Raw genomic sequence first — 144,179 nt, forward strand, 5'->3', positions numbered from 1 at the left:
GAATGATGCTACTAGTAATTAATGTGTGACCTGCATGTATATTGCTAGCCTTGGGTCATGCCAGAATACAAAACTCAAGAGGAAGCTAGTGTTTGACTGATCCCATTTCTACTAACAACAGGTAGTAATGGCTTTTGTGCTTTCAAAGGCAGTGTGTAATTTAGTTGCAGCTGCTTTTGAATACTATTTCATGACTTAATTTTCCTAGTCTATGGGTAGCTTTCATTCCCGAAGTTTAAAAAAAATCACGTTACATGCCAAGCCGTTAAAAACAGAGAACTTATATGGATTTAAAAAGGAGAGTACCTTAACTTATCTTGATTTATCTTCATTTATTTTAATTTATCTGTGTTGCTTCCTTTACAGTTCCTAGAAGATCCTTTTCTTTTACTCTTTCAGACATTGGCTAAATTATGTCTCTGTTTGCTTGTCATCATTATTGTGTACAGTGTGTAAATCGAGAGGTAAATTAGGTCCTTTACAGACACACGTATACCATCCAGCTGTCTAAGTATAAAAACAAAGAGCAGGCACCAACCAGCTTATTGCCTAAGAACTAAAAGAGTTAAGAATGGGGGAGAAAAGGAATAGGACCTTTTGGGGGGAGGGGTGGGGGGAGTTCTGACATTTTACTTAGTATATTTTGCTTTTTTTTAAGTTGCACCTTTTAGTATTAATTATTTCTATTTGCATTGTATGCTTAATTAGTCTGTAGCAGGCTGGCTGGCAAAGACTTGGAGCAGACTACACTTTCCAGGCTGGAGGAGTCTGCAGGCTTGCAGGGACCATAGCCAGCTGCAGGCAGTAAAGCTAGCGATAAGCCTGCTCCAAGGATTGAGCCAACTGCAAAAGATAAGTGGCTGGCCAAAGGAAGTTAAAAGGTTCCCAGGGAAAGGAGTCAGGGAAACTGAAAGAAGAGAGAGGAGCTGAGTGAACTGGAAGTCAATTAGTTAAGAAAGGAGGAAGATGATTGCTTGACTACTGGCTACAACACCAGACCAGAGACACTTTGGGGTCTGGGAAGAGACCCAGAGCTGCAAAGCTGGAGGCAGCAGTACTGCAGCAGGGAACTCGCCCTAAGGAAGGGAAGGCGGATCCAAGTGCGGGAAGAAAGCAGCAGGCAGCTGGAGCCACCTTCTCAGGGGTCTCTGAGTTAACCCTACAAGGACTGTAGTGAACGCTGTGTAGATTATGTTAGTGTTTGGGTACTGAGTGGGATTGATGCTGGTTTCCTGAGAGGCCAGTTGGCCCAGAAAATAGAGAACTCTATATAGTTAGAGGATTTTTTGAGCTAATTAACCCCAGACCTGCTACAGTTGAGAATCATGCTTCTTTATGATAGTGCCATATGTCCATGCAGAGTTCCTGCTTTGAAGAGCTCACAATCTAAACAAGCGAGGCAGACTAAGGGCGGGGGACTGGTTGCTTCCATTTTACAGGTGGAGAACTGAGGAAAACTCAGCACCCACAGCAGGGGAGAAGTTGTTCAAAGATGCAAGCTCTCATGTAGTCATGAAAATAAGGAACCATTTTTTCCCCCCAGAGATCCCAGGGCACTGAATGGCAAGCACATTTGAAAATCTGCCTGAGTCTATGGGTACTGAAAGCTTGAAAAATCTTGTCCTAAATGAATTGTCAAAGCCACAAAGGAAGGCTGGGACAGCTGAGAATTAAACCCTGTGCTCCTGAGTCTGAGCATAGCATGGCAGACCTCTCGAACTCTTGCTTTTTTGTTGTGTTTGTGTGTAGGTCATCCTTGCCTTAACCATTTTTGTGCTAGAACTAGATCTTACTGCTCCTTCAGGGGTGTAGCAGTTTGTGCATTTCCCTGTTAATGAGAATGCCCTGGAGAGGTATTCTGTTCCTCTGACATGGATTGCCTCAAAGCCCCTGGGTAGCACAGCTCTGCTCTGAACCTGGTTTAAAGTTACGCTGAAACAGCATCATCTAGACCATTGTGAGTGGAGGAAAGGCAGGAATCATGTGCTTCAGCCAGCCAGGAAGGCTTAGTAGGATATTTCACCTTTCACACTCAATTAGTCTTGGATCCTTTCTGATTAAATATTATCTGGCTTGCCAAACTGATGGCAAGTTAAGGAGCTGTAGAAACTATCAGCAGATGAGCTGAAGAAAAAGAAATGGTTGCAGTGAGAGTTCTGTAAGAGCCATATACCTGAAAGTTTCAGATTCACCAGTACTTGAATGCTTTCATTGGAAGGGGGATGGTTAGTGTTTGCTTGGTAGTAATCTCTCCCTGTTGCCTCTCAATCTTATTAGTTTCACCTTTATCTCAGGACCAGCCTCCATCAGATCACAGTGCTGTGTCAGCCAAATTCTCATCAGCAGTTTGGCTGGTCACATTATAAACTATTTAAAATGAATAGTTCAGGAGCAAGATGAATAATGATGCTGATGATATGGTTGGATCTGATCTTCGTGGGCCCTTGTTAGGAAATACGCTATCAAAATTCTAGTCTGTACTTTGCGTCTCATCCCAAGCAAGCAGTTTTGTTATCTTCTGTTTTATTTAGAGAGAGAAACAAGAACTGGTGAGGGGACCTCTGCCCCCTGGCCAAGGACAGGACAGGAAGTGGGATATATTTAGATTTCAGAAGGCAAATTTCATATAATAAACACTTATGGAAACATTTAAGAGGAGCAGAATGCTTGCTCTGCCACTGACTTCCTGTGTGACCATAGGCAAGTCGCTCATCTTTCCTCTGGACATTTACCTTCCCAGTCTCATTTGTAACTTCTATTTAAAGTCTCAATTATTCAAAGCAGGGCCTGTCTTTTTGTACTGTGTGCAACACAATGGGTCTCAAACTTCGTGACTGATTAAAAACAAAGTTGTAGCTAGAGATAACCAAATTAACTTCTTCAAAATAAGAAAAAGGAGAAAATCTGGTGGAACAGCTGCCTTTCAGAGCTGGGAGTGGGAAGTGCAAGTTAGACAAGCATTTGTCAGTGGTGAGTCAATAGAGATGATCCTGCATGGAGTAGAGGCTTGGACTAGATGACCTGTTGAGGTCCCTTTCCTATATTTTTCGTATATATGATTCTATATGTTCTGGGTTTTAATCCCACTTTACTGGGTGCCCTGCTGTTGGTATCAGTTAGGCTAATTGTAAAATCTCCTACTGATTTCAACAAAAGCAAGAGAAGGCCCAATACCCTTTACCATCCATCGTTCTCTTCTGCACAATGGGTAAAATGACACTTTTCGTATATGGCTATATGACTTGTGCCTTGTTTCAGTTGGAATTTGGATTTGCTGTTTGGTGTTACTTGCCACTTTCCCAACATTTGGCTTTGCTAATGAAGTGAATAACACCATACACCTAAATCCCAATACAATCCTTCCTCCAAGGCATGGTTGTTCCTTGTTCCTGTAATAGCACTTTTCTGTCCCAAAGAGACTTTCTGTCAGAAAACCACTCCCACAATGCTTTTATCAAGGCCAGTGGTAACAAGCTGTACCTTGCACCATGAATCATCAGCTTCATAGCACCTGCTAATAGGATTCCTCTGTGGAATAGTCCCACCAGCCTGACAGAGGGTGTTTGTGAAGGCAGTTTGAGTTCTTGAAATGACAGGTGTGAGAGAAGAGCAAAGCCAGATTACTGTCATTATTTTGTATGACAAGAACCATCACCAACCTTTGCTTGAGATTCACTAATTAAGTTAACATGAATCTTTTTCAGAAATTCACAGAGCTCTGATAATTAATTTTCCTCCTTGAATAGTTCCCAGCATCTTTGCATTTCTTTCCCCTCCCTTCTCAGTCTAACTGGTGCTCCTTGATTGTGACATCTTTAGTTAAACAGGGGCCACATCTTCTCCACTAGACAGTGTCCCTGTTAAACAGGAGTCTTGGTGTCACCTTTCTAACTGTGCTGCAGCATTTCTGGGATAGGGACAGACAGTACACATAAACTGGTTTAAGTGATCAGAAACTGGTTTAAACCTGTAACAGAATAGATATTCAGTGCATATAAACCAGTTTGAACCATTTTGTCCACCCTAAGCATGCTGCTTGTGTCGTTTTGGTTTAGATTCCTGGTTTTGCTGTATGGGAGAATGCTCTGACAACTTGGGATGCAAGTAGGCCAGGGTAACAATGGGTCTTGTAAGCGGGCCCCCTGTCATGGGAGGTGTCAGTGCAGTGTGACAAGACTTGGAGCATGTGCAGGAAAAGCATTGCAATTGGAAAAACGTCATCCTACAACTCCTTAGACTCTGATCTAGGGGGATGGTATCCATTTTAACTCTAGGTTACAGTTCATCGGTGAGCAGTGCAGCTGCTGTTACTAGGGCAGGGTGTAAGCAGAGACCAGGGAGTACAAAGAGTTATGGCCAGGGGCGATGCGTAGGGGGTGCACTTGCACCCCCTGAGAGCACTGGTGCACCCCCTGTCAGGCTGTGCTCCCTGTGTGGCAGGGGGGCAGGCGGGAGCACCACCACGCCCCCATGAGCTCTGGCCAGAGAGCAGGGCCGCCAGAAGAAGTGGCCACACCACTTCTGGAAGTGGCCACAGAGCTCCATGGCCGCTTCTACAGTGAGTGAGATCAGTGCCCCTGTGGCCAGTGGGATTGGCTGCCGGGGACCCCCCCCGCCGGCCAGTGGGATCAACCACCAGGGACACCCCCACCACCTTGGGTGGCCAGTGGGATTGACCCCCCCCACCTTGCTGACTAGTGTCAGGAGAGGCACGTGCCCCTCCTGACTCAAGAGGCACCCATGGTTATGGCTCTCGCAGTAATACAGAGATTACAGAAGTACCTGCTTCACGAAGAACCTGACTTCAATTTGTGTTGGATTAGGGAAAAGATAAAGGGAGACTATAAGTTGGGTTACCATATGCTCAGGTTTTCCCAGACATGTCCTCTTTTTGGGTCCTCCAGGTAGTGGTTTTGTTTTTAGTATCAGCAGTTGTCCGGGATTTGTTTGGCCTCTGCCCCAGCATGGAGCTCCTTGGGGCTGGGAGCAGTGGGGGAAGGCGATTGGAGGCAGGGCGTCATGTGCTCTGTGCACAGGCCCAGCAGCTGCAGGCAGGTAAGTATGTGCCTGCTGGTCCTGGGTCTACAGCGGGGGGGGGTGGGAAGAGGTGTGTGGGGGGGGGAGTTCTTTGTGGGCAGCAAGGCGGGGGGCAGGGGGCTGTGTGTTAGGAGTGGGGAGCAGGGCAGGGGTATATCACTGCCCCCTGCACAATCATATGTTCCCCCCCACAGGTGTCCTTTTTTTTAAAGTGAAAATATGGCAACCCTACTATAAGCCTATTAGTTTATCACAAGCTCACCTCCTAGTAATACACAGAATACCCCAATGAGGCAAATCATCTCAGCTGCATTCCATTTTAGATACTGAATATCACAGCAAACGCGCATTGGTTTCCACAATGTAAATAAGTATGTAGCTGCTGCATGAGGTCTCTGACCCTTCCACCAGCATAAAATGACAGGACACCATTGACAAGAAATCTCTTAGATGGGACCTTAAGCTCATAACAGTCATTGTAACCAGTACAATAGCTAATGATGTGCTTCTTACTAGTGGATAAATCTCCAGGTATTTAATATTCTTAAAGACTTCAGAAGTCACTCAAGAGACACCAGTTACTCAGCAAGTCATCTTCCTCTGAGCACCATTCTTATTGAACTAAATTAGCTTCTTCATTAATAAAGTAACTGTTTCAGAGTTGCTTCAACTACAGTTCAGCTTTCTGTACATACTGACTTCAGGGTGTCACCTCCCCAAGTCTCTCTTCCTGCATCCAGTGATCCACCCTCTCCATTCCCCATATTTTTATGTTACATCTTAAGACTCCTAACATTGGCTTTAACCAGAAAGTGAGGAGGCTTGTCAGTGTTGCCAGATGTATCTGTAACTATTAGTCATAACTCATAAGTAAGTTTAGCACTCCCCTCTTCAAAAGGGAATGGGGAAGCTTAAACAGGATTTAAATGGTTTGTGCCACCCACCTCCAGAAGTATGATACAGTATTGACAGCTGGCCAGGGCTGTGTGCCAAAATAAATTAAGAATTCTCTGAGCCTGCATGTATGAACTGAAATCCTCCCACAAATAGGAAATCTCTTTTGGAACAATTCACAGTAAGGGCTGTATAATGAAGTAGTGCTGCAACCAAAGGTTTAGGCCTGAAGGCTGCCTACACACTTGCTTGGGGATAGGGGTGAGGCATTTCAATTAAAGTGGTTCCCAAAGAGCCATGCTAATTAACGCTGCAGCATCACATGCATTAAGCTCCTTCATGTTTAAAAATGGCTATGGGAACTAAAACTCATTTAATGAGTTTTAGCTAAAGGGTCCCCACAGCCATTTTGAAACACGGGGGCTTAATGCATGTGATGCTGTGGCAATGCTAAAGCATTCTAATTAGAACATGGAGCAGACTTGAGAACATGTCAAACCATGTGTATAGGCAGCTAAACAGCCCAAACTCTGATATAGGCCCACTCCTGATCTTTGATTGTGTCTATCTTTGAATCTGAAAGATTTCTCTTCCCAGCTTGATCATTTGCAATCCACTCTGTGAACATAATTTTCCTCATTAAATCCCCTCATTTCTTCTAGGTAGCCAAAATGAAAATATGTTTTTCATAACTGACTTTTGCATTGTCTTCATACCACAAATAATCTTTTTCTGTGATATCTTTTATTGAACCAACCATATGGTTATCTGTGAAATAAAGTCGTAGTGTTGTGGCTGTGACGGTCCAGGAAATCTGTGATTATCTCTGGTTGTACAGTTGGCAATTAAAAAATATCATAAAGAATACTTCTCTTACATTTTCTGGACCATCATGGCTACAGCCACACTCCAACATACTTCACAAATAACTCAGATGACCAGTATTTGAGTCTGATCATCTAGGCTAGTCTAGTCTGCATGTATGCAGTCATTCTGTAAAGCTAAGCTTAAGTTACTTTAGTTCCTGGTTCCATAAAGCCAGGCATAGGTTACCTGTACCACTGTGAATGATCTCTATAGGCACATATCTTGGCTTCTTATTCTTCAGGAAGCTGAGCTGCTCTGCAGTTCTTTCCCAGTGAATTCTCTGCCTTCCTTGACAAACAGGCTAGGGACAGACATTACACACCAGCCAGTATAAGTGATCAGAAACCAGTTCAAATCTGTAACTCAACAGAAGTTAAGTGTGCATAAATTGCTTTCAAATTGGCTGAAAACAGTGTAAGATAAACCTGGATGTATGTAGTATCAGACTTAACTTATTTGGGTTAAATCAGTTTATTGAAATTCTGCCCCAGATTTCCTCCAGATTCAAGTTAACTCACAGTCCACCAGCATCCCAGGATGCTTTGCACCTCTCTCGCAAACCCCCTCTCACAGGGTTGGTGGGCTAGCCTTGGCCCAAACTGTCTGCTCCAGCCAGCAGGGAGGTGTGCTGTAGTACCCCCCTCAGCTTCTGGCGTGGACCACTGCAGCCATGTGACTGTATTTCTGTAATCAAAAGCGAATGTGTGTTCACTTGTTCATCAGTTTCATCTTTGTATCTTCAGCTAATCTGAGAAGACTGAATCTATTCAGCCGTGGACTTTTTGACTGTCTGTACTTGGCCACAAAGCTGTGCGAAGACAATGGAGTACTATCGGCACTTAAAAGTGGTTTAGCTTACCTCTTCATTATAAAGTGGTTTGGTGACCATGAACGTAGGCTCTGATCTGGAGTTCCCAATTGGGGCAGCTAATTTGGATTTAAAGTATCACAAAACTGAGGTGTTCTCATTGTGGATGGCACTAGAGTTAAAAGAACACCCAAGAAAGAGCCCAAATTAACTCTAGAGTGAGGATACACATGGAGGTATGCTGGGGAAAGTCATATACCTTCCTTGTCAGGTTCTCAAAGCTACTTTAGTTTTGCAAAAAAACCTGTCAAGCACGCAGCAGTTCTAACCTTCCTTTTAGGAGTCTGCGCACCATCTGCATTCTTTAATCAAATAACAGATTTTGATGTATTTAATCAAATAACTTCCTTTAATCAAATAACAGAATAAAACACAACCTTGGCCTACAGTTTCTTCTCAAATTTGATTTTTGATCGGTTAGCATGAGTCAGCAGCAATTACTTGGTGTCCTTTTAGGCTCTAGCACCAGATCTTATGGTGACTCAACAAAGGTACCCTTTATTCCCTTGCAGGGTCCTGAAATCCACCACTTAGAAATCCTTAAGGATTCCACTGCACTTGCATGGCTGATATTCAAATGAATGATGCAGCAAAGCCTTGTCAGCGTATAGCACTCCAGGCAAGTACTAGGTTTGGTATGATCTCAGATCCTGCCTTAAAGGGTGAAAAAGAAAAAAATTTCATTTGCATTAGATTAATCCAGTTACCTTGCCATGGCAAAGAGCCCTCGTAAGATGCAGGCTAACACAATTACATCCATATTAGTTGGCTGTTTCATACTAAAATATTATTTGCCCATAACACTGGAGAATTCAGTCATGTTAATTTTAAGCTCATTCAGTTGAGCTAATTCAACTGAAAAATACACTCCTCTTCTCCTTTAAGACCTAGTCTAAGATAGATGGAGTCAAGATGACTTCCAAAGGGTCTTTTCATAAAAGCAATTAACTTCAATGTGTGGCTCGTACCTGAAACAACTTAAGTGAGAATAGTTATGGCATTCAGCCTTCTCTTCAGCCTTCAAGCATGTCCTTGATACCTTACCTGAACTGGTTTGGTAGCCTTGTGACAACTCAGCAGGTTTATTTTCCTGAAGAACTGCAGTGTGCCTGAGGCTATTGGCTTTTCTAGAGCAACTTGGCATCTTATGACCATCAAAAAAACTGCAAGCCTGCCAGATGATTTTATGTCCAGTTCTCAATTGGGCATGTTACTCCTAATAATAGCAAAATTAAGTAGGATGTTGTTTCAGCCCATTGTTTTCTCTGGTTAGTTGGTTAATATGAGTAATGCTGGTCTACGGGAAGAGAGGATGCCTGCTGCCCTCCAGTGATCTGCACTGTGACTCTTGCCAATTCTAGTACATACAGTGCTGAATCTTATTTTCATTGGATATGGATGATATAGCAACCACGCTTTCCTGGACCTTGGCTGGGAGAGCAAGTGAGTTGGCTACAGTTCAATCCAGTTGAGAGAGCAGTGTTCCCAGCCTACCAATACTGACTCTAAAAGTGTACTAGCTCACAACGGATCACAGACGTGAACCGGGTTACTAAGCGAGCAGTTTTTTTTAACCACCCCGGGGGGGAAATCCCCCTGATTATCTGTCTGCTTCTAACCCATTTCCTCGTGTAGAGCAGCCCATGATGGCTGCTCTGGGAGATGGGTAGATCTGTCTCTCAGCAGCCTACTGCTGTTCTCACAACAAAATAGGAGATGACAACATAAAATGTCCAGAGACTCGGAGCTCTTCACTTGCTCCGCTTTCTTCTTCCTTGCAACCCATGGTTTAGGAAAAGGGCAGGGGGTGAAGAATCCCTGAAGCAGCTCTTCCCTCCTCCTGGAAGCAGGCGAAAGGGACCCTACTGCTGCTGCTTTCCAGGCCAGAGGAGAGTGGGTGGAGAATCCAGGAGGAAAGGATTTGGGGGCTGGTGTGGATTGAATTGACAAAGCAGTGATAATAGACCTAGTCTTTTTCAAACCACTTTAAACAGTGGTTGGTGGAAGAGTCTAGCTAGCAGGAGCAGAGCTATCTCCATTCAGTGAGCTGCGCAAGTACAGAACCCCCTGGATTTCTGATTGACTCTAGTAGCCAGATGACAGCATGTGTCTAGCATGCCATTTATATATGTTTCTTTGAAGGGGGGGGGGCTTTGCACAGTTACTCAGGTCCTTGTGATAAACTAATTGATTATTGTAATAGGGATCTATATGGGGGTCAGGCATTGAGCTAAAGCAAAGCAGAGGCTTTTTTAGTGGGACAACTATAAGGTACAAAGTCAAGCCAATGTGGCCGGGACTGCACAGCATTCCTCTTGAAACCCGGGTACACCCAAAGGCGTGCCCTATTCTCAATTGGTTGGGATGAGTAAGCAGGAGGGGGTGCTGTAGAGTTTCTTCTGTAGAGTTAGCCCAAGCCCAAAGTTCTTAACTATATACAATTTATTGAGTTCTAATAGACATAATCATAAATCATAAAACATAAGTATCATATACATGTATTTATACAGTGAACATTAACCAATAACCAAGGTCAAACACTAGATAACACTATTTACCCATCACAATAATACAATTTCAGCAGCATCAACACAATACAACATCATAGCGGGTGTCATAGCCCAGCCCCTGGCACAGATCTTTGAAAACTCCTGGCACTCTGGTGAAGCGCCTGAAGACTGGAAGAAGGCCAACGTGGTGCCGATCTTCAAGAAAGGGAGGAGAGTGGATCCGGCTAACTATAGGCCCATCAGCCTGACTTCTATCGTGGGGAAGATCTTAGAAAAGTTTATTAAGGAGGCCATCCTTGATGGACTGGCCCAGGCTAACATCCTAAGGGATAGTCAGCACGGGTTTGTTGCGGGTAGGTCTTGTTTGACCAATCTCATTTCCTTCTATGACCAGGTGACCTATCACCTGGACCAGGGAGAAGAGATTGGTGTCATATATCTTGACTTCAAAAAAGCTTTTGATCTGGTATCCCATGATCACCTCCTGGCCAAACTGGCCAGTTGTGGCCTTGGCTCCACCACGATCCGATGGCTGGGAAATTGGCTCCGTGGTTGGACCCAGAGGGTTGTAATTGATGGCAGTCACTCATCGTGGTGCCCTGTGACCAGTGGGGTCCCTCAAGGCTCTGTCCTTGGACCCATACTGTTCAACATCTTCATTAACGATGTGGACATTGAAGTCAGGAGTGGACTGGCCAAGTTCGCCGATGACACTAAACTTTGGGGCAAAGCATCCATGCCAGAAAATAGGCGGGTGATCCAGGCTGACCTGGACAAGCTCAGCAAATGGGCAGATGAGAACCTGATGGTGTTTAACACCGAAAAATGCAAGGTTCTCCACCTTGGGAGGAAAAACCTGCAGCACCCTTATAGGCTCGGCAGTGCTACGTTGGATAGCACTACAGAAGAAAGAGACTTGGGGGTCATCATTGACCACAAGATGAACATGAGTCTGCAATGCGATGCTGCGGCTAATAAAGCGACCAAAACACTGGCTTGCATCCATAGATGCTTCTCGAGCAAATCCCGGGACGTCATTCTCCCGTTGTACTCGGCCTTGGTGAGGCCGCAGCTGGAGTACTGCGTCCAGTTTTGGGCTCCACAATTCAAAAAGGATGTGGAGAAGCTTGAGAGAGTCCAGAGGAGAGCCACGCGCATGATCAGAGGTCAGGAAAACAGATCTTACGATGATAGGCTGAGAGACATGGGACTCTTTAACCTGGAAAAGCGTAGGCTCAGGGGTGATCTGATGGCCACCTATAAGTTTATCAAGGGTGACCACCAGGATCTGGGGGAATGTTTGTTCACCAGAGTGCCTCAAGGGATGACTAGGTCGAACGGTCACAAACTCCTGCAAGACCATTTCAGGCTGGACATAAGGAAGAATTTCTTTACTGTCCGAGCCCCCAAGGTCTGGAACAGCCTGCCATCGGAGGTGGTTCAAGCACCTACATTGAACACCTTCAAGAGTAAATTGGATGCTTATCTTGCTGGGATCCTATGACCCCAGCTGACTTCCTGCCCTTTGGGCAGGGGGCTGGACTCGATGATGTCCCGAGGTCCCTTCCAGCCCTGATGTCTATGAAATCTATGAAATCACAATACAACATTTCAGTTACAAAATATAAGATGCAAACAGGAACAATCTTAATAACACCTGCTCCTTAATATAGTCCCTGACCCATGGCAAGAGATAGTCCTCCTTCCAATGGGGTCTCTTGGGGGATGTCCAGGAAGCACCAAGGGCCCCTCCCCTTAGGGCCTTGACTAGGCAGGGGGGATGCTCACCCAGCCCCTTCTCTGGGTTTGCCACCCCAAACATGTTTCTCCTGTGGGACCCAAGGGCCCGATGACTAATGCTTCCTTAGGTGGCAGTGGTCAGGGTACAGTTTGATGGGGTCTTCTCTGCTGGAGTGTCTCTCCAGGCCTCTCCTGCGCCACTGAGCTACGCCCCACCCTGTGCCCTGCTCTGGGCACCAAGGGCTCTGCTCCTTTCAGCTGCTGCACCACTGCTGCTGGCTCCTGGGTGCTGGGCCTCACACTGCAGCACTCCTATTTCCCTGTGCCCTGGCTCAGCACTGAGGGCTCTTTTAGCACAGGCCAGGCCCTTCAGGCTCCAGCCATCCATCCTCATGCCGGGTGACTGACCCAAGCAGCCTTCATTGCTCCCTTACTCCCAAGGTTCAGGCCCATGCACTGCCCTGTGCACTGTGGGACCTGGCCGCTTGCTGGAGATGGGACCTTAGCCACCTCACTGCAGCCCTAAGGCCCTTGCCCCATGCGCTGCCCCACGCACTGTGTGGATTGCTGGCCCTGCCGGGTTGCAGCCTCTAGCTGCCGCTTGCGGCTCCCAAAGCCTGGGCTCCATGCATGGAACCGCGCACTGTGATGGGCCTGAGCAGTCTCACACCACTCTCAGGGCCAGGTCTCCGCACGCCATCCCTGTGTGCCATCAACAGCCCAAGCGGTCTCATATCGCTCCCAATCCTGCTCCTCCAGTGGCAGCTTCAGGAGCCTTGGGCCTATTGCCGGCTGGGGGAGAGCTCCCCAGACCTTCTTGGCTCCGCTCTTCTTGAGTCCCTCGCTGCATCTGTCCTTCTGCTGGGCACGAAGCATCTTTTATACGCTCCAGGGCTCTGCCCCTGAAGTCTTCTGGACCCCAGTGTAGCAGTCTTCAATCAGGTCCGGGGGAGCTCTTCTCCCCTTCCCCTCAGGAAAGGGGCGTGACTTTTTCTCTTGCTGCGCCCTGATTGGTAGATGGGGTCTACCAATCAAAACAGCAGGATCTCAAGCCTGGGATTCAACCCAGGCTCTGAAAGGTGAGTCTGCTGCACTATTCAGCCCACAGCGTAAATAACGATACAGTTGATGTTAAAGCCTGCACACTTCGGTTAGTAGACTCACTTCTTTCCTTGCCCTCTCTTGAGATAAGTCTCTGTGTTTGTCATAAAAGTCCCTAGAACTAATTCTAGTGGCAGGGTAGTTTTTGCTGCGAGTCATGGACTCTGAAACTCTCCTCCCCCATCTGTCTGACACAGCCTTCAGGCCAATCTGTTTTTCTAGGGTTTTCACTGTGAGGGTGAGAGAGGACAATATTTTTGTTTAATGAGTAATTAATTCTGTCGTCAGTCAATATTTGGTAATCAGGACTTTGTTAGTTTTAATTTAATAAATTAATGTAGTTCGCGCACCTTGTAAAATTTGTGGTGGGCTCAATTTTAGGGTGAAAATACGTAATTCAGGACTGACCAGCTAAAACTGACCAAGCGCTACATCCAAAAGATTTCATAGATTTCATAGGCATCAGGGCTGGAAGGGACCTCGGGAGATCATCGAGTCCAGCCCCTTGCCCAAAGGGCAGGAAGTCAGCTGGGGTCATAGGTTCCCAGCAAGATAAGCATCCAATTTACTCTTGAAAGAAGACATAGGCAGGTCAGATGCTGCAGTGCCTAAATGTCATGCCCCAGTGCAGAATCTAAAATCCAAAGTGAGTTGCCCAGGATCCTGTCCAGTGCATAGGGAGATTTGGGTGCCTTAGGGTGGGTCTGTCACCCCTAATTGCCAGTCACCAGGAATGGTGCCCCACTTGCCCTACCTTGGTTACACGACTGCCCTAACAGAGAGAAGTGTTGGGTTTTGGTGTCTGCTATTTTTGTTTTATACCAAATTATTGTTTAAAGCATCGGTGGTGGCAGAAGGAGTTAAAACCCAACCTCTTTTCCCCTCCTGCCTGAAATTCAGCTCACATTTACATCAAAGTTCTGTTTCTAGACCTCACACCTACAAAAAAACAGGCTGGAAAAGTGTTCAGATGGCCCCAAAAGTCACGCAAGCATCCACATCTTAGTCTTTTATTTTATTATTTTTTTAATTTCATCATTTCAGAAACTCTCATGATTTTGTGGGGAGGAGGGTGTTAAATCAGACTCATGACCTTTGAAAGCTTTGTGTTGGCAGTGCTGGTTGTATAAATGTTTCCCTGATTGTAAACGAAATGAGATGAAAAATATGTGGTTCTAAGTCTCTGAGCATTTAATCCAAAATGGATTAGGCAAAATGAGCACACTCATCCCTGTTCTTTATCAGCAAAGTCTTCTGTGGGTTGTTAATCGCACTTTCTCAGAGAAGGCTACTGCTGACATGAAATTGCTTGATGGCAACGTTTTACATATTTCCTTTCATTTGCTGAGTTCCATTTTTTTTTTTTATAGCCAGTAACAGAAATGCAAAATATTAAGGTATAAATCAAACACATGGTCTACACTGGACATGTTTAGTGTAGACTTCAATGAGAGTTGCATGATCTCAGCACCTTGCAGTACTAAGCCTTTTACGGTTATGGTTCATAAATACCAAACCAATATAAAGAATGTTCAGAAAAAAAAGGTTTTCTCCTTGGAAATTTTTTTTTTGATGTTTAAGCTCAGAACATATCTATTCAGCAATGGGCTGTAATATTAGGGTTGGGTGAGTAGAGAGAGCTTTAGGAAACTATTGAGAATTGACTTTGTTTTGGACATGTTGCAATAGCAGTTCAATGCCAGGTAGGTTGATGGGTCGTAGTCGAGACAAAAATAAAGAACCTCATTAATAAAACCACATGTCTTGTAAGCACAGGCCACTGAGTTACAGGCTTAGACCTAGGAGACTGCTTTGAATAAATCTTCAATTTCTGAAAACTGCAGAATTAGGCTGAACAGACTATTTAGTGCATTTGTGTTAAATTTGACTTTCAGTCAATGTTTCATGTTTCAGTTTTTCATTTAAAAATGAAAACTTCATGTGTAAATTTAGTCCAATTGAATTTTTAAAAATACAAGAGAAAAAAATAAAACCAAGTTTTTGGGGGGGGGTTTCCAACCAATTTGTTTTACCAGGACACTGGAGAAAAAATAATAAATTTTGAATTGACCTGTAACATTTTTATTTTTGATATTTGGATTGTTCAGTTTGGCAGTTTATTCTCACAGTTGTAGCATTGCCCCGTGCAGGATGTTTTGGCCAAGAAGGGAACTCGGTGCGTCCTGAATAGAAACAATCTACGGAATCACAGAATTCAAGAAGTGTCTGTTGCATCCTTTTTAAGAGGACACAACTCTCCTAGCAATTTCAGATATCCCATATTCTCCTCCAAGTCAGCTGTCTTTTTAGGTAGCTAGAGTTTCTGGGGCAAAAATGGAAGGAATCTTAGGAGAGCACTCTTGTAATTGTGCTGTCCTTTTGGTGGGTTGGGGGGGAAAGGCTCTTTGTACCCACTATCCTTCTGAGCATCAGTGCAACAGCAAGTTCCCATTATCTTCTGGAAACTGTTAAAGACAAAGATCTCACGGTGACTGTGATGATATTAAAAAGATGCCTAGATCAACGAAGTACAAATTTTATGTGGAGATAGACTAGTAGAAAATGGAAAGAGTGTTATGGACCACAATGTTGATGTCTCAAAGTCCTGAGTTAATGGTTTTGGTCTTGTGAATATTTTCTCTGGTTGACACATTTAACTCTTCCTAGTTAAATGCCAGGATTCCAGTAGCTTATTTTTCTAAATATTCAAATTTAGATTAACCAAAGAGAGAGAACCTAGTTGAGTCGGACTGGATCAGTCCTAGGAAGGGAAGCTCCCAAGGAACATGCCTAGCTGTTTGTGCGGGAAGACAGGTTAATGATTCAGAAGATGACACTCTTCCTTTTATAGCAGGTATTGAACAAAATGCCCCAGTACGTTGTTAGGAAGTGCGTTGTTACTAGGGCTAGGTATAGACATTCAAAAAGCCCCAGGCGGAATTGATCTAAGTTATGTGGTTTTCTTAGGTGAGTAGTGAACAGAACACACATTTGCTCTTTGGTGGAGGATGGGGGGAATCTTAAACTGGGTTTTGCCATTTTTAAACCAGTCCACGTGCTGGATGTGGTCTATTATGGGGATAGGCTGGTTTCCAATTATGCCAGTTAACGTGTAATGTCTGTACCTGACCTAGGTCGGATGAAAGTAAAACAGCTCTGGACTGCTGGTGATCATCACAATAATAAGGCTTGATCCTCAGCTGGAAAATAGATAGCAATTCTGCTGAAATCAGTTGGCCTCTGCTGATTTTTAGACAAACTGAGGATGTAGCTCATGCCTCCTGTGTCTTTATCATGAGAATAAAGGTACTAGACTTGACATGCTGGCCTAATTCCAAGGCAGATAATTGCAGTCTATTCTGCCTACCTAACCCTGTTTTAGTTTCAGCTGGATATGCTATTCTTCCCTTTCTACCCTAACCTATTGATTAGTGTTTCCATGCACTATTAAATGGCTAATCCATTTCACTCCAGATGTGGCTGTATTCTAATGCTGAATGAAAAGACGTCTGCCTTTAGTTCACAAATCAGCTGATTATGCTTATAAAGCGCTTTGAAGTGCCTTGGGTTGAAAGACATTACACAAATATAAGATAATGTTATTTATAGATTTCAGTTTACGTAAAATGATATTCAATTTCTGCTTGTGGGACTTCTGTTGTCAAAGACGGATCAAAATCAATTTTTCCTTTTTACTATTTTTTCCAAGCAATTTCCCTCTGCTCAAGACAAAGATCCAAGGAATGTTCCATTAACTTCCCCATGTCATTCCACTCGCAAAGAAGACCTATTGGCTTTAATTTTCTGAATTGCTGCTTTTGAGGTGAGCTTGTCACTGTAGCCCATGCAATGCTGTAAGACCTTACTGTTGTTAGGTTACCAGAACCCAGGAAAAGAATATAGGTTTTCAGCTTACTTTTTTAAAAGAAAGCAGTTCTCTGGGCATATTTTCCCTGCATTCAATTATGTCCACAGCTATCTGTATGTGTCAAGGGCACTAGATACCTGTGTTCCTGCAAAGGAGGAAGTCTCCATGTGAACAGCTATGCATCCACAGACTTGAAGCCCCTTTTAAAAGGTTACTCTTTATTCTAAAAAGGTTGTATTTGTCCTTTTAAAACATTGCATTCAAAGCATCCAGATCTAATTTCTAGAGACCGTGATGAATCAGATTGCTCTGATGTCTGATGAAACGCATGCTGACAGGTGTTAGGAACATTAGTTTAGGAGATTTGGTACCTTGTACAGGTTATTCTGTATAGTTCATCTGCTGTCTCTCTCGTGTCAGTATCTAGCATGAAATTCCACACATGCCTCTTATTTAAGAAAGAACACAAGACTATGTTATCTTATTCCTCTGGAATTTTCCACAGTTATTTAGCATGTTAGTTTAAGCATAATTGGTGTGAGGACTCTTGAAATTTATATCTCAGAAGTTGTTATTTATATCGGGCTTAGAGTAGTTCATTTCAGTTGAGGTAAACGTGAAGCATTAGATTGCAAACGTACCTAATCCATCTCTCCTCCCCCATGACTAGAAATCCTGTGGTTAAAATAACACAGCCTCTATTCAGAGCACAAACTTAGAGCCGCTAGCTGAAGCAGACTTGGGATTTACAGAACTCTCAGCAGATGAGCCTGGTAGGGTGTTTTGGTTTTTTTAATCCTATTTCTGATCCACAAGAGGAAGCTACGATCTCTCCAATTTGCATTCAAGGTAAAGATTTCTTGCAATCCATATCTGTGAAAATGTTGTTGTAAAAATGTTGTTACCAAGGCTTCTTGCTATCTTAGTAAATGACTTCACAATCTTTAACTGTTAATATGGTTTTGTGGCTATTTCCCTACAAGGGTGAAATGATGATCTTGCACAGGAGGAAAGCAGCAGTGATTTTTCTGTCACATGTTAAAGAGGCTGAATATTTAGAGAGTAGATGACATAGGGGTTTTGTGCAGTAATAAAACTGGCTTTTATTGTGGCAAGTCTGACTAAACCTAAACGAGGACCCTGATTTTGTTGTGTTAAATATTAAGTGCAGTCACTGTCAGGCTTGTCTGATCAGCGTAACCTCCATGCAAACAGCTGAATCTGCATATTGTAACATCACACTGTTTCCGGAGTATATTAGTGCTATTACAATATCAGAGCTATGCATATTGGAGTATTTTGATGCAACATTACTAGCTAATTACATGCCTCTATCTGCTGTGTTGCAGACAAGGACACAGTGCATTTTGTAAAGGAACATCTCTTTCTTGAAAACCTATTTTATTATGAAATGCAGAGATGAAATATAATGTTCCAAGGACTGTTTGAAGAAGTGCATTCACAGTATTGAAATGTATAAAGTCCACCTGGCCCTACCTCTCTGCAGCTCCCCCATACTGTAGACCATGAAGGATGGATCCTTGGTCTGAAATCAGTGGCTGCACCATCTGAGAACATGGTAAATGTCCATTACTTTGCTAACCCCCCCACCCTTTTTTTTTAATATTGACTTCCTAATCCCCATGCACTTCACTGGCTATTCTCCCTAATAGTATATGCACCAGACAAATGTTGCTACAGGTGGCATTTGGAGTCTTCCAGCCCATTCACGAGAATGTCCCACTTCAAACTCAGAGGCTGGCTTGCTCCAAGTCTCTCCCCTCCCCAGTTTGATAATACTAAGCTCTTGCAATGCATCAGCCTATGTATGTTGTTCACAGTGGCCCTCATCTGCCTTGCCCCTCCAGCTCCCACCAACCCGATTCTTTTGAACTCCATTGGCTTTATGGAAAATGACCAGATCCTGATGGCAAAGTCAGGTCTCATCCCACAATTCTTCAACCCCCGCTAAAAAGCTGCTGGGATAGCAAAGGTATGCACGTTGCTAAAACTGACAGCACTTCTGTCTTGTAAAGAGAAATGCCATTTTATCTCTTGGTCCTGCTGCTCGCTTTGTTGAGTGGGAAAACAGAGAACTATAATGAATACAAATGCACAGTTTTTAGTGATCACCATGAACAGTAAACCATACTAAAGCAGCAGCTTGGAAGAGAGTGTATATGCTCAGAACAAAGAAATGTGGTCGGGCAGCAACTATAACATTTCTATATAGAAAGTCGAGCTGATGTCATTTTAGCTTCACAGGCTAGTGCCAAGAATTCTAAGTTCCATATCAAGATTCATTGAAAAACCCCCACATACTCGCAATTTGTTCATGTGGAAAAATGAACGTTTATGGAAAATATGTATGGGATCTGCCAGATGAGCGTGTGTTGCTTTATTTTTTTTAATTAATTTTGAATACATTTGTTCAGAGAGCTATTCTGTGTTACTGTCAGCTGCCTTTACCCAAGAAAGAAGCAGCTCAAATGTGAGTATTATGGAGGGATGACTGTTTCAGGAAAACAGAATGTTATATAGGCAGAGATGGAGGGGTAGGAAGAACTGTCAAGGGCACAAAAGGCTCATTCTTGCCACTGAATTAGTTTTCTGCCAGTGACATCCAGACATTGATAAGATGCAGATGAATGGAATAGCTCACAAGCTTCTATCTTTCTACTACGTGAATGATGCTATAGGCGGGGCTGGTAACCCTGCCTGTTAAGGTTGCCCAACACTTCCCACTCTCTAAGACCCTGTTTTCAGTTGCTTATAATTTAGTCAGTCTAACTGCTTAAGCTGATTATTTTCCCATGTTGGGTGTCTGCCTCAGGCTGAATTCTTTGTGGAAAATTTCAGCCAAAACCGTTCAACTGTTTGAGTGGGGAAAAATGAGCTGTTTTTTTCAATGTTAAAACGTTTTTTGCAATCCTCTACAGTATTTGAAAAGCATGGCATCACAAGAGCTTTGAAGTGAGAATTTAAAATTTGGCCAGGTGCTGGTCCTTGTCTTGCCCATGAAAAGTGTTCCAAGATATGGTCAGTGATAAGACTTAAAAAAATCACAGTTTGTAGGTGTTCAGTAGAGACTTGCTAGAGTTCAGCATTTTGTCCTCACTTAGTGTGCTCCAGCCCCTCACAGTTGCTATGAGTGACTGCTTGCATTATGTCTGCAGAGCAGCTGAACGTCTTCCAGCCCTAGGCTACAAGGGTGAAGCCGGGCTTACCTTGTAGTGGCTGTCCCAGCTGCTCCCAACAGGGATGGGCTGCACTCTGGAACTGATGGGGAGGAGCCCATCTCTTCTCAGTGACCCCTCACTGGCGCGCAGGTAGAGTGGTGAAGGGAGGTGTTGGGTTCAAAGGCAGAGGGGCCACGAATTGGACGGGGGGCATGACAGGGCCGAGCTGAGCTGTTGGATTTCAGAAAGAACCTGGAGGACCCAGGAATGGGACTACAGGCTGATAGGGAGTGGTGGCTGGGACAGCCTGGGAAAAACTAATCTGGGGATAGGGAAATGGGAGGAGGAAATCAGGAGACTAGTAGTCTTGGGCAAAGAAGGAGAACTGAGATTGGATGAAGAACTGGCATGGCAAGTAGGGGAGACTAGGTCTAGAGCAGAGAGTGAAACTAGAATTTACGTGGCTTCGATGCTGAGACTGGGATTGCAAACCAAAGGAGGGGGAGCCTAGGTTGGCTCACTTAAGAGAGTGGGACTGGGAGGAGGAGCCAGTAGCAGAGCAGATAAAAAAGCTTGGGACAGGCTGGTGGTGATGAGGAAGGAAGGGGACAAGCCTGGGAGGAATGAGCAGAGCAGTCTGTGCCCGCTGTGTTTCCCTCCCAGACCTAGAAAGGGACCTGAGATTCCTGAGTCTTCCCATTCTCTGATGAGAGTAAATCAGGGGTGGGCAAAATACGGCTTGGCCTTTGTGCAGCCCACAGCAGGTCCCTCAGTCCCGCCTGACCCAAGCGCCATCCAGCCCCTGGTGCATCCTGCCATCCTCTGGACACACAGTGGGGCTGGAGTGGCTCTACAACTAGACTGCCTTTCTAGGCAGCCCAGGTGGCAGCTTCTCCCCCTTACCACTGCCAGGCGGTTCTTGCTGTAGCTTTCCAGAACCCATGCTCAACAGCTTACCAAAACTCATTAAGCGGCCCTCCAGCTGAAATAATTGCCTGTCCCTGCAGTAAATACATACTGGCAAAGTGTCTTATCCCATTCTAGTGCTGGTCAGCATAAACAATAACCACCTGCTTCTTCTATTGGATACACATAAGGAAGAACTTATTTACTGTCCGAGTCCCCAAGGTTTGGAATAGTTTGCCACCAGAGGTGGTTCAAGCACCTACTCTGAAGGCCTTCAAGAGACATCTGGATGTTTATCTTGCTGGGATCCTATGATCTCTGCTGACTTCCTGCCCCTGGAGCAGGGGACTGGACTCAATGATCTTCTGAGGTCCCTTCCAGCCCTAGTGTCTATGAAATCTATGAAATCTGTTAGATCACACACCAGAGATCACAGAATCATAGAAGTCAGGTTGGAAGGGACCCTGTAGATCTTGAAGTCTGACACTCCCCCTGGGCAGGAGAAAAATTGGGCTCAAATGACTCCAGCCAGGTAGGCATCAAGCCTCTTCTTAAAGACCCCCAGGGTAGGAGCCAGCAACCCTTGGAAGTTGGTTCCAGATCCTAGCCGCCCTGACTGTGAAGTAGTTCTTACGGATGTCTAATCTAAACCTCCTCTCCAACAACTTGTGGTCGTTATGCCTTGTTATGCCAGGGGGCGCTAGGGGAAACAAGGTCTCTCTCAAACCCTTCTGGTCCCCCCTAGTGAGTTTATAGACAGTCACCAGGTCCCCCCTCAGCCTTCACTTGTGAAGGTTGAACAGGTTCAGGTCCCGCAGTCTCTCATTGTAGGGTCTGCCCTGTTGTCCCTGGATCATGTGGGTGGCCCTCCTCTGGACCCTCTCAATGTTGTCCACATCCCTCCTGAAGTGGGGCGCCCAGAACTGGACACAGTACTCCAGCTGTGGCCTGACCAGTGTTGCATAGAGGGGGAGGATCACCTCCTTGACCCTACTTGAGATGCACTTGTGGATACACAACAAGGTCCGGTTAGCCCTGCCAACCGTGACCTCGCATTGTCGGCCATGTTCATCTTGGAGTCACTAATGACTCCAAGGTCCCTTTCTGCCTCCGTGCTCTCAAGAAGGGTGTTTCCCATCTTATAAGTGCGCTTCTGGTTCCTACTGCCCAAGTGCAGCACCCTGCACTTGTCAGTATTGAAGTGCATCCTGTTTTTGTTAGCCCACCCCTGTAACCTATCCGGGTCTTGCTGCAGTCTTTCCCTCCCTACTAGCGTGCTCGCCTCACCCCAAATTTTGGTATCATCAGCAACTTTAAACAGGTTGCTTTTCACCCCGTCATCCAAATTGCTGATAAAGAAATTGAACAGTGCGGGCCCAAGGACCAAGTCCTGGGGGACTCCGCTGCCCACTTCTCCCCAGGTCAAATATGACCCATCCACCACCACCCTCTGAGTGCGACCCTTCAGCCAATCTGCAATCCATCTGACTGTGTAGGCATCAATGCCACAGTTGCCTAGTTTTTTAATGAGGATGGGGTTGGAGACGGTGTCAAAGACCTTGCTGAAGTCCAGAAAGACTACGTCCACGGTGACACCTGCATTCAGTGTTTTTGTGATCTGATCATAAAAGGCAATCAGGTTGGTCTGACATGACCTGCCCCTAATGAAACTGTGCTGGTTGCCCTTGAGCATCATCCCTGAAGCTGGCCCATCGCAGATGTGCTCCTTGATGATCTTCTTAAAGAGTTTCCCTAGGATTGAGGTAAGACTGGCGGGCCTATAGTTGCCCAGGTCCTCCCTCCTCCCTTTTTTAAAGATGGGGACCATGCTGGCTATCTTCCAATTATCTGGCACCTGGCCCGAGCACCACGAGCGCTCATAAAGCCGTTCCAAGGGCCCTGCAATAACCCCTGCTAGCTCCCTCAACACCCTGGGGTGGAGAGCATCTGCACCCGCTGATTTGACACGTCCAGCCCCTCCAGAAGCTCTCTAACCTGATCCTCCCCAGCGTGAGGTCTGGAGGCATTCCCCTCGAGTCTGTCTTGCATCATGGTGGGGGAGTCCTGGTCCCTGCACAAGAAAACCTAGATCTCTGTGATGAATCTAAGGACTCAAATCCTGATAATTTAAACTAACTGGGTGTCAATAGGAAGGAATTTCTAGGGTTACTTTTATCCATACAATCAATGGATACCTTTCATCTGGCTCCCTCAGTGGCTTACTGCGCCATCTTTAAAAAGGGAATTGTGCCATGCTTCCTTCAGAAGGGTGTTGTGAAAATAAGTTAATTACTACTTGTAAATTACACAGACCCTGGAGGAATGAACAGCAGGTGGAAATTCCATGAAGGAATTCATATTTGTGTATTCGGAGCCAGGCTTGAATATTGTGCAGTAAATAAGGCAGAGGGCCATGCACCAGAAAAGAAAGCACAATACTGAAGACCTGCTCATCCAGTGTGTAGCCTTCTGTTCCATTCACAGCATGGGGTTTCATGGAAAACAGGAGCATGTGATCATCTAATCAAAGGCTGTTTAATTGCATAGTACAAGTGGGCTGAGTTAAGGATGTATAGGAAACCTTAATTCTGGCACTTCCTAACTTCTGAATGATTGACTGTAGAGCCTTAAGAGTGTCCTTTTAAAGTGTGGATGATTTTTTGGGGGGGGTTTTCCCTATGGATCGTAACTTATAAAACAGAGTCCCTGACCATCTGATGCAGCTTCCAAATTCAATCCTAGGTAACATGGGTGGCTATAGGATTTTGAAAGGGGCTGCAGTCAATGAGGCCTATAATAATATATATTTTTTCCAATTAAAAATAAACTAGAAGTTTTGCTAACATGCTATGGGCCTAGGGCTATATTATTCAGTTTAAGAGCGAAGCAAAAACAATTGTAACTTCATTGGAATGTGCATTAACTTGCTATATCATATATTATGTATAAAAACACAATAAAGTAGGCAAAAATAATCAAAAGATGTTGTTTCACTAGTCATGTAGTCATTAGAATTTAATGTACATCTTTCTTCAGATTCATGAAACACGTCTAACCTTGAGTATTTTGATGGTGTGTCCAATGCTTCACTGAAAGTTATTTCAACACTTGAGTTAACACTTCTACCTAGAGATAAAACCAGACTGCAGGGCTGTGAAATAGGAGCTGTATTACCAGGAGTCACTAGCAGACAGCAGAATGGCAAAAGAAAAGACAGCTTAATTAGTGGACCATTGAAACCATTAAATGTGCTTTAAAACCTGTGGAATGAAGAGTTGAGAAGGAATTGGGTAGATGATTGAGCCATTAAGTCAGTTGACTCCCTCAGCACTGCCTGAAAAGAAATATAGCTGCCACTGATAGGGAGGTTTGCTTTTAAACTTTAGGTGGACCAGGAAATAAAGCGGGGTGCAACTGTACCACTGTCCTGCCCTACCAGTGTGTTGTCCCCTTCTCCTCTCCCCGGGGATCTGCCCCTGCTAGTTATGTAATTACATCTGCAGTTTCAATTGGATGCAGTTTTTCTTTCACTTTCTTCTCTTTCTTGTTGCGTAGTGTTACTATGTCTTTACAGCTTCAGAGTTTAGGGATGAATGAATGTAGTCCTTGGCAGGGATAATTCAGACAGCACTGCCAAATCAGCAGCTCCAGGGGACTTTGCTCATAAGAGTGCATTTCCACATAGGTAAATTGAGGATTTTGTAAAAGGGTGAATGGGAGCACCAACTGGCGCTACAGCAGTGGCTGCACACCTTGCTCAGCCTCCCAGACTTAGGTCCCCGAATCAGGTAAGAATCGCACACATCCCACACTCAGCACCCCGTCCTGTTTCCACTCCCCTTCCCTGCCTGCCACTCCCACTATCCCTGGCTGATCCGAGGGAAGGTGGGGGGGAGAGCTCCTAAGTGACTCCAGCAGCAGTAGATGGGTTTCTGCTTCCTGCCCATGCCCCCAAGGGTTTTTTTCTGATGGCCTGGAAGCAGGCTTGGGGAATCTCCCTGCTGCCACCACTGCTGAGTCCAGCTCCCTCTACAGCCTGGCTAGAATGGGGCAGGAGCATCTCTGGAGCTCCCCCATCCCTGGGTCATCCAGAGAGGGTGGAGGAAGTGGCAGTGATGGGCAGGGGTGGGGAACTGTTGCTGAGCCTGGAGGGGAAGTGGTTGGGGCAGGGGAGTCCTCAGTCCTTTAAAAAGTCCTCAGCTGCTGCTCCTGGTGACATGGTCCAAAATGGGGTGTGACTGTATCACAATGCCCCGTCTGGATCCACCCATGTATCTCCTCCTAAACTAGAATGGGATAATTATGCCTTATATGTACTGTAGAAAACAAACCACTCTGCTTTAGTTTCAGAATTCTGTAATAACTTGAGCACCTTGGGGAGTTGAGATGTATCCTTTATTGCAGCCTGACCCATGGTTACACCATAGCTCGCACCCTGCCATCTAAGAAAAACATTCCAGCCAGTGTTCCCCTAACTTCATTTCTAAAAACATGCACACCAGTTCTGGACAACTTCCCTGTTGTTGTCCTGTATTGGAACTTTTCCCTGGTTTAAGATTAGGGGGTGAATCCTGTACAGTCTAACCTATACTAAAGGTGTTCTGAGAGGCTGAATCATTACTATTGTCAGGTGATATCATCATCATCATAGCACCTTAGCATTTTTAGCCATCATGTTGGACAAAACCCTGCTGAGCCAGAGCAAAGGTCGACATAGCTGAATATCCTGTCTCTAGCAGTGGCAACTACAGGATGCTTTAGAGGAAGAGTATAAGAACCAGGGTACATATAGAGTAATCCATCCCATGTCAGCCCTCTCCCAACAGCCATTTACCAGTAGCGATCTCAGAAAACCAGTCGCTTAATTTTTTATCAGTTTTGGTTTATATGCAGAATGGGAATGGAGTATGTTGGGTGCAGAAAAATAATGACATAATTTTGTGGATATCTCTGGAAGCTGTTCCAAAACATGCAGGACAGCTTTAAAGAGAGCATAGTGGTGCTAGTCTGAAAATAGAGCAAGTGGACACTGAGGCTGGTACCATAGAACAAACCAGGGCAGGATATCCCTCTGCTAAAGGAGATCTGATAGGTGAGGTAGAAATTAACTATGAAGAGCTGCAAAGGGTGCCTGTGTGATGTTGAAGGGTTTATGTGAAAACTCTTAAAGAAGAAATCATTACAGTATTATATATGTTATGGTTGCTGTTTGTTTACTCTATTTTGGAAGGGCATCGTGTGACCGTGGAAGTGGTGGACAGATATCACACCTTGTTTGCTGGACTGCAGGCAGTATTGTGCCCGCTGCAATTATTAAATGGTATAAGCATTCTCGGACAACGCCAGAAGAGCACTTCTCTTTTAATCTACAACACTTGCTATTCCAGACCGTTCATTGCTAACAGTAAAAAATGCAATAGTTAATAGGGCTGTGCAAAGCTTCGGGTGGTAATCCAATTGGGAGGAGATTTGGCCTGATTCGGTGGCTAAATCGCCAAATCCAAATCAAATTGGGGGACCAATTTAAAGGTCCAAATTGATTCAAAACTCTCCAAATCTTCAGAAAAGATTTGGAGAGCTTTGGTGATTTGGTGGCTACATCAGGGAGCTGCAGCTGACTCCAAGTACTGGTAAGTACTAGGGTTGGGAAAAGGGGGGCGGGGACCATTGCGAGGGACCCCTGTCAGCCCCCCCCCCGCCCCAGCTCCATACTTTAAAGAAAAGCCCTGGTGCTCACTGGGTGCTGCCAGGTAGGGGAGGTGATCCCTGCTGTCCCCCCACTGCCCCACACTGCATGGGGGGCTCTGCCATGAGCCCCCTGATGCTCCACTGCTCCCCTAGTGCCCCCATGAGTGCCCCACCTGGGCCAGCTCCAACCTTTTAAGAAAAAAAAATGAAAAAAGCCCCAGAGACTCTCTGTTTCTGCAGCAGCCTTGGGGTTTTGGGGGCTCATATAGGCCCCCCCATGTGGTGCAGGGCAGTGGGGTCACCCCTCACTGGCAGGAGCAGTGGTTTTTTTGGTTGTTTTTTTTCTTAAAGGGCCAGAGCTGACCTGGGTGGGGCACCCACTGGGGGACTGGGGGAGCGGGGGGGATACAGGGGGGCAGTGGGTGGCAGCAGGGATCGCCCTTTGCCCACCAGCACCCAGGGACCCGGGGTTCTTTTCTTTTCTTTTTTTTTCACAAAACCCGGGAGCTGGGGCAGCCATTGCTGGGCTGGCAGAGGTGTGGGGGATGGGCCTAGCTGATTCAGTGATTCAGCTGCTGCCAAATCTCCAAATCAGATTCGACCAAATTGAATCGGGACAGTGGTTCAAATATTCACATATTCTCTCTCTTTTCTGACTTTGTAAGCCAGATCCTCTAATCTGGGTTGTCTGTGAGTGGCACAGCTCAGACGCTAGGGCAGGTGTACAAATGTGTGTTTAAGCCACATAAAGGATCTGGGGACCATATATCTACTAAACATAAGACCATTCCAAGAAACAGCTTAGAGTATTCTTGTGACTGGTCTAAGTTATTCAAAGGGATGTTTCAGGACAGCAGAGATAACCAAGGCATGGGACACCTTATTTTTCTCCAGTCCTGTCCCCTATACCATAGCCTAGGGAGGAACATGGCATACAGGCATTTATTTCAGCCCTACACCATACAGGATTTGCTAGGGTAGTCAGGTCTGTCGGTTCAGTGGCTTCATACCAGGAGACTGGCACAAAGCAACCACAGCTGGCTCCAGAAACTCTGTCACTTTACTATCTAGTGGGTTGAGGTCGTGGGCAGAACTCGAATTTTGACAAGAGGGATGGGATGGCGAAGTGCATCATCACATATACGACACATTTTCCCCCCAGTTAAAATAAACTAGAAGCTTTACTAGTATGCTAGGGGCCTAGGGCTGTATTATTCAGTTTAAAATTGGAAATAAATAAATAACTTAATTGGAATGAGTGAAGATAATCTGCAGGGCTGTAAAATAGAAGCTTTATTACCAAGAGCAGCCAACAGACAGCAGAAGTGCAGAGCAAAGGGTAGCTTGATTTTTAAAAGGAGAGGACCATTAACACCTATGGAATAAAGAGTTTAGAATGGATCAGGTAGACTATTATGTGCCATGAAGTTGATTGACTCTCTCAGCAATGCTGCTGCCACTGCCAGGTATTTGGTTTTAAACTTTGGATGGCACAGGAATCAGAGAGGTGCAAGTGCACCCCTGCCGACCCACCGTGGATCTATCTCTGGATGAGGGGTTTGTTCAGGAGACTACTACAGAAGGGATTTTGTCTTTCTCTGCTGAACATTGTTGTTACAACAATCTTCACCTTCCAAAAATAGTTTTCTGTATTAAAAATGCCATATTAAAGGCTTCATGTTACTGTAACACAACCACTAAATCTGTGGCTGTGAGACTAGAAAGGAGCCCTGCATTTCAGGGTTAACACAGAAAAAAACAACTCATAAGACAGAATTTGTTTTTATTGCCCTGTGCTTCTGTTCAGAGGACTGAATACAGGACTGTTATCAGAATAGAACAATAGCTGGCCTTATTCTGGCAGAATAGGGTGGATAGTTAGATGACTAATTACTAGACTCCCACTAAAAATGTGCTTTAGATACGTGCTTTCATTTTTGTGCCGCAAACACTCTTTCCACCTCTGAAACATGAGGCAAGCTGAGACCTGGTCCACACTGTAGCATATTGTTTAAAGGAGAGGAGGCCTGTAGAAGGCAAGAGTTCAGGAAGTTCAGAGAGTCCCATTACTAGGGATGGAAGAATCAGGAAGGGAAGGAGCAGTGAGGAACAAACCATGGGACATGAGACACATGAAGGGAATTTTGCTTCAGTTCTTAACCGATGTGATCTGGACAATGCAAATTTGGATGTACATGCAGACTTGAAGATCATAGTCTCTTCTTGAGAATACAGAAATCTGGAGAAATGAGCAGCAACCTAGGACAGCAAGGATTGTGTGAGGATGATCATTCTTTGCACTGCTTAGTCATGCCTTCCCTTCAGGGAGTCGGTTCTTGATTTTTCAGACATGCCGAAGTTCTGTTCAGATCAGTGATGAAATTATCTATGCTGATAAGGACTCTCCAGTAAATTTGTATCGAAAGACAGATTCAAGTTCTGATTTTGCACACACCTATATTTTGGGCTTATTTCTAAAAATAAAATTTATCACTTGCCTGAAAATTGCCTAGGTAAACTATAGGGAAGAAAATCTAATATGTGCATGCCTCTAATGTCAAAAGCACTGAGGTTTTGCTATTGGGTAAAACCTATAGAGATGCATTCTTTTTTCCTTAGGGATGCAGTCCTTGAGCATAGCATAGTCTCATTCTCTGTTCTTGCTTTCTCTCTTGTTTTGCAGGTACTGTAGCTGGCTGTTTAGGTTGTCAGTATGTTCTACCTTTAGGAAAGAAAGCACCTCACTTTGTTAAAGCTCTGATACAGTGTGGTGTTTGCACTGTGCTATGCTACACTGCACACAGATAACTCTAGCCCTGTGGCTAAAGGGAACCAGAGATACTGAAACCCCAAAATCTTGTGATTGCCATCCCTGTACTGCATGCAGACCACAACAGTTAAAACAAAAAAGGATTTAGAACTTCCAGCCCATCTAGTATCAGGGCGTAACCATCTTGCCGGTATCAAACTGCTGCCATAACACATGATGGAGCATGAATTGACATACTTCCCTTCATCTTCTCCTGCACACACAGACTGATGAAGGGCTGCTATATTATCCATTGTAAGCTGGCTATTTGCACAGGACAGTATTCACACTAGTGGGCTAACTTCTGAGCTTATCAGTGAACAAGCTCGCTGATTTAGACAAAGCTGAAGATGTATGTCTATGCAAAATGGCCTTTGATTACCGTGTATTCAACATCACTACAATCACTCATATCATATCAGTTATATGTCTATACAAGGGCGAGGGGCGGACAATTATTTTGGCTGGAGGACTGCTTAATGAGTTTTGATGAGCTGTAGCCCCACTCCTTGACAGTTGCCCTGCCCCCTGGTCACCATATTGAGATCTGAAGTCCTGTCCCTGATCTTTGCCACCAGAAGTCTCTCCCTTTGTCCCCTGAAATACTCATTTTGAGGGGAGGGTTGCCATCTGAACAAGAAAACAAAACAAATTGTATACTAGAAGTCAAACATCTACTATAACACATTTCAATTCTAACAGAAAAAATATTTTTGTCATGATTTGCATTTGTGTAATGTATATAGGGATGACTGAATAATAGGTAAAAAATGAAGTCTTACTCTTATATTGTGGTGGGGGGGTGTTTGGGGCTGGGTGTATGTGTATGTGTAGGTGCATGTGGGGTTTATGAGAGGTTGTGGCTGTGTGTATGAGCAGGGTATAGGGTATGTTGTAGGGTGTGTGGTGGGGGGGAGAGAGGGTGGGGGAATGTGGAGATCCCCCACACAGAACGCCAGCACGGGCCATGGCACCCCATCCCCACCAGTGGCGGCAGCAGGAGTTGCAGGATCTCATGGTTTGTGCAGGTGCAACTGCCTGGCAGTTCATGGCTTCAGCCAGAGCTGCACATGAAGGCAAGGAGTGCATCAGGCCCCTTTGTTGCATGGGGCTCCACATGGAACACGTGTAGCTCCTAGCACCCATGTGCCACTAAGACAAGCCCTGCGTGAAAGAGCCAGCCGCCACCATGGAAGCAGGGGTGGGACTCCCCTCCACTTCTGACAGAGTCCTGGCAGCTGCATGTGGTGGTGAAGGTAGCCCGGTCCATTGTGCAGGAGGGCTTCCCCCAGTGGCACGCGAGTGCTGAGAGCTGCACGGAGCCCTGTGCAATGAAGGCAGGCCAGGCTAACTTGGTGGCACTCCTTACCACTATGTGCAACTCTAGCCAGAGCCACATGCTACTGGGTGGCAGTGCCTGCATGGGCCACGAGCACCCCGAGTGCCCACTGCCTGCCGCTGCTGCCACTGGCAGTGGGGATTGTGCACCATGGGGGGTAGTGGGGGTGGGTCCCACAGCCCCCTCCCTTCCTCACCCCCACACCCTACCCACCTGAGCTCCATGCTCCCCCTGCCCTGGGCGTGGGCTTGGCACTCTTGCCAGCCCCAGCCCCAGCCCCAGCCCCATGCTCCCCCATCCCAGCTGCTTCCCTAGCTGCTGCCTGGAACCAACACTGCAGCAGGGGCAGGAGGAGGAGCAACTGGACGCCAGGGAAGATGTGTTGGTCTCCCAGCGGCTGTAGCAGTGGCAGCACCCTACTGCGTGCTGGCAGGGCCTGGGCCCTTCTGCGCACCAGGGTGGGAGTGAGGTGCATGGGCTGGGTAAGGTACAATGATGGCCATCTGCAGGATGGATGGAATTGCCTGGTGTGCCTTATTTAGCCCGTGAAGCATATTTTGCCCACCCTGGATCTGTGCTAAGTTTTGAGACATTAGATTTAATATGTAATTATCAATACAGTAACTTTAAAAAACACTATTATTTAATCAGATAGTCTTTCCTTCTTTTTTAATCCATAATGGATCTCCTTCTCTCTCAAACACAGAAGGATATGATTTTTAATGCATCAAAACTGTTTAGGTTCAGCTGGTATTATAAAACCTTCCTTTACTAGGAATCCTTTAAATACTTACCCAAAAAATGGCCACTCAGTCACTCATGTTGATACCTACATTGTTTGAACACCTGTCACCTCAGTCTTCATAGGCAAGGTAAACCCCCAGACCTGGCAGTATAGTCTGGGGAGAACTTGAGCAGCCAACAGTGGCAAAAGAACAGGTTGGGGCTATTTAGAAAAGCTGGATGTCTACAAGTTCAGGAGGCCAGCTGTGATGAACCCCAAGGTGCTGAGGGAGTTGGGAAATGGGATTACAGCGCTTCTGGCCATTATCTTTGAAAACCCATGGCGATTGTGGTGATTCATGACAAAGTTGCTGTTAGATGATTATCACTCGAGGCTCATGGTGTTTGCTTCAGTGTGTTAGGTACTCTATAAACACAGAACAAAAGGACAGTCACTGCTCCAAGGAGCTGATCAATTGAATCCTTAGAGCATGACCATTAGCTGCTATGATCAGAATGCAGATTTACTTTTGGTATTATCAATACCCAGGGATTAAATTATTTAATAATTTCCAGGAAGGAGAATTTTTTTGATCCAGACATCATTATCACTGAAAGCATGCATGGAGGCTTTTATTTTTCTTTCAAAGTTAAATGACCTATCTTGCACATTTTCACCAAGCTAGGTGAAAAATGCACCTAATATTGGTTTTAATTTAAATAACTGACTTTTAACCAAAATCTATTTTATAATAATCTTCAAAAAGGGCATCTGCCTAGTGTAAGACTTTCAAATATTTGGCCCATGGACTGGATTCAGTTTGCAGAATTGTTCCATCTGGCCCACTGGTAGTCTGGTGGGCTACCAGAAGTTGGTGGGCATGGCCACCGGAGCATAGCCTGCCACAGAATTTGTGGTTCCTGGACCCCAGTGGATGTTGCCATTGGTGGCAGGGGTGCAAGTGAGGGTTGTTTAGATACTTCTTGCTTGTCCTGTGGCTGCTCATCCCTGGATCGATGCTGCTGCCCCTTCCTGAACCCCTGGATCCACATTGCTGCCCAGTTTTGAACTCATGCTGCCATCTGTTCCCTAACCTGTGCAACTGTCCACTCCTGAACCCATGCTGATACCCAATCCCTCAAAGGCACTGCTGCCCACTCTCTGACCCACACCACTGCCCACTCCCAGCTCTGCTGCTCATCCCTGCACCCACAGTGCTGGTCCTGAACTCACTATAGCTGCTGCTGACTCCACACATCCAACCGAAGAGGAGTTTTGCAGTCTGGATCAGGTGAGTTTGATGCTCCTAGTCTAGTATTTTTTTCCACATGACTGAAACATCAGAACTGAACTGCAGACTTAGTAATCATAGTGTTTTCTTCTATGTCTGTGAATAGAATCAGGGATGGCATATGTCAAAACGTTCCAACTCAGGTTGTCTAAAGGGAAGCTCCTATGTAAGTGGTATAATTTGCAAAGATATTTAACATTCACATGGGAAAGGGGCAAGCATCCACAGCTCCCCACCCTTTAATTTCAGGACACTCGTTTAGTTGTCTAAATATAGATGTAGGTGCCTAATTCGGGGCACCCACACATTAATAATTTGATTATAATTTTGAAGTTTCCTTAATTTTGATTGCTCTAACTTCACCTGTCTGACTTCAGCTGGAGCTTGTGACTTTTTTGGGGAGGGGTGGAGTTCAGGGTTGGGGGGCACAGAATGTAGTTCACTTCCTAGTAATGTTTAAAGAATGTGCCAGACACCCAGGGAAAATAAACCTTACAGTATTTTTATGAAAACAGACCTAAAGCATGTGCTCGGCAATTCACTTTGAATCTTTCAAATGTAAAAAACACATACTATCCAAAATTAAATTATTACAATGTTGTATGTAAACCAAGAACTAAGTGTGCATCTTCAGATATGGATGCATTTCTATCAGTTTATTTAATTTACTGTCACCTACTCCGTAGCAAGTTTTGCTTGAATCAGTGCGCTAAAAATCAAGTCAGATGGAACTGCCTGGACAGGAGGTTTTCTTAAGTCTTTGCTCTGTCTACCATTATTTTACTTCTCCCATTTTCTTCCATCTTGATGTAAACACTGGGACAAAATCTAGTTTGCCAGCATAGATTTAAGGTGGAAATTGGTCTCTTGATGTGGAAATTGTTAAAGGGAGGAACTCACAATTACGTTTGATCGCCAGTAGTTCAGCTGGTTCTTGTTTTAGGCTCTGAGTTGGTATTCATTTCTAAAGAATAGAAAGAAGCCACGGCACCCCTCTCTCGTTATTTGATCTGGTCCTTTTGTGATGCCATATCTTTACTGTTAATTACATCAAGCCAGATTTCCACTGAGACCATGACAGTAGTACCATCAAACAACAATCTCTCAAGTCCCTCTGAAACCTTCATTTGCCTTTGTAAGCTTAGGGCTTCTCAGTAGAGTCCCTTGTGTGTATAAAATGTATGCTGTAGTTTGATCAAAGTCGTTCCTGACCTGGGTGCACAATTCAGCACACTTCTGATAGTTTTGAATTAAAAAGACAGTCTGTTCTGAGAGCTCCAATGAGCATTACCAGGCAAGTTTCAGTATCAGTCACGTTTTTCTGGTCAACCTACAGGAAGCTGCTGACAGCTAGAGAAGCATTGCGTTTCCCAATAAAGTTTAGGATGGAATGAGCTTTCTCCATGTGGTTAAAAGAGTAAGCTAAAATTCTCAATGGATTTAGTAGAAAAATATTTTTCCTGTATGGACACTTGTATCCATTATCCAATTATTCATCATGTTTAACCAAGCATCTACTGAAGTGTTGATTCTTTGGATTCTTCCTTTACTTTTCCCCTCTTGTTTTGCTAATCTAATAATGGACTTGTGACTTCAAATGCATCTGCAGGAGTGTATCCAGGGTGAACTGTTGCAAGCAGTTTTTCTTAAATTATTGTTTTGTGTTGCATTTTCTGAATAGTAGCAAGCTAACTGTTCTTTATTTTCAAGTTCAAATCTCTGCCTTTAAGTCATTTGTATAGCATAGCTCCTGGACTAAGCACCTACTGAATGCAACTGCTGAAACCCCAAATTTGCATCCTGTGAGAAAACATTAATATTTTGTACATTTGATTTTTATCTTCAGTGAGACCAAAACATCCAAATATGTAATTTTTTCACAGAATGGGAAGTGCTGCAAAATCTTGATTTATAAATGTCAACACATTTAATTTCAATCCTAATCTGAAATGAAACACTTGGACATTCCTGGACTCGCATTCTATTTTGCTTCGGCTTGACATTGACTTGCGTCCCCCTGAGCTGACATGGTGCCTCCCGAGAGCTGCAGTTAGATGCCCTCTTCTGCTCTATGGCTCCCTAGCCAGACTGTATCTCCCATGATACACTGAGCTCATGTGACATGCATGGTGCACAGTAGTGGTTTAGTGACGGGCAGAATGGACAGCAATGGGAGCTGTGCACTTCAAAGAATAAGACCATTTGAATTTATGTTCATAACTTTAAGTTTTAAATGTTTGGGCTAGGAGCTCAATCTAGAAAGGGATTTGGATGTTAAGATGCTGAGCATTGTAAAGCTGGACCCTAGTCCTGAGGTAAAAGCCTGGGGAGTAACTCTGGGAGTAACCTCCCAGCAGTGTGCATGTAGAGAGAGACAGAGAGAGATGCTTAAGAATCTGCGTAGGCTGGCAAGCAAGCAGAGAGCTGCCTCAGCAAGTGAGGAAGAAATGCTGAGGAGAGGGGTAGAGCTAAGTCCCCACTTTCAGACATAGTGAAGTACCTGCTTCTGGTCTAGAACATGACGCCTCTCTCCTCCAGATTCTCAGCTCTGAGCACTCTCCTGGACTTAGCATGTATCCAGGTCATGAAAAGGTCCCACCCTCTTCCATCCATTAGCTCAGTGATCAGAACAGTCACTAGGGAAACAGGAGATCTGTTTTTAAATCCCTACTCTGTTGGATTTGGAAGAGGAATTTGAGCTTAAGTTTCTCATGCCCTAGGTGACTGGCCTTACCATGGGGTTATGGACTGAATCTCTCACTTTTTTTTAAGTTTTCATAACACAACATTCAATTATCCATTGATATACAAATTCAAACAACTTTAACAGGAGGGGTTGACTGAGCCTTGCCCCTGAAACCAATAGTCTGTTAGTTAGAGCACTCCTTTGGGATTCATGTCCCTGCTCCAAATCCAGCAGAGCTGGGAGTTGAAAACAGTTTCTCCACCTCCCAGCAGAGTGCTGTAACCACTGGGAATTGGACAAATGGATCCCCTCCACCACAAAAAAGTCCTGTTGTCTGCCACCCGTCCTCTCCCCACATGCATTGTTTTTTGTGTGAAGCCCAATCTGGTATATGCGCTTGGGGGATGCTTACTGCATCAGACTGCAAACAAGACAGGCAAGGGAATGCTTCATTTTAGAATCCTGTGCTCTCTGAGTACCAGAGGCTCTGCAGGGGTAGGTGGCAGCTGGGCAGTGGTTTTGAGGATTTTATTGAAGCCTCAGTGTTGAATGCAGGGGTCCAAAGTGACAGTCAACAGCTCTGCTCCCTTTGTGGATTCCAGAGGCACTTCCACTGCAGGGTCAGGAAGTTATGTTGATCACTGAGGGTAGGTGGGGGGAATGGAGTCTTACCTGCCCCAGTTTTCCTTGATCCAGTGGCAGCTGCTGCAGGGATCAGGATGCTGCAGCTGAGGGACAGGCAGGGTCCCCAGGGGCTGTTCCTGGTGTTCTTTTCACTCCCCATCCCCATGCAGGGCTGTGCCTCCCATAGCAAAATTGTCCTGGGGAGGGGCATCATTTCATCTCCCTCCCTCCAAATTATACCACTGGGCATTGGGCTGCACCTGCCATGGCAAATACTCTTGGGGGAGGGGTCCATATGTTGGCACCCAGGACTGGTGTCCCACTTGTCCTGGATTCAGCCCTTAGTGCCTAGAATTAGACATCCATAAATTGAGGTTAGAAACCAGTTAAGAAAAGTAGGTATCAGCTGCCATCAGCTTCATTTTCCCTCCAGGAAAATAGGTTACCTACTTCAAAGGAATGCCTAACAGCACTATGAGTATGGAAATCTGTGTAGTCGTACACATTATTAATTACTTTTATTTATTAACTAAAATACTATGCAGTCTTGGAACTAAACTTTCCAAATGAAAATGCAGACAGACAGACAGACAGACGCCTTGTTCTGTGAATAGCATCCAGCATCAATCATTGCACTATAAACTGTTTGCACAAAATCATGGGTATTTAATATCATATAACATTTTGTCAGTCAGATCAGTAAATATTTTGAATACCATAACAAGCTACAACTGTTCTAGCAAAGTATGTTTGGCCAGCTCAGAATTGATCAAAATAAATATTGGACCAAATCTTGCTTTGACTTTTCTCTGCATGGTCCTGCTGAGGCAAATGGTTTTATATAGTGTGTAGGATAAGATTTGGCTCATTTTGTGTTTTGGTTTGATTCTCCACCCTCTTTAGAACAAATCCATTGAAGTGGTTCACAAACAGGATGGCTTTCTCTAAGTTCCAAATCATGCGTTTCACTGGATCAAATCTTCATAATCATCGTTTATCCCAAATAAATGGGGCTGCTTCTGGCAAGACTTTGTAATTAGGGATGGATAGAATACTCTTCCTCAGCTGTGATTACAGTCTCAAAAGTTCAGACCTCAGTGTGTACTTAGATACACAGAGCAGACTGCAGAGTAAGAAAGTAGGTTTGGTGTGGATTTACACAGTAAGTTTGGCATAGATGGACCCATTGTACAATGAGACACCAGTTCTACCATCTTTCAACTCGCATGTCCCTGAAGGAAGGCCAGACTTTTTCTATGAATTCAAGGAGTGTAGTTGTGAACTTATCACCTGCCAGTTTGATGGATAGGTCACGATGCTTTTGGGGTAGAACTCAGCTGTACATTGCAGTGTCTGACCTACTGTATGGCTTTGGTTGTTATTTTATAAAATATTGCTTGATATTTCCTTTGATTATTTGTTTTGTTTGGGGGGGGGGCGGTTTCAGGGTTCATTAAATTGTACCAGTTCAATTCCCTGTACAAAAGGGATCATGTTGCAAACAGGAATGCTTAATTGAAACTGTCCGAGCCTTTCTAACAGGAATTTGTTTTGGAACTAAGTGGGTTGGGAGGAGGGGGAAGGGAAAGACCACCATGACTCAGTAAATGAACAATGTTATTGCAGTCTTTTTGTGGGAGGTAGGCTGGATAATCTACAGATAGGAACTGAGTCTGGCTCTGAAATTAATGGCAAAACATCCATTAACTGTACAGTACAGTGTTGGGTTCTAAAATGTTACTTTAAAGTCTGATCTGAAAAACACCAGCTGGCACAGAACTTACTGTATCACTGTGAGTAGTGGCTCTATCACCATTGGCAAAATCGGGCTCTCATCAGTCCTCATCCTTAAGGCTCCAGTTCCAGGAAGCTGATAAGGTTTGGGTTAACCTTAAATGTGTCCTTAAGTCTCATTGATTTAAGCTTATGCTTACGTGCCAGGCTGAGTTGGTTGTTTATCAGAGATGTAGTCACTAGCGATGCTCACTTAATTGGCACCTATGACTGGTCTTGTGGATTTATAATATTTAACAATATATTTCCTTTAATATTTGTAGTCTTTATTTTTGCTCTGCTGCCTTTGATACCTCTTGGTGGGTGTGGGTACCCGACATCTGACTTCTCTGTGTTTGCATGTGCATCTAACTAAATTGAGTGTCTGCAGTGGAGATGAGGCTGTTCCCATATAGCAGCATCCATGGTCTCTGTTACAGGGCTTGTCCAATTTAAATCAAACACATACAATATAGACAGTGTACATACACGTAACCTACATAAAACACGTTGTAGATTCAGATGCCTAGAGGTGCCGGTCACTTTAGTTATCTGTTTTCTTATGGTGTATATGCATCTGTATGGACCTGCACCTTTGCTTCACCATGTTAATTAGGGATTGATTGTCAAGTTGTGGTCAAAAGAGAATGGAGAGAATTGCATGAATTTGTGCTATCCTCCTTCCTATCACTAAAGTGACAGCAGGAGAAGAGTAGGAAAAAATATTCAGAATGTAAGTGGAGTTAAAATGAAAAGGGTATTTTTAGCTGCTTAATGTATGGTAATAGAGCACATTCAACTCCTTTGTATTCACTTGTTAATATTTCTATTTGCACATGTTTGTTTCATACATGAGAATAGATTATTTTCTGCTGTAAAGTAGGATATGCAGAAAAAGTGCAATTACTGCGCAATACAAATTAAAGGGCCCCATTTTTAAAAGAGACAAATTCTGTATTCAATTAATTAAAATTAACCTTGGGATTACTTAAATACTACAGTTTCTGGAAGTTATTTACCTTCTCTGTTTGCTTGAGCAGAGATTCAGTGCAACACTATATGGCTGTAGATATGAAAGGTACTGGAGGCTCTCATAAATTTGTTCCAAGGTGTATAATTCTGAATGTGGAGCTGAATACTCAACTGTTGTCTGGTCTACTTTTTTCCTCATCAGGGGATGAAAGCCTTTGACCCTTGTCCCTGTGGGGGAGTCTTCAATTGGTGCAAAGCTGAAATAGTCAGTTCTTCCATCACCAGTCCCTCCAGTCTCTATGTGGGCAGCAGAGGAGAGGGTCTGGCTGTCCTCTATCTAATCTTGGTTATGTTAGCTCCTGGAGCTCATAGTCAGCTAGTTTATTTTAGAGCAGGCTGTGTGTGTAAGATTAGCCTTTTTGAGGCTGTTTTCCCAAATTAAGGCATTAGGGAAGTTTAGCTAATTGGGGCATATCCTTCTCTGTAGCAGTGTTCCTATTAACCAAATTCTATAACAGGAGGTTAAACAGAATGGGGACAGATTTGGCTTTTTTTCCCCTGAACCTGTCACTGGATTTTGGTCCACTAGTGGTTCCCTCTCCTCCCTCCCCGCTTCCTTTGAATATTGTCTCTGATTTCTGTGTCATAAGGGGAATATTGTCAGATCGCATTCACATGATGGGCAAGGCATAAAATCCTCTCTCTGCATCATGTGCTCTTGGTTTCCAACAACATAATGAATTTCTTCAAGCCCTCCTCATTATCTTGTTTTATTCTTTACGAGAAGGACAAAAATGCTGGTGACAAATGGCTTCATGTATCACATTTAATAAACTATTATTTTAATCTCACAAAACACATGGTTTGGGTCAAAGCCATGGAAAAATAGCATGCCTTTTAACACTGGTTTGCTGCCAGGTAGCCTTAGAAAAAGTGCAGGAAAGAGACCTGGTCTAGGGACAGACATTACACATAAACCAGTTTAAGTTATCAGAAACTGGTTTAAACCTGTAATAGAACAGAAATTCAGTGCACATAAACTGGTTTGAAAATGGCTGAAACTGGTTTGAGATAAACCTGGTTGAATATAGTATCGGACTTAACTGATTTGGGTCAAGCCAGTTTATGCAATGCCTGTCCCAGACCCCTTCCTGGTTTAAGTTAAACCAGACTCCTCCAGTATCCCGGCGTGCTCTCTGGGCTGGGTGGGGCTCTCTGCTCCACAGCAGAGCTGGCCTTTGCCCTCTACTCTCTGGCTACAGCTTTGGCAGAGACTGCAGGTATCTGCCTGGCTTCCCTGCTCCACTCCTCCCTCCTCCCCTCTGCCTTACACAGAAACCTCTCAGAATTAGCTACATGCTGGCTATGGTCTGTGCTGTAGAAGACAAGGCAGACAGGACAGTGGTATACGGCTCTTTGGAGCTAATCAACAGGTCAGCTGGTAATGTCCCTCCATTCCTTCTTTGGAGCAGGTTCTTTAAGAAGAGCTTGAACTCCTATTGTTTTGCTGATGGAGTGATAAATGCTGCCTGGTGTGGATCTAAATGCTATGTAAATCCCAGCTGGCTCCCTTGCTGACCAGCAAGGGTGAGGCCCTCTCTAATCAGAGCATCCTGCAGGGTGCCTGGCCACTCCCCCGCCATTAGCACTGAAGGAGGGAAGGGAGGGTTGCTCTAGCACTCCCCAGCTTCTAGCCTGAGCCATTGCGGACATGTGCCTGCATGTCTTCAGTCCAGAGGTGATGTCTGTGCAGTTACAAACTGATTCAGCCTAGGCAGGTTAGACTAATCTTCAAAGATTGACTCAATTCAGGCCCAAACCAGTCCACTTATTTGTACTGTCTGCTTTTCTCCCATCCAGTCCTATCTGGTGACAAGGGTAAGAGGCTAGGTTTGAAAGAACCATGTTCCGTTGTTAATTGTGCTAATGTCCTTACTAGAAAGGCATATAAGCACAGCAAGTACCCTACTTACCCAAAATGGCGGAACTCTGTGAAGGCAAGAAAGGTCCAAAATGCAGAAGAAATCTAGCAATTGTCTGCTTGGGGTGGGGTTGCCAGCAGTACAGGTCTTTTAATTTCTAATCTTTTAATTTAACTTTAACTATTATTTTTGTGTTACAGGAGCAACTAGAGGCCCCAGCTGATATTGGGGCCTTGCTGTCCTGACTTCTGTATAAAGGCATATTCTGAGAGACTGCTATTGCCCCAGAGCATTTACTGACTAAATAGGCAGATGAATGCTAGGGGAGGGGAAGTAACCTACCCAAGGACAAAGCAGTTTATTGGCTGTGGCAGAAAACAACCCTACCCTTTAGGCTTTTCAGGGGAAACAGGAAGGAGATTTCATACTGTTGGCTGTGTTGGGGCTCTGCAGTGCCCTTTGCTTTGAATGTAGTTCGGAGTTTAGGTGTTCAACCTATCCCAAGGCTGATTTTGCTTGGGGTTTCATCAGGGGTTACAGGGAGGTGGCAATTGCCTTTCTCCCTAAAAGAGAGTATTCACCAAGGCAATGGGCAACAGCTTCATTCTGCCACAAGCAATAGTCTCCAGCAATACAAGATCATTTTATCACAATCAGATCAGCCTCCCCTACTGAAGTACTCCATACATCTATTTTCCTTTCAAAACAAGCCCTACAAAGGTGACTCTCATCCTGAGGGGTTTCTTATGCATTTGGTTATTAAAGTGCATCTTCTCCCCCACTGTATACCAATCCGGGATAGGAAGCTTGGTGCAAGGGGGAGGTCAATAGTTTTCTAAGGCTAGAGGCAGACATTCAAAAAGCCTGATTCTGAATTGATTCAATCTTTGCAGGTTAGTCTAACCTAGCTAGGCAGAACTGGTTTGTAATTGTACAGACCTCCACTCTGGACTGAAGAAATGCAGGCAGAGGCATGCAGTGGCTCAGGCTAGAAGCCAGGGGTGCTAGAGCAGCCCTCCCTTCCCTTTGATAGTGCTGAGCTGAGGGGGGTTGTACCCAGGCCCCAGCAGGATGCTCTGATTAGAGAGGGGTGTAAAACCCCACCCTGCCTGCACCATCCGAGGCTTTTCCTGCTTCTGCTCAAGGGGTGGGAGTGTTGCCAGACTGCAGCCTTGGGCTAGTACTCTAAGGCAAAAGTGAGGTGAGGCTGCAGTGCATGTATCTGTTGATGATACTGAACTTTTCAATTTCCCACTGCCTGCTTCTTCATATTGTCTGCAAACCTAACAGGGCTGTGAACTAGCAGGGGACTAATAAAACCAGCTGGGATCTGATAATAGTGTTTATCAGCCCATCAACAAAACAAAAGCCTCTGTCATTAGGTCAAACTCTTCTTCAACAACTTTTTCCAAGGAAGGGAGGGAGGGACATTACCAGCTAACCTGTTGATTAGTTCCAAAAAGCCCTAAGCAGATACTGTTCTGTCTGCCTGTCCCAGTGAAATTGGAGACAGACACACACAGGCACCTCTCAGCATTAGCTAGCACACCACATTCCAGCTAGGGTCTGTGGGGCTGGGGTCCATGCTGTGGGAGATGGGAGGGAGGGAGTGGGGAATCCCTGCTTGAGCAGCAAAGGAAGCCAGGCAGACCCTGTGCCTGCAGTCACCCCCAGAGCTCTGGCTACCAAGTAGACGGGCAGGGCCTGCCTGTTTTCTGGAGCAAAGCATCTGGGACTCTGTTTTAACTCAAGCTAGGAAGGGGTCTGGGACAGACATTGCATAAACTGGTTTGATCCAAATCAGTTAAGTCTGAGAGTACATTAAACCAGGTTTATCTTAAACCAGTCTCACCCATTTTGAAACTATGCTCACTAAGCCTATGTTCTGTTACAGGTTCAAACCAGTTTCTGATCACTTAAACTGGTTTATGTGTAATGTCTGTCCCTAGACAGAAGGGTGGGAAAATTTTTCCCCTTCCTCTCTTTATCTAACCTGTAGGGTAGCAGTGGGACTCACACTATCAGGATCCACTCATTTGAGGCTCTGGTAATGGTGCATCTGCTAGCTTTATCCTCATTTTCCCTCTCCTTCCCTAAAGCCCACTGCATCAGGATGCAGTGGACCTCCACAGAGCTGATTGCTATGTCCATGGCAGGTGACTTGTGTGCAGAATCACTAAACTTGGCCTCCATTTCTCACCCCTTATAGCACAGCCAGCATTTCTCTCCACACTCGCCATGGAGGGAGCATCAGAATTTCATCCTAAATAAAGGACACCTGCACAATTTCTCTGATTAACAGACTGTGGATTCCCAGGGATGCCAATGAGTCTGGCAGGGCAGGACTCAGCCACTGACCTTTTGAGTCAGTGTTAAAGTTCTCTCCACTTGTCTCTGGCTCATTTTGGACACTGACTGAGCCACAGGTGAAAGTCCAGTGTGAGTCTCCATTATTTTTTAGCTGTATGGAAATAATTTATTCAAAGTTTCAGCTTCTACTGTGGGCAACTGGAGAAAATGGTGTTCGTGGGAGGGAGGGAGCAGTGAAATGCCACTTGCTGATTTCCTTTGGCCCTGCATGTATTTTGAAGTTGCTTTCTTTACATGCAGCTTCTGAGGTAAAGGTTTGGGGGGCAGGGTGGTGGCAGAAGGAAGGGAGAAGAAGGAAGAAAGGAAGCTGTGGTCTGACATAGCTGTTCTCTGAGCCACCATTTTTTATACTGAGAGAATGCAACTAATGACAGTTGCTACTATTTAGGGGAATAGGTTCCTAAGCAAAATCCTATGAGTTTGAAGTGATCCTTTTATAGGCATAAAGAGATGTTTCTGTATCCCTCTATCTTTTTATTTTTTTTCACTCAGACCTGGCCATTCAAACAGATATTTCCATAACAGTGCAGTGGAATTGGACAAGCTGCTCTTGTTGTTGCTATTAGTGTTTGAGTATCCCACCAGTTCACCACAGGGATGCGTGCAGTGGAGGGCAGAATTTGGTGCTATACTATCCTGACCGGTTTTGAATTGGCAATGCCTCTTCACGTAATTGGAAAGCCAGAGTAGTATTCCATATGGCTAGACTGCTGCAGAACTTAAACACGAGCACTTTCCTATGATTAGCTGGGTTTTTTCTCAGTTCTTTAGTATTAGCCAACATGAATGTGATTTGTAACTTCCATGATCTGGGGTCAGATTAACTACTGGTTACACTGTATGTACCCTAGCACCAGAGAGCAGAACCAGGTCTTCCATCTCCCAAACAAGTGCCTGGGAGATGGACTTGTGAGTCCTTGATCACTGGACTTGTGAGTCATAGTCCCTTTTTCCCAGTGAATCTTGAATTCTTTCCTGCGAAGTGGCATGTGTTTGACAGGAGGAGTAGAATGTCTCCTGGCCCCAGAAATGACTATAGGATGGTGCATAGGATGCTTTCCTTGCACATGAGAAATGCAGAGCTTCAGTACTCTCAGGCTGAGGTGGTCATGAAATCCAGATTTCCCACACCTTGGGTGGGCACTCTGAGATCAGTGAACTCCTGGACTGAAGGGGTTTCTCCCATGGCTGTGTTCTGTTTTTTTTTAATGCAAGTGGTAATGGGCACTGTGTTCCACATAGAGCTTGTCCCTATTGTTATGGTGCAGCATGTTCTGTACGTGCTGATTGGACTGCCTTTTGTGGGAGAGGGGCAGAGGAATGCCTTGTCTAAGGAACCCAAATAAGGTTAGGCACGAGGTAGGTGTCTAGCTGTTCTACCCTGCTCAGATAACAGCACCTCCAGGCATGTGCAATAGCAGAACTTCAGCAACCAAGAGAACCTTGGTAGTGAAATTTAAAGGCACCTACAGATTTTAGGTCCCTAAGGACCAAACAGTAGTTTTGAGCATTACGTAGTTGGACACAGGTGTACACCTTATGTGCCTGAAGGCCCAGTAACAGGGCAAACTGACCAAGCCTGACAATGGGGTCCTCGAGCAGATCCCCACTTTGCTACTCTGTATGGAGTGCCTCCTGAACCAGAAGAAATGTAGCTTCATTTGTCTAGCTCTATGAGTAGGCTAAATGGTATTGCTACTGTCTATCCCATCCTCAGAGCCATGTGAAGGCACTTTGAGTTTGGGAAGCCCACCCAGAACAGCACAAAATGTTTGAGGGCATTGTCATCTGTCACAGTGCCCTCAAACACACATATTATAGATACACCCTAAGTCATTTTGGGGGTCTGAACCTAAGTGTTTAGCTGCAGTTCTTGAAATAATACTATGACCAGGTTACAGTTTTACGAAGACCAACCCAGTCTTTAATTTATTCCAGTGTACTGTATAATCAAATACTGTGCTCATTGGAGGTGGTATTTTTGTACATAGTACAAAACAAGGATTTTACTGAATTCCAATAGCTGCTTACTGCCAGATGTGTATTATCTCATCACATACATATGCTGTGCAAAGATGCTGGTGCTAGAATTTTTCTTCACTGCTGTGGAGGCATGCCTGGTACCACCAGTTTGTGCTGCCATAAATAATAATCTGTCCAAGTGTCTTCCCTATCTAGTGCCAGAGGGAAAGGAAAGGACATACGTTCCAGATGCAACCTAACTAATGTCCATTTCCTCATATTGCATTCAAATTATATAATTTTATCTTGAATGAAACTTGGAATGGAACAATTCATGTACAATTAGATTTGATTTTATTTGCGTATATTTCTTCTATTATAATAATTTATGTGAAACTATAGATCCCTGAAGAAAGCGGTGTGTAATAAAAAAAACCCCACTAGTAACTCTTCCTACACAAATGGGACTCTTCCATATTTAGTGTAAGCGATTAATACACTGGTCTCTTTCATCAAGAGATCTGCAGTCTGATTTGCAGTCTACACCCTGATTTCATAGCTTTCATAGACATTAGGGCTGGAAGGGACCTCGGGAGATCATCGAGTCCAGCCCCCCGCCCAAAGGCCAGGAAGTCAACTGGGGTCATAGGATCCCAGCAAGATAAGCATCCAGTTTATTCTTGAATGTAGGTGCTTGAACCACCTCCGATGGAAAACTGTTCCAGACCTTGAGGGCTCAGACAGTAAAGAAATTCTTTCTTATGTCCAGCCTGAAACAGTCTCACAGTAGCTTATGACCATTTGACCTCGTCATCCTTTGGGGCATTCTGGTGAACAAATATTCACCCAGATACTGGTGGTCACCCCAATAAACTTATAGGTGGCCATCAGATCACCCCTGAGCCTGCGCTTTTCCAGGCTAAAGAGCCCCATGGCGCTCAGCCTGTCGTTGTAAGGTCTGTTTTCCTGACCTCTGATCATGCTCGTGGCTCATCTCTGCACTCTCTTAAGTTTCTCCACATCCTTTTTGAATTGTGGAGCCCAAAACTGGACGCAGTACTCCAGCTGTGGCCTCACCAAGGCCGAGTACAAGGGGAGAATGACATCCCAGGATTTGCTTGAGAAGCATCTATGGACACAAGCCAGCGTTTTGGTCGCTTTACTAGCCGCAGCATCGCATTGGAGGCTCATGTTCATTTTGTGGTCAATGATGACCTCCAAGTCTCTTTCTCCCACAGTGCTAGCCAGTGTAGCACTGCCGAGCCTATAAGGATGCTGCAGGTTTTTCCTCCCAAGGTGGAGAACCTTGTATTTTTCGGTGTTAAACACCATCTGGGTCTCGTCTGCCCATTTGCTAAGCCTGTCCAGGTCAGCCTGGATCACCCACCTGTCTTCTGGCGTGGGTGCTTTGCCCCAAAGTTTGATGTCATCGGCGAACTTGGCCAGTCCGCTCCTGACTTCAATGTCCACATCATTAATGAAGATGTTGAACAATATGGGTCCAAGGACACAGCCTTGAGGGACCCCACTGGTCACAGGGCACCACGATGAGTGACTGCCATCAATTACTACCCTCTGGGTCCAACCATGGAGCCAATTTCCCAGCCAGCGGATCATGGTGGACCCAAGGCCACAACTAGCCAGTTTCACCAAGAGGTGATCATGGGTTTTTTGAAGTCAAGATATATGACATCAATCTCTTCTCCCTCATTCAGGTGATAGGTCACCTGGCTGTAAAAGGAAATGAGATTGGTCAAGCAAAACCTACCTGCAACAAACCCATGCTGGTTATTCCTTAGGATGTTGGCGTTGGCCAGTCCATTAAGGATGGCCTCTTTAATAAACTTTCCTAAGATCTTCCCCGGGATAGAAGTCAGGCTGATGGGCCTATAGTTAGCCGGATCCACTTTCCTCCCTTTCTTGAAGATAGGCACCACATTGGCCTTCTTCCAGTCTTTGGGCACTACACCAGAGTGCCAGGAGTTCTCAAAGATCCATGCCAGTGGCTGGGCTATGATGCTCGCCAGCTTCTTGAGTACCCTGGGGTGTAGATTGTCAGGGCTGGCTGACTTGAAGGTATCCAGCCTCTCAAGGTGTTCCTTCATGAGGTCGGCATTTATGGAGAGCAGGGAACCACCCACACCCGAACCTTCCTGTCCCATAGCAGGCATGGGTGTCCCATGGGACTGATGAAAGACCGATGCAAAGTACCCATATAATAGGTTTTCTTTTTACTGGGTGTCAGTTGTCCCATCTGGTTCAGCAGGGGTCCAATGTTGTCCTTGCATCTCCCCACATATCTGAAAAAGGACTTTTTGTTGTCCTTGATGCTTGAAGCTAGTTGGAGTTCAGTTGCAGCCTTGGCTTTCCTGGTTTGTTCCCTGCAGGACTGGACCAGTGCAGAATATTCCTCCTTGGAGGTGAATCCCACCCTTCATCCTTTATAGGCTTTTTTTTTTAGCCTTAGGAGGTTTGCTAGATCCCTGGAGAACCAGGGGGACTGCTGTGCCCTCTTGCTGCCTTTTCTCCGAGATGGAATAGACTTAGCTTGTGCATTGAGGATCACTCCCTTGAGGAGCAACCACTCTTTCTGAACTCTCCTCCCCCTGGGGTTGTGGTCCCTCGGGGCCTCACTGACAAGCCTCCTGAACTTGTCAAAGTCAGCTTTCCTGAAGTCAGGGACTTCCGTGATGCTGACTGACTTGCCGGCTTCACGGCGGATAGTGAAGGTGATCAGCTCATGGTTGCTGTCAGCCAGCTTCCCATCGATCGCTAGGTCACTGATTAAATCATCCCCAGTATCCAGTACCAGGTCGAGCAGCACTTCACCTCTCGTTGGCCTGTGGACTTCTTGAGTCAGGTAGAGGTCATCCACGCATGAGAGGAAGCTTTGCAACCGCTCGGATTTTGCTGAGTGATCCTCCCATGAGATGTCCGGGTAACTGAAGTCACCCATGACAACCATGGTCCTGGAGCATGTGGCCTCAGCCAGCTCCCAGGCGAACTCCTGGTCAAGCTCTTGACTTTGAGTGGGACGTCTGTAGTAGACTCCCACCGTTGTGTAACTGATGTAACTGACAACTTCAGTAGAGTAGACAGAAGGCAAGCTAGAGTTGCACCTTACAGTCTGACTAAAGCAGATATGCATAAGCTTTTATAAGCAACAGCTTACTTGATCAGATGCTAAGCCTCAGTTTACTCCATTATCAATGAATGGAGAATCCTGACTCAGGGTAAGAAGTGAGGGAGATTTTAATGGTCTCAAGTCAGACTTTAATCAACATTTACCCATATCAGAAACTACCAAGATGGTACCAAGATATGCCTAATATTAGAATGACATGGGTTAGTTTTGAGGTACATTGGCAGAACTGGGTTGTAAAATGCTGTGATGCCTGCCCAAAAAGGGGACAAACTTAGTGGAGTTATTTCACATTTAGACCAAAGTAAATATAGCTCATGGTGGACGCAAATGCTGTAAAATGCAGTAGAGAGAGAAAACGTATTCTTAAACATCCCCTAGATTTTGTCTTTTGTGACTTTCTTATTCTGTGAATTAAGGATTCTTCCTTGTGTCAAGCAAACCCTGTTCATTTAAGGTGGATTTCTTTGGTTTATTAGTTGGCACAATTTATTAGGGTGAAAACACCGATGACCTAGCTATCTATGAATACTTCAGACGGGCTTTTGGGTGCACAGCTGTCACTGAAAAACAGGCTTTAATCCAGGGGTGGACAAGATGCAGCCTGTGGGCTGGATGCGGCTCGCCAACCCTTCTGTCCAGCCCATAGGGCCCCCCAAAAAGTTAGAAAATTAGTATTTTCTGCCCCTGGCTGCCTGTCAGGCGACCATTGATGGCTTGCCAAAACTCAGTAAGCGCCCTCCACCCAGAATAATTGCCCACCCCTGCTTTAATCCTATTTTTTTTCACTGCTACTTTCTTGTGTTTACAAACACATTTTTCCATCATATTAAATTAATCTGTATCAGTGAATTTGCTAGTTGTGTGGCTAAATGGTCCAGGTCAGGGGGGGCCAGCCTTTTCAGCGGGTGTCACAAATTAGCCCTGTGCTCCCACAAACTAGCCCTGCTAGTTAGCCACCCCAGATCTAGGTCAGTTACTTTTTCAAGCAGACCTAGATTACTGTGGAAAAATCACATTCGTACCTTAGGTCCTGTGTGATCTCAGGAAGGAAGGCATTTTTCTGGATTAGAAATCCCAAAAGCTAAATATCATGAACATAAATGAATGGAGTTAACTGAATATAAGATAAGATGCTGGACAGCTGGAGTATAAGGTGTCTGATGGATTTATATATCAGTATTATAGCCTTCAAATGCATCCATTGGTTTATTGGCAACAAGCTCACCTCTTCAGAGCAAGCCTCACAATTTGTATATCTATATACTGAAAAGCAAAAAGTTTGTTTAGCAGGTAGTGCAGCTTGTGGAACAGTTTTAAAGAGAAAGCAAAAAACAAATTCCAGCAATCCAACCAAGAAGCGATGAAAGGGTAAATTAAAACCCATTCAATGGGGAGTTGGTTTGACCAAAATGTTCCTGCCAAATGATGCATCTTTGTCAGAATTGATACTTGTTGCAGGAAAATGTTGATTGAGTTCATTTTGATATTTCCTGGTGAAAAATTTATTCATAAACTTCCATTTGACATGGAAATTTAAATTTTGTTTCGATTTTTGTAAGCTGAAAAAATGATTCCCCACCCCTTTTTTTTCTCTTGCCTTTCTGCTTTTGGCTGGTGAGTACAATAAATGAATAATGTTGATGTTCTTTTGCTCTTTCTTCTTCCTAACTTTTGGAATTTTTTATGCTTTAATACTGTTTCCTATTTCAAAGTGTCTCCAACTTGGGGAACATGAAGAATGGCAAAGGAAACTATGACCACCATGGCCTTGCTATTCTGTTACTTTTTTAAAGAGGGAGAAGTTTTGAGAAGTTCCAGAATGGAAAGACACTTAAAAAATTAAGATGTAAGCCTGAATAAGACGAAAACTAGACTTTATTAATTCCACTGATTCAGTAATGGAAAAGAAAGAAAAGGGGAAAAACCAAAAACCCAACATTTTGAGCATGTTTTCAATTTGCACATAGTTGAAAGATAGAGATATTTTAGTGAGGCTGGGCTCGTGTGCTGAGTACACCAGATATTTCTAGACTTTAAGCTCTTTGAAAATACCAGAACCAGGAATAGAAAAGCCTCGAAATTCTGACTTGACTTCTAACTGCTAATAAGTAAAAGCGAATTTTTCTCACTTCCCCTGAAGACCTGGTAAAAAAAAAAATACATTTGCTGCATATAGCATCATACCAGTATCTTGTTCAAGTTCTGCAAGCAGAAGAGCTCTCCCTCTCTACTCTCTTCATTTGTAGAGACCCATAGGTTAAGGTATAGTCCTCAGTCAGCATACAGCAACCTTTAACACGCCACAGGCTGGAACAACCTGGCTCCAGTTTGATGCAGGCCAAATGGCTTTGGTGGCACGTCAATAGCAGGGGGCTTTCCTTCTGCCCAAGCTGGGATGCGGCAGCTGAGAGCTGCCACTATCCCAGTCCTTCTGCTCTGTAGTTGCAGTGTGGGCACAGCTTCCAGCCACTGGGGAGCTGCACTGAGGCTGGGCAGCTGCAAAATGTGTCTGTGCCTCTACCACCTCTCCTTGCTTCCCTCCTACCCCTCCATCTCCTGGCTGCAGCATATCACCAGCTGGGAGCTTTGCCCATGCCACAGCTGCAGGGGAGGGGAGGGGAGAAGAGTCAGTGGCATGGGCACAGCTGAAAGCTGCCTTTCCATGGCACAACTCCTTGCTGCACAGCCCTGGCATGGACATGGGTGTGGGTACAGGCAAAGCCCTCCAGCTCTAATAGGGTGGATCCAGTGGCTTCATGGGCAAGATCCAGCCCTTGGGTAGTATGTTGCTGACCCCTATACAAGATTTTTTTTCTTATGTACTGCGAGTTTGCACTTGCTTTCACTTCTCCTTCTAGGATACCATATCAGCAGAGCTCTTGGCAGGGCAGCAGACCCCAGACAGAATATCTCCCTGAGATCACTGGCATACATCCCTCCAGGAAGAGCAGCATATCTTTTTCCATGCACTGTGTCATATCTGTTTGCCAGTGGTTGGGGGGAGGCAGAGCTATGCCTGATGAGGGTCATGGTCTCCTCCGTACACATTACAGCACCTCAAGGGATGCAACGAGAGTGAAAGTGGGCATGAAGCTTTTGGACTCCAGAATATACAGAGAAGGCAGCTGTCCCCAGCTATATTACAGGGGGACCCCGCTGCCCCCTTCCTGGCATACCCACAGGACAAGCCACCACAGACTGGCTGCCAAACACATGGTTCTTGAGTGCTTCCCCAGCTATCTTATTCCAAAGCTTTGAATGACAACTTTGCCAGCAACATATACTTCGATGCCTTTCTTTATTAACTGTTGAGATGAGACCTGAGGTGATTGGGGGCTCTTTGTGTTGAATTTCTGCTCTAAGTGGTAAAGTTCTAGGAGTTCTAAGTAGAACCAGGTTAAACCAGACTATCATATCTGGGACCCCTGGGCTTAAGTTAATAAATAGCATAGTGCTGGTAAAGACAAGTGGTAAAACTACTTAATGGAATATCTATAGCCATTTCCAAGTAGGACATGTCCCGTTGGTGCTTACCTATCAGAATTCTAGCCTATAGGGCACAGTGTGATGAACTGTCTTAAGTTTACACAAGATGGTTTTCATGGGAAAATTTGTCAAGCTACTCAATGATAAGACACCCTCTGCTAGCCAGCCTACTGCAGCTCTACTTTTAGCTCATCAGTCAAGGATTCTGTACTCAATGCCACATACATAGAATAAGCTGCTGATTATGGTTCCTGCACATATGAGACCACAAATCGATTGCTATTGCTATTGACACTGACAACATGTTTTTATCCAGAATTGAAGAAAACATACATAGGACTACACTTCTAAGGTCTGAATTCTGTGCATGCATGTCTCTTGTCACAGAGTAATCTGAAAACTTCTTACTAGTTTGGGGTTTTGGAGACATAAGCCAACTCTGAATCTGCAAAAAGTAGAGTCCCCTTGAAAAACTGCCTCACGTTTATCCTGGCATCAGTTGCAGGACAAGAACATTAAGAAAAGATAATGTGATCCCAAATAACAAGGTGGAGTAGCAGTCAATTGGTCATACTTCCCTTGGCTGTTTTGTTTGGTATCCTTATATGAACTTAGTGAAGGTGAATTTTCATTACCAAACTGGGGTCTTGTCTGAGCTGGCCAAAAGCAGGTCTTGGGGAGGATGGGATAAAGCACACCCTATCTACCCAAATTTGTTGGTACTCTCCAAAGATGGAAGTTCTCGCAGAGGCTACTCTGAATTTATCCCCAATTTCCACTCTTGAACCACTGGCTTCTAGTGGGTCTGGTGATGAGCCAGATGATGTGCTACATTGGTGAGGATCCAGCTCTGAAGTGGGGTCAGTGGACTCAGGTGGGTGATATGCTCAGTCCTGTTGGGTGGATGAGATAGTCTTAGCCCTGCGATACACTGGACGTGGTGCTGACCTGGTCTAGACTAGTTCTAAAGATTCTTGGAGATGGGAACTGTCTTGACCTACAGACCAGGCAGCAGCAGTGTGAGATTTCCTTTGTTGCCCTACCTCTATCCATGCCAGAAGAACCCAAATGAAGGGGCAAAAGAGAACCTCTTTTCCAAATCCTCCATCCTTAGTCTCCCTGCTGTATCCACCAACAAAAATATCCATCAGGCTCAGTTTTCACGGTGTACAGATGTGTTACTGTTTGGAGGGTAGACTCTGTGGCTGATACAGATAAGCTCCTTTAGCGTCTGTGGAGTTACCAACTTATACCAGGTGAGACTCTATCCCTGTGTTTTTACTTAGTGGCTATCTGTATTCATTCCCTTTTAAATTTGTATTTGATCTTTGCCTCTGTACATTCCTCAGCATTCCCATGCTCACTGGACTGGTAGAAAATGAAAACTATACCACCATAGCTCTCAAGTGACAACTGCTTTTATCTTCAAGGAAGAGTGCGGTGGTGTTGAAATGCACTACTAGAAGGATTTCTTTTCTAGCAGGCGGTCATTATGGAAGTGTTTCTCCTGCAGCGTCAATGCCCAAGCATGTCCAGTTTTATTGATGTAATTCTAATAGGTTCTGCTGTCAAGAGAGGATTGTAATCATGTGCCTCCAAAGTTGTAAGACTGATTGGCCTCCAGTTCATGCATTGCAGCACTTGCTGTCCATCTCAGTACAAAATCAGTGTGGTCACTGGAGGCTGCAATATTTGTTGCTTTTCTTGTAGTAAAGGCTAAGAGTATTCATGCCAGCCTCTGGAGAGTGCAAAACATGGCTTACATCATAGATCTGACTTTGTACCATTGCAATTAGATTGTGTGTACTGTACAGTGGAGACTACTGAAAGGTAAAATCCCTGCAGGGAAGGATTTGTGAGATTCTGCAGGAAATTGGTATTATACAAAATTGTTTCCTGCTGAGAGAGATCTAACAGAAATTCACAAAAAACTGCACTTTTCAGAAATTTCCACTGTGAACACACATATGCTACAGTGTATATTCTCCTGTTGCAGTGGTTATCTGTGTGTAATACTGGTTACCTATGCTTCTGCTTCCTTCTGAAGTTATGATGATATGCAGTAAATCATGTCTGCTGCATTATGAATGAGAAGTTGTGGGATGATTAGGGCCCACTGCACTAGGAGTTTGCTGGTTCCTGCTAGTTAATGGTGAGCATCTAAGCAAAACTTTTACTAAAATCAAAACAAATGTTGGATAACAGAAGGGGGTGTGGGATCTCATTTCCCAGGCAATTAATTGTAGTCAAAATGGGAGTTTCTTGGTTTTGTATAGAAGTACTGGAGAAGAAGGCAGCATAGCCACAAGAGCAACTCTGGTTTCACATCTGGTTCCTGCTAAATTCACATATCTTTTGTTTCTTTCTATTAAAATTAGCCCATTAATATAAGTCAAAACTCACAGAATGGTAAATATGACAGTTTTGCTTCTACTAATAGGTGCTGTTAAACTGAGATGCTGGTTTATCCTAGGCAGGATCCCAGAAGTGTCTTCGAACTGTGATGACCCAATGAGTTACTTCAGGGAAGAATAATGATAACTGTAGATGTAAGCCTAGGTCCTGTTGTACTTTGTTTTCCTCTATTTCTCTCTGTATTTGTGAAAGCAGGCCATTGCCAGCTGCTGGTTTGGGTGCTTCTCATTTAATACAGGCCCTGTATTATTTGTTTGGCTGTTTGACAACATGAAACTCAAACACACTGCAACTTTGAACAAGATAAAAGAAAACCTCTGATAAAAGTATTCCAATCAGCAAAAAACTAGAAGTACTGCAACTTTTTAAATAATAATAATAATAATAATAAAAAATCCTTGCTGTTTCCAGCCTGTGTGAAATCTGGATATTTGGCTCTCCAAGAAAATTACTATTTGGACCCATTTCACATAGATTTCAAGACGCATGAACTTTTGAAAGCATGTTTGCAAACTCTGCTGCTTCTCCAGTGCCAGTAATTTGAGAAGGAATGATGGTCCCTTTGAAATATAGGTTGCAATATGACTGGAGTGCAGTAGCCAACTACATATATGATATACAGCCAATTTATCTTATGAGGAGCTCACAGTAGTATTCCTCTTCAGTTTTCTGCTGTTCTGCAGATTTTCCAGTGATGTCAAACAGGAAACATATTCATACCCAGCAGAAAAGACACCAAATTTGAAATTTAACTCATTTCTGAAATGTGCCACCACATACATATGTTATTCTTTAATATACCAGTGTGAAAATGCAGCATTGATGTGAGAGAGTTTGTTTAGATTTTCTTGGTGTGACTCAATACAAATAATTTTATAAATGCTGAAGGATTTGAATCATAGTATTTTGTTATAATAATCCCTGGAATGGAAACCTAAATTTACAGGCCACCAGATCAGTTTCTCTGGTAGCTTATTGCAACCATTCCTTGACATCATCAGGAATGAATGTGTTAAACCAATTAAGCATTTTATAGTCTAGCAGGGGTTTAGATAAACTGCATTTAAGAGTGCCATAGTGAAAGGCTTAATGAGAATAGCAGATTGTTCATATAGAGCCCTACCAGAGAACTATATTTGAAAGTACAAAAGTGTCTGTTACATGGGCTTAGGTCTGCTAACTGCTTTATCATATGGGAGGGGAAATCTGGCAGAATTTAATGCTTTTATGGCAAACCATATGAACTTGGTTGAAAGATTTTTGTCAATCACCCAAATAGATATTCAGACAAGAAGTACTGCCATCAGAATAAATGGGTTCCCTGCACACATTTTCCAGCTGCACATATGTGCAAACTTTGTATTAAAATAATTTGTTTTTTACATTGGAAATGAATTCAGTGTAGTGAAATAGCAAGGCTCTCTCCCTCTCTCTCTTTGTGTCTGTGGTTCTCAGTCGTCTTAGTCTGACAGATTTTAAAATATTTATATATTTTAGAGGAGAGGAAGATGGACATAAAAATTCTGCACAGGTCTGAAACTCAGGGTTAAATAATATTATATAGCATGACGAGTGACTTTCTATTTTTTTTATATAGTCTCTGGTTCATGTTTGTGAGGGATTGTGTTTTGAAAATAATAATAATAAGCACTAAATACCTCATTCAGTGAGCATTAAGCAGCAATGCAGGCTCTCTAACCTGCCACATTAATGTTTACCTCCAGCATTTACTATCTCCTGACAAGGTATGTCCAGCCAGTGAATCTATCACAAAACCACTTGTAAGGCTGAGCGGGTAGTTCAGTGTCCAAATCCTTTGATCTTTAACCTCTCTGCTGAGATTAGTTACGGAGCCAGCTACTACTTGGGATGGTATTTGTGATGATAAAAGTCTTGGGAAATAGAAAACAACTCTCGAAAATGTAGAAAACAAACTCTCCCTTCCTCTCCCTTTTAATTTATTTTTTTAGGATTTTTTAAAAGTGAGAATTTTAAAGTAAAGCTGCATACTTTACTTTCCATTTAGAGGATTTGTGTCTTGGCTTGGCAGTAGAACTTGCATGGGATATATGAACTCATGATATTGTCAGATCGCACCACAAGAGAACTGGAATAAGACGACTTCCTTCTATTCTAATTTTCTTGTTTCAGTGGATTGAAGTCAGCTCTTCCATACTGCTTTGTCTTACCATAAGACGATGTAAGACGGACGTTTATCTAGGCGTTGCTTGTCCCCCCCCCCCCCCGAGTTCTTATGAGTTAAATACTGTTTTGTCTAGGAACTGCCTCCAAGGGCCAAGTCTGTTTTGGCATGCTCATGGATTGACAAGGACAGAAAATACTTTCTGGCCTAGAGCTTCAGCTGATGATAATGATATCAGCTCCAATGACACTACAGGATCAATTGACTCTCCAACACCAGCTGAGGATTTGGTCCTCTGTTCCCTTAAATTATACACTTTTAAAGCAGCCCCATGTCTGAATTTCAAGTCGAGATTTGTTTTCCCAATAGAGATCTGGGTACCTGTGATTGGTGATACTGATTTACTTGGTGAGAAGGCAGTTGGCAGTTTCTGCTGTTGTCTTTCCATTGGATTATGCTGCATACTTTGCCATTGCTACACCATGCCTAGGGAGGGAGTTCACGCAAAGGATGGTTCAGCTGTGGAAATGATGTCTCACTGATGCACAACTGCCATGAGAATAACACTGCAGGATACCGGGCTGGTGAGCACTTGGGTATAAATCTGGGACAGTGGCTCTTTAGTGTGTCCTGCTCCCTTCCTGTCAGGAGATCCTAGCTGGGGAGGTGTCCATGTCTGTGCTTTAAAGCCTGAGCAGTAAAATAGTTATCCATGTGGTTATTTTGTGTGGAAAAGAAAGGAAACGTTCTCTTAAGGACTGTAGGCCTTTATCTGCTCTGCGTGACCATTCATTTGGGGTAGGCCTTTAATAGCTCATGCCAGGAGTTGAGGGAGGCACAGCAGATTTCATATTTCTGTGGGAGGCCTCCACTTCCATAAACCTTGGAAATGCTCATCTAGTGAGACCAGCAGCTCAGCAGTCCAGAGCATTTCACCCAGTGATTCCTGTATCTGCACCAACAGCTTGAGACTGGACTGGAGCATATCATTTTAATATAGGGAGTGGACATGGTGGTGAAGACCAGTGGCAAAATGGCTCCCCCGCTCTCGGTTACCTTGTATTTACATCAACATCCACCCTGAGCACTGTCATCATCTTATGTTATATTCCAGTACCAGTACAATCTCTCTATAAGGTCTACCTTTTTTGCAAAAATGTTATTAGTATTGATACCAGCTATAAGTGTATTATGAGTGTGTGAGGGAGTGGCGACTAGGGGCGGCCGTGAACCCCCTAGTGCCCCCTACCGTCACGTTAGGGTGAACGTGGCACCCTCAGAATCTCGCCCGCCATGACTTTGATGGTTAATATATATTGTGGAGGCTGCCGGTTCACTAGTGGACGGTACTGGAGTTACAGTCCCTATTCCAGACTGGGGTATCTATGTGCGTCCCGCCTTAAGGGCTATGCGTGCCTCCAAACCTCCCCCTCAGCACGCCCCAAGCCTCGCAGCTGTTCTGGGGGACGTTTGTGTAGTCCCTCGCCCCTCGGGTCCCTCGCTCGGGGCCCCGGGGCTCCTCGCCCCTGGCACCCCTTCGGGTCGGGCTCTACTCTCTAGCCCGTTCCCCGTGCCCTGGACCTGTCTCCCTGGCGCCCAGCTACTTGCTGGCGCGCCCTGGGTCCGGCTCCCTTAGAGCCGCCTAATACCGGAGCTCCCTGGGTCCGGGTTCTTGCCGGCATCTGGCTAATCGTCGGCTCTGCCTTGCAACTGGAGCGCTCTCGCCGCCCTAGCCCCGGCGCCCTTGGGCCGGCTCGCTCTCGCCGCCCTAGCCCCGGCGCCCTTGGGCCGGCTCGCTCTCGCCGCCCTAGCCCCGGCGCCCTTGGGCCGGCTCGCTATCCCTGGCTACTTCACCCCTCTGGGGCCTTGCCCACTCTGGGCTGACACCACGCGCCTCGCGCCCTGCCGCTGCCCCACTCTGGGGCCTTGCCCACTCTAGGGCTGACACCGCGCCTCTTGCGCTCTGTCTCTGCCCCACTCCGGGGCCTTGTCCTCTCTAGGGCTGACACCGCGCGCCTCGCACTAGGGGTACAGGCACTCGCAGCCGTGCCTGTCTCCTTGACCCTTCTCTGGGTCTGGTTGCCTCGCTAGGCCTAACACCGCCCTGATGGGCCGGGGTCTGTAACCCCACACACCGCGCCTCCCTGGCGCAATACGGTGCCTCCTTGGCACTGACAATAGTGCCCCTGGCACTGCGCCCCTACTGGGCACTGGGAACCCCCAAGCTGTGGGGGAGCTACCGTGGGGCCTCCTCACTCCCCTACAGCCTTACCCGGTCCTCCGGTGTAAACTATAACGTTAACTCAAGCCCTCTGGCTACAACATAAACAGAGGCTCCACACGCCTAACAATAACTCCAAGCCCCGCCAGGGCTCTCGGTCCTACCTTCCATCAGGGTGATCCTGTTCCCCGCATCATCACAGCCTGTTAGTGGTAAGGCTGCGACCACTAACTCAGGCCGCTCAGCTCAGCCACAGAGCTCCTGCTCCTGCAGCAGTCAGAAGGGAACTGTGTTTCCAGCTCCGGCCTAAGCTGGTTATAAAGGCCTGGCCCTGCCCTCTTCCAGCCATGTGACCACCTGGTTGCCCCGGCAACCAGGCACCTGAGCTGCCTGGGTGATTGACAACTCTGCCAATCTCCCTCACACTCACAGGGCACCTATGTGACTCCGTGACAGAGTGACAAGATGAATGTTTGGCTGTATCAGATGCTCTCTACTGCTGTGGGCTTGATATTGATTAGAACTGTATCTTCACCATTTGTAATCTTTTCATCGGTCTGCCTTTTAATGGGAGGTTATATGACATATTTCTCACAGTGCCTATAATTTCTTCAAATTCCAGCCAGTGAGAGAAAGGAAGTGATCAGTTAACACTTTAGTAGTATCATTTCTACACCCTGCTGATCCGAAGGGCAATGGATATAGCACTGTGTACAAGTACAATTATTACCCGTATTTCTGAAGCCCCCAGTAGAGAACCATACGCATGGTATGTAACTTGTACATACACTGGACAAGTTAAAGATGCAGTGGTAGCCTTAAATTTGTAGTTTCCTAAATAAAGAGCCCAATAAACTGTACAATGGCTCTTTCTCATTGATTTGAATGAGATTTTTCCTAATGTAAGATTTTATAGTTGCAATGCCTGGGTCCTGTTAAATAAGTGCTGGCACTTTCTCTTTCTTCCGGGATGGGAGCTAGTACCTGAACAAAAAGCTGTTGTAACGTGAAAACTACAAAGTCTGTTCTGATGCCTTTTACCTGTTAAAGTCTGTTACCGCCTAACAAAGTTTATGTATGAGGCCAGTGTAGCTTTGTCACAACGTTGTTTAAAGAACTGATAGATTTCAAAGGCCATTGTGTTGAAATTGGTGACTGCTAGCAAACGAGTCTTATTATCATGATACCCTATTATCATTACATGATGCTAAAGCAGAATCACTATAATTTTAAGAAGGATTTTCTACCAAATGTATACATTTCCCTTGGCCACTGCCAGCATTTCTGTCCAGGTGGCATTAGCTGTAGACACTGATTCCTTTCAGACAGCCAAATCATAGCATTTGTGATTCAGCTTTTCTCAGGTAGTGTTTCTAGGGGAGCAGGACTAGGATGGCAGAGTTTGGTCAGAGGAGTTAAAAAATGCATGAGTGAGTAAAATGCACTCTGGTAAATTCTGTCCTTATTATCTAAACAGGGTAGATTGAGACCCGTGTGTGTCTAAAGACAGAATTGCACCTACTTTACCTCCTTACAGCTGGGTCTGGAGGAAGACTGTAGCTGGTCTGGCAATGTTTTTACCTGGGCTTACACTTTCAGCCTACGTCGGCTTGAAGTGAACTAATGTTTTTCACAGATAACACAACAAACATAGGATGATTTGATATTTATGTGACCTGTTGGTCTGCCATTTCGGAAGGATTTTCTGTTAAAATATTGCTTAAGGCATAATCCTGGTACCCTGAAACCTGCTTGTGACATATAGTTCTACTTAAATAACAATTAAGAATGTTATCGCTGCCTGCTCCTGTCATGGTAGGCTGCTTTACAATTTGTAGACTTCCTTGGCTTCACTCCAGCAGCTCCAAGATCTGTATAAGCTCCCATGTCAAGGTTTGTTTGGATTTGTTGAAACCTGGCATTCTGGTATGCATCAGTTAGATAACAAAGGACTTCCACTCACCCCAGAATTGGGTTTTCCAACATTCAGTGCTCGCCAGTTAAGGGCATGTGCCTCTGTATTTTTCCTTCCGTTGTTTAATCCAGTAGATGACAGTTGCATTTGCAAGGGGTGACTCTGGAAAATGAATGTAGCAGTACCACACACTATCCTATTTTTTAAGTTCAAAATCATGGCTGTTCCTAACTCTCTTAGGTGATACACTTTTTTTTGTGGGAACCCATTGGCTTCAGAGGTTTTTGCAAGCTCCCGTAGGACTTTCCAGATGTATTTATCGTACATCTAGTAGATGTAATTTTCTCTGTTACCCCACAATCATCATCACAATAGATTTCTCTTGTGGAAAAATCCTATAAAGCATTATCCTTTGTATAGATTTTTTTAAAAACTAACCCACGTTATTCTATAGCAGGCATAATTCTTCATTAAGTTCTGTAGCATGGTTCAGAAAAGGTAATGCCATCTTTTGAATTGTGTAGACTTGTATATTAATATATCTATAATAACCTATTTAATTTTTATAGGAACTTCATTGTTTTCAGACTTTTATTAAATTCAATGGGACTTTAGGCTCAATAGGCCAAAGTCCTTACAATAAGTTTTTGGTTTTGTTTTTAATATCTCAGACACAAACCTTGGTCACTATCTTAGACATAAGTTAACTCCCCCTGCATTTTAGTACAAGACCAAATGCTGGGCTAGAGCTGTTGTTTTGTCATAGCCTTGTTATCATTCACCATTCTCGTACCAATGTTTGCCATATGGGTGATTTTCCCCCAAGTTATTTAAAAAATAGAAAAGCTCTTATATTCATTATGGAAACCCCATCATGTGTGATACACAGAGTTGTGCTGGGCAGTACAGCACAGGAAGCATTTCTGCACTGCATAAGGGTGGACAGAATGGTCTAAAATCTTTCCATTTCTGGTGTCTATAATTATATTCTTTTGAAAAAGAAACTTCAATATGTCATTCTTTTTTGCTATAAAAAACAAATGTAGGGGGCTTGGGACTGCCCTGCTGGACTGGACCGCAGTCAACCAGGTCCAGACTTAGTTTCTGACTCAGGAAGGTGGGGGAGGAGGGGCAGTACTGCCCACTTCAGCAGAAGAAACCCTGCAGCTGACAGGGAGGCAGGATGGGCCAGTGCTAAGGGCCCTAATCTAGGATTTAGACTACCCAGATTCATTTCCCTGCACTGTTACAGACTTCTTGTAAACCTTGTGCAAGTAACTTGCCTTCTCTGCACCTCAGTTCTCTATCTATAAAATGCAGACAACACTTTTCATTCTCACAAGGACGTGGGATACATTCAGTTACCCCAGTAATGGAGGCCATATTAATGCTGTTGATAGATAACGATAACCTGCTCTTGGGGAAGTTTCGCCCATAGTTAGAGACTGGTGAAAGTGCTGAAGTTTGAAGGGCTTTATCACTTCTGAGGTCTCATTTATCTTTATTTTCTATTTTAAGTCTAGGTATTTTTATTATTCATGTTTTTCTGTTTGCTTCTTGTTAAACTCTGGGTTTCAATAGCATCTTGTGGCAATGGTTTTTTTAGTCTAACTAGGCACTATATTAAAAAAAATCCTTTCAATTACTGTTGAGGTTGCCAAAATGCAATTTCATTATAGTTGTTTCATCAGAAAGGTGAATAAAACTACCTAATAGACCTTACCTAGTGGTTGACATCTTCATCAGGCATGGCTGTGTTCATCATCTCTCCTCTTATGCGTCTCCTCTCTTAGATAAACAATCTTATCAGTTTCTCTCTACATGAGAGAACAGGTAAGGTTTTTTTATTATATACATGACATGTTTGGGAGCTAAATTGTGCCTGGTACCTAGGAACATGTGTGCAGCTGTTCCAAAAGTGAAACTGCTCTTTTCAAAGCGTTTGTGTAGTTAATTTAACAAAGGAGGCGTAGAGTATATGAATCACTTTAGCTACCACCTAAATTGGATTTATTTCCTCTTTTGCATTTTGTCCATATTAGTGTAACTCCAGTAGGTCAAATGCTGATGACACTCCATGTAGGCTGCGCCAGCCATGCTGCGCAGACACTTCCCAAAACCCCCACGACTGCCCCTACATGCCCCCCACTGCTACACCATGTGGGTGTGATTTCTCCTTGCCCCCCAGTTGTAATGTATGCCTGTGCAAGGCCCTCCTCCCCCCACTTCTGCCCAGTCCCTCCTGCGCACAGCCCTGGACTCACCCTCAGCCCTGTACACTGCCAAAGACAGGAAGCAGCAGCCCAAAGAGGGAGGGGAGAGCCTGGAGACTCCAGCAGCTATTGTAATCTACTCCTGCCATTGGTTTGAGGTCTGGTGAGAGCTTGGAGGTATGCATTAACCCTTTGCAGGCCACCAGTTGGGGTGCCCTGGGTTATGTGATTCTGGACTTATTCCAAATTTATAGTGAAGCAGCAGAGAGTAGGAAGTGCCTTATTGCTTTGATAGTATTCATATTTTAGAACCCAGTCCTACAAGATACTGAGCATCTAGGAGTTGCCAAGCACTCTCAAGTACCACTGAAGTTAATGAGAGTTAGAGGCACTGGCTCTTCCTAGCAGTTAATCAACATCTTTCAGGGTTAGACCTACCTGTCTTGGCCAATGAGATGCAAATCCAGGCCATTGTTTTTATCTTTTGTTGCATAGGTTTATTTTCCTCATCACAATTATACATTGGGCAAACCTTTGTCACATGACTCTTAATGAGATTCACACCCTTCGCTCATGTATTAGTTCCATGTTTATAAAGACAGGAAGTCCACTCTGGTGACTTGGTCTGTACTTGAAAAATGACTCATTACTGATAGCAGGGGTCAACATTAGGTATAGGTGATCCAATTATTGACACCTCTTGTCAACAGGTAATTTTTCAGTGAACACAAGGCTGATGGTTAATCTATACTACAGCGTTTTACTCAGCAACACTCTGAGGGCATCTACACTCAGAGATCCCCTGAAGCATCAGACCTTGCAGCTGAATTGCAACATCTCTCTCCAATGAAGGAAGGGTTGTGTTACCATATGGCAGGTGACAGAAGGCACATGTATGCCCTTCCACACCTTCAGCAACTGGTTCCTTCCCAGGGTGCATTTCACACTTGGGCAGCATAACTGCTGAGTGGAGTTGTGTGGTAGGGCTGTGTGAAGCTTCAGTCCCTGATTCAATTTGGTGGCGATTCAGCCCAATTTGGTGGCTGAATCTCCGAATCCAAATCAAATCAGAGGACCCTTTAATGTCTCCGAATCAAATCAGAACCTCCGAATCGGTTTCAGAGAGATTTAGGAAGATTCGGCAATTCGGACATAGACACAACTTTAAATGTTTTTTCTATATACCTCTAGGTAGCTGGTGGCTTGTGAATGCTGCATTGCTGGGGAGCACAGAGCATCCCCCAGGAGCGCGGGGGGCTCCCCAGCATGCTTGGTAACAGACATGAAAGTGGACCAGAAGCACTTCAGCTTCTGGTGCCTTCTGGGTCTGCAGGGGGCACCCAGGGCCCCCTGCAGCCAATTGCTGAGCTGGAGGGGAGGTGTAGAGGGGCTCCCAGTGTGCTCCCCAGTGGACCCAGTACTTCAAGGTTCACCTCTGGGTTCACCACCAAGCACATGGAGGGCGCCCCCTGCACTCCTGTGGGACGCTCCATGTACTCTAGCATCGCAGCATTCACAAGCTGCACTGGTACCTTTGGGTATGTAGGAAAAACTTTTAAAGCTGTGTCTGTGTCTGAATTGCTGATTCTCTAAATCAGCATCAAATCTTCAGATTTGGATTCGGTTGAATAGAATCAGGGACAGTGATCCAAATCAACAGATCGAATCACTGTCCTTGATTCAGGCCAAATCCGAATCTAAATCAAATAGGCCTGCTTTGCACAGCCCTGCTGTGTGGACCTGTCAGACATGCTTGGACTTGCATGTACTCAGGCAGTGTGGCTCCTGTCTTCTGCCAGAAATACTGGTGGCAGAGGCAAGGGTAAGTACAGGCATAGCCCCAGCCCCAGATCTTGAGTCTGCCTTAACCTCAAGATCATTTCTGTTCCCTCCTGGTCTGACAGACGCAATAATACCTATACCTCCTTGCCTCTCATGGATGAGTGAGGTACATGTCTTTATATTAGAAAGTTCTTTAACATACTTGCAAAAAAGATTCTCTAAGAATTATTGTAGCAGTAGTTAGCCCATTACATAGTGCTTTTAGAATTCAAAATGTTTCTCAAGCCTGAAACTTTTAAATGATCATGTCAGCCACAGTTCTAGCCCTGTCTCAAGGAATGAGTATTTGTTAAGGAACAAAAGTGCTTTCTTTAAATAGAAACTGTGTTCTTGACTGGTTCCCTCTTAGACCTCATGTTTATTTAGCACTTGAGGGACTCGAACACTTTCCACACAAGTTTTAGTAGAGAAAAGGTGGTTAATTATTGTACTACACCATCTTTCTTCTACTGGTATCCCTGTTTGTGCAGCAAAAAATATCTAACTCCCTTCCAGTGATGAGGACACAGTTATCTGACACCTCCTTTGCAACACTGGTGTGCAGCCCCAGCTGAGAGGCCAAAGACTGACAGGCCTTTGAAGGTAAAAAAATTCTTCCTGTAGAGTAGTCTTTCTGAGTTAGAATTGGCCAACCACTGCAAAACTGCTGTATCAGTTCAATGACTTATCAAAGACCTTCATTCCTCTCAGCTTCCAATCCAGCACCTTTCTAGAGCAATTAATGCATATTAAACTCTCTCTAAAGAATGATCATTAAAAAATACCTTGAGTTTGTTCCTCACTGCTCCAAAACACCCACACACTCTTCTGGTCTGCTCATTAAACTATTCAGGAAGCTGTTAAAACAGTTAAGAAACTGAATCTAAATGACCAGGTCAAAATACTGCTAAAAACAGCAAACAACAGACAAATAAAAAACACCCCCTTTCAGTGCCTTCCCTTGACATAGCTATAAAATATTCCAGACTACCATGGTCCAAATGAGAAAGGTGCCAGTTCTATAAACAGGTGGTTTTTGACTAGATGGGTCATGTGACCTGCTTTTCTGCAAAAACTTAATAGTAATTTTGTTTATGAATAGCATGTGTTCCAAAAAAGTTTAATATATTGTGGCTATAATGCATCCTAGGATAGAAGTGGGGAAAAATAAGGATGGATTTAATACTACATCTGTGGCTAGTTAGTTATGGTAACCTCCAGGTATGTGGTGGTTTCAGCATATGCTCCAAAATACATTCCAGGCAATGAGAACCATAGAGCTGTACCAATATTTAGATGAAACATTGATATGCATACTCATTTAAAAACTAAAAAGTGTTTCTGTCTTGTATCACTCCTTAAACACTTGCTGGTCCCATACAACTCTCGCATTTCCAACAAGGCCCTGTTTTGAAAGGTCACTTCCAAAACAGATGTAACAAAGCTAATAAGAAGCTTAGCAAAAATGCAAGAAAAGTACTGACCCTGAGCAACAAAGCTGATGATGGAACACCAACAGCAAACTTTGGGATATGGTAGGTGGAAAGAAACTGCTGGAAGCCAAGTCCCAATATGATTGAAATCACTAGTTTCATAGATTTCAGAGACATTAGGGCTGGAAGGGACTTTGGAAGATCATCAAGTCCAGCCCCCTGCCCCAGGGGCAGGAAGTCAGCTGGGGTCATAGGATCCCAGCAAGATAAGCATCCAATTTGCTCTTGAAGGTGTTCAATGTAGGTGCTTGAACCACCTCCGATGGCAGGCTGTTCCAGACCTTGGAGGCTCGGACAGTAAAGAAATTCTTCCTTATGTCCAGCCTGAAACGGTCTTGTAGTAGTTTGTGACCGTTCGTCCTCGTCATCCCTTGGGGCGCTCTGGTGAACAAACATTCCCGCAGATCCTGGTGGTCACCCCTGATAAACTTATAGGTGGCCATCAGATCACCCCTGAGCCTACGCTTTTCCAGGCTAAAGAGTCCCATGGCTCTCAGCCTATCATCGTAAGATCTGTTTTCCTGACCTCTGATCATGCGTGTGGCTCTCCTCTGGACTCTCTCAAGCTTCTCCACATCCTTTTTGAATTGTGGAGCCCAAAACTGGACGCAGTACTCCAGCTGTGGCCTCACCAAGGTGGAGTACAAGGAGAGAATGATGTCCCGGTATTTGCTTGAGAAGCATCTATAGCAAATTTTGGGCCATGTTTTGTATTTCTGGACCCATTTTATATTTGAAGTTTTCAAGTGCTAAACCACCACACTTCTCTCCAGAAGTCAGATTGAGCCAGGAGGGGGAGCCTTCTCTACACCAGCCAAGGCATAATGAAGCACTGCACAGCCAGGCTAGGAATGGATGAAGCCATACTAGGAATGGATGAATCTTTCAGCATGAAAAGCAGAGCTGCCCTCCTCACGTCCCACCTCTCGTGACCCTCCTTTTAGCTCCAGACCTTATCTTTGAAGTAATTATAGGGATTGCAGAAGGGCTAGAGGCCCCCATTGAGATGAGAGTTTCATTGTTCCAGGCACTATACAAACACATAGTAAGAAACAATGCCTACCCTGAAAATTTTGCATTTTAAATATGCAAAGGATGAAAGGAAACAGCAACAAAGCAGCTGTGTCATAGTCTGCAAGTCAGTGGCAAGACCAGGGCTAGAACCCAGATTTCCCAGGTGCCTCAGCTACCTGGCCATCTTTTCTCAATAAGAACTTTCCCTAAAAGGTACTTATAACATTTGCCACCAAATCATCAAATTAGTTTCTTAGGAACCTCATAAATCTTGTTTCTTGCATATTCCCTGGACCATTATGGGTGGTCACAGCAATACCGCAGCACTCCCGGGAGAATGGGCTTGAGATGTGAACATCTATTACCTTTTATTTTAATATCTGCTTTCCAGTTTTTGAACATTTAATTATGCACCATTCACATGTTCAGGCTTTGCTTTGGAACTGGGAGAGCTAGAAACTTAATTATTTTAAAACTGAAAGCTGAAATTCTCACTGTCAGGAGCTAAGACTTCCAGAAAGAAACATTAACTATTGAAAGACTCAGGAGAAAATTCAGAGTTTACAGCATTGCACCTCCAGAGCAGCTGCAGATCTAAAACTTCTGGAAAATAGCATGATAAAAAAATATGTCCACCCCTCCAAGACGTGCTGAGTAGCTGATAATCTGGAGCATTATCTGCTTGTCTCGTACTGCATGTAGCATTAACTTCTGGGCCAGGTACAGACATTACACTTTTACCAGTCTAACTGATCGGAAACTGGTTTATACCTGTAAGAGAACATAAGTTTGGCATGGGCTGGTTTTAGAATGGTGGAATCCAGTTTAGGATTTGCCCTCTTCCCCACCCCCGTCCCCAAAGGGCAAATGTGTTTCTGTTCACTACTGATCTGAACTGTGCCACTTACAGAAAACTGCATAATGTAAATCAATTCTATCTCAGGTTTTTTTGAATATCTGTACCTAGCCCCAAGGACAAGAAAAGACTCTTCCTCTTTTATCCACACTAATAGGCTAGGGAGGGGCATTCAAAAAGCCTGAGCCTGATTGATTCAATCTTTGTAGGTTAGTCTAACCTGGCTAGGCTGAATCACTTTGTAACTGTACAGACATCCCTGAAATGCAGGCACTTGCCTGCTATGGCTCAGACTAGAAGCTGGGGGGGTGCTAAAGCAGCCCCCCCTTCCCTTCTGTGGGACTGAGATGAGGGGGCGTGGCCAGGCTTTGGCAGGATTAAGAAGAGGTTCTCCCCTTTGCTAACAGAGCATTTATCAGCTCTGTTATCAGCATTTATCACCCCATCAGAAAACAAGCAGCCTCTCTCATTAGTTCAAACACTTCTTAAATGAGAAAGGAAGGAGGGACATTACCAATTGATATGTTGATTAGCTCCAAAAAGCCCTAAGCCCTAAGCCAACACTGCTGTCTGCCACAGAATGGACCATAGCCAGCATGTGGTCTGCTAGCTAATGCTGAGGTGTCTGTGTAAGGCAAAGGGGACAGGGGATGGGATCCCTGTTTAGCAGGGAGTGACGTAGGGAGGCAGAGAGCAGGAGGAAGCCAGGCAGATGCTACTGTGCCTGCAAGTCTCTGCCAGAGCTCAAGGCAAGGAGCAGAGGGAAGGGGCCAGCTCTCTGTGGAGCAGAGAGCCCTGCCCAACCCAGAGAGCATGCCAGGATGCTGAGGGTGTCTAATTTAACTTAAACCAGGAAGGGGTCTTTGCATAAACTGGTTTGACCAAAATCAGTTAAATCAGATTGACTTTTATTAGTAAATGTTTAGGATTGGGAATCCAGGAAAAGATGACAAAGCCGGTAGGGAAATACAGATCACCCAAGCGAGGGACTAACAATAGGGGGATGGGGATGAGGAGGGGAATGCAACTAGGTTATAGGAGATACAATGTTAGCCAACTAAGCCCGGGGGTGGGGGGAGGGGGGAAGGAGAGGGAGGGGGTTCCCAACGCTGAGAGAGAAAGAAAATAGATACACACAAACCCGTTACAATGGTCCGCCATGGTGGAGGAAGTGGCTCAAGGAAAGCGTTTCAGTCCATATAGAGTCTCATCGCGGGGATCCTCTTCAGGTGGAGCAAAGTCGTCCGTTGTTGAAGAATCCTCTCGAGAGTGAAGGTCCATCTGGTGCGGGGGGGGGGGTTTCAGGCGGTCCCCTCTGGGTCCGGTCCAGTGGCGGTTCATCTGGTGTGGTTGGTGTACTGGCGATGGTGTCGGACACTATGAGGCAGTGCATCAGCTTGGCATAGTGGCAGGAGATACGGCAGGCACGCAGGACACTCTTGTTGCTGGGGTTCCAGGCTCCAAGCGTTCCCACAATGAGCACATCGATTGTCACGTTGTAGCCACAACCCCTCAGGATGTTGGCCAGCGGGGTGTACTTCTCTCGCTTGCGAGCCTGGGTGTCGGTGCGAACCAGCACCGGTTCTCGAAGGGGAAACCAGTTAAATCAGCTACGACATTCAACCAGATTTCTCTCAAACCAGTTTCAGCCATTTTCAAACCAGTTTATGTGCACTGAATGTTCTATTACAGGGTTAAACCAGTTTCTGATGACTTAAACTGGTTTATGTGTAATGTCTGTCCCTAGCCATAGTGTTCAGTAAGTTGTTCTCTTCTGGCTTGTCAGCTCTGGCTAGCTCTTGTATTGCTAGTCCCTTGAGGACTATGCTATAGTGGCAGGAAGCTACCAGACCTGGACTGAGAGGTGCTTTGTATACTGCATACTAAACCACACAACAGAAGGTAAATGGGGCTGGGGCCCAGGAAAGAGCGCTGCTTCCCAGGACTGCATTCTTGTCACTAAAAGCTGACACAAGATAGCAAACAGCTCCTGGTGTAGATAAGATTACACACATGCAAATGACATTCATCATCCCAGAAAGGTTTCTGCATGAGGCATCAGTTCTGGTTATTTCCTATTTACTCTCTCTCCCAGTTTCACAAAAGGAGGTTTAAATAATTGACCCAATTTTCAGCCCTCTGCACTGATGACAGATTACATTAATCATCTCATCACCGAGTATCCGCTCCATACCTTTTGTGACAACAGCCCTATGGCTTTCATGAAACCATTTATTTTTTTCTATTATACATACCAGTATGTGTGACCTGTGGGACATACAAAAGAAGTGGAGTATTTTTCTGAATAACCAAACTGTGACTTTGATCCAGCAGATAGTAGACCTTTATTTAACCTCAGGCCTGTGATATGTCCCACTGAAGGCAGGGATGTCCAATGGAAGCTGGCAAAAGTTCTCCTGTGTGAAAAGTTACACATAAGCATGTGTGCTTGCAGGGTCAGAGACTCATTGTTAGATTATAACAAAAAGCAAAAAAAGGCCAGGAGATGGATTGTCCTATGGCTACAGCATCAGGACATTTACATTCTGTTCTTGGCTGTTCTGTAGACTCCTGGGGTGATCTTGGATAAGTCATTTAACCTCATTGTACTCTGTTTCTCCAGCTATTAAATGGAGCAAAGAACACATACCTGATGGTGTTGGGTAAAGCCCAAGTCATGGATGTGTTTGTTACAAGTGCTTTGGGAGCCTGGGTGGAAGTTTCTTCAAAGATGTGAAGCAGCAGATAAACCTAGGCAAAAAATAAAGTATATGATCCACAGATATATTATTTGAAAAATGTCATTAAATATTCAGATTAGCCAGCTATCTCTGCAGCCAGAGCAAATGGTGGGAAGATATAGCATCAAATAATCTATTTTAAGATAATTCATTAAACCAATCAGATAAATCATTCAAGTCATATTTATTGGGAATGGTAAAACCAGAAACAGATGGAACCAGTATTACAGGCAAAGGGGACTTTAAGAACACAGAGCCATGTAGTAACTTACTTTGGAGAAATTTCCAGTGAGTTGATTTGGAAGCATAGGGTTGTCTCTCCGGTCATCACTTAAGTGCTGTGATTACCATCTCCTGCCGGTAGTCTCCAAACTCCCAAGTGCCCCAAAAGCACTTCTCTGGACAGGAAGGGATCCCTTTGATGTCATGTCCTGGGTGGCAGCCAAGAGTGCCAGAGAGCGCATCCTATTTTTTCCCTTGATCAACTATAATCTTCCTTCCTACAGAACCTCCTGGCACAGGGAGGGTTAATGTTTTTCTTATGAACTGTACAGTGCTTACTTACTCTGCAGCTCCTGGGGGGAGCTGGAGGTGATTGTTTGTCTTTTCAAAGAAAATAATATACTCCACACTCAAGGATGTTCCCAACAAGCCTGCTGTTATCAGAACTGGCGGCTGGTGTGCCTGGGTCAGGCCTTTCTGCTTTTCGAGTGTTATTTTTCTGGGAGGATGCTACATGTGGAAGTCTGGCTGACTCAACTTCATAGCTGTTCATAGATGCTGTTCAGGAGGCCTATGAAGGCATGCAGCTATGACCGATGGGGGTTTCTGCTTGAAGCTAACCAGGCACCCGGCTCCTCAAATGCTCTGTTTTATTTAGAATTCAAATGCATTGAGCTTGCTTTACCACCTGGAAGTGTTGGATGGGACATGAACTTTCCACCACAGCAGTAAGCGTGTTTGCAGCAATGGATTAAAGCTGAATTAATGGATCTTTGATTCCAGGTGCAAGGCTGGGAGGAAGCCCATGGACTCAACCTGCAAGCTCTGGGCCCTGCTGTTCAGCATAGGCAGGTCTTTTGCCTGAGCACAAGTTGCAAAGTTGGGACCAAAGAATGAATGTTTTCGAAACATTTTGAAGTATGGATGTCTATCCAAGAACGGGGTAGAATGAGGGAGCATTACCACATCAGGAGACCAAGAGCTCCTGGAGGAGGTGATAGGTTTGCGGGTCCTTTGTGTAGACTGGGTCAGAGCTGCAGTCTCTCTCACCCAGGCAATGTGGGTTCATGCCAATTACATTTGAAGTTAATTTTACATATATGTGTATATACACACACAGTTCCAATCTGCAGCACAATAGCAAGAAAGTTTTTAATCCTGAGAAGATAAGCTACTTCCTATGGTTAAAGCATTGTCAGAGATGATAATGAAATGATCAGATGGAATTAAACAGCAGCAGTGCCATCTGGATTGAAACGAAAGGGCTAGACTCCTTTTCCTAGAAAGGGAGTCTCTGAAAACTTGAAGGAAGCTTGAGGCTCACTTCAAAGTCATTAAGCTGCTGGAGAGGAAAGGCAAGGCAGGATGCCCTCAACTAGGCATGCTCAGCACTGGCTGCTTCATGCAAGGCACTCTCACAGTACTCCCCAGCGCAGAGGACAGAGGCAAGCATGACGGAGCCACTTGGTAAGTCACTGACCTGTTCTCTTATTACATCTCCCAGCTCCAGCCAGTTAATTTCATTCTGAAATAAGATTTCAAGAGAACTGTCTGAGCGACTTCGCTGTTTCTCTTTTAAGGCATGCTGCAAAAACAAACTGCCCCACCGCAGAGCTGTCATGCAGCTGCTAGCGATAAGAACTTTCTCATCCTTTCGAACTGTGGTCTCTGCTCTATCCCAGAGGTCTGAGCAGGGAGAGTCTCTACATGCAGCTCGGACACTTTTCAAACAGATTAATAGTTTTGCTGAAGCAGGAGCAGATTATATGATCTCCAGTCAAGTTATCTGAGTACCAGTGAAGAATGAGTTTTATGATCCACTTAGCTTTTGCTGTGGACTAGGATCTCTGGCACGTGCTTCTTCTCTCTTAGCCTGGCGAAAATTGGGGCAGAAACGGAAAGACTAAAACCACCTAATGAGGGTTTGCTGCTTGCAGCGTCCCTTGTACTTTTATGCTTTGGTGGAATCCAAAGCATAAGAGAAGGGTTGCCTTACCCGTGCAGCCCTGGAAGCAGTCTTTTCAAGTCGGGCTTTTGCTCAGTTGCATGCTTCTAAGGACTCTTCTCAAGTAAGTACAGCCAGGGCTCACTTCCAGTGACCTGCTAGTTAGTTGATGAACTGACCGTTGCTTCAGTGGATTCGATTTCTCTACTGATAGCCCTCCGTTGTTTATATACATTGTTTTTGACCTGTTTTTGACTTCTTAGGGGATACATTAGAGAAATAATGATGTTAACCCCAGGTTGCTGAAAGTCCTGCCCCTCACAGAGTGAATCTAATGCTTTAGGGATTAGGGTTCAGTAATCCAAGACTGAAATCTAAGAAGTGCTTGTGTGCGTGTTTCCTCGCTAGTGCCTGGCTGCTGCATCCCAGGAGTTCTCCTGCGGTGTTTATTGTTCCCAGCTAAACTCTTGTAAGGGAGATGCTGTAAAGATTGTTTATGGAGCTTGATGGCCAGCCTGGATCTCTGATTCTCCAGGCATCTCTCTCCAGATGTAATCAGTTTAGCCATAAAGCGCCACACAATTTCTGTCATTTTAGGTGCTTTATAGCAGACATGAGGAGGGCTTTACTGCAATACAACCAGCTTAGTGGTATAAAGGCATTAGCTTCTTGCCAGTAACAACAGAAATAAAAATGCTTGAAAGGCATTTGTATATTTAAAAAAACAAAGTATTGCACTGAAGAACCATAACTAAAAGCTTCAGTTACTCTGTATGTACAGGCAAGTGACAAAATGGGTGACTGGCTGATAACATGCAGCTATTACAAAGCTTAAATTTGTTCTGTCTCCCACGTAATAGGTGAATTAACAGCAAACATGCAGATTGCAGGCATTTTGAAATGAGATTAAATGAGTTTAGCTAAATCCCCAAATCTTGTAAAGTATGTTTGTCTGTTTTTAAGGTCTATATAGTTTTGTCTGTTTCTGAACAAACCGGAAAAAGCCCGTGAAGAAATCTAATCTCTCTTTTAGTCTTTCTCTCTAGTTTTTGGAGTTCTTGTCTGCTCTGATATTGAACATCTTTCTCCCCCCAATACACCCTTGTTGTCTTCTTCAACATGGTGTATGCTGTTGTTGTACTACCACCTTTGACAATTTCATAGGACCGCCATTGCTGCTCATGTCACTTTGCACCTGTTAATTCCAGTCTTCTCTCCCTTATAACAAACTTTCTGCACCGGAGACATGGATTCTTTACTAAGGTCAAAGGCCCTGATTTAGAAAATATGCCCCAGCTGACACACTTTTAACCATGCTGCATAAAGAAACCCGTGAATGTTAAAGTCAGCATCTGTCATCATAGCAGCTTGTCTTACAAAGGAAAATTCAAACATGATCATAAGAATGTCTTAGGCTGTGGTCACACAAATTACCCATGCGGCTTCACCTGTGCTCAAATGAGACTCACTGGCTTTAGCTGCAGGGGTTGGGGTTGTATCGCACAAGGCTGCAAACATTTACCTCCATTCTGTTACTTACTATTATAAGGGTATTGGCACTGATGCCAAGCAGGCTCAATTAACTGTTACAACAGAGAAGAAGAAAAGCTGCAGCTTTGTGTAGTATATTGAGCTGAATATTACATTGCATAATTGTCTGAGAATAGTAGTGCTCAACCTTTCTGGTGCGCAGACTTGGATGTGTGGGGTACAGCTGGTATGTGGCCTGGAGCCAGGAGTCGAGCTGGGCCCAGCCCCATGTACTAGGTCTGACTGAACCAACTCCACCAGCTGGACCTACCTGGCCTGAGGGGCTCTGTCATTTGGCCTGTGTGTCCAGAAATTTAGCAGCAGGAGAGCAGTGGTAGTGTTATTTGTTGTGGGGCTCCCAGATTGCTCTGAGCAATCATTTTGATCTGTGCTCCTGGTTAGTGCCAATGGGATGCATATTTCATCTTCTCCAGCCCTGCTCTTTAGCTGGAGCGTTTTTCCTTTCCTTTTATTAAAGTTTCTGTTCCAGGGCAAAAGAGGATGTTACCACTTGTTACTGTTATTAATAGACACTCGGAAAACAATGATCTTCCAGTTTCAGGCTAAAGTAGATTGGATGAATAAAAGGAAATGTTGCAGGAGCAAATACAGTTAACAGCAACTGCTATAGAGCTTGTTATGCCAAGGAATTGTGTACCAGTTAATCACTTGGGCTCTGGTTCAGCCCCCCATATTGCACGCCCATGATTCTCCTCCAACAGGGGGGAGATGGGAGTGGCCAGGGCCTTACCCAGCCCTCTTCCCTAGTGCAGAAGCCAGCACAGGTGATTTTTCAAGGAATGGGGGTGGTAATTTGGAAATTTTGGAGATTACTGTCTCCTGGAGAGCCATGGGGAGTGGGTAGGACAGCGACTACCTGAGGCAGGTTTCCTTTTTTCCCCGGCAGCTCCTTGGGTGGGACAACATAATCCTACCCCAAGTACAAAGCGGGTTGATAAAATATCATGGCCAGGCTGGGGCCCCAGGTTGTGTCTTCACTTCCATTTTGATTATTCAGAGTTGCTGGAATTAGATTCTATAACATACTCTTCAGTGTTCAGGAAACACTTAGTGGACTGCTCTGTCTGCCTTGAGTGTGTGTATTAAGCATTAGTAGATTATAGTGGAACGTTGTTTTTAAGTATGTAATTTGACTAGCCTTTCATGACCCAAGGAGCACATAGAAAACAAAACAAGGATACATTGTTCAATGGGTGTGGAAAAAAGTTTTCTGCTTAGCTGTCTAATTAGAGAAAGATCATTTAAAATAATTCTCCTGACTGCTCCAGCAATGACAATGCTACATGCAAATTTGGTTTTGCCCAAAGCCCATTTGTTTGGAGGCTGATGCATTTCTAAATTTCTCAGTCATTTTTGAGCATAAGCAAGTTCCTGCCCAAATCAGTTCTAATGACTTTGGCAGGAGTCCATCCTAATTAACCTTGAGGGAATTTAGCGGTGGGAGAGTGTGGTATGAAACAATTGTTCTCTTCTAATTTTCGCAATGTGTTGACCCAACCAGGAGTTACGTCTCTGAAATCTTCTGGGTCTTTGCTGCCCCACTGCAGCAGTTTATTTGTTTTTAACAGATGTTGTTTTCCTCTACTTCTGAGTGGAAAGGGTTATCTCACTTGCTAAACCTTGCTATTGTGCTTTGTTTCAAGAGCCCGTGGACTTGCAGAACACTGGGGAAGTTTACTCACTAGTTCCGGCTACAAAAGAAAGGGTGGTCAGTCTTTCAGCAATCTGGATATGATCTTTAAGATCTCATAGGAGGATGATGGGATCTTTTAACATCTACAGTAGCGATAACTGGTGGTTGTTAATTACACCAAACAGTGAAAGATGGTAGTGGTACAAGTTGCCGAAGTATATCAGGATTGAAATATTAACATGCGTCAGTGATTCCTTGGACAGTATTAATTGAATGTAGTATGCCTAAATTTCCAAGTGTGGCCACTAATTTTCAGTGCTTCAGTTTTGAGGTGCAAAAGACACCAGTAAATGTCATAAGGTAGACATCCAAAATCAGTAGCCATTTAGGAAAGTCAGGACACTCTCTCTTCCTCTACACTGCTAACACTTGTCTAGCCAGTCTCTAAGGAATCTCAGCACTCAAACATTTTGCCACCATAAACCCTTGCTTAAGGCTACCTCATGATCAGTGGCATATTATGAACTTACAGTTTAGTACTTCTGAACCTCATGAGTACATATATTCACTAATCCTTTACAATATTGCTATGGTTTTAGGATCTTGCAATGAACAAAACAAAAGCTATTGTGTGAATGCGTGGCAGAGTGCACAGACGTGAGAAGTGGATGCAAGGGGCATTTATGATACAGATATAGATCTACAGGAAGGCTGTTGCTTCTCTAGAAAAGTATGCAAAATTAATGTAAAACAAATAGAGAGGAGAGGCTGGTGGATAAACAAAAGGGGCACGCAGGACTGTGCTCACCACCACACAAGATCTTCATCAGTCTAAAAGAAGGGGATGCCGCATAGCCCTATGGATCCTCAAGGACAAGGCACCAACTGCATTTGTGAGGAAGAGAAAGTGTTTGTTTGCAGGGTTTTTTTTCCCTTGAATCCTGGCCTGAATGGCTGACCAATCCTGCTGTGATTAGTAGAATGCTAATGTGTGTAATCCTTTTGATCATGGTGCCCAAGCTTTATAACCCATGTCGCCGTCATCTCAAAGTAGTCCAACTCTCTGATGGATCCCTTATTAAAACACTCCACACTTCAAAAGATTAAATGCAATTATTATTGTGATCTCTCTGTGTTTTGCCCAAACTGAGTGCTTTTTCTATCGGTTAAAAAAAAAAAAAAGGAAGAAAAAAAAGAACCGCATATTTTAGTGTGGGAACAATTTATTCGGGCTTTGCGTGGAGGTATTTTAAGTGGAGCTGTTGGCATTCAAGGTCTTAATTTTAAGACACAGTCAAGAAATGCAAGTACTATGTGTTTTGTTGCCCTGACAAATTTATTCCTACCAAGTGGCATAAACAGCACAAGAACGCCCAGTTCATTTTTAAAACATGTTGTCTTTTATAGCTTGTTTTTTTGGAGGGAAAGGAGTTGGCTAATCCTATTGTGTCTGATAAATGTACTTTACTATTTAGTTCTGCTGTTGTGATAAACAAAAGCTATCATTTGAGAAAATACTTCATCCTCTGCCAACTGCTCTAGGAACCAGATACATCTTCAGTATGGAAGACAACTGAATATATATTTTTATTGCTCTTTTTGTGCATGGAAATAAGAAGCCAAGGACAACCCCCCCCCCCACTTGCATTGCTTCTGGAACAGCAGTAGAGTGCTTTTTCTCTATTGGAAACAAGCTGTAGACAATCTGAACACCAGCTACGATGGGAGCTGGGAGAAGCTGTTTTCCTTATTTGGCTTTGAAAGCACTTACCCAGTTGTTTGCTCTTGGACAACTTTTTAAAATATTCTAAATAAAAAAAGTAGAGTCTGAATGATTCCCCTTTCTTCCCTGATCAAATCTACCCAGTGACAAACTAAATATTGATATAATAGAAATTAATTAACAGTAAGCATGCACGCGCGCACACACCCTGACATAATTAATCCCTGCAAGAGTCTGGCATCACTACAAACAGCTAAGGTGGCCATCATAGAGGACATTCCGGTTTTCTTGAAGAGAAAAATAGAGGACATAAAAGTGGTGGGTTTCATATCAATAGAGGACAGAGTAGCAGAAAACCAGAATGTCCTTCATGATGGCCACTCTACAAACAGCCCAAGCCAGTACCTAACTCAGAAGAAGAGGCAAGCTTTGCATTGTGCTAACAAACCAGGGTTGTGACAGATGAGAAGCAGAAGTCATTCCCAAGGGTCTGGATACCAATGAAGAGTACCCAGCTGACTGTCCACCTCTCCCCACCTCCTTGATAGTGAGGAATCCACTGTGTTTTGTTAGCCAGGAATCAGGCTCTTTTATATAGGTTATTTATTCTTTACTTTAACATTTCCCTTCCTCCCTTTTCCAGCTTTTCTTAGGAGCCTTGTTTATCATTACACTGTTATTGGGCATAATTCCAAATGGATTTTGGTGGGGATTTCTGCTCATAAATTGATGGAAAGGGTATGGACCCTGATTTTCAGCAAGTGTAAGTCTTTGTGCTTTTTATTTTTCCTGAGAGAAAAATATGTTGCCTTTCCTTTTCACAGGTAACGAAAGGTAAATGCAGCATTCATGTTGTTTCCTGTGAGATGAATTAGAGAGGCATACAAATGCAGGAACATAGGGACTAGACACAAAGTTCAATTTCTCGGCCTACAATCATTTTGGCATGTCCTTTCTTCTTGAAGGCATCAGAGATGACTTGTCAGTTAGCGCTGCTGTCTTTGAAATCCCAAATATGGTTTGGCTGTATTAGAAACTCTCCCAGAGATTTTTCCAGATGGGTATCAATGATCTGAGGCCTCCCAGTTCTGAGGGATGCCAGGGCTGCCTCAGCTCAGCAATCTAGTAGTCTTGTCTGTGGTGAGTCCAAAGGTTTGAAACTCATTCCTTGTTAGAGCAGTTGAAGCCCATACCTTCCTGTCTCACAAAGGGTTATCTCAGCTTTTATTTCTAGTATGTGTTCTTTTCAGTATGGCCTCTGCTGGCCCTATATTTCCTTCCAACCCTCCTCCTTTTCTCCTGTGATTTCCTTTGAGTAATGAGAGTGTTGGGCTTTAGGGGCTGCTATAACATTTATGCTGATTTTGATTTGGTTTTGTTTTTATGTACAACACCCAAGGGAGCCTTGGCAGGATGGATCACACATGACACTTTATAAATAATATTTTCATTTTATTATTGACTGTACTTGAAAAAGTAAATTAACATGTTACGAGTCAGTTAAGATGCTTGTTCAATAGACCTGGTTGGGAATTTTCCATTAGAATGTTCTTTAATAGGAAAGTGTTGGTTTTGCTAAATATTTCCCATCAGGAAAAATGCACAGTATTGAACTTTATTTCCTTATTGTCTATTGCTGTAAAGGAACTGTAGCTCTGTCTTTGTCTATGTTCTGGGCTCCCTGGAAGACTCCATCTCCTATAAGGACGCTTATGCGTGTACGTTTTGTAAGGATCCACCTATGAGGGAGACATCTACTGTGGAGGAAGAGAGCCCACCTACTTCTTATCCCAATAACATTGAGGTTAGAGCAGTTGCCAAGGAAGCAGGAGACCCAGGATCTAAGCTAGAAGAGAGTTGAACCCACATTTCTCATTTTCCAGAGAAGGGTCCTAACCATGAGGACATGAGCTAGCTGCCCCAATGGGGCACTTCTAGAGACATAGACGTTCAGGTAACTTGATGGCTGTTGTAGAATAGGATTGAATCATTTAGATGCCTAAAAGTTATATAAGATCTTCTTAGAGGTGGAATAGATTTGGGGTTCAAGAGTTTTGGGAATGTCAAACTATTTTATTTCCAGTGAAGATGAAACATCCCAACATTTCCAAATCAGATTTATTTTGAGCAGACTCATTTCATAGAAAACCACTACGTTTGAACTTTTAGGACAAATGTTGAAATATGAGGATTATGTATAGGAAGGAAGTTCCAAATTTTAGTCAGTTCTCTTGTGTAAGCTTAACATAGAAAAAAGAAAAGATCAAGCTTGATATTTCCAACAGAGGAGTCTAGTACTTGTTGCATAGCTTAAATTCTCTAGGCCTTTCCTAGCAATCACTGGCATTTATAAGTGTGTAAAAGTCAGAATGATCAGGTGCCAGCAGCTGCCTTATTTTGGGTGTCTATTGTGGAGTACCATTTTGGGTCATAGTTATCATTTGGTATTTTCAATACAAATCTGATAAAATTTTTAACCCTAACCCTTAAAAATTTAGTTTTAGGATAAAGCTTGACATGTTGCCAAGTGCTTTGGTAGCAGTGAAACTGCAAGCATTTCAGATGAAAAATGTAAGCCATGGTGGAGTATTTTTTATTTTAATGGAAAAGCAGGCCTATGAACAGTGTCAAGAGGTTGTCTAGTCCACAGGTGCTCAGCCTTCTAGCCCCAGTGGGTCAGATTGCATGGACAGGATCAGTCTGCAGGCCAGATCCAGCGTGGAGTCAGTGCGCTTGATTTGGCCCAGAGCAACCCCAGGTCTGCTGGCTACAGCCATGGAGCAACACTGTGTGCCAGACCTGATCCCACACACTGGAGCAACCCTATACCCTCCAGATCTGGCCCTCCTTGTCGGTGTGACCTGACACACAGTGTTGGCACTGGATTTATGACCCAGATACCTTGTTCTGGGTGGACCCAAATGCTCAGACCAGGACTGTTGTTGTCAGTCTGAGGGCTTGGGTCCACTCAAAACAAGGTATCTGGGTCATAAATCCAGTGCCAACAATTAGCACCTCCTCCAGGACAGGGATGGTGACTCTGACTCACGGACTGGGACCAGGTCCAGTCCCAACAACTGGGGACTGGGACTCAGACCAGGACTGGAGGGCTGTAACCTGAGGGTTTGAGGCTGCCCAGAACAAGATATCTGGGTCATAAATCCAGGACCAACATATAGCCCAATGGGGCTCCCCTCCAACCCAGAAATTTAACATCAAGGGACCAATAGCAGCATTAATTGTTGTAACATTCTCCCACCACCAAATTTCAGGACCTGTGAGGAGTCCTGAGGACCAGGTGATGCAGCCCTACAGACCAGATTCAGGCTGTGGCCCAAGGGTTGAGTACCACTGCTTTAGCCTATTCCTCTTCATTCGGCAGGACCAGTATCTAGACTGTCTTTGCTTAGATGTCTAGTTTATCTAACCTGTCCTTAAAATCACCAGTAAAGAAAATGTCATAATCTTCCTACAGCTTCAGTGACTCACCACTCTTACTGTTCTGTCTCAGGAAACACTTTCTAACCTTAATTTCCTTTGCAAATTACACCAAATAATTCCTGTTTCACTCTCCTAGACATGGTGAATAGTTGGTCACTGTCCTCATTTTATCAATACTTGATAATTTTTTAAGATTGTTATCATGTACCCCTTCCCCCCCACACCTTTTAGACCAAATAAACCCAGTTCTCTCTACCTTTTCCTATAATGGCACGTTTTCTAAGCCTGTGTCATTGTTTTTTTCTTGCCCTCCTTTGGATCCTCCTGAACTCTTCTACATCTTTCTTAAAGTGGGATGCACAAAGCTGGACAGACACAGTGCTCCAGATAAGACCTCACCAGTATTGAATAGGGTACAATAATTACCTACTAACCTTACATATGACAATTCTGTTAATACTTTCCAGAATTACATTTATTGTTTTACAACAGTATCACATTATTGACTTCCGTTCAATTCAGCCCTGTTCAGTTCAACTATTATGCACAATAGCTGCTGAGCCAGTTATTTCATAATTTGTTGTTGTTTGATTCCCCTCCCCCCTTCCTAAATGTAGCATTCTGTATGTTAATGAATTTTATTGTCTAATTTATTTAAAACATTTTGAATTCTACTCCTATCCTTCAAAATGTTTGTACTGTCAAAATGTTTGACACCAGCTTGGTGTCATCTGCCAGTGTTTTCAATTGCTTTCTGTATTCTAGCAACCAAGTTATTTAATGAATAGACCTGGATCCCAGAGGGTCCCTTAAGGGTCACCACTGGATGGATCCTCCCAGTGTGACAGTGAACTATTACAAAGTGTTCTTTGGAAAATTTTTCTTATACAAGGCACAGGCAGGGGTGGATTGCGGGATGCACTGGTGCAGTTGTACCCCCTTCCCCTCCTTTGATTTATGCTCCACCCAAAGTTTAAAATCAAGTGTCTAGCAGTGGTAGTAGCATTCTAATCAGTCAGTGCTGAGGAAGTCAGTTGACTTCATGGCTCATTAAAATCAACCTGCTTTTATAAAAAACTCTTGTGTTAACAACCCTCTCTTCTTTTTAGTGGTTTTGATGTTCCACCAATCTTTGTTCTGCAGTTTTGCTGTCTGTTAGCTGCTTCTGGTAATAAGGTTCCTGTTTCACAGCACTGCAGATCATTTCTTTAACTCATTCCAATGAAGATATATATTTTTTCTTCAATCTTAAACTAAATAATACAACCCTAGATCCCTAGCTTATTAGTAAAGCTTCTAGTTTATTTTAACTGGGGAAAAATATGTGATGTTATAAAAGTGATGATGCACCACAACATCTGCACCCTTTTTCAAAATTCTAGATCCATCTCTGGGCTTGGGTAAAGTATGTGTGTGTGTACACACAAATATGCCATGCTGGACTGTGTGCCTACTTCCTGAACCAGACTCAGTATAGCTTCATTTATGGGTTGCTGCTGGCAAACTAATTAAGACTGCTCAAATATAGCTGCCCCTCTTCCAGTTCTGGAGGTAGTGCATGCAAAATAGCATGACACATTTAAGAGCACGGCTGCCTGATTCAGCTTGTGGTAAAGGCATGCTTTTCAGTATAGTTTTACTTGGTTGCACCTAGATCTTCTAATGATTTCACCTACATCAGTAGTCTTCAAATTTTTTTAGCTCTGTACCCCTCTACCTGCAAAATACAGCTGCTTGTGCTCTTTACATCCAGTGTATCTCTTCATGTTTACTTCTTAGGAAGAACATTGAGAACATGTCAGTGCATGATAATGCCAGTACTTACTGTGCATTGTCACATTGAGTGTGACAGAACACCCTTTAGGGTGTCTGTCACTTTAAGGGCTGGAGCAGGGAGCTGCCAGGTGAGAGTGGCCATTTTGGGAGAGCTCTGTTATAAGAGCAGAGCATTTTGAAATCAGCTGCTTCTTAGTGACATTGCCTGATGGACCTCCAGATCCAGGAATATCTCAGAGGTAAGGATGAGGCTACAGGGAAGGAGGAGACCACATTAGTCCTGGGCATGACCTAAAACTGCACCCTGCCAGGACAGGGAGACCTAGAGGTCCTGCCTGTGGTGGGGCAGGACCACGTAAATACCAGGACCGAGAACCTCCCCGGTGTAAGGTGGGTCAGGGTGCCTAAACCCTTACCTCCACCATTGGGTGGGTTATCTGGAGAGCTACAGTGGGGCAAGCATGCTTTGTGAAGCACCTGAGCCTGTAGGGGTGCAAGATCCTGGACCCTGAAAGTGGCAGGATGGAGTAGTGGGGCCAGTTAAGCTGAGAGAGTCCTGAGGGTGTGTTTGACCCTGGGCCCTAGTGGGAGGGGTGGTGTGTTTGCCCAAGGGGGCAGGAGTAGGGAATGGCTTGGTGAGGGGCTAGGGTTGAGAGAGCCCAGAGTGGGGTAAATCAGTGGTCACTGCCCAGATGAGGGTCAAAGTGGACCCAAAAGGCTGGGTGAGGGCTGACTGAAGAGAGTAAGCAGAGGAATCAGCAGTCACCACCCAGATGAGGGTCATGGGAGAGACCCAAAAGGCTGAGCCAGGGCTGTCTGAAGTATGAGTGGGCAAGCCTGAGGATCTCTCCCGAGTAGGGCAGTGGGAATGTGGCCTGGATAGGCGGTATGGAAGAGGCCCTTGTGAGAGGGGGACGGAGTGTGAGAGACCCTTGTGAGGGGGAGCAGTAAGAGAAAGGCCCAAGTAGGGTGGTATGTGAGTGGTCTTACAAGGGGCTATGTTTGACCTGGCTGTAAGCCGGAGCTGTTTATGTTTACAGCATGACATCAGCGAAGCATGGGTTACGCGTAAGGATGGTAGGAGCATGTACTGATTGCCTGTGGCCATTTGCGTGCACAAAGATCAGCTTCCCACCTATGTGACATTAAATCATTTACCAACAAGGCGTGGCAGGAGAGCAAGGTGGACAGTTTGCCCAGAGACAAAGGCAGAGCCATAGTATCAGGCCTAGAAGGTGCCTTTGTCACATTGACCAATCAGAAATTCCATTGCCATTACTAACGTCTAGGCATGTGACCCTTGGCAAAGTGCTGTATATCCCCCAGGGGTATGTGTACCCTAGTTTGAAATCCACGCTTTCCTAATTTGCTATGAAAATAACATGTGAGACTTTCAATAACCTTACTAAAGTCAAGATTCATCATATCTTTAGCATCTCACATATGCATACAGATTTTTTCCAGTATCTCTGTAGTGTCAAAATTAGACCAACTGCTTTTGGATTTCCCAGGGTTCTCTTCCCCCCCCGCCCCCCTTTTAAAGATCAGTGTTGGCCCTTTGCCAGTCCTGTGCATTTCACCCATCCACCATGAATTCCTGAAGTTCATTTCTAATCATTCAAAGATTGATTTGGCAAGTACCTTTAAGTATTCAACAGTAAATTTCATTAGACCCTGCTGACTTGGATATATTAAACTTAATATTCCTTAACCTGCTATTCCCTTATTCTGACCTGTACGCTGACCTCATTGTTGTAATTGGTCATAATTAACGTTTTTGTGAAGACTGTTCAAACATTTGGATTATGTTTTTTTTAAATTTGAATGCTTTCTGTAATCCCTGTTACTGCACTATGTTGACTTCCATTGTATTCCTGTGCTACCTAGCAGCACTGATCAGGGTTTGGAGTGCCAACTTGCTAAGCATTGTACAAACACAGGCAAGAGAACAATCCCTGCTGTGAAGAGCTTTGGTCTAATTTGATTTTACTGTTTAAAAAATATTAATTTGAAATGTTTGTTTTCAGTGCACTTACTGGAACATATAAGAAAGGGAGTGGAAAATAAAGGAGGTTAAGCAGCCCTTTTTAAGAGAAGCCAAACCATTTTGGCTGAGATTTTTCCTATGCTGAGCATCTGCCTCAGGTTTCTTTTGAAACCTTCATCTAAAAACATTAATTTTGGAGAACAAAATTAGGACACAATTACTTTTGTCTGTGTTAGAAAAATCCTTATACCCATTTCAATGAGACACTTTCAATGCCATCATGTTTTTGAGCTGCAGCTTGGAATTTGTCAAGAAGAAGATATTGCTGATGAGAGAGAAGGTGTCTTTTGCTATCCCCATGAAAAAAACACCCAAACTTAGTCAAGCTATAGAACTTTGAAAAATCCCAGTTTGCACACCATAAGTAAAGACTTTTTTTAAATTTTAACCACTTAGTTTTCTAAAGGTTCTTTCCTCACTGAACATCTTCTGGTATCATAGCTTTTGATGTTGACCAGACTGGACATATACCAATCTGACTTTCTGACTCAGCATGCTCCATTTCTTCTCGGCTCCAGTTTGTGATCAAAATGTGCATGGGTACTGAGGAAGGGAAGTTTTGATCAATGAGACTAGAATTGGGAGAAGTGTAGAACAATTGGTTGAGGAGGGTGGGAGCCAGGGGAGAGTGGAACAGAGTAATGGTAAGGGTAAAGTAGGCAGACACAGGTAAAATCAGGACTTCGTGGAAATAAAAAAGGGAAACTGGGACTGAGTGCATTAGAATGCTAATAACCAGTGTAGAGTGTACATGGATAGGGAGGAGGAACGTAGATCTGCCAAACAGTGGTAATGAGGAGGCAAAGACTGGGATTGACTGACCAAAAACGTACACAGCAAAACAAGGATAGCACAGATTAAGACAACAAATCAGAGAAGAGGTAAATGGGAAGCTGAATTAAAACAACATGCCTGTAGAGAATGAGACTGGGGACTAAAATGTGTTAAGGCCTGGAAGATGGAAACGGGAACTGTCTGGGCAAGGAGGTTGGATGCAGAGGCAAATCACTGAAACCAAATATTTTGCTAACTTTTGGTCTGCATTTTCTTGGTACCTGATTTGAGTCCCATGAAGTCTGGTCTGCAAAAATACTGAGGATTCATATCTGCATCTGAAGTTGCTGGGAACTTTGCACTGAATACACAAGGTGCTATTTAATGCTATGTACTCTAAAAAAAATCAGTCCCTGAGCATCTCAAATTTGGCACCTCAGATTGGTAGAAATGTCTGGCCTTCATCTGTCAGTGTTGCTCAGCTGTCCTTTTATCAAATGGGAATAGTACCACATTCTCATCTTGCAGATGTATGTGGACATAAGCAAATGATGGTGAAGCACTCTGATAGTGTAGCAATAGTGCTATCAAAAAGTTCATGAGGGAATTAAGAATTCTGGCTTCATAGCAGGTTGGTAATCGTCTGTATTAAATAAGGCTTAGGACCACCCAGTAAAAACCAAGGAGAAAAAATATCTAGCTATTTATTAAGTGATCCTTGTCCATCCTGCAGATTGAATGAGGTAGGAGTCCTGTGGGATTACATATGTGATCGTGTAATCAAAATGTATATCATAAGGCATATGCACAAGGGGACTGCAGCATTCCTTAACATTCAAGTGCTTTATTTTATTTTGCAATTTCTTTTAACAAATTTTTTGGTGTGTAATGTTGTATAGAATAATGTTTATGAAATGTTACATGCTGATACGCGGCAGTAGGCAGGAGGGATATGCAGTGAAGAATATACAAAGATTGTATTTGAACAGGAACGTGCTCCACCGCATGTCTAGAACTGGAGACCTGCAGATACTACCTGGAGATGGGAGCTGGAGCAGGGAACTAGCAGCATGTCCTCCCACCTTTCTCCCAGCCCCACAGAAGGCCTCACAAGGGTGGTCTGGAGGGTGGCAGTTGAAACAAGAGGATCCAGCTTAGATGGCCTTGAAGACCTTCAGAGTCCAATAGAAGAAAGCAGTGTAGGCTACTGTAGAGCAGTGTGGGCCAACCTCTTTGTCAGGTATGCCAAATGTTAGCCCCACACCGTCCTCTAGTGTCATTCTTGGCAAAGACCTGGCACAGTCATCACATGTGTCTGCTGGAGACGGACCTCAGGGAGCAGCAGAGGATCTTAAACTGCTTGGGCTGACGCGACCCAAAAAAGTAGAGAACTACATTTACATTTCAAAGCAGAACCTGTGAGAGGTGACAGACTAGAATATCTGAGAAGAGACAAAGACACTGACTGTACGAGAGGGGCATGCTATACCTGAGGTACATAAAATACATACTGTGGTCAAGCACCCAAAGGGGAGAAGGGGGTGCAGGTTCACCTGTAAAAACCCTGGCAGAGATGAAGCCTGTGGGATCTCCACTCTGCCACCTAAAAGGACCTGCGGATTCCCCCAGAAGGACTTTCTAAATACCTGACTGTAGGGAGACACTCTGCCCTCGGGATTACCTAAGAGTTATGCAAGGCTTACTGTTGTTGTTTTCCTTTATTATTTGCATTTTAAGTTAGACTAAGTTGTCTATGCTGTCGCTGTGTCTTAGCTTAGGCAGTTTTTCCATTGTTCTTTCTTCTGTGCTTGAAGTTGCAAATCGCTGTGTTCAATAAATGCTCTCTTGAAAGAATTAACTATTCTTCTTCAAGCTTTTATGAATTCAGCGCCACTACCAAAAGTCTAATATTAAGTGTGGTAACAACTCTGATCCCCTTCCTTTGTCCAATCTGCTATTCTGCTTTCTGCTTCCTGCCTTGTGCTTCCTGCCTGATCTGCGGTCCTGCCCTATCGACTACTGTGCTGTCTAGTCCTTCCCAAATCTACTGCTTGCTGCCCACTGGCTGGCAACTACACCCATGCTGCAGTCAAGGGAGTAAGGCGAGGTGGGGAGAAGTGGGGCAGGCCCAACTCTTTGCTGCCCAGCTCTGGCATGGGCATGGGTCTTGGATAAAGCCTTCCAACTCTGTAGGTAAGATCCAAACCATGGGCTATATGTTGCTGACTCCCTAATCTACAGAACTTAGTACTGAGGATCATGATCCTCATCTTTGTGAATAGTAGCTCTAGGCACAGCCACTGTCAGAGCAGCATGATCAAGATCCAGGATGTCCAGGGGTAAGTGGACCTGGCAGAAGGAGACCGTGAGATCAGTGCGTTTGGGGGACCCATCCCTCCTACTTCCACAAGGCATTTTAGTTGCATCCCCTTCCACGGGGGTCCCTTTGTGTCTGAGCACCGGAGATTTTCAATCCTGCTTGCGCATGTGTGCGCTCACACAGGCTTTTTTTGTTGTGTGTTTGTTTCTTTGACTGGTGAAATTTTGAGGTAGTCAAAGAAGGTTTGGCCCTTTTTTCCACTGTATCACAGAGTTGGACTGGCTGACTTTGACAGGTCGGAAACACTGGCAAGATAGCAGCATCCTCAGGAAGCAAAACCGATCAGAGAACGATGATGTCATTGGCAAACAAAACAAATGAACTCTGGGAAAACAAACTGTTTGCCAGTATTGTTGTTCTTACCTCAAATTAGAAAATCTGCACATTGGCTGTCTGGCCCTGTCTGATAGATTTGAGAAAGAAGCAGGAAAAGTTTTGCCACTCATGCTAACCCATTTGGTTTTTGTTTTGTTTTATGTGTAGAAGGATGTTGGGGCAAGGGGTGCCCCAATATTGAACCTGAGTTTTGAACATTTGCTGGTCCCTTAATGGACCTTAGGCACTAATGTCCCAATTGCATTTACAGCTTTGTTCAAGCAAAATTGCGCAGGTTTCCGTGACTCTGCTATTACAGTGCTCTCATCTGACTTGGGAGGAAGGTTTCACCATGTCTGTGCTTTAGCAAATAGGACTAATTTCTGGTCAGCTGTCATTCATCCAAGGAATTACCCTCATGCTTTTTAGTCACCCAACACTTCCTAGCTTGGAGCCTGAATTGTTTGTGTTGCCAACAATACCCCTGTGTAACTGCATGTGATCCTAAGAAATCAGTGCTTTTATGGTAGGACACAACCTCTCCTGCCTGCTTGTGAATCATGGTGGTAAAGAAGGTAGTAAGGTAAGTTCTCAGGCATGCTGCCAGTAGTGAGAACCAATTCCTTCATATAACTGACCGAGGGACAGAGGTAATTTATTAGGGCATCTACTCCACCTTTCTGCTATTGCCCAGTTATACCCCCTTTTATATCTACTCAAGTTTTATCTTATTTGAGTTGAAAGGGGCTAGTCAATTTAGCAAGTACACATTTGCCAAAAAGTCTTATAGATACTATTGTTAAAAGTATATACTAAGCTAAATAATTGAAGGAAGTTAAGGAGATAGCTTTCTCTCTCTTTTTCACATTGGCTTATGTGGTGTATTTAATATCATTGTTTGTATAGACACTTTTTTCCATCTGGTCCGTTGTTTTATTTCTTCTTTTGTTGTTATTTGCGTTGCCTCACCACATGTGAGAAAACACACACCAAGAAAATATGCAAAACCCACAGACCGAGAATTGAATCATGTGGCTGTATGATGAAGAGAGAACTGAGCTAGCTAAGGTACTAGCAGCTGCAGCGGCTCAGAGCTCAGCACTGGCCAGTTGAGCCTGCTTGAGAGACTGCAGTGTTGACCTACTCTGACTGATGTACCTAAGGTCAGACATACTGGCTAGGGACAGAAGTTACTAGAGGTGCACCAATTGATAGGTAGCATATTGGATTGGCACTGAAAACAGGAAAATTAACATTATTGGCCATCAGCTTTTTTTGGCTGATAATGTCACCAATAAATGCCACGTTCATGCATGCAGCCACAGCATGCACATGGCCAGGAATGCAGCCCAGCAGCTTGGAGAGCAGCCTCCTGCTGGTAAGTCTGTGGGAGGAAAGGAGCATGGGGGAGGCAGACTCAGGTCCCCATGGTGAGAGAAAGAGTAGGGCAGGGGCGGGTGCTGCCCAACCAGGGCGGTAAATGTGACCCTGGGAGTGTGACGGGGGACCCTGTTCAAATGGACAGGTTGGGGTGTGTGGCCAGGTGCTGGCCAGGCTGGCACGCTGAGGCAAGGGGGGAAGGGAATTAAACCCAGATGGGTGGACGGGTCATTTTCGACCTGGAGGGATGTGGGCAGTGGGGTCCCCCAGGGCTCAGTCCTTGGGCCCGCACTGTTCAACATCTTCATCAGTGACTTGGACAAGGGGGTGAAAAGCACCTTGTTCAAATTCACAGATGACACTAAGATGTGGGGAGAAGTGGGCACGCTAGAAGGGAGGAATAGGCTGCAATCGGACCTGGACAGGTTACAGGGGTGGGCGGATGAGAATAGGATGGGATTCAACACTGACAAGTGCAGGGCGCTGCACCTAAGAAGAGAGAACCAGCACCATACCTACAGGCTGGGGAACTCCCTTCTCATCAGTACAGAGGCAGAAAAGGATCTTGGAGTCATTATAGACTCCAAGATGAACATGGGCCGCCAATGTGGGGACGCAGTCAGGAAGGCCAACCTCCAGTTCTGGGCGCCGCACTTCAGGAGGGATGTGGACAATATTGAGAGGATCCAGAGGATGGCCACTCACATGATCGGGGGCAGCAGGGCAGGCCCCTGTGAGGAGAGCCTACGAGACCTGAACCTGTTCAGCCTCCACAAGAGAAGGCTGAGAGGGGATCTGGTGGCTGTCTGTAAACTGGCCAAGGGAGACCAGCAGGAAATGGGAGAGTCCCTGTTCCCCTGAGCACTACTGGGAGTAACAAGGAATAACGGCCATAAGTTGACGGAGAGTAGATTCAGGCTCAATATCAGGAGACGCTACTTCACTGTCAGGGCAGGTAGGAGCTGGAACCAACTTCCAAGGGAAGTGATGCTCGCTTCTACCCTGGGGGTCTTTAAAAGGAGGCTAGATAGACACCTTGCCAGGGTTATTTGACCCCACTTTCTTGTCGTGGCAGTGAGTCAGACTTGATGATCTGCTCAGGCCCCTTCCGACCCTACCAACTATGAAGCCCCCTTTCCCCCTGCCTGCAGAGGACCCCAGCCAGGGTTTAAACCCCCTCCCCCCAGCCTCAGCTGGCACATGACCACCACCCTGCCCCTCTGCTTGAACAGGGAGCAAGGGAAAAGCCAGGCAGGAGCTGCTTTGCCCCTGCCAGGCAGACCTCGACTATGGTCCTGTGCAGGCAGGGGAAAGGGGGCAGTTTAAACCCACCTCCCTGGTTCTGGATCTGAGTCAGGGTTTGCCCTAGAAGGGAGGTAGCCCCTGCCATGTTTCTGCACCCCCCCCACCCCCGCTCAAGGGAGGAGAGGGCAACCCTTGCCAGGGTTTTCTCCCTCATTCAAGAGGAGAGCAGGGGGCATGGTCATGCCCTGGCCTGGGTTGGCATGCTATGGCGGGGAGCCAGGGTGTTTAAATCCCGCTCCCACCCCACCTGAACATGCAAGCCTTGGGCCAGGGTGTGGCCATGCCCCCTACTGCTAGAACAAGTAGTGCAGGAGGGCAAAAGCTTGGCAGGGGCTGTCCCCCCACCCCCCAGGCAAACCCTGCCTGGGGTCTGTGGCCAGGGTGGGGCTTTAAACCTCCTCCCTCCCCTGCCTCAGCCTGCAAGCCTCCAACTTGGGCATGGCCGTGCCTCCTGCTCTCCACTCGAGCAGGAGGAGGGGGCCTGGCAGGGGCTGCCCCCTTACCCCCCAAGAGCAGACGCAGTCTGCAGTCCTGTGCAGCCACAGAGGGCCTCCCAGCCTCAGCCTGTGAGTCACTGGCTGGAGCATGGCCATGCCCACCCTGCCCTGCTGTCTGCCTTAGGTGGGGGCAAAACCTTGGCAGGGACTGCCCCCCCCTCCCCAAGCAGGGGACAGAAGCCTGTCTAGCACCCCCACCTTCTGGCCTGAGCCACTGCAGTCATGTGGATGTACTTCCGGAATCAGAAGTGAATGTCTGTTTGCTCGTTTCTTGGTTCAGTCTACGTAGTTTCCACGGACCTGCAAAGACTGAACTGATTCAGCCTCAGGCATTTTGACTGTCTGTACTTAGCCACTCTGAGTGATTTACCTAAGGTCCATTCTCAAAAGAAGGAATGGGCTCTTAAGTCTTTGAAGCGTCAGATTCACACCCACCCAGGGCACCATCTTCTGTTCCAAATCTATCCTAATTCTATTTGTACTGGTTTTACTGGGGACTAACAGAACTTGCACCTTCTCAGTAATGTGACAGCTGTCAGTTATACTGATAGGCACTGTGGTTAAAAGTACTGCAGAGTCCGTACTACAGGCTGCCACTGGAGGACTCTTAGAAGGGGAGGGGAAATGAATGATGCTGTCTCAGGTCTTGGAGGATGCAGTATGCTTGGCTGCCCCACATTTCCCATCTCTCTGGAGGATGTAGACCACCGGCAAAAGAGGAGCAAGGTACAAAGCAGGGAATATAGTTTTGTGTAAGGCTTCCTGCAACTCCATGGTCTCTTCCTGCTGCTTCTGAACTGATAGTGGTGATGATGGTGGTGGGTGGAGGTGTGTGTATGGGTGGGGGTGATAGTCCTGAGCTCATGGTAGTGGGTGACAAAAGGTCTGTTCCCAGGCACGTTGGTTTGTTTGGGGTTGGGTTTTTGGGGGTGGGGGCATTGAAATGGAAAGCACTGTGCATGTGTTATGGAAGTTTGAGACCGTAGGGAATTGACTTGAGACATGGAGAGGGGAGGCTGGAAGCAGAAGGTCAGCTAAATTTCTGTGGGGAACCAGGTTAGATTGGAGGACAAAAGAAGCATGGGGTGTTTCTGAGTTGAGAGGGATTTGTGTCTATTCTGCCTTCTGCTTGACTTCAGAAACAATAAAATCATGTTATGAATGAGGGGAGGGGTGACATGGTAGGGAGTGTGGGGAATGGAGACACAGTTGGGGGATGATAGGATAGTGCTGGCAGGAGGGAGAAAGATTAGGAGGCTGAAAGAAACTCTCTTCTCCCACCTGCCCTCACTCTTTCGCTCTCAAAAGAACGTGCTTGCTATGGAAAAAAAAATCTTTCTCCCCAGTCCTCTTTTTTCCCCAGCAAAAGATTTCCTTATAGCACATATCCCTCCTCCTACCTCAGCTTTTCACTTTCAGGTGTGAATAACTTTCAGGGAAAGTGGAAAACTGGCAGTCTCTGCCCATGTTAGGCATCATTTACCACCAGGTATTGTCCAGTGTAAATCTCCACTGAATCTGTGGGAGCTACTCCTGATTAAAAGCAGTGAAAGCAGGATCAGAATAAGACTCGTAGTTTAAGGCTTTTGAATTTTTCTCCTATACTGTTTTCCTCTGTCTACATGTCAGTCTCTGACAAGTGTTGGTTTCCACCTGGCTACTAGTTGCAATGGCAGAGAAAGGGTTAATGCTGACACCAAGCCTAAAGACTCACAATAATAACAGGAAAAGCACATTTCTTCCTAGCACCTGTGAGCTCTCCAGTGGGTATTCTATTGTTTATGGAAGTTGCGCTGGATCTTTTTCTCTTCAGAGGTTGAATGGCTGTAGGAGCCAGCTGTTCTGTTTTCTGTGCTCGTACCTTTAATGTATTCTTCGCACAGTCCCAGGGGTTAGTGTTCTAGAAACAATTAGGAATAGAGAAATCATTTAAGTTGACCTGAACTGACCTCAGATCCTGTTATTAAAGTATGTAGCAAAACAGGTTCTATCACATACGAGAAACGGATTTTGCTATTTTTTTCCATTATTTTGTCTAGCATGTCTCTTCTGGCTTATACTGAGCTTTTGTTCTACTCTTCTAGCAGAGGATGGTATATGGATGGTATGTGGCTCCTTCTTTCTGTGAACACACTCTTAAAGTATATACTGGAAAAGTGTTTTATTTCTCTGTTAAGGGTGGCATGATGTTGCAAGTGCAGAGTGGGGGTAGGGTGGTTATTCTTGGGGTGAGGGGAGGGGGAGGTTATAGACTTGCTGTAGTCTCCTAGCAGACTCTAATGCCAGAAGTTAGTATCTTCAGACTTCTGGGTGACAACTGCCTAGTCTGAACAGTCACTGTTGTAACATACTAGTTAAGCATGTTCTCCACAATGGCATCTCCAGACACTTGACAAGGGATGCCTTGAGCATGGGGCTGGATTAGATGACTTCATGAACACCCTTCCAGCCCTGTTTTTCTATGATCCTATACAGAGAGCTTACTACTGCTAACAGTGAATAGAGTTCCTCCTCTAACTCGATGTAGACACGCTTTATAAAGATCATCACATAGGACAGAACCAGGATTTTATTCACAAAACACAGGGCTGTATCAAATCAGTAAAAGATGCAGTTTCATTAGTAACTAGCAACAGTAGCCTGTAATCTTTATTATAGACCTTCTGCCCCAAGAGACGTGTAAGACTTGGCCAGTATGGTCCGAGGCCAAGAGAAGTTTCGTCAGAAAGGTCCTGAACTGCACACTGATCCCATTTGCCTGGGAAATCACTGAAAAATAACAAAAACAGTACCCCAGGACCAGTGTTACAGAATCATTTTACAGAGTTCAGGTGTAGCCTATTTGCAACCTTTGATTTGTAGTAAATCTGATTGCAGATTTTAACAGGCTGCCTAGGTAAAAAGAAGAAAAAAATCTCCAGAAATATCAACATGTAGAGTCTCTAAACAAAGGGGGCTAATTTAGGCACTCCTGGATGTTAGTAGTGCTTTTCATGTAGGGACATAAGCATTTTGCATTGGTATCATGCCTTACTGGTCCCATTGTTCCTGTGCTTAGCTGGAATATTCCAAGAGGGAGTCTGTCCTGTCCTGCGATGTAATCCGTCCCTTCCAGCTTGGGAAGGACCTGGCATTAAGCACAACTCCACAGGATCAGAGTAAAAACTACTTTCAGAGAGAACACTGGTCTGAATCATGTTTATCTCCAGCACAGAGATTTCTCAAGATTGCTTATCAAAATCCAAAGCTGTAATGATCACCAATTTTTTTCAGTCAAATAGACTGACTCAGCAGCAGCACTGCATCTGTTTCTTAAGCTGAGTAAATGTAGATATATTATCTAGGGAAGGTCAACACATGATTCATCAGCATCTGCATGCACTTCAGTGTTATGTATTTTATTATAAGGGTGGAGGATTGAGACCAAAGGATGAAAGTCTAGGTTCAGCAGCTTGCAGATTGACCAAAGATGTCTTTTCTCATTAGAGCAGCCTTCTGTTTCCTCTTTTCAGTGATGGATCCTGCTGGAGAGGGGTTTCCAATGGCACAGCTCTGATTGAAACCAGTGCAACATGTTCAGTGTTGAGGACCTCCTAATTTCTCATGGATACAAACTGACAAAAAACCCTCCTGCTTCCTATGAGAACAGATACGATGGATACCGTCATGAAATTGTAGAGAACAGATCTGCTCTTGGAACAGTGAATGGATTTCAGAGAGAACCTGGAGCCTGCACTTACAGCAAGAAACTGGTGGCCAAAGGTAACTTCTGCGACAATGAAAGCTATCACAGGAACCAAGGGAGACAGGCAGGTCCTGGCTACCACCATGACTTCAAGGGTTTGTCCGCTTTTCCTACTTCAGAAGGGGGGTAAGTTTCGGTGTCATGCCATGGCTTTCCTATCCTTCTGATTCTGTCAGATGACTAAGCATGAATTCAGCCTCTATTACTGTCTGCCCATAATTTCTATTTCCATGCCTCTGAGAGTCTCATCTCACTGTGATTTCACTCAATCACATGCATGTGCTTTTTGCTAGTTGTAGCAAGTGGGGAGGAAAGGAGAAAGAGGGAACAGTTTCATTTATCAGTAGCACACTTTAAAAACAAGGGTGGGCATCAAGAAAAGCCCAGGATTAAAACAGAGCAAAAGAGGACAAATCTTTGCCTCTGGAAAATGCATGGTTTTAAAACTGAACCCAGCTCCTGATTTCACACATGTGCAGTAAGTCCTGGTGGGCATCCAGCTGTGTGTTGCTATCTCTGTGGGTGTTCTTACACAAAAGAGATCTTTATTTTAAGCAGTTCTCCTGGAGCAAACATGAGAAGGTGCCTGTATGTTCCTAGTTAAAGCAGTCCAAACCCAGTAGAAACCTTTGTCATCACTTCATAAAACATGCTTGCACAGCCGCACCTCCCTTAGCAGAGAATACGTGCACTTTAGCGCTGGAATAAAATGGACAGGAAGGACTCTGTGTATACACAGTGCATATTGTGTAATCATATTTTTGCAGTCATTTGTATGCTAAAAATGAACAAAGGGGAGGCTGGGGCAGTAGACCAGCTGGCTAAATATACCAGTGTTTATCAGAAAGAGACCCCTTTCCCCTGTATAAGGGATCTTGAAACTGTTACAGTCCTGAGCTAGTAAATGGGGTCCTGTCATAGTTTTGATGCAGTGTGGGGACAGTCTCCTCCTCTGCTGACCACCTGCACCTTCGATAATGTGGCACAGCCATGCCTCACCCTGGCTGCTAGGCCATTCTGCCATTTCCCTCCACATCTCCTTCCAGTTCGGCTGCCCACAAACTGTTTGGCCGCAACCAACTAAGATTGCTGAAAGGAGCAAATTCATGGTATGTGCAAAATTAAGGAAGCAAGTCCTGTCCTGGGAATGCAAAGGATTTCTGGTCCAGATGAGGCTAAGGTGGTGAGGATCCTCAAGTTTGTTTGGCCTCTTGGAAGTGAGGAGACCTGGAGGGGAAAGAAGGATGGCCTTTAAAAAATGATAGGCAGGAGCTACATGAGATGCTATTCAAAGTGAGCCTGACCTCAGTTGCTAGCGGTCAGCAGTGAAATGAAAAGAGAAGTTAGAGAGGAAACAAAATAAATGTAAACCCAGGAGGAGGATGACAGCATGAACAGAAGGGAAAATGAGAACTGTGTTTGGACTTGTAGCAGGATTCACAAAGGAAAGGAAGAAAACTGGGCTGAATACATGGAGGGCATATCAGCATTACAAGAACTGCTGTATGACAGCTCACCTGTCTGCCCCATTTGAGGTATGAATAGATTGGCTGTTATTGCTGCTGTAAAAGGGAAAGTATGGAGCTCAAATTGTAGTTATTCTTTTTAAAAGTCCTTGACTGAGTTTGACTCTCTGTCTCTCTACCTAACCCCCTATAATATGACGGGCAATGGGACAGAACTGTCAAGTTTACACTCCACTATTCATTCTGTTTTTTTAAATTCCCTTTTTTATTTAAAATAGGGAACAAACTGTTGTGCTTGAAATGTGGAATTTATCGTATTTTCCAAAAAAAATTAAACAACTGTGTTTTATATAGTGAATCCTAAGACACAGTTTCCATATCACAGGAAAGCTTCCAAGTCACTAGCATTCGTGGGCATGGAAAAGCATTTGTTTTAAGCTCTCATATTTTGTCTTTTTTGTAGCATCCAATGCATTTCTGCTGCATCCAGGGAGCAATTTTGAAGGCTGTGGTGTAATTGCACTCTCCTTTCAAAATGGGAACATTCAAACAATTTTAGAGACCAGTTTTATTTATTTATTTATTTATTTTCCAACTACTGATCTGATTGACTAGGGTAGCTCATTAGGCTAGTAATTAACAAATACTTAAAAAGGTGGGAGAGATTATTGAACAACCTGTATCTCGTCTTTCCAGCATTTCTCCATCTCCTGCTCTGGAAAACATTTGATGGGCTCCTCTCTATGTGTGTGTCCTCTGATCTGTACCTTAGAAGTAGGCCTGTGTGAAGCAGCAAGTATACACTTTGGATTTGGCCAATTTGGAGGGACAGTGATTCGATTCAGAGATTCGAATCACTGTCCCGATTTGATCTGGCCAAATCAGATCTGAAGAGTTGGCACCGCTTCAGAGATTCAGTCATAAACTAAACAGGCAGCAGTCCTCACCATGCTGGACACAGCTGCCTCCAGCTGGTAAGTCTGTTGTGGTGGGCGGCGGGGGTGGGGATTGGGGCTGGGGCTAGGACAAGCTGCCCAGCTGGGGTGGGGGGGGCGCAGGACGTGGGTGCAGCAGGGGTGGGAGGGGGAACTCTGCCCTCTACTGCTTGTCTCCTTCTGCCTGGAGCGAGCTACGCCTGGATCACGCTCCCCCCCTCCCCCCCACCTCAGCTGGGCAAGCACCAGCAGGGCAGAACCCCTACTCCCACCACTGCCACACCTGCACCCTGTGCGGCCTCCCTGCCCTGGCTAGGCAAGCGGCAGCAAGGCGTAGCCTGCCACTTGCCCAGCCAGGGTGGTGGTGTGGGTGTGGGACGCGGATGCAGCAGCGACAGGAGTGGAGGCTATGCCCTACTGCTGCTTGCCCAGCCGGGGTGGGGGGAGGAGGGGATGCAGGCACAGCTCACTCCAGGCAGAAGGGGGCAAGCAGCAGTAGGGCAGAGCCCCCGCTCCCACTGCTGCTGTGCCTGCATTCCAGGCTGCCCTGCCCCCGCTGGGCAAGCAGTGGCAGGCGCCTGCATCCCACGGCCCCCTAATCTGGCTGGGCAATCAGTGGACCGTGTCTTGCCGCCGCTTGCCCAGCTGGGACAGGAGGGTGCAGGATGCAGGCATGGCAGCGCTGGGAGTGGGGGCTCTGCCCTGCTGCCACTTGCCTAGCCAAGGCCGGGGATGGGGGGCGCAAGGCAGACATGGCTTGCTCTAGGCAGAAGGGGGCAAGAAGCAGCAGGACAGAGCCCCCACTTCCACCACTACCATGCCCGCATCCTGCACCTCCCCAAGTCCCACGACCCCCTGGCCCGGCTGGGCAGCTTGCCCCAGCCCCAATCCCTCCCTCTCCCCTTCAGCCACCACAACAGACTTACCAGCTGGAGGCAGCTGTGTCTGGTGTGGTGAGGAGTGCTGCCTGTTTAGTCTATGGCCAAATCTCCGAAGCAGCGTCAAATGTTTTCCAAATTGATTCTGAGGCTTCCAATTCGATTTGGACCTTTCAATTGGTCTCCCAGTTCAATTCGGATTCAGAGATTCAGCTGCTGAATTGGGCTGAATCTCCTCTGAATCAAATTGGCTACCAAAGTTTTACACAGCTCTACTTTGAATGATTCTGCTTCCCCTGTTCTTGTTCCACACTCCAATCTAATGGCCTCCACTGGACAATTTCTCAGATGAATTGTGTTGGAGTGCCTAAAAGTAGGTACCTTGCCTGCAGAGTAATCCAGGTCAATAAGATTCAGGAAGCACACAGATAGCAAATAGGAAATAAGGTATGGCGTGTCTGACCTGTTCCTCTTCAGAGCCTGGCACTCTTGACTCTACACCCCTATACACTAGCCTCATATGCCAGCCGGGATATTAGGCACCTCCATCATCTTGGGATCCAGAATGTCGGGGGGGGAGGTGCCCGTCCAACCAGAACATCAAACTGATGCTGACTGTACTGAACTGCATGCTGTTGGTGCCACTCGGGCATTAGACATGCTTATAAGCACCTGGCAAATCGGAGTTTGGCTGCATTTAGACATCTCCTGGCACTGTGCTGGATCACAGCGACGCTTAAATGAGATTTAGGGCTGCTTGGAGACAAGGAAAAAAACGCAACCCAAAACCCAAGATGGCGCTTTACTTTACTTTAAACTTGGTGCACTTCTACACTAAGCTCAGTGCATGCCCACAAGAGGCAGCAAGTTATTTCAGCTCTGCTCTGCAGCATCTGTATAGGTTGGGCGCTTTAATGGGGGGCTGTTTTGGTACTTTTATCTAATAGCTGATTGAATCAGCTTTAGCCAAAAGTGGAAAGCCCCCCGATGCGCCCCATCTATGCTGATGCTACAGAGCTGGGTCAAACTAATGCACTGCTGCTTCCGTTGAAGTGTGGTTTCTTTGCGGGGTGGGGTTCATGTCTGCAAGCAGCCAAGGTGTCCAGGTGCTCGATCTGGATCACTTCTGAGTATGCTGAAAAGCCTAAACCAAAAAATTGAGGGAACTTTCAGGTTCAAATGCAGGCATCTAATGAATCTGGGAATTTCTGCAGTTTAATAGCTGCTGGACCAGGGTTGCTCCAGATCACTCTGTGTGGCTTAGTTAACTAAAACCCATCAAAGCCTCATTCTGGCACCTACATGACCTATTTAGGCCCAGTTCTAAGCGATTTGTACAAGCTACTGGCAGAACGCAAGTTAGTACCTTGGGCACCTGAGTGCCCAGCAAGGAGAATTAATTTTCAGAGGGCAGCTGCTGAACACTTGCAGACCAGCATTTTGGACTGTATAGTTTTTCTTTTTGCATCAGGAAAGGCAGACTTCAGAGGAGGGGTGCCAGATGTCTATTGCCAGAGATTGCAAGCATTCACAACAGAGGTTGTCAGGTCTCTTGGCAACTGATAACCAAGGATCCTGGTTTTTTGTTTAAAAATCCCAAATTCTCTGATAAAAATTCCAAAATCTCTGATAAAAACGCCCCAAATCTATCTTTTTTTCACAATTAAAATGAAATGCCACTATATCTATAGAGAGAGAGGGAGAGAGAGAGGGATCTATATCTCTATATAGATAAATCTCTATATAGAGGTATAGATATATATATGTATCAGTTAAACACAATGTTTTATTGATACAATTTTAAATCAATTTGGAAGCCACCCAGTGCCTCAATCATTACAATAAAATATGTGCTAAATACCTATCTATTTTGGCATTTGTTTTTATTTATTTTTTTTATCATGGAAAATCAGAGCTCCCCCTAACCCATTCGTTCACCAGGATGCAGCCCTGATATGCCAGTGCCCTGCCTCTGCCTGTGCTGTTTTCCCTCACTCCCAATCCACAGTCCCCCATTCCTGATAGTGCCCCTCACTCCCAACCCAGAGCTGCCCCAACCCTGCTGGTGCCCCTCACTCCTGACCCACAGCCCGCTGGCGCTGTCAGTGCCCATCACTCCCAACCCGCTGCCTCTCACCCCCAAGGCCCAGTCCCCCAGTGTGTGAGGAAGGGGGTGGGTGTGTGGTCACAGGTAATGTGTCTGGGCAGGAAAGTGCTTCATGGGCATGTACCTGAGCATAAATCCTGGAAAAAACAGGGAGGAGTGTTTGGGCACTTGTGTAGGAAGCACAGAACCTGTGTTCTAGGACCTCCCTTGCCCAGAAGGCATTTGAAAGTGCATCCCTCTGACTGCCCAGCATAGCACTGTATGGCTAGGGCCAGACATTACACATAAACCAGTGTAACAGAGAGCCTTCTGAGGCCCAGTTTGATGCTGGCTTGCCCACCTCTTTGGATTAACTGCCTGCCTGTCTCACTTGCCGTGCCTTAATAATAAATGATACTCAGGCAGGAGGCTGCCTGTTTTGAACCCTGATGTCAAGACGAATATGTGCATCTCCATTCCACCCCTACATTGTGGCCCAAGCCTCACAGATGGCATCCCAGGCAGCTAAACCCAGCTGTACCTTTCACCCCCTAGCTGTGGTCTCCTCTCTGGGACCTTCGGCTCTGTCCCCATCTCAGGCCAGTTGAGATCCTGAGCTGCTTGCTCTCTGGGTATCCCTTGCAGTGGGCCTCTGGCCCTTCAACCCCGCTTTGGGTCCTGGCCCCAGCATAGACCAGTCAAGGTACTTCAGCTCAGGTCTAAGCTGTATGCCTGTCTTCACCCTCATAACTCCACTAGAACAACTGAGCCACAGGCATCCCCAAGCTCTTACAGTTCTGGTAGTCCCCAGTGAGGATGTTGTGGGGGCTGGAGGTTATTAGATGCCCCCGACCTGACTTTCACCAGGGAGGTTTGCAGTCCTGGCATTTCATAGGGCTGCTCCACCACTGGCAGTCCCACTGGACCTCCCTACTCTGGCAGGGTGCAGTTTTAGGTTATGCCCGGGATATGGGGCCTCCCATAGACCCAGCCCATATACCTCCAAATTGTTCCTGAGCCTCAGCTCGGCCAGCTGCCAGCAGCAAACCCCATTTATAGCCTGACCTCAAAAATAGTCGCTGCAGTCAAGCACCTCGCTGCTGCCTGCTCCAGCCCTTAAAGTGGTAGGCAACAATAGTGCCCTGCCACAACCAATTTAAGTGATCAGAAACTGGTTTAAACCTGTAACGGAACAGATGTTCAATGCACATAAACCAGTTTGAAAATGGCTAAAACCAGTTTGAGATAAACTTGGTTGAATGTAGTATCAGACTTAACTAATTTATGCTCAAACCGGTTTATGCAAAGTCTGTCCCAGCCCCCTTGCTGGTTTAAGTTAAACCAGAGTCCCCCAGCATCCTGTCATACTCTCTGGACTGGGCGGGGCTCTCTGCTCCACAGCAGAGCTGGCCCTTCCCCTCTGCTCCCTGGCTGGAGCTCAACAGAGTCTGCAGGCTTCTGCCTGGCTTCCCCCTGCTCCCCCCCTCACCTCCCCACTCCTGCCATCTCCTCTGCCTTACACAGACACCTCTCAACATTATCTAGCAGACCACATGCTAGCTACGGTCCATGCTGTGGCAGATGCAGAATCAACTGGTAGCTGGTAATGTCCCTGTGTTATTTTCTTAATGGGCTGATAAATACTGTGTTATTAATTCCCTGCTGGGCTGGTCAGAATTGGGCGGGGGAGGGGGAATTTCTCCCTAATCAGAGCATCCTGCCAGGGCCTGGCCATGCCCTCCCCTCTGCTGAGTGCTGTAGAAGGAAAAGGAGAGCTGCCCTAGCACCCCCCAACATCTACCCTGAGCCACTGCAGGCATGAGCCTGCACTTCTGGGATGTCTGTACAGTTACAAACTGATTCAGCCTAGCCAGGTTAGACTAAACTGCAAAGATTGAATCAATTCAGGCATTTTGAACGTCTGACCCTAGCCTATGGGTTAGGCCAGACTGTAGTTAGGCCCTGAAGCAGGGTGGGCCCTGCTCCACTTTAGGGTGGCATATAGCTTACTGAGCTATGCAGCCTCAAACTTGTTCTTTTCCTCTTGGCTCTATGTATTTTTGTCTCTTGGCTGCCCCTGGGGCTAGCTTCAAAGGACCACTAGAGAAGGGACTAGAGCTGTATATCTGCCCAGGCAGAGTGCAGCCTACTGGTGTATGTGCGTAAGTGGCCAAAACAGTAGTTATGTAACTGGAAGACTGCTATTTGAGTACTTACACTGAGGTAGGATTGTGCCCAAAACCTGTATCTTTAGCTGTTTTTCCATAATCTAATTGCCATGCTGGTAATGTGGCAGTAACGTATGGTGTTAAGCAAAAAATGGTCTTGGCCTTATGAACATACAGTATATATATTACTGAATTTGAAATGCCTTAACATTTCATTCCTACACATATGCCTTCTTCATCCTAGTTGCTATGATGACACAATATATACTTCATGTGGCATTTAGCATGGTGTTCAGAACTTTGTTACTTATTGTAACTACAGAATATTCTTTAAACAGCTTTTTAAAAATGCAGTTGAATTCTTACTGGTTTCAGGTTGGGATTCTCTTGGTTCTAAAGCTATATATAATGACTAGAAAAACACTTTAGTGCACTGAAGACTTACACTTTAAAAAAAAAAACCAACTCTTATTCCTCTTTTGTTTTCTGACAGATTCCCTCTAGGAGTCTAGATGACATTTTCCATTAGTTACTCACAAACTCAGCTTTAAAATAGCCTGGATACTTCACTAATCTATTGTCAGTAACAGTATTGGTGTCTAGAAGAATCCATGGTGATTTTAATTGCATAAGGCTCCAGTGACTACTGTTTGTGTCTTTATATTTAGATTCTAATCAATTATCCATTGGACCCAGCTTCTCAAGAGTAATGATGGCTTCTGTATCACCAGATTTTTTGAAGTCAGGATTGAATGGGATTCTAGGAGTTGTGCTATTATTCAAGGAATTAATTCAGGGAAATCCCCTAACCTGCGTTGCAGAAGACTCGATAATCATAATGATGCCTTTTGGCCTGAGAACCTATGACTCCCTGCTTGGTGTATTTTAATAGCCACTTAGCATTTGTGTTACTTAGCAGCTTTTGCAGAGCAGAAAAGTAGCTTGCCTTTCTATTCCCCACCCCGACCCCTGTACAATTAAACTCAGTCTCTTACAACCCTTCCAATCAATAACTGCTAGCAGTACTATAACATTATGAAAAAACAAAAAAGGTAGTTGAGGTGGATTTGGCAATCTTAGATGTCTGGCAGCATACATTCAGCTGTGCATTTCCTGATACTGAAAGATACAGTGGTTTCCAATGATTTTTATTTTTACTGTGTTCCGACATTGGATACGTCCTGATATGTTCCATGTATTAATACAAGTTTCATTATTTACCAGGATTCCAGAAGCAAATTGTACATTGTAATTTACATGCTGAATCTTTGATTTACATGATGTTTTAATCCATTGGATTTATAATTACACAATACCTTAATCCCAGTTTGTTTTAAACATTAGGATTGATAGGATAACATTCACATACATAAAAGAAAACTATTGAATAGCTAGCTATCTGAATATGGAATGGTACTGTTTCATTAGGAAATTTTAATTTTATTTTTTATTTAAAACTTTTTTGTGAAAAGATTATTCGTTTTTGGCAAAACCCAGGAACAAATTGTACATATATCACGGGCTGAGGGAAGCTGAAAAAAATTCTTGGGTTCTATCTGCATTCCTGTCCTATTTATGTCAATTTTGATTTTTCTCTCCCATGTTCTGCTGGTGGCAGTTAGATAGTATAATAATGGCAGTTAGATTTTTGAACACCTTATTTACAAGAACTGCAAAACTATAGTACAATGACAAGATTAATTTTTAAAATAGAAAGCTATCATTTTGCATTAGGAATAGCATATAGACTATTTTGAACCAGGTTTAGAAACATAGGAAGAATCCCATAATGTCTGTTGGATTTAATTAATACATCTGGCTAAAGTAAAGTCTTTGTATTATACATTGTTTTTCACACTTCCCTTATGTCTGGTGGGAATTAAGCTCCTTTTTAAAATGTTTAAAATGTTATGATCTTTTGAGGCATTTACAGTAAACATTAAATCACTATTCCAAGTCTCATCAACACTGTATTGATAATATAATGGACACAACACCTAAATTGACATACTCCTTAAAACAAGAGGATCAAACTGGCTGATGACAACTTCCATTGCCACCCTCATGCTATAATGCAAATCCTATTTCTCGAAGAATTTACAGTGTTATCCTCTCCCTCCCACACATGCACAGTTTTCTGTTACTGCCTTTTTCTTTACATCCACAGTCCTTTTACGCTTGGCTAACCCATGAAACCCCTGTTGAAGTCAATGTGTTTTGAAGTAACTGAGATCAGAAATTAGGGTGCAAAGCCTTATCTAACAGAGTGCATAGTTTGCTGCTTATATTATGTATTCAGTAGGGCTCTACATGGATACACAATTCACAACATTGGGTACTTTGTTTTCTCACAGCTATGCATACCAATACAATAAATGTCTTGCTAACAACATGCACATACTGCTTAGGCTCTTTCACTGTTCCTTTGTTTTGTGAGAAAATGTGCATGTTAATGACCAAGAAGATTTTGAGGTCCTGTGGCTGTGAATAAATTATAGAAGCTGAGGGTAGAAACTCAGCATCTGACCCTGGTAGTAGCATTCCCTGTGAGGAAAAGAAAGACCATTTGTATACACTGCCTATGACACTGCATTTCTTTTGCAGGATATATGAAAAACCTCAGTTAGCATGGTCTTCTCAGCCCAAGACTGATAAAGATCTTGCCTACTGGAGAAGAAGAGGACAAGACTTTAGTGTATTGCTGGGTTATTCTGACAAAGGAGACTCTGAAATGAAAGGACTGGCACCAACCCATGGGCTGCACAGACATACTAAAGAAAGTCAGCTGGAGGTAGGTGCAGGAACAGAGTATGTGGCAAGAAGCAGTTTGCAGGACAGCTGTAAAGTGCCTGCTAATTACAAATGGCAGAGTTTAAGAATGGAAAGCTGGAAACAACCTCAAAAACTAGGAAGACAAATGTCAGATAGTGACAGAGAGAAACTGCTTCAAGACCTATACTCATTTACCCTAGGAGATAATGGACTTAGCTCCCATAACAAAGGGAAATCACAATCATTGCCAAGAGTTCTTTCACCAGAGAGCCCAAGGGGTATGGAAATGCCCTCCCTGACAAATAACAATCATTTATTTAGTGGCGCTAAAGCACCCCCTCAGCCCCCAAACAGAATGACTTTGGAATCCACAAAATACCCTGAAACTGGATGCCACTTTCTCCCTTTGGCCAAGCCCAAGTATGGCAGACCCCTGAAACCTCCATCCTATGAACTGTACCAACAAACAAGGGCCTCTATAGAAACCAGTGGCTTGCAGAACCACCAGCAAAAAGATGAAGCAGCTTCCTATTTAGCCAAAGTTAATGAGCCACGGCAAGATGTTTGCATTCAAGACTGTAACTTGGAGCCCCCAGTCTACGTACCTCCTCCATCTTACAAATCTCCACCTCAGAGAAGCATGAATCAGCATTCCCGTAATGACGTGCCTAACTATGATGAACAACAGCATCCATCAGACAGGCTTGTTGTCTGTCACCAACCATCTACCAGTACATCTGAGATGGCAGGTGAACACCGCAAAGAGGAACACCTTCCTCAAGGAAGACAAAGCCGTTCTAAGCGCATTGATGACTACATGAGTTCTGTTCAGTATATTCCTTTTGATGATCCTCGAATACGGCATATTAAAATAGCACACCCAGAGAGTCTCCAGGACAATGCTAAACACACCAAAAATACACATCGGGCCAGTCCCAGTACTTTGCAGGAGGGAACTCTCGAAGTACAATATGATAGTGCCTTTTTGGAAACCTCAGACTTATCAAATGCTGTAAAGGGTGAAAGAACATCAGCAAGCTCCATCCATAACAGCAAGTGGTTGGCAGCATCCTTTAGAGATCAGGAAAATTGTGCCTTCCCTGACCAAAGAGACAGTTATACCACAAGTAGTCACATTCCCAATAATGAAACGAATAAGGAGTACACAAAAGGCAAACTTTCTGTAGGAAACCAGCATATGGATAACACCTGTGAGACTGTTACTAAAGTTAAAAAGTTTGAACCTAGAACTGGGATGCAAAACAAAAGGAGTTCAAAGAAAAAAATGAATGAAACTATATTTTGCTTGGTCTCTATCCCAGTTAAACCTGAATCAAATTTGCCAGATACAGATAGGAACAACAACTTAACAGACAGCCCTGATAAGAATGGGTTTGATAACAATGGGGCCTTGCAAGAACAAAGTCTATTAAGCATGTCTTCAACCGACTTGGAGTTGCAAGCTCTCACAGGAAGCATGACCAGTAAAAATGAGTTACAAAAACAAGAGCTGTGGAGACCAGAGGAGTTCAAACAAATGAATGACCTCAGATTTATTCAGCCTACAAAACACAGGGAACTCAAATACTCTGGCTCTTGGCCAGGTGATCAGTACAAAGACCAGCAGACACAGACCAATTTCACTGAAGGAACTAAAAGCCCTCAATTTTTCCATGGCACAAAGCCTGGTGAACCAAATAATAAGTTGATGACTCCAAAATTCTTAGGAAGTGCGGCATCTGTAACAGGGTTAAAACAGGCAGAGTTGCCTCTGGATGATAGAAAATGCAGGCAGAATGCATACAACATAAAAGGTCAAATGTACCTCAGTCCGTCCAGCAATAGTGCATTTTCCAGGACTGCCACCTCAGCAATTCAGGTTCCTTCACCAAAGGCATGCCAGAACCAGCCTTTTGGGTCCGTCGCAACCATGGCTGGACAAGAGAGGGAAGCTAGTACAAGTTTCAAAGGTGATTTGGTCAAGGGAGAAGCGAGTGCTCCCTGCAACAGTAGGGAGCTGTTTGGTCAGTTTCTCTTGAAACCTGTAAGTCGCCGTCCCTGGGATGCAATAAGTGAGTTAGAAAGTTTTAACAAGGAGCTTCAAGGACAGGAAGAGAGCACTAGTAGTGAAGATGGTGTGGAGAATAAGGAGAAAGCACAGCAGGACACCATTCCTGAAAAGATAGGGACTGCCCCAACTGATGAATTGGGCCAGGAAGTGAGACCTGGTAAGCAGCTAAACACAATTGTGCCAGAGGTTCCAATATTTAAACCAGGAAGAGTCAAAAGTAAGTCTGAAAGTTGGAGTACAGGGACTGAGTGGGGTGATCAGCATGCCCATGTTGGATCACAAAGCTCCTTGCATCCAAAAGAGATCAGTAAATTAGTGAGGCCAGCAGATGGAAGTGTCATAACAGAAACAAGAAATGATGAAGCCAGAAGAAAAGCAAACCAACAGTTCGGTCGTGCAGGCCTAGTCAGGAGAGCTGTGTCCAGTCACGCACATCAGAGTAATCCTTTCAATCACGCTGACTCAGAAGAGGTGAATGAAGATAAAACTTACATAGATTTTGTAAAACTGGACAAAAGTGCAGCTCCCAGAAGCAATAAAGCTTTAGAGAAAGGTGCTACAGTACGATTGTCCTTAACTAATAGAAATCAAGGTCACTCTGAGCCAGATTTAAGGTCTGTGGGACTTGACATCAACTCTGAGTCTTGTATTAATACATTTGAATTTTCTTCAGCTGAAAATGCAGCGGAGATTCCTCAAAATGAGTCTCTGCAGGCGAGAGCAGCAAGAATCCTGGGTATAGAGGTAGCAGTGGAGTCTCTTATTTCTGGTGACAAAGCTGGGCTCCACCAACCCCCCAGCTCTGAAAATGGTGTCCATGACTTTGAATTACCAATAGGGAGAACTTCAGATGATACAGTAGAAACAAAAGATAGCTCCTATGAGAGCAGGCGAAAGTGTGGTTGGACAAAAAGCTCTCTCTTTGTTGGAGATAGGGACCCCTCTTTGTGCGCATATCAGAGCATCGACCAAGAAGCCAGTTCTAAAATGCTGATAACTGAGCCGAGCTTTGAACAGTACAAAGGTGTTGAACAAGATGAGGATCAAAACCTGCCTTGCAAATCTGTTGCTTATCAGCTTGCTGAAAGAAACATGAGTATCCCAAGCTCAGAAAAGAAAGTCAGAAGCACCTCTAAGGTGATCGAGACATTACAAGGCAAACTAACCTCTCCCCCTAGCCGAACTGTCATGGATCGTTTGGTGCGAATGAAAGAAGTTGACTCAGTTTCCCGTATGAGGCGTCTGAGCATCAAGAGCGCAGATTCAGGAGAAGACATGGATGAGGAGAAACAATCCAGGTTACAAGAGGAACGAGGGAGCAAAATGGTGACCACAGGTGCCGTTTCCAAACGCATTATCTCTCTCAATGAAAATGGACACTTAACTGCAGTAGGCAAGAAGAAGATTGACAAAGATTTTTGTTTCGGTAAGGCCCAATTTTGCCATATCTGACATTCAGGAGGGGAGGGAGGGGGGGACAGTGCTTTAATAGGATGGTACTTTTTTTTTTTCCTGTGATATCCTCCAAGGAAGTTGTATTCCAGAAGCTGCTATGTGCTGCATCCCATTGTATAGTAATTTAATAGGTTGAAAACATATCCACGGTGAAGCAAACTTTTTTTTCTCCAGTGAACATTATTCTTTACATTAGCGGTGTCAAAAATGTGGCCTGCAGGCCAGATCCAGCCCACAGAGCCCTATCATCCAGCCTGCAGTGCTGCCCATGGGTCTCAGATTAGACCTGCATGCCACATGTAGCATTTCCCGGACAAGCCCATGTGCTGTGTACAGCATGCACCAGCCCCCACCTCCACCCTGGCCCCAGCACCAAGTGCTCCATGTATCACTTAGAGGGCATGCCAGTCTAGCATGCACAATGTACAGGGTGGGAGCTGGTCTGTGGCATGTGCTACATGTGGTGCTCAGGGCTGGTCTGGGGCCTAGAGCTGGGCCAGAGAGCACACTGCTTGCTGGACCCAACTTGCAGGGCTGGTCTGTGGGCCTGATCCATGCAACCTGATAAGTTTGGCTCTACATTATTACTATTGCTTGGCTTCTGGTTTTCTATGCTCGTTCATTAAGTTTTAGAAATAAGGAAAATACTCAAGTCTTTGCCTTTATCTAAAGGTTTCAGAAAACTGCTTATTTCAAAAACAAAGTAGATGTTCACTATAGCTGCTGTTCTTGTTTGTTCCCAAACATGGCACAGTTTAATCATAGGGTTTCCTTGAATGCCTAGGTTTTTCTTCTGTAATTATTAGGTAGCACCACACTTAGACCAGGGTTGTAAAGAAACAAAAAACAGATATATAGGGCATCTATACGTGTGCTCTGGGGTAGGGGTGGGGGGGGCATTTTGATTAGAGCAGCTCACGGGAGCCTCTCTAATCAAAATGCCTGCAGTGTCTTGTATATTCAGTGTCCTGCACTTCAAAATGGTGGGAGGGGCACTTTAGCTAAAGCTTGTTGTACAAGCGTTAGTTGAAGCACACCTGTTACCATTTTGGAACGCAAGGACGCTGAATGAACATGGGCGAAGCTGCCGGCGTGTTCGAGTGGCCGCTCCAGCAGACTTGATTACTGACTCCAATTAGAACGCTTTGGAGCAGGCGTCCCGCACGCGTACAGCCACCCATAATGATGTTCCACTGAGATTTCCCAGCGCAGTTGTAAAGCTGAATCTTTCAGTGTTTGGTACCACATACTACACAGGTAACTCCAAGTTATCCTGTGAGCTGCTCTACTCTCAGAAATAAGTTTCCCTCTGATCCTGTGAACATGGTGATATGATACAGAAATCAGTTCATGCCTTTAAGTATGGCATCCCTCAGTCTGCAAATGGTTAATTCAGACATACTACCATTTCTTCTAATATTGTAAATTGGTTGCAGAGAATAAATGTCCAGGAATTGATAGGCATGTTGTTAACTCAGCTCCTTTTCCTTTTCTCCATCTTCCCTTTTAAGAGCTGGCAATCCACCTTGAAATTCACAAGGACTACTACTTATTAAACCCAGTCAATATATATCTATTTAAAATTCTCCGGTGCATAGAGAGGTAGAGATTAAGTCAACCAGACTTTAAAGGGGTGTTATTTATTTTGCCCCCAGGAAATGAACTGCATGAATTCTAAATAGTACAGCTGACTCTCACGCCCCCGCTGCTCTTTACTAGGATTCAGGCCTTAATCTTCCTTTCATTTCCTGCACCCCTATACTTTAGACTCTTTCTTCTTTGACCTATGCATTCTACTTCAGACTTTGTTTTGTAGGCAAATCAAGTTTCCTGCATCAGCCAGGTCTTCTATGTTTCCTTATGCCCTCCTCTCTTGGGGGTTTTCCTGGAGCAAGAACAGCAACTGAGATTCCATAGAGCCCTGCCATGATTTACAGCTGCAGGGATGTATCAGAGGTGATGTCCTACCACCGGTGTCCTGGTTTCTGCCACAGCTCAGCAGAATATACATGCCTCGCATTTTGAGGTTGTTCCCTTCTGGGTGATATTCTCCTGGAACATAGTGAAGACAGTGCAGAGTTTTGTTCCCTTATAGCTATAAGTGTATTCCCCACAGCTGGATAGTATGCCATCTTCTTTTCACTTGTCAAATCAGCTACAAAGGTTGGAAAATACTTCCCAACATCAGCATCTTCCTACTGAAGAAAACCTCATTTGTATTAGTCACACAGACCTGAAGCCTCAGCTTCCTAGGCTTAGCTTAGCAGAGAAAACTGAGCTTTCTAAAAGAACCTCATGCATATTCTTCCCTACAAGTTCACCCCCACATCTCACGATAAGTCACTATGTAAAAAGACGGCAGACAGGAGAGGGCTTCCAGTCTGATGCCTAGACCAGTGTGAAAATGGCTGAACTATGTTTTTTCTAGGAGAGGGACAGGCTAGTGTCTATCTCTTTATTTCAGTGTAGATCTACTGCAGAGGCTAAAGGGTTCATGACACAGAGGTTCTCATACCCTGGCTGTGCAATTTAATACAATTTCCTATCAAAAGTACCAGTCATTTTTCAGTGAGGCAGTTCCACTGACCCCCTATTGAAGTCACCAACCTTATTCTGCAGCTGTTCTCAGCATTCTCCCTAGGGGCTCTAGCCATGATCCGTGTGGCCTCTGTTCAGGTTGCTGAAGGTTCAGGTAAGCCTTCAAAGAGTAAGTAGCGTGAGTCTATGACCTGATTTTTCAAGCACACTGAACCCCTGCAGATTTCTTGGGAAATGCTGAAAAAACAGGCCCTCAGGGCTTTAAGGAAAATTGTGATTCTAAAATGTGATGGAGTCCACAACCTGTCTGGGTAACCTGTTCCTGTGCTTTACTACCTTCCTCATGACAAAGTTTTTCCCAATATCTAACTTCAGGGACATTACTCCAAAATCATACCAGCATGATGAGATGAGAATGGGGAATTCATTGAGGTCAAGTAGAAATGTGTGGCTTCAGAGCTCTCAGTTTAGCACCAGCACTGAATTCACAGACATGGTATAAAAAGAATAACTACAGGTTGTTAATTATTGAATTTTTACCTGACTTTTCTAAAAAATAGTCTGCATGGGAGGGCTTTTTAAACCTGATTTTAAATTAAGAAAATATTTTCTCATTTCCTTTGCTAGCAGCGTGTAGTAGAGGTTGGTAAATTTCAGAACACACGACTAATAGTTTTTTTTGGTTTTGTTTTTTTTGTTGTCTTCAGATGCATATGATCCCACAAAAGTCGAAAGGGTGTGAGATGACCCAGATGAGAATCAGGAGACTTTTGCTCCACCAAGAATGTTTTGCTGATGTTGCTGTTTTTAACGCTTGGAAACTGCCTCCATTTGGTGTTTATGGTGTATTGATAAAGTCTTTACCATTGCCAGTAGGGACATTAGTTATTCATACAAAACTGTTTTGTGGAGATCACAGAAAAATCTGATTCTTACATTGGGACCATCTGGTTTTTGTATCATTAAGACTTAATGCCTACACTTGGCAAAGTGTTTTCATCTAAACTATGTTTAACAGACTTCAGCTGGGATGGTAAACTGGATGAAGTCAGGCTTCTGAGCTTGTTCCTCTGTGTAAACTTAAATGTGGGAAATTAATACAATGATTTTTAAAAGAATGTGAATTTATAAGCTAAACTTATGAATCTTTGAAGTCTAAATCTTGTTTAACTTGAGAGATCTTTGGCCATAAGACTTGAGTCACGAGTACTGCTGCACTGAGTGGGGAGAAATTTCAGTGAGAATGCAGGACAATGAGAGTGAGTATTGACTGACTGTGAAATCCATTTGGACTTCCAAAGTTTGAAATGACTTTGACTAAATACTTACTGGCCACATGTAAAGAAAATAAAAGCCAAAACCCCAACGCTTATAAAAGTTCAAGACTTTTGTAATACAGTGTAATTGCAGTAGCAGGCAACTGATATTTTGAACCAATGCAAACTATACCACTGGCTGTTTTGCACTCAGTATTATCTATTTTTGTTTCGCTGTTTAGAAATCTTTATATGACAAAATAATAGCTGGTTTAAAATAGCCCATTTTAACAAAGTAACTATATTTCTTGTTACAGAATACTGTCTATTTTTCTACGATGTAAACAATTGCTAAGAGTGGCAAGTATAAAGAAGTATTATTATTATTATTATATTTTAAGAAGAATTATCCTTTTGAGGGAAGATAACCCAAGGAGGGTCCCTTGTATATCTTAATGAGCATTCCATATGACATCATATCCAGTACTGTTACTTTCTTTTGTTGTGAAAGGAGCAATCTATCTATCTACAGGCATATGTATGTATTAGAGGGTTAATTTCTATATCCTTTTCCCTTCAACGGTTGGATAGTTCTTTTTGGAGCAGCTCTTCCGAGAACGCAGCTGAAAGCCGTCTGTGCTGGTGTTGCTGCCATAACATTCCGCTGACTATAGTTACCAAAAAGTGGTTTTGGATCCCTGTCTCCAAGCAGCTCTGATAAAATACCTGGGTTCATTTCTTACATTTTTTTTACATGGTGTGGTTTTGGGTTAGGCTAGTATATGAAAATAAATCAGTCAGGACCAAATTAATCTCTGAAGTCAGTAAACATCACTGGGAGATCAGATGGATTTTAGATCTTTTTGGTGAGACATTCAAATATATGGCTTTTTAAAAATATATTTTGTAGAGTATAAAGCCTCTACATTCTGCTCTTGAAGTAACCGGCACAACACTTGTTGTTGGAAAGCCTTCATGTCAGCTTCTGCATGATTTTTCTTTTTTAAATGCTCTTGTTTGCTAACATTCTTTTGGTGATTTATTTATGTTTCAAGGGTTTCTTTTTCTTTCCTTTTTAGTCTTATAGAACAACCTTATCTCCTAGATGTTTCAGATTCCTGAAATGTTGGGCTTGGGTGGTCTGCAGTTTGGCAAAAACAGAAATATATATATATATATAATGCTTTGGCAGCAGAATTTTTTATCTGTAACACATGGTTCTGTTACACTTGAAATATTTTAAGCTTGTTATATTAAAAGAAAATTCAGTTGTATAATTTATTTTATTGAATCTTGTACACTTTCTCCAGCTATACTCATTAACACTCTGTATCTATAAATCTTACCTATATCGATCCTATTTTTAAACTCAGCCTTCTTTGGTTGTAGATCTCTAATAGGGTGCGTTGTCAACTCCAAACCAACAGCAGCCAAGGTCTGTGTTAGTAAAGGTGACATTCCCTATAGCTCTCTAAGCACAAATTCATGCTCCACTATTAAATGAGCCACTTGATCATTTGATTTCAGCGATACCACCAAATTATAAAGCCTGGGAATAACTTGAAGGTTTCAATTTACATTTCAATTTCTAGAGAATTGTAAATTTTCATCTATTGCCAATCCAACTACATTCAGCTTATGTCTTTATGGGATAATCAATTATTCTGGCAGTTTTGAGGAGGGGGAACAACAGTTTTTACAACACATCTGTTCTATAAATCATAGAAAACAATTAAATACCAAAACATGTAAGCAGCTAAGATCCTAAAGAAACATAAGCAAAAACATTAGAGGTGAAAGTTTATTACCTAAATCTGGAAAATTAACATCTAGAGAGCAAGTTCATGAAGCTTGCTTTATAGCAGTTTGTGACTGGAAGAAGAAATGCTATAAAATACAGTTTGTCTAATAACATTAGTCACTTCCTTTTTCACTAAGACAGCACGTTCAGATCTATATTCTAGGAAAAAGGTGTTGAACTTAGCTTGTGCCCTGGGCAAGATCCAGGTTGCAGGGCTCCCTGTGGGGCAGCTCCATTCCAGGGCATGCAACAGCAACAGCTCTAGCTCCAAGCCAGGGTACACACCAGTGGTGGCGGTGGCAGTGGCACCTGGGCTTCAGCATAGAGCACTTGACAGCCCTAGATTCTGCAGCAAGCCATGCCCCACAACATCCCATGGCCCGCCAATAGCCTGGCAGCCTGGATTTAGTAGCTGTAAAGGACAGACCCAGCTTGCAGGTCTGTCCTATGTTTTACACCCCTCCTCTAGAACATGCAATTTATTAAGAAAATATGGTCCAGTGGTTGTGTGGTACAGGTGTCATTGTTAAGAAAGAATATCTGGGATAGAACCAGAGCTGGCACTTTAAGTGAGTATTTGGCATTTGGCAAAATTTCCTTGGGAGTTAACAATCAGCAACTTTAGATATTTTGGGGAAAATTTTCGTAAGAGCTGAATGGTTAATATAGTTTCCCTCTCAGGCCATTTCTGGTGGGTATGTAAAACTGTTGCTGTACCCTGACAATAACTGGAATTAGTGGTGGTTATTCAGAAAAAAGGACAAGGTTTGAGTGGAGATGGAGAATAAGGGTCTGATTATCCATTGTCTGACACCTTTTATAATCCTTGCACCAGTGCCTCACAAGAGTGTAAAATACTACCAGATCAGAATAGCAGTAGAGAATCAGGGACTGAATCTTCTTCAGTGTAAGTGGCACCTTCAAGTCATGGCTGAAGTACAGTAAATGGAAGAAGCAGAGGAAGCTTATGCTGTTGCCCCACCCCACTGTATCCAGTCCTCAGGTTAACAGGGTAACAGACTTCTCTTGGATGATCAGTCTGGTAGCCTTTGTGATCTTGCCTTTTGCAGGTGTGCTCCAAAAGCATGGAATTACTGCCTACTTGAAAAATAAAGGGGAGACAGTTCTGGTGATTGAGATTAAATTAGGAAACCACCATCTGTTTCCATTTCCCCATCAGTCTTCAGTATGCAAACTCAGTCTGGGGAATTAACAGTGTTCATACCACTCAGTGCACTAACTCCACTTCTAGGGTTCCAGGTAGGGTTGGACCAGAATCCTGGGATACCGTCCTTCTGCCAGAGGACGGCAACCAAGTAGTGAGCTTCTGGTGGTACTTTCTCTATTTCTCTGTGTTGTTTACTCCCCTTGCTAACCACCAGTGAAGGGGAATCGCTCAGACCCCTATCTTGCAGAAGGGGACTAAGTGCAAAGCCTGGATATGCAAATGAAGTCCCAGTGGTGTCAATGGGATTTTCCATAGGCACACAAATACGCCCACAGAGATGCCTGCACAGGGTGGGAATTCATCTGAGCTTTCTATTTTACTTAAAAGATTCTTTACTTTCCTAATACTGACTACACACCTTGCCAGAGGGATGAATTAAAATGAGGAAAGCATGGCCTTGATTAAGGAATGAGCAGAGGCCTGTGCTTAAGTCCCAGTCATGGCTGAATAGAGAAGGATTGCTGAATTGAGCTTTTTGAGAGTGGGAGGGGTCTATTAATAGATAAAACACGATTGAAATACTCAGTGATGTACTTGGGTAAGCACTCACCCAACCATTAAATTAACTCAGAGCAACCTTTCTAGGAGTAAGAAAGCCCACAGTATTTCAAAGTAAAAGTCAAAGTAGATCATATTGGCAGGGTAACTGTTAATTCAGATCATTGTCTCTTATATGCATCCCACCTGGCTCCCTCAGTTTAAACCCAGAGATCAGACAGACAAGTAGTACAAAAGACATTAGATGGAAGTACTTTAGGCATGCAACAATCCTTGAAGAAATTGGTTGTTTAGAGTATGTGTTTAGAATGTTCAAATTATAAAAAAATAGTGTGTCAAGTTTGCGCCTCGTTGAAAATAACCAGCCTGGCAGAATTATTTCTGTATAAATATTTGAATCTAGTAAAATGCTTTTGCTTGTTTAATCTTGCAATCCAATGTTAATATTTAGGGTCAGTGTTCTGTTGCCGTAGAAGTACATACCCCCTGATGAATGATGGTGTTCTAATGCTGAAATTACTTCAGGGATTAGAAAGTTAACTTTTTCTACACATATCATCCATTCAATGGGACTGGGGGAAAGGAGAAAGAAAGAGAGAGAGAGTGCAGGTGGGGAGAAGGTAAACCTTCTTGCATTACTAATTCTGTATAGTAAAGTGTCTTGATTTGGGTCACAGTGTCCCAGATTCAAGATCTCCAGTTTAAACTACTATAACTGGGAACAGAATCTTTTCCTGATGGGATCTATCAGACCAAAATGGTGAACGAAGTAACAAGACAAAATTGTAGGGCAACTGGTATGGAGAGACTTGGTAAACTGTCTATGAACTCATAGGTTCTGCCTTCTAGGGTACCGGTTTTTTTATGGTATGCTCTGCTGCCATTTGACAGTTGGGTCATTATACCATCATCCTTATTTATTGGTGTAAGCCTTACTCACATGAGTAATGACAGTGCTTTCGTTAGGATCAACTGGAAGAGTAAGAATTTAGGAAAACCGTAGACCAGCAGTTCTCAAACATGAGGATATGTGGTAAACATATGAGGCATACAAAAAGGAAGAATGGGAAAACAGAAGAAAGGAAAGTGAAAAAGTAAGTGGAGGACAAGGAAGGAAAAAAAGGAAGCACAATTCTGCAGTATCTTTCAGTTGCTGAAGAGGCTATGATATGGTTGTGGAGGCAAAAGTGTTACTTTTTTAAATCTGTAACTCAGAATCGTAGGGCTACACAGCATTATAGCAAGTTTAAAAGGGTGTGTGACCGAAAGGTATTTGAGACCCACTGCTGCAAGCAGGGGAGAAATTGTTGAAGTCATTGGAACATTTGAGAAAGTTAAATGATTATAATTTTAGTTGTGATTTAATCTAGTGGCATCTCACATGCAAATATTCACCAAAACCCTCATTGCAGGATCTAAATAAAAGCTGTTTCTCATCATCTCTACTGAAAAAAAAAAGTTTGGAGCAGAAAAAGACAAATCTTGCAAAACCCAAATCCACAACATTGCCTCCCACCCAGGCTAAAAATATGTTTGCAACATGTCTTCCAAGGCTGGACTGTACAGGGAGGATGAACATCAGAATTGGCTAACACATTGCAGAGATTAGAAATAAAAATGAAATTGCCCAGCCAGAGAAACCACAATAACATGCAGATTATAAAATAAATGAGGAACTTTCCACCCTAGATGGCAGGAAACAGTCATCTAGCTCATGACTGGCTAAGAAAATAACCAGAACCCAGAAGCTGTTCCTAAACTGGAAGGAAAACAAAAAGATACAAGCTTTACACAGCATGCACATATCTTCTTTCTATTACATACAGCAGCTATTTTTTTCAGGAAGATCTTCAACATATTTTTCTCCATCATCCACAATAAGTCATTCCCATGGATCTCTGCTCTGGGCAGCCCAAGGGATGGGGTTGGGGTGGAGGGGATGGAAGAAGAAAGCAGGTACAGTAAGCAGCTATAGTAAAAAAATTGTGTCATATCACAGGATGAATGTCTTCAAGAACTTCTTTGAAATTTTCTGTACAATGTAAATATCTGGTTTCTGTAAATGGGGGGGACACTGCTGTTTAACAATAAATATTCTCCAAATAAAGGTTTTGCATGAACATGTCAATTTTTACTTTATGTTCTAGGAGGTATTGGGGTATGTCCACTGATGTTTCTGCTGCTTTGGAGGAAAAGAGTGGTACTAAATCTACTACTACTACTGCAGTCCTCTAAAACATACTTATGTGCCATAATGAACTGTGAACCTACCTGTCACTAGAGTATTCACTCTGAGAAATTATTCCCCACACCACAAAATGCTTAATGTCATACTTGCACTAGAATTTAATTTAGGTTGCTGTCATGTGGTTTTTCTAACATATATTTATTCAGTAGCTTTGAGGCCTATAAAAGGGGTCTAGTGGCAGTATAGATAAGGTGTCTTGTGACAGCTCCAGGGATATGAGTTCAAGTCCTGCTCTGCACTCCTGCCAAAAGCTAGCCCTAGCTTCAAATGGTCACTTAGCCCCTGGCTCCCTTATGTGCTGTTGATTAAGAACTGCTGTGCCTTAAACATGCTAGCACACTGGGCTGCCAAGTTTGGATATATTTTTTCCTTTGGAGTCTGTTGCCACATACATGACAAGCTGGTCTTCCTTAACCGTACATGTGCCCTTTACATACTGGCTGAGCCCCAAGCAAGCATGAAAAAATTCTCCCTTTGCTCACCTGCAAACTGACAGCAGCCTCAGTTTAGCTACTGTCCTGACTGACGGCACTTTAGATACCAGTACTTATACATACCGGTACTTAATACATTAACCTACCAAATCCACCTAAGCCTAGAAAATGGTTCCCATTCATTGAACCCTGAGGGAGCTAGCTGTCTCATATAAACATCCTGCATTTTATCAGTGATAAAATCTCTCTTATGCTAGTCAGTGGTGGGCAGCAAGCCCAAAGCCATGGACACAGTTGTAGGGCAGGCACAGCCAGAGAGGTGATCACACTGTAAGCCTTGCACTCTAGTCTGTTGAGCGTTTTCATTGCATTTAGCAATGTTCTGGGCTCTCAGTTCAAAGGGTTTATAAAGTGTTTTCTAGTTCTGCATTAATAGTTATCTAGACTGTATTTACAGATGACAATTCTAATTCAACTCTGTTAGCAATTATTGCCAGAGGTAGAATGGCTCAGGCCATGGTAATGTATTATCCAGAGTCTTTCAATCCAGGTCTTAGGGCATGTGTAGATGAAGCGGGGGTCCTAAATTGAAGTGGTGGGTTTTTAAAAACACCACTTCAATTTAGGGCAAAGTAAACCCCCGTGTCTTGTATACCTGTGTCTTACTTGCCTCTCTGGTAGCGGGGAGGGGAGGGCAAGCTGCCAGTGGGTGGAGTAGTACCCAGGCTGCACTGGGAGAACTGGTGCTTCCCTCTGCAGCAGTGGCGGCTGCACCCCCAGGCAGCACCTGCCAACAGGTACCCAGCTCGGGTGATCCCAGGGGGTGCTGCAGCCACAGAGGGAAAGACCAGGTCCCCATGCAGCTCATGCAGGCACGCAGGCTCCAGGTGTGGCAGGGGGAAAAAAAGATCAGGCTCGCTGCTTTTTTTTTTCCTTTGGTGGAGCCTGCCTTCTCGGACTGCTGTGGCTGCCTACATGGGCTGCCTGTGCATTGCCTGAGCTGCATGGAGCCTGGTGCTTCGCTCCGTGGCTGTAGGACAGCAAACTAAAACTCCTTGGAGGCGTTTTAGTGGGCTGTGCCCCAAAGTCATTTAAGGCACATAACTCTGCAAAATGTGCTACAGTGGCTGGAATTAATGCGCAATACGCCACCAAAGTGTGTAAACACCGACACCATTAAAGCAGTGCAAAAGCATTTAGCCCACTTTCATCAGTCCCATGGGACACCCATGCCCGCTACAGGACAGGGAGGTCCAGGTGGGGGAGATCCCCTGCCCTCCATCAATGCTGACCTCGTGAAGGAACCCCTGGAGAAGCTGGATACCTTCAAGTCAGCCGGCCCTGACAATCTGCACCCCAGGGTACTCAAGGAGCTGGCAAGCGTCATAGCCCAGCCCCTGGCACGGATCTTCGAGAACTCATGGCACTCTGGTGTACTGCCCGAAGACTGGAAGAAGGCAAATGTGGTGCCTATCTTCAAGAAAGGGAGGAAAGTGGATCCGGCTAACTATAGGCCCATCAGCCTGACTTCTATCCTGGGAAAGATCTTAGAAAAGTTTATTAAAGAGATCACCCTTAATGTACTGGCTGAGGCCAGCATCCTAAGGGATAGCCAGCACGGGTTTGTCGCGGGTACGTCTTGCCTGACCAATCACATTTCCTTTTACGACCAGGTGACCTATCACCTGGACAAGGCAGAAGAGATTGATGTCATATATCTTGACTTCAAAACAGCCTTCGATCTGGTATCCCATGATCACCTTTTGGTGAAACTGGCCAATTGTGGCCTTGGGTCCACCATGATCCGCTGGCTGGGAAATTGGCTCTGTGGTCAGACCCAGAGGGTTGTAATTGATGGCAGTCAATCATCATGGTGCCCTGTGACCAGTGGGGTCCCCCAAGGCTCTGTCCTTGGACCCATATTGTTCAACATCTTCATTAATGATGTGGACATTGGAGTCAGGAGTGGACTGGCCAAGTTCACCGATGACACCAAACTTTGGGGCAAAGCATCCACACCAGAAGACAGGCGGGTGATCCAGGCTGACCTGGACAGGCTCAGCAAATGGGCAGATGAGAACCTGATGGTTTTTAACACCGAAAAATGCAAGGTTTTCCACCTTGGGAAGAATAACCTGCAGCACCCTTATAGGCTCGGCAGTGCTACGCTGGCTAGCACTACAGAAGAAAGAGACTTGGGGTTATCATTGACCACAAGATGGACATGAGCCCGCAATGAGATGCTGCGGGTACTAAAGCGACCAAAATGCTGGCTTGCATCCACAGATGCTTCTCAAGCAAATCCTGGGATGTCATTCTCCCCTTGTACTCGGCCTTGGTGAGGCCACAGCTGGAGTACTGCGTCCAGTCTTGGGCCTCACAATTCAAAAAGGATGTGGAGAAGCTTGAGAGAGTCCAGAGGAGAGCCACGTACATGATCAAAGGTCAGGAAAACAGACCTTATGATGACAGGCTGAGAGCCATGGGGCTCTTTGGCCTGGAAAAGTGGAGGCTTAGGGGTGATCTGATGGCCACCTATAAGTTTATCAGGGGTGACCACCAGGATCTGGGGGAACGATTGTTCACCAGAGCGCCCCAAGGGATGACGAGGTCGAACGGTCATAAACTACTGTGAGACCATTTCAGGCTGGACATGAGGAAGAATTTCTTTACTGTCCGAGCCCCCAAGGTCTGGAACAGTCTGCCAGCGGAGGTGGTTCAAGCACCTACATTGAACACCTTCAAGAGCAAATTGGATGCTTATCTTGCTGGGATCCTATGACCCCACCTGACTTCCTGCCCCTGGGGCAGGGGGCTGGACTCGATGATCTTCCGAGGTCCCTTCCAGCCCTAATGTCTATGAAATCTATGAAAGTGTCGTGCACACATGCCCCTCATTTCATCTACACATGCCCTTAGGTTTTAACTTAGATCAGTTAGTGTGGAAGAAAAATGAACTGCCGGATGCTTGCTTGTTCCATCTCAAATAAGGTGGTTATCTCAGCCCAGTACCTAGAGGCCCATGTTAGCACAATTGAGTAACTGAGAGACTCAGTGCACATATGCTACCCTACAGGAGTAGGGATGATGGCATGATGCCCTACAGGAGGCAGGAGATTATAGTGACGGCAGCTGGTTAAAAGAAGAGTGGCCCTGAGCTGCTTGACAACTCTAGGTGACTGGAGGGCCTTAGATGGCAGGAAGTCTGTTGGTGAGTGTAACTGAGCTCATGCTCCAGGGGTGGCTAGAACAGCCCTGGAGGCCCTGTAACCCCTTCCCTGCACCAGCCCTGGGATGCCCTCCCCTTCTCACTCACCCACCATGCCTTTGATGCAACTTTGTTCAGAAGGGAGGCTGCCTTATAGGTCCCAGGGTGACCCCCCAGTGCTTCTAGATGCCAGCTAGTTCTTCCAAGGCACCAGTTATGCCTTAAGGGCTAGTTACATGGCTCTGACTGCCCCTTACACCACACCCATACATCGCACATGTCACTGTACCATCCCACAGGTGGGACACTTGTTCCCCAAAGCCACTAAGTCACTCTCTGCCAACCCTCAGCCCTCTACTTGCAGCTCCCCGGCATAGCAGGTTCACAGTCCGTCATCAGCTGGCAGCTCCCTACAGGGCTCCTTTCCTCTCTGCTTCCAGATTGCCTCGTCTGGGCTAAGCCCTGGGCTTTTGAGTCTCTCACCGGGTCACCTGACCCACTACTTCTGCCCCAGCCTGTCAACTGCTCCCTGCACCTGTGGAGGGCAGCCGTCTTCTTTAGATCCCGTCCCCCATCATCAAGCCTGTTGTGGGCTGGCCTGCAGGCCTTGGGCACCCTTCCCCTTCTCAGTAATAGGGCCAGGGCCCCGTTACAGTGAACAAAGGGAAAATATTGAATGGACCAGACCTCTTTGCATTTCAGGTAGGTGACGCTTGAGGGCATTTTTGTTAAAATGCAGTTTAAGTTTCAATTTTGGGGGTAATATATAATGATCAGCACTGTTGGAAAGTGAGGGGACAAAAGAACCATCAAATATACCTGGGGTGAGGGAGGTCACCCTGATCTAAGGTGAAGTCTGCTATGAGGAAGTAAAGGAGATTACAGCAAATCAGGCTATGGGGAGCAAGTGTGACAAAGAGAGTTAAGAAGGGAACTTTTTCAGGACGGTTTACCTCAGGGGTTGTCCACCTTTCCAAGGAGTACTTGGAAAGGTGCTAGGGGGTACACGCGGGCAGGTGGGGATGGAGCACCGCCACCCACCACCCTGCACCACCACCACCGCCACTGCACGTAGCTCCATGGGCTGCAGAGAGGTGGTGAGCGATTGCCTGGGTGCAAGGCCTGTCAGCAGCACGCAGAGCCACACACCACCACCATGCAACCAGCCGCATGATGTGCAACTGCCGCCACCACCCACTGCCCCACGCCGCTGTGTGCAAGCCTCCCCCCTCCCTCCCCCCAGCTCCACCTCCAGCCGCCACCACCAGAAGAGGTGAAGTCCTTAAAAAAAGGTTGAAAACCCTTGGTCCAACTCATAGCAAAGCGCTGTAGAGTTTTTGTATGCCAGTGACCTTTGAGGTACTGACAAAGTAGAACAGAGACTGCATAAACACAGCTTTGAAGCATCAAGCAGTCCTCTGATGGTGGTAGGGGGAGCAATGAGGTAGCCAGGAGGCCTGATGCTCAAGCTGCCATGGCAGAGGATGGCAGCCTCAGTGTGCGATTCCAGCTAATTGTGAGTGCGGCACAATGGAGGAGGGGAGAGGAGAAGATAGATAGGAGGTAACTACCTCATTAGCCATTTCCAGCTGTGAAGAGATGGCTGGGCTGACGGCTGTTGGCAGGGCACCCTGAGGAATGGGACTGATCTAGTATTGTTGGCTCCTTAATTGTTGCTGGGTCTCCCCTGTTTTTTCAGTGTTTGCTCTTGGTAAAATTTCTTTGTTGGAAACACAGACACTTTACTTCCAGGGCTGGAATATGGAACTATGACTCATGAAGGGCACCTGGACAACTATAATCTCTCTCCCTGGTTTCATAAGACAGGGCTCAGACCAGCGCAATTAAAGATTTGGTTTGGTTTTGTTTGAAGGATCCCTTCAGTAAATGGACCCAGGGCCTGGCAGAAGAGTTACATGTAGCTTGACTAGACATACAGACTTGGTTGCCTCATCACTTTTAGCTCTGATTTGTCAAAGCAATTGGGAGACACCTCTGGTGCCTGTGTGGGGAGGGTGGAGGATGCGAGTGCCCAGGGCTCCCTCTGCCTGGGCAGGAATTGCAAAATCCCCTTGAAAAGAGAAGTGTGGGAGCATCATCTGAACGCTGGTCTGGTCTGGCAATGAGTTTCCTTTCTTATTTTATACCAGATGGGTGTCTCAAATGGGTGCTAAGGGCCTGATTTGCAGCACCCCCAACTCCAGTCAGTCAATAGGAACTGGAGGTATTACTGCCAGTTCTGAAACTCAGTCTCTAACTCCCTGTGACTTCCACAAAACCCTGTGCATGTCTTTTCTGCTATTTCTACTTAATATGAGGCTAGAGCAGGGATTGGCAATGTTTTTGGGAAGAGTGCCAAAAACACCTGCAACCTCCACTTGTAAGATATTGGCATGCCAGGGGTGGACGGTGGGGATGCTGCAAGGGGCTTGATCCTCATTGTGGCAGTGCAGCCCCAGCCCTTCCCTGCCATCTGTCCCAAGGTGCACACGTCCCTGCTCTGTCATTCGTGCTGGGGGTTGCCTACCCCGGGTTAGAGTCTGACTAGCTCCAACTCGAACGTAAGGATCAGGACACAGGAAACCAGATCACCCTGGTGCTATTGTACAGAGACTGGCCAAAATCCCAGTGGGCAGCATAATCCATGTGCCCACTTAGTAGCATTATGAGTGACCTGGTGCTCACAACAGCCAGTAAAACTAGGCAACTGCAGTCAGGGGCCTGCAGTGTATTTTCAGCTAGTGCAGTTGCCAAGCCTCTACATGCCGCCGAGGAAGACATTCGGCTGAGTCAGCCAGAAATGCTGGAGGTGCTGACTGCTGCAGGGTCTTCCTACATCCTCTCTAGCACGTGCTGGATGGTGCCTAAGGCTCTCACACAGCCTCTCCTGTGAGCCTGTATCCACCCTGACCTGTGACTCTTGACCCCTTGTGAGATAAATGTTATGCTCTTATCTTATACCTCACAAACTTCATGGTTTTTATCTCTCTCTCTCTCTCTGACCTTTCACAGTCCCAGCACAAACATTTGCCCTTCCTTTGTCCTGATGGTATCTCACCCCAAGCCAATAAACAGCACTCCTCCAGTTCTCTCACCAGCACTGGGTCAGGGCCTTCCTCTGCTTGTGGAGACTGCCTGATTTATTCAGCGATGCTTCACCTCTCTGTTTGTTTCCTCTTCTACCTTTGGCCTATCTTGCCTGCTGAGAGGCACCTTCTCTTACTGTGCTTGCACAGTGCCTCTAGCTTTAAACTGTAATGCAAACAGTAAGAACAACAGTTAAACAGTTAACAACAGCGCTCTGTAAAACACACAGGTCATGCTACAAGCTGGCCAGTCCATGCCGTGTGAAGTGTCAGGGTTAGGAAATGCTGAGGGCAGGAAGGCCTGTGATTTGTCTTCACTGTTGGCTCTTTATTATTGTAGCATGATCTTTACAGGAGAAAGGAAATTCAGTCATCCCCAAGTCCCTGGTCAGACTATAAATATCCCAGATGGCATAGGACAAGCAGGTTTGTAGTGCTCAGGATGTGGGTCAGAGGATGGATGTCTGCTGTTGTCTGGGAGAGGGTGATAATCATCCCTTGCAAGGGACTCTGATAACACCCACATGAAAGAAGAATAAATACTTAGGAACAGAACCTCAGCTTCGTTCACATGCCACAGCTTCATTAACCCAGGGTCACCTGCTTGTTCTTATTTCCTTTCCCTTTGTGGTCGATCTGCTGAGTCAAGAAGCTAGAAAGAGCCACTGCTCCATAAAGCTTCAGCTGCTGAATTTTTTTCCATCTCCTCTTCCCCCAGTTCTTCCCAATTCTTGTTCCCTGCAATCCTTCATCCCCTAGCAGCACTTGTACAGACCCCTTGAGGGGTTGAAAAGCTTCTCAGAAGTGCCTCCAAACCTTCACTTCGATGTCTGAATGCAATGATACCCTATGATTCAGAGTCACCGCAGGAAGGTGAGTCAGGATCATCAAACACTGAGGCTTGAGCTGGTTGAAAATTGTTGAGCAAAAAGTTTCTTTATTCAAACATGGCCTTTCTGGAAAAACATTCACAACTATGCTGTCAATATTGTTAATTTAGTTTGTGTCTCATGAAAAATGTGCTTTTGTTCCTATCTATTTTTAAACTTTTTTTAATGAAAGAGCCAGGGGCAGCATCATTGACAGCTGAGAGCCATTTTGATAATATTTTTAAAAAGAGAATTTGCAAGAAACAGTTCACTTGAGCACACGTTGAAGAGTCAGTTTTGTGAAAACTTTTTGAAAATATCACTTTTCAACCTGCCCTCTTATCCCATTACAGTTGATGCCAGTACCCCTGTTTCTGATTTCTAGTTAGAGTAGAAGTGCCCTGTCACGCACAAAGTTAAGAGACCAATGAGGGGTTAATGGCTTTAAAAATCACATCGTATTTCAGGAAACCTTCAGCAGTGTGAGGAAGACAGAGAACAGAGTAAGCACCAGGGGAAGAGGGATTCATGTGCACTTGGTTCAAGTGACCACCGTGTTAGCCCATGTCCCTTGCCACACTGTCCATCCAGCTTCAGGCAATGTGTTGTGTGAATGCCAGAGTGTGCCCTATGTCCAGCCATCATCTGAATAGGCAAGCACATTCATCCCAGTCCAGACTCTGCTTCCAAAAGCTCTTAGAAAATTCCTAAGACTCCACCTAATGGATATTTAAGGTCCACTCAGTGCATTAAAACCAGGGAAAGAGCAAAGCTGTTAGACCAGGGAGGTTCATCTGGGAAGGAAACAAAACCTCCAATACTTAAACACCATAAAAGAATCAGAACAAAGCCCCTTTTGTTAGAGTAGTTTTTTGATTTGGCTTCAGGTTGCCTTTGAACCCCTGTCAGCCCAGGGCCTAACTGATGGGGTTTTTTGTGCACCTACCTATGCCCTTTTATAAGACAGGTATTATAAGACACTTGCCTGGGGTGGTGTAGTCAAGGATGATCCTACCTTGAGCGGGGGTCTGGACTAGCTGGCCTCTTGAGGTCCCTTCCAGGCCTTTTGTTCTATGATTCTGTGATACTAGTCCCACGGTTCAACCTCACCACTCACAGGGCCTGTGCTCTTATGTAGCAATCTTCACAGAGCATACAGTTGGTAGCTGCCTCAGGATGCTCCCCAATACCCAGAGGAAGCAGGTGAGCCAGAGTCTTTGTTACAAATGGCTGCCACTGCAGTTCATCAGGAGAAAAATTTACATGGTGAGTGCCCCTCCCTCCCCCCACCCATGGAAGTCATAGGAAAAATGGGGCTGGAAGGGACCTCAATCCTGCTTAAGGCAGAATCATCCTGTCTACACCATCCCAGCCACATGCTGGTCTAGCCTGCTCTTAAAAACCTCCGCTGATGCAGATTCCACATGCACGAATGGATGAACATTTGTGCTCTACTTGGTCACAGCCAAGCACTTCTGGACCTGATTCCCCTCTCACATGGTCTTACACAATGCAACACCACTGACCTTATGGAAGTTTCTCTTTACTGGCACTTTCTCTACTGCCAGGCAATCCTGATTATTCCCTCAGAAATATGAGATAGTTTGATCCACTACTTCACAACTTAGGTCTCTTCTCCTTAACAAACTCAGGGAGGGCTTCTGTCCAAAATATCCATTTACTATTCCCTTCAAAGACTGTAGCACATACAAGTAAGGGAGCATGAATTAGTGCTTTACAGATGTCAGCTAAGCAGCTCCTCCAGACAGGGTACACCTACATGAGACGCTATTGTGCAGTAGCTTGTTGCTACTGTGCAGTCACGTTGGCAGGCACTACCTAAAATTGGAGTCAGGAGTGGACTGGCCAAGTTCGCCGATGACACCAAACTTTGGGGCAAAGCATCCACGCCAGAAGATAGGTGGGTGATCCAGGCTGACCTGGACAAGCTCAGCAAATGGGTGGACGAGAACCTGATGGTGTTTAACACCGAAAAATGCAAGGTTCTCCACCTTGGGAGGGAAAACCTGCAGCATCCTTATAGGCTCGGCAGTGCTACGTTGGTTAGCACTACAGAAGAAAGAGACTTGGGGGTCATCATTGACCACAAGATGGACATGAGCCTGCAATGCAATGCTGCGGCTAGTGAAGTGACCAAAACGCTGACTTGCATCCATAGATGCTTCTCGAGCAAATCCCGGGACGTCATTCTCCCCTTGTACTCGGCCTTGGTGAGGCCGCAGCTGGAGTACTGCGTCCAGTTTTGGGCTCCACAATTCAAAAAGGATGTGGAGAAGCTTGAGAGAGTCCAGAGGAGAGCCACACGCATGATCAGAGGTCAGGAAAACAGACCTTACAATGACAGGCTGAGAGACATGGGACTCTTTAGCCTGGAAAAGCGCAGGCTCAGGGGTGATCTGATGGCCACCTATAAGTTTATCAGGGGTGACCACCAGGATCTGGGGGAATGTTTGTTCACCAGAGTGCCCCAAGGGATGACGAGGTCGAATGGTCACAAACTCCTGCAAGACCTTTTCAGGCTGGACATAAGGAAGAATTTCTTTACTGTCCGAGCCCCCAAGGTCTGGAACAGTCTGCCAGCAGAGGTGGTTCAAGCACCTACACTGAACACCTTCAAGAGTAAATTGGATGCTTATCTTGCTGGGATCCTATGACCCCAGCTGACTTCCTGCCCTTTGGGCAGGGGGCTGGACTCAATGATCTCCCGAGGTCCCTTCCAGCCCTAATGTCTATGAAATCTATGAAATCTATGAAACTGTGGCACAATGCTACTGCACACTAGTAAGGATGTGCTGTAGCTTGTTGCTGCTGCACAGTAGGATCTGGAAAAAATCCCCATGTGGGGACGCTACTACACAGTAACACCACTTATGCAAGTACTAAATCCGCCGCTTGTGTAGACGCAACCACAAAGACTGCCACTCCTGCCACTCCCTGATGCAAATGCTGCACGGGACAGAAAAGAAATATCACCCATTTTCTGGGTTAGGCATCTTTCACTGTAGAGCAGTTGCTTTGCCTGCTGTAGAAGTAGCTGCCATGTTGTGTCAGGTCAGGGCAGAATGTTAGTGAGCCGACTGTTTTGTGCGCTGGTTCTCCCTTTCACAAAGGGCAGGATTATCTTGCCTCCCCTGTTGTTTTTCTTAATTGGAAATAAATCCTTTTAACTGGAAGCAACTTCTTTCTTTTGTTCTTTGTGAATGGGAAAACCCAGCAAAAGAGACAGAAGCCCCAGACTATGGTATTTACTCTCTTAGAGATCTATGTACCAGGCAAAGCTCTGTTAAGTTCTCACAACTACTAATACGCTTCTTATCCTCTAGTCTGTGCTCCCAAAGTACAGCAGGAACCAGTCAGGAAAGCAGCAACTATCACTGCCATGTCTTCCATATATCAATGGGAAATAACCAGGTTGCTTTGGAGAAGGTGGTGTGGTCAGTGATGGTGAATGATAGCCTGTGAAGCTATATGTGGAAAGTCTTGCATTAGACCCCTATACTGGGAGCAGCTAGCTCAGGAAGCCTGAACAATGTCACCTTAGTGACAGAGAGAGGGGAAGCATTTATTATAAAAGACAGCGCCTGTTTGAGCATGCCTGGCCTTTTTTGGCTTTAAAAGCTTAATGCAACTATGTCTTGTCAGGGGAGACTTTCACAGCAAAAAGCAGCCTGTGGACTTAGTTTCTCTTATGCAGAAAACATGCTCTCGAACATCCATCTTTGTTTAGCTAATGGGGCTCTCAGGCCAGTCTCTGTGCTGTACCATTCAGTTGGCACGGTACAGAAAGGGAGATCACAGGTGCCTCTGGCATGTTGGCTGACTCCAACTTATGGGATCTTTATACAGTTACCTGGGAACTGCTCTGTAGCCTGAAACAGCCAGAACATAAAGGGCTCCATCCACTCTGCCTCCTGTCCTGCACAGCCTGGCTCTACACAGCGTCCCTAGCAGGAGAAAGCACGCTACCCCCATGTTCATCCTGCACTCATAGAATCATAGAAGTAGGGTTGGAAGGGACCTTGTAGATCTTCAAGTCCAACCCCCTGCCTGGGCAGGAGAAAAACTGGGCTCAAATGACTCCAGCCAGGTAGGCATCAAGCCTCTTCTTAGAGACCCCCGGAGTAGGAGCCAGCACCACTTCCCTAGGAAGCTGGTTCCAGATCCGAGCCGCCCTAAGTGTGAAGTAGTTCTTACGGATGTCTAATCTAAACCTCCTTTCCAACAACTTGTGGCCGTTATTCCTTGTTATGCCAGGGGGCGCTAGGGGAAACAAGGTCTCTCCCAAACCCTTCTGGTCCCCCCTAGTGAGTTTATAGACAGTCACCGGGTCCCCCCTCAGCCTTCTCTTGTGAAGGTTGAACAGGTTCAGGTCCCGCAGTCTCTCATTGTAGGGTCTGCCCTGTTGTCCCCAGATCATGAGGGTGGCCCTCCTCTGCACCCTCTCAATGTTGTCCACATCCCTCCGGAAATGGGGTGCACAGAAGTGGACGCAATACTCCAGCTGTGCCCTAACCAGCATTGCACAAGAGGGGGAGGATCACCTCCCTGGCTCTACTTGAGATGCACCTGTGGATGCACAACAAGGTCCGGTTAGCCCTGCCAACCGTGACCTCGCATTGTCGGCCCGTGTTCATCTTGGAGTCAATAATGACTCCAAGATCCCTTTCTGCCTCCGTGCTCTCATCTTATAAGTGTGCTGCTGGTTACTACTGCCCAAGTGCAGCACCCTGCACTTGTCAGTATTGAAACACATCCTGTTTTTGCTAGCCCACCCCTGTAATCTATCCAGGTCTTGCTGCAGTCTTTCCCTCCCTACTAGCATGCTCACCTCACCCCAAATTTTGGTATCATCAGCAACTTTAAACAGGTCACTTTTCACCCCGTCGTCCAAATCACTGATAAAGAAATTGAACAGCACGGGCCCAAGGACCGAGCCCTGGGGGACTCCACTGCCCACTTCTCCCCAGGTTGAATATGACCCGTCCACCACCACCCTCTGAGTGCAATCCTTCAGCCAATCTGCAGTCCATCTGACTGTGTAGGCACCAATGCTACAGTCGCCTAAATTTTTCATGAGGATGGGATGGGAGACGGTGTCAAAGGCCATGCTGAAGTCCAGAAAGACTACATTCACAGCAACACCTGCATCCAAGGCTTTTGTGACCTGATCATAGAAGGCAATCAGGTTGGTCTGACATGACCTGCCCCTAATGAAACCGTGCTGGTTGCCCTTGAGCATCGTCCCTGAAGCTGGCCCATCACAGATGTGCTCCTTGATGATCTTCTTAAAGAGCTTCCCTAGGATTGAGGTAAGACTGGAGGGCATATAGTTGCCTGGGTCCTCCATTCTCCCTTTTTTAAAGATGGGGACCACGTTGGCTATCTTCCAATCATCTGGCACCTGGCCCGAGCACCATGAGCGCTCATAAAGCCGTTCCAAGGGCCCTGCAATAACCCCTGCTAGCTCCCTCAACACCCTGGGGTGGAGAGCATCTGGACCCACTGATTTGAACACGTCCAGCCCCTCCAGAAGCTCTCTAACCCAGTCCTCCCCAACCTGAGGTCTGGAGGAGTTCGCCTCGAGTCCGTCTTGCATCATGGTGGGGAGTCCCGGTCCCTGCACAATAAAACGGAGGTGAAGAATTGGTTAAAAAATTGGTTAAACACTGTTCCACCTTCTTACCACATGCCTGCCCCTCATGGGACTAGATCCTAGCCACAGCTGCTCTTTGTACCCCTATACTTCATAGATGGCTTTTATCACAAAGAAGGATAATCCTGAAGTAGACTATTAATTATTTAGACACCTAATTCTGCATGAATCAAGTGCTCTATACTATCTCCCTCTCATGAGAATGGGGGCAGATCCAGGGGCAGTGCAGTGGTGCACATGAACCCCTCTCCTCTGATTTCTGCTTCACCCAGTTTAAAACCAACTGGCTAGCAGTGGCAGCAGCATTTCTAGTCAGACAGTGCTGAGGGAGTCAACTGACTTCACGGCTCATTGTAATCTACCTGATCCCTTATAAAGTCTTCATTTCACAGGTGTCAGTGACCCTGTCTTCTTTTTAAAAGTCTCGATGTTGCACAAATCAAGCTATCCTTTGTTCTGCAATTCTGCTGTCTGTTAGCTGCTCCCAGCCACTTGTTTCACACTCACAGCCCTCCAGATTGACACTGATTAACACAGCCCGAGGCCCCTGGCATGTCAGTAAAGCTTCTCATGTATTTTAACTGGAAAATACATTAGACAAATATGTATTGTTTTATACGTGATGATGCACCTCACCATGTGGACTCCTTTTCAAAATCCTAGCTCCACCTATACATGAGAATTAAATGAAAAGATGTGAGGTAGATCACTCAGTGAGTTCACAATAGGGGCACATCCTGAGTTTTATGGGATGTGAAGCAGTGTAAGATCCAGTCTGGTATAAACTAGGAGGGGCAGCAGCAGCAATCTGTTTCCTTACCCCTGTGTGTATGTTTCCTAGATACGGTCAGATAAAATCAGACTATATAGTACTTTCCTGCTGCCAGACCTCTTCTCACATTTACATATTTGTGGGAAGGCTCAGAGGTCTGGAGGACCTCTCCAGTTTGCTAATTTTGCCCTTTGTGCAAGTCTGCATACAAATACAGGATATCTTTCTCACTTATATAGCAAGACTAACAGGGGTTTTTTTGATTTAGGAAAATTACTCCAATAAGTTGGGGGAAAGGGTGAACCAGTTAAGAATTGCTGCCAAGTACAGGACAGGCATTCAGCATCCAGACCTGTTGTCCCCGGTCAGCCTTGCATTACCCGCAGAGAAGAAATAGGGCGAGAAAGGCTTTGCAAACACCACCACCTGCCGGATGGCCAGAGTAGTTCAATGGTGTAATCCTGTTCAAAAGAGACAGAACTGTAAATTCCCAGAGATTTCCCTAGAGGTTCAGTCTCCTCCCATTCTGCCCTTGATTTTAGGCAGGCATAGTACCAATGCACAGGTGAAAGAAAACCAATGTGTCTGCATGCTGTAGATGCTGACAATGAGATCTTTGATTTGCTGGGGGCTTTTCAGCCCCTTGTCAGTCCTTGTGTTACATGATTAGTCTCAGTGTTACAGAAGAGTCCCTCTGCTGTCAAGCAAGCACCACAAGAAGGAGCTGTGCTAATTCCGATACAGATGTTACTGTATACAAACAAAGCTTCTTTGTTTCATAGTCCAGGGCATGAGTGTTTCTTTAAGATGTTGCTTATTTAGTGATTAAAAGCAGCTGTGAGAGAGTTTGGTTTCACCAAGGTAAAATACACACAGAGTTAAGTCATATGCCCCAGCCTACACCAGGCAAGAAAAATACCTCTGGGAACATCTAATCCCTGCAAGGTGTCAGCATGTGCATAATAAAAGGCTCTCAGATATATGTAGAAGCTATTAATGTGGCATAATTCTCCTTTGTCCAAAGGGGTTGATGTTTAAAGAGTGCTGAGCTGAAGTGACATGGAAAACTTGCCTGCCCTTGATGTAAAGATGAAATGTCCTGGGATAAGTTTGCTGGGAAGGGAAGTTACAGTAAATGGGCTGGGAAAGTTCTTGCAGATAAACCACCTCTGCAGAGAGCTCCTGAGATCTCACAGATGAGCCAGGGTATATTTTGCACATACTCAGTGAATATTTTCAAGTAAAAATCTGATATGGTATCTATAGCTATGAAATGGGGATGCATTTCTGTCCTGAAGCCTGCATCTTTTCTTTCCTAAAACCTCTGTAGCCATTTTCTTTTTATAAATTGTTCCAGCCCGTTCCAGAGAAGACAGCTGCGTACTGTAGTCTCTGCATGGTGACTCACTTTTACAAAATGGGAAAAAGCCTCTAAACCTTGGTGATGCTAGAGGTGGTCTTGGTGCCCTTTCCTAGGACTTAGGACTGAGCTTTCACAGGATGTCATTCACCACGCTTCCAGGAGGTGCCACCTTTCAGAAGAAACTGAGCTCCTCACAGGAGCTGGTCAGGAATTTTCCAGTGAAAAGTATTTTGATATGTTCACACCAAAACATTTTACAGGAATGTTTTTGCTTTGACAAAACTTTTGTTTAGGAAAGTTTCTCAGATTTGGGGTGAAATTTCTGTTCAAGAAAAGTAAGAGAATGGAGACAGCCCCCACCCAGTATAGCCAGCAGTCACCTGGGCTGTTAGGAGGTCTTCTGTGCAAGTACCCTAAGCACTGAACCGCTGATTCATTTTTCCCCTCTCTTTCTGGTTCAGTAAATATTTGGTCATTCAGACAAGTGGAGGAGCTCAGAGCTGAGTGTGCTTCCATCGCCTGTCTCAGAGTAGCAGGTAACCTGATGTGCAGAGTTCTCACCTGTGCTGTGTATGACCTGGGTTTAAGGACCTGCTCAGCCTCATTCAGTGAAGGGACTTGAGTTGTGTCCCATGCTGGAGAAGTGGTCAAGAGACCACATACCGGTTCTAAAGCAGGCAGGTCTCTGTCCCTGTATTTCTCATTTCTTATGAAAATTTTCAAAAAAAGGCAAAGTTTATTCAGCATTGGTTTTCTTCTCCATGTCATCCCATGGAGAACAGAGAGCCAACATGATGCAGTTATTTCAGGTTTGGGTTACCACAGCTTTTTCCCAGCTGTCAACACCTACACAACTGAAATGTTTTGCTTCACTTTCCCCATCAGCGAATCTTATACCTTCATCTTGAAAATGTAACCAATGTTTCTATTAGCATTCTAGTAACACCCCCAGTGAAATACTCCAGTCCTATCCCTTTGCAACTGGCAGTTAGGAGCTCCAGCAGAGGTAAGCAAACTAAGTATAAGCATGTATTGTCCTGCACTAATCTCTATTTTCACTCACCACTTTTAGACCTTCCCTTAAATATCTGGGGTTAATGAACAGAAAAACTGAATTGAAATTTTACCAGAATAATCATAGGTATAGGAATATCACATGGGCATGCAGGGAGAAAATTTGGAAGGCCAAGGCATAATTTCAGATGCAGATGGCAAGGGTCATAAAAAGCAATGAAACAGGATTCCAAATTATGTCAAGAGTAGGAGGAAAACCAGAGAAACCATAGGTCTCTTATGGAACGCAGAAGGCAATCTAGTTATGGATGATTCAGAGAAGGCTCAAGTGGGCCTGCTTTAAAGCAGGGGTGGGCAAAATGCAGCCTGGGGGCCAGATGCGGCCCACCAGGCCATTCTATCCAGCCTGCAGGGCCCCTAAAAAATTTAGACAATTAATATTTATCTGCCCTGGGCTGCCTGTCATGCAGCCCTCAGTGGCTTGCCAAAACTCAGTAAGCAGCCCTCTGCCCAAAATAATTGCCTGCCCCCGATTTAAAGCCTTCTTTACTTCAGTTTTCATAAATAATGGCTACTGCCAGATGATGAGTGCAGTTGGCAGCAAAGATAGTGTAGGAGACAAACAGCCTAGATCAATGGCAGAACAGGATAAGGACTTGAAAGCAGGAAGGGGAAGTGATGAGCAACCCTGGGAGTCCTGCTGCTGTGATTTTGGACTGCAAATGACAGAAACCTCAGAGGCAGTAGAAAGAGGAAGCAAACACACACCCCACACAACCCTAGCCTGAGCTTTGCCACGCAGGTGCAGCTGGGATCTCCATGGAAACTGGCACAAGCCATGAGGACAGGAGCAGCCAGCCGGATCAGCCATTTTGCCCACCCCTGGATTAAACTGAGACAACTTAACACGCATTTACTTTTGATACAGGAAATGCCTGTAGTGGTTCAGGCCAGAAGCTGGAGGTGCTACAGTACACCTCTCTGGTATGTAGACAGCATGGGGTTTTCTTCCTCTTCCTGCTGCCCCTGAGGTCTCTGGGATTTGCAGTCCAGAATCACACTAGCAGGACTCTCCAGGGTTGATCATCATTTCTTCTTCCTGCTTTCAGGTGCCTCTGGGATTTGTAGTCTAAAGTCACAGCCAGCAATAAGTTTAGCAGCAGGGCAGCTCTGTACTCTGAGTAAGGTGGGTATTTACTGGCCCAAGACCCCAGCCAGGGTTTGGCTGGGGGAGAAGTCCCTGCCTTCTCCCCATCAACCCTGCTCTGCTGGAGCAGACAGCACAGCACAACCTAGGCCAGAGCTGAAAAGCATGCTGGGATCCTGGGGGACTGTGATTTAACTTGAATTAGAAAGGGGTCTGGGACAGAAGTTTCATAAACTGGGTTGACTCAAATCAGTTAAGTCTGATATTACATTTAATCAGATCTATCTTAAACCAGTTTTGGCCATTTTGAAACTGATTTATGTGCACTGAGCTACTGTTCTGTTACAGGTTTAAGCTAGTTTATGTGTTGCTTCTGTCCCTTGCTTTGAGGTCATTTCCAGCCCTACTTTCCTATGCTCCTATGTTTTTTGTACTTTTCACCTACCTCCCTAACTTTACCTAGGTTTCTCAAAACTGGTTCCCAGGCTAATTGAGAAATTTGTGAACTCAATGAACTTAAACTGGTTCTACGTTTTTACCACCCCCTGAACCAAGATAAGTCAGCGGAAGTGAAATATGTTGCATGCAGATGTACCTATTCCTCTGTATTGAGGTAAAACTGGGTGCCCTCACCCAATTATTGAGTGTAGGGTCCAGACTACAGAGTTGTAAGACTGGTATTAAGATGCAGGCTGTAGAGGCAGATCACAATAAGTAGGCCAATTGGTAAGTGGAAACCCCTGTGGCTTCTTGGGGGCTGAGCAGAGCAGTATGCCTGCTAATTAGCAAAGGAGGGATCCCTGCATCAGGGATGGGGAGCCTGGTGACCAGAAAGGGTGAAACCAGGCAAGAGATTTAAATAGAGCTCCTAGTTTAAGGAAGCTGTTCTTACCCAGGCTAGGCTCAGGGAAGGAGCTCTGCTGGATAGCGAACAGACACACAAGGTAAGTTTGTTTATGGTTCTGTTTTGGGGGTTGTGTTAGCTATGAGGCATGCCTGACTTGGGGAGATGTGAGGTCACTGAAGTCATCCAGTGGGATTGTGTTATGGAACTGAGGGCTTTGAAGGCAGGGGGCCCTGGTGTCAAACGTAAGGCCTGCTGTAGGGCTCTCAGCCAGAGCGTAAGATGAAACTAAGCCCTTGAAGACTGAGGTTGATATCAATCTGTGAGGCTGTCCTCAGACCAGAAACCCTTTCTGTGCTTCCTCTTGCACTCAAAGACATGGGGAGGTGACCGAACTAGCGCGGTGCTTAGAGGTTTCAGCGAGGTGTTGGAGGTTACCAAGCACTGTGAGGAAACGAGCTTCTTGCCCAAAAACTCAGGATTGTAATTAATTCTACTCCCTGGGACCCAGCACTGCACTCTCCTAGCTCCCCTGTATGCTGGGATTCGGCTTTCATGCTCCGTGCCACTTCTGCCTGGCCCTGAGTGCTGGGATCAAGCATCCAATCCTAGTGGGTAGAGCCTGGGGATCCCCATGGGTCCCAGTGTGTTTTGTGGGTTCTGGACTCTGCTTGATTTGCATTGTTATTTGAGTCGATTAACCTGTGCTCTCTGGGTTTCACTTCCTCATCTGTAAAACATTTAACCCCTTACTTTGTAGAACATGTTGAAGCCTACAAGTAAGGAAAGGCTGTGTTAGTCCAACCTGTTATTATGTTAAGTGGCTTTTCTCTTTGTTCTTTATGCCTTAAGAGAGGCTGGCTGTCCCAAACTTTCTGCACATTTGCATAGTAAAATGTCTCCTCATTCTTGCACTGGCAGAGACTTGGCTTGGATACCTTAATGGGCCTCATCCTTCTGTCTGTCTGAATGTCACGTGAACCAAGCAGTATCTTCACATCACTGACACCACATCAGTCACAGCTCATTAGACAGTGCTTGATATGCAGTTTGCAAAACACTGATGGTTTCAACAGGAAACATAAGATCTTGCATAAGGTATATTTTAACACATTCTGTGCTCAGCCCTTGGCTGGAGCTGCTGTATAGTGAGAACAGCAGTGTGGCTTACCACATAGTCCATATTGCTGTCATGTAACCTGAGTACCCAGGTCTTGCTCAGAAGATTCTCCCTGCTGGGCTACATGCCAGGAACAAAGGGCCATGCTTGCCTTGAAGCAGGTCTTTCCTAGACAGATGTGCATGTAAATGACTGGCATGTGCCCGCCCTGAAATTGGCCCCTGACCTAGCACCGCTCAGGATGGGGCAGGTTTTTTTGCTGCATGGCCCAGCATTGGGTTGGGGAGGGTACTAAGCCACGGCACAGAAGTGTAAGAGTGGATATAGGGCTTTTGGCCTGCTCCTGGACTTGCCCACAAATTCCTCCCCCAATTTGGGAGCTACCAGTCACCCCTGACTGTGTAGCTTATAGACTGTATCCCAGTCCTGGAAACATATTGGTGGTCAGCACCTCTTGAGATTGTCCTACAGCTGTGTGCCCAGATTTGAACAGATTCATATAGTATGCTCCTGTTCTGGCCTGTAGACCAAATCTGGCCAATGGCCCCAAGTCTCTGGCCCATGGGGCTCCACCTGTATCTGGAAAGGTGGTGAGGAGGGGAGTAGTAGTACTGTTCTTCCTCCACCACATTTCTGGGCCCATGGGGAGCCCTGGATCCTGTGCCCTGGGATTAGGCACCCAATCTCAGTGCTCAGGGCTCGGTTGGGGTGGAGCTGGGCCCAATCCTGGCATGTACAGGACTAGGAGGGGGTGACACTGGGCCCCAGGGCCTGACCCCAGTGCTCAGTGCTGGGGCCCCAAGGCCCGATCCTGCTACTTGGGGCTCAAACTGCCCATAGACTGACTCCACGCCCACTCATTTGGCCTGCTGGATCAAAAGGTTGAGCATCACTTCTCTCATGTGTATGAGGATCTGATCCAAACCCACTGGAGTCAATGGCAAGGCTTTGGAGCAGACCCATAGTGAACAAAGGGATTGAGTCTGGGGTATGAAAGATGGCTGCTTGCAGAACAGCATTCTTCTGCCCATGCCCACACACCACAGAGTTCCTGTAACAGATTTTTGTAGACTTGGGGTTTTACCTTCCTTGATTTCTCCTAGCGCTGTGCCCTGCTGCTTTATAAAAACTAGTTCCCATAGATACAAATTTCCTTTCCTTCCTGTCTTGATCAGTACTGTAGAGCCATTCCCACCCCCTTCTTCCAGGCCAAAGTGGGGCTTCCTAGGAGCGGGGAAGCCATGTCACTGTGGCCAAGCTGCTGAGAGGTAGAGAAGAGTCGGGGGTCTTGGTTCTCATGCCCTTTCTGACCAGCAGATTTCTGAGTTCTTTAATTTTAAGGCATTTAACACCTGGCTCTTCTACAGGGCACTAAACATTTGCATCCCTCCCAGCAGAAGACTTTGTAAGAAACTCCATGAGGCAAATCATTCCCATATAGGGGAGCATCTGACCTGATGTTAATAAAACACCTGAGCATGACTTGGTGGAAAACCAAGTTAAAAAAGGCTTCAAAGCCCTTTCCTGAGAGGGGTTTGGATCGTATCAGACTTCTTACCCTGATTTTGCAAGATGTGTCTACTTGTCTTTTTCCAAACTGAATTAAGTGGTAAGTTCACTGCATGGATTTCATTTGCATAAAATATTTTTTTTCTTTAAGCCAGAGTCTTTCTCTATAAGATCAAAGGCCTTGTCCCCTTAGCTCCAGCTGTGTCTGTCTTTTAATGTGTGAGTCGGTATTATTTTTGAGCTGTGTGCCAACCAGCATCAGAGGGCCCGTCTCTCCTGTAATGAGAGAGCCTTTAGGGAAAACAGACATCAGTAAGAAACAGATCCAAAGGAACTGAAATGAGGATAAAGCAGGAACTGAAATGAGGATAAAGCAGGAAGTCAGAGATGGCTTTTTGTGGGGCTAAATATTTCAGCTTGTCTGTCTAATTTCAGGCACCAAATCAGTACTTGTATGATCTAATGCTGGTTTCAGATGGCTTAATTGGTCACCAGTTTTGGAAATTTAGCCCTTAAAAAGAGGAAAAAGAAGCCATACTAACCCTGACAGAATTGCTGCTAAACCAGGGTTTCAGCCTTACCCTGCACTCTGCTCTTCAGCATCCAACTTGGGGTAAGGGTTTTAAAATAATTATTCATCTAAGGAGACAAGCTTACTCGTGCAGGTTTTTGGTTGTCACCATGTTTTAATCAGCGGATTATTTTTAGTCCATAAATTACACCAGTAGCGCAAGATATAAATCTTGTAATTTAATTTTAGCACAAGCCTGTCTAAAATGCAGTCATACTGTAGCTAAGGGGTGCTCATGGAGACGTGCTAATCGTAGCGGAAGTCTGCAGGAAAGCTGAAGTCTGTTACAATTACTTCAGACAGAATGATGAATCCTCACAGAATTGTATGCTATGTGCTTCTTCAGCCTAATCATTTTTGTGACTTCTGTGTGATTTAACCTCATAAGTGTTACATTACTCAGTAGATCTTAAAACAGTGTCATGTACAAAACTGGTAGCACTACCTCTTACTGAGATTGTATGATGGTTCCCTCTATGAGGCCCTGTTCCCAGTTGTTTATCATTTACTAGGTTTTTTTTAAAACCATTTTGGCAAAGTTTTCCACCCCTCCACCCGCACATGCTTGTACTTCACCTCAGGCAGAATTTCCAAGAAAAAGCTAGGAAAGAATATGACCTAAGTCTATCCCAACCATGCAGTTTGTCCAATAAAAGATATCGCCGGCTAAAATCCTTGCCTCACATATTTCTGGGTCTGTTCCAGTTACAACATCACAACAGTGCTAAGCAAGAAGACATTGTTTCTTTCATGTTAAAAAATCCTCAAGATCTCTTTTAAAATGGTCGGGTGTCCCTGTGCTTTGTAGCAGACTTGACATTTAGTGGGCTGGGCAGCAGCTTTTGTATCAGGAATGCCTTCTGCAGTCCTCATGAAAATGTACTTGGATTCAGCCAAGTCTTATATGCTGTCAAAAAATCAAATGTGCCTCTGAGTGTGCGCAGATTATAATTTCATTTTTTAAAAGCGCCAAAGATTCAATCCTTGTGGGGTGTGCCCACCCTGCCCCCGGGGCACAGCTGAAATGTGGAGTTAATGAAACGGGGAGCATGGGAAGAGAGAGGATGGTTTTGCTGCAGACAGTCACTGCACAGAGCTCTGGTGTGATGCAAAACAAGTGATTTAATGAGACTTTCCACAAGTGGATGGACTCTAATGGCATTTTCCTCACTTTTTGCATGCCTGGTTTGAGACTCTGGACTTTGATATGCAGGAAATGCTGAGTACCCACAGCTGAAGCTGAAGACTATTGGAACTGGGCTTGGAACATATGAAGTACTAGCAGGATGCTAAGACTCTGAAAAGACCAGGTTCAAGGCATCTCAAATTGAGCATGCAAAATGAGTGGAAACTTTTAACCTTATTCCTTCTCTGCCTCTGTTTGTTATCTGTCAAACCAGGCTGGAATTTCCACTACTTTGATGGAGGTGTTGTGAGAATACTTTCATGTCTGTTAAGCACTCAGACACCACTGGCACCATGGTCATGTAATTAAAGACGGTGTCATAACACATGCCAGAATGAAGATTCTCTGCCCTCTGTCATTTCCTGACTTGCAAGTGCTTGACTTCCCAGCCTTAATAATGTTCTTTTTAATATTCTTACACACAAACTATGATAATGTGATGGGCAGGAATCCTGATATTAGAGAGAAACTAAAAAGCCTAGAGGTACTGTTTTTTTAAAAGAGAGAGAGGCAAGGAACCCTAATGAGTGGTCAGAAATGAATTGAGCATGCCTCGCTGGGTCTACTGATGTTAGTTTATCTGTTTGGCATGGTCATATTGATAGCTTGAGTACTATACTACCTATGCTATAACATCAGAGCTGACTAGCCACTTTGGAATAAAGGATTTACTTGATGACTTATTGTCATGAATTGGCCATAAAGAATGACTTTCCTTGACCTGCAGGCTGTTTGTCATTGGTGCGTTGCTAACATTGATATCTGGATTCTGACTGCAGCATTTTAATAGGACACACAAGTTTTAAAAGATTTTTCTGTTCTCTGATTTAGATGAAAATGCTCAGATTCAGGTTTACAGCCTCAGCACATTCATTCTTATAAATTCAAACTTCCCTCTTCCTGTGAATGTCCCCACATGTTCATTTCAGTGTGCTGGCAGGCACTAACAGCAGACACAGCAGTTCCTGGAAGACATATAGCCCCTCTAGAAAACAGCTCCTAAATCCTTTGGCGAAGCACAGACCACTTTAACTAAAAACAGTAAATGTTCACATCACACTGTCTCTTTATTAAACCTTCTACAAACATTCTGCCCATAATAGGCTTGTGTGGATGCTTGTGGTACTTAAAATAAGAGGGGGCATGTGTGCAATCAGAAGACACTAGTTTTAGAAATGTGAACTGATATCTGCAGAAAACTACTTGCAGCAGTTGCACATCTCAGCTCCCCAGATAGCAGGCCTGGGTTTACACTGTCTCTGGTTGTGTATAGTGTGGTTTCTAACACAGCTGTAGAAAAATAGTTTGACGTGTTCCTACAGGACCTAAAATACAACCTAAAAAGAGAGAGACAATTTAGCTCGTGTACATGTATTAATGCGTGTGACAAAACCACACAGACTCCTTACTGAAGAGTCTATTAATAGGTAGTTATGGCAGGCTTTCCCCGCCATTTGGGAGAGCATACTGGAGTTTGTATCATCCATTTAGTTTGGTGGTGTTTTACATTCTGTGCTGACAACTTTGGAAGGCAAAAGGTACTAAAATAGAATTCTTGAAAGCCACATTTCTCTTGTTTTTAATCAGCAGGCTGTTTCTATAAAGAGAATAAAAACCTCATTTAATAAAATGTGTTTATTATAATACTAAAAAGTACTTGAACTAATTCTCTTGTAAAGACTGTGAACACAAAGTCCCATAGACACAAAATGCTGCAAGCCTGTCAGACTATGCCTGGAAATCTATCCCAAGTGGTAAAACAAGTCATGCCCTGCCTAGGCCATTGCACAGCGGTTGTACCTCACTAGCCAGGAAGTCCCCAATGGTGAGGGATAGGTTACGTTTAGCAGGAAACGAGATGCGGGAATATAATCAGTTCTGTTCCTTGTCACCTTTTCCATTAGTTCAGCAGCACAGTAGCAGCTAATGTCTGTGTACACAGCCGTGTATGCAGAACTCTATATAAACCCCAACATTATTCCATGTATCAAGGCCCCAGTGGACAGAAGGCATTTGCATTTTTCTCCCCAGGGCTGCATCAAAATTCCATGCTAAGCTATTAACACTCTGACAATACGTTCAACATTGCAATTCATGTACTTCAGCCCCTACCTGGGGTTCTGTCCTTTTCTTGGTGTAAATCACATGCATAATACAGTATGGAAACCAATTTATGAAACCAAGATGTACAGTAAAGCCCTCTAGCATCAATAAATCTTCCTTGGATGAATTGGGTCTGCAGCTCAGTCTTGAAGGATGAAGCTGTGCTGCATTAGCTGCTGTGCTAACCATGCCAACAACAATACTGAGGCAGATCATTGTCATAGGGCATCAGGGGAGTTCCAGGAAAGGCTCCTTTCTCTTCATGCACTTTCACATCTGCATTGCGTTACATCTCTCTCCAGATGACTTCACTGGGATCTACAGTGTTCCTCAGAGTATTTACATTATCAGAGAAGAAACCACTAATTTATTTGTTCAGACTTCTGCATAAATCTAGCCATATCCCCCATGTGAACCAGCTTTCATTTTCCCTGTTTGCTTTGTTTTCTAACAGGCCTATCTAGGATTTTCAGCTTTACAGTATGTATAAAGGCTTGATCTGTTTAATTATACTGTGATGCCTGTGGATCCTCTCTTATTTTGTTGCTTTGC

General features: G+C 44.8%; 1 protein-coding gene and 1 long non-coding RNA gene across 10 annotated transcripts; one reads left to right on the top strand and one right to left on the bottom strand.

Annotated features, from left to right (window-relative positions):
- Positions 1 to 17,599: 17,599 nt before the first annotated feature.
- Positions 17,600 to 112,578, top strand: JCAD (junctional cadherin 5 associated). Of its 9 annotated transcripts, none has more exons than XM_090047495.1 (4): positions 17,600 to 17,734; positions 95,095 to 95,453; positions 105,465 to 109,129; positions 112,404 to 112,578. In XM_090047495.1, the coding sequence occupies exons 2-4, from the start codon at positions 95,155 to 95,157 to the stop codon at positions 112,436 to 112,438; spliced, it is 3,999 nt and encodes a 1,332-aa protein (XP_089903621.1). In that variant the 5' UTR covers positions 17,600 to 17,734; positions 95,095 to 95,154; the 3' UTR covers positions 112,439 to 112,578. The 9 variants fall into 9 exon arrangements, with proteins under 9 accessions (XP_089903621.1, XP_089903630.1, XP_089903628.1 ...); XM_090047502.1 differs by having other exon boundaries at positions 17,613 to 17,734; positions 95,232 to 95,422; XM_090047497.1 differs by lacking the exon at positions 17,600 to 17,734 and adding an exon at positions 18,756 to 18,878.
- On the bottom strand, positions 69,633 to 71,063 carry LOC149865036 (uncharacterized). Its single transcript, XR_016442190.1, has 3 exons — positions 70,866 to 71,063; positions 70,503 to 70,603; positions 69,633 to 70,269 (listed from the first exon to the last, which is right to left on the bottom strand). It is a non-coding gene; the product is annotated as an uncharacterized LOC149865036 (long non-coding RNA).
- Positions 112,579 to 144,179: the final 31,601 nt, after the last annotated feature.

This window comes from Crocodylus siamensis, chromosome 5 (genome assembly GCF_052110815.1).
Source record: "Crocodylus siamensis isolate JL-2025a chromosome 5, ASM5211081v1, whole genome shotgun sequence".
Lineage (NCBI taxonomy): Eukaryota > Metazoa > Chordata > Crocodylia > Crocodylidae > Crocodylus > Crocodylus siamensis.

Bases quoted from the DNA above. Each gene is read 5' to 3' on its own strand.
- JCAD (XM_090047495.1), top strand. From the start codon at position 95,155: ATGTTCAGTGTTGAGGACCTCCTAATTTCTCATGGATACAAACTGACA. The intron at 95,454-105,464 runs GTAAGTTTCGGT...TTTCTTTTGCAG, and splicing joins TTTCCTACTTCAGAAGGGGG to GATATATGAAAAACCTCAGT. The intron at 109,130-112,403 runs GTAAGGCCCAAT...TGTTGTCTTCAG, and splicing joins TGACAAAGATTTTTGTTTCG to ATGCATATGATCCCACAAAA.